Raw genomic sequence first — 142,827 nt, 5'->3', positions numbered from 1 at the left:
ATTTGCCCTTGTCCTTGTAGTTGAGACATGGATTGGAATTTCCTGATATAAGGTCACTTTGCTGCTTCTACTGGTCTTAATATTGATGCATACGCTAGATGACCAAGCCAGATCTAAAGAATTTTTAGTTGTTACGTCTTCAGCGTTTTCGAGCAGAAAAATATTCTCTTGCAATCATTTTATATCTACTGTTTTACATAATATTCATAATTGATGTGTTGATATATATATTTTAAAAGGTGAAATTAAAGAAAATGTCCACATTTAAAACATGAAAGTTGATATGAGAATATCATTGTTCATTATGTTTCTCATTTTAAGGTTGATTTTCTTTTATGTGGTGTTTTTTTCTATTTGTAAGGTGTGACACATTACACAGTTGATAGTACTATTCTAGAAATCCTAGTTTGATAACCATTTTCTCTTGCAACTTCTTTGCAAATATGCAGTTTTTGGCAATGCTTTGGAAATAAACAATAACTAGGATTTAATGGTTTATACTTTTATTAAAAAAAAAAAGGATCTTGAGATCTATATTTTTTAATAAATTCAAATTTAGAATAAATACTCTTTAACTCAAACATGTCTTTTCTCTTTTCTAAGTAAATGCACCAAAATGGACTAAAGTGGACCGAATGGACCAAGATGACTAAAATGCGACTCAATAAGAACATATGAATAATAAATATTACTTTTTAGCTTTTAGACATTATATAAATATTAGTCAATAACCAAAATAGACTAAAGTGGACCGAATGGACCAAGGTGAACTAAAATGCTACGCTAATGTGACTCAATAGGAACATATGAACAATACATATTACTTTTTAGCTTTTAGACATTATATAAATATTAGTCAATAACCCATACAGTCGAAAAAGTTAATAAAATATGATCTTCTCTCTTTCTTTGTTCTTTTTATTTTTAAAATTTTTTTTATTTTGATAAAATTGTAAATATGTAATTTAATGTGCATGTTAGTTTTTACTATTCAGTTATTATTGTTGTGTTTATCTATAAAATTATATATCTATTCTACCATTTAAAGGAAAATGATGGGGCAAGATTTTTAATGAAGAGTAAGAGGTTCTATAGAAATTCTTTTTAGAATTTCAGATTCATTAAAATATATTAGAATAATGACATGAAATACTTTGGGCTTTCAAAAGCTTGTGTGACAATGATAGATCATAGAAGAAGTTGACAAAAAGTCAATTATTTTTATTTTAAATTATTCTAATAAGTGACTTGTACAATATTGCATGAAAAAATTCAACAAAATATGATATATCTTTGGCGTTGTGGAGCTGCGCATAATTTAGCCCATTGAGCTTCTTTTTGTTTTCTATTGATGACCCCAACCCATCAGCTTTATCCCACTCTAGGCTATTGTTAATGTTGATGGGCCTCCCCCAAATCCCCACCCCCTTTGGTAGTCGTCTTTAATAAAATTACTCTTTCTTACCAAAAGGGTTAAAAAAAATATTTGTTTTATGTATTTATATAGAGTGTTTGTATATGTATCTATCTATTCTTTTCTTTAAAGAAATTACAATGTAATAAGCATTCACAAGATAATAAAGAATCATTAATTTTAACTCAATTAAAATAAAAAAGTTTAAACTCAATTAGAAAAATATATGACAAAATAATAACGTAAAAAAATATGGACTTTCAAAAGCTTATATATCAATATTAGTAATACAAATTCTCTATACCACTTTTCATGTTCTACTTTATGCTCTCAAAAAAAAAAAAAAATACAATTTTCCATATGTTTGATATTTTCAATTGTCCACCTCAGCATAATTGGTATTCCAATATCAGAATGACTTTCATTATAAGGTTGTGTTGACTTGCAACTACATTCCTATCAAGTGGTGCTATAATATACATGTAATAAAAATAAAAATTAACGTCATATTAATTTTGGTGCTATATTAAAACAAGAGCTTCAAAATCAACATCTTATTCTATGATAAATAAAATGTAAATCACAAATAAAATAAAATTATATATAATACCTTCTTGAAGTGGTTCTTTTAAGTCAAAACAATCTTTCGAAACAAAGTTTTGAGTCTCACTTGTAAGTACATTTTCATCCATTGGTGCTATAATATATACGTATTAAAAATAAAAATTAACAACATATTTTTTTTAAATAAATATGAATAGAAAAAAATACAATGATGGTTACTTGTTTAATAATTCCTCATTCCTTCCTTGGCATTTGTTCATCTCTTCTTCTCTTTGATATTGGTGAAGTGGAAAAAAGTGAGTTTGATATTGGTAAAGTGAAAGCAAATAGATAATAAAGTATTGATAAAATAAGATCAAAAGTGAAATGGAGAGAAATGTGTTTAGAAGACAATTTTATCCGGAAAGTAACATTTATTCATGCAAGTCGTGTCCCTCTTTCTCATTCATGTATCCCTATCCCTATTTTTTATTAGGTACCCCACTTTAATTCAACCTTATGGGGGTGCTTGTTACATTTTCCTTCATTATATAAATGCTAACAATCCAGTGTTCATTCTTTCTTTTTTTTTGCTAAGCATCCGGTGTTCATTCATAGGTACTCACTTACTGTTTCATGAAGACTCATGAAAAGTCGCATTCTTTTCGTCATCGCTTTTTCAGCAATTGCCTTGTTCTTGGTCTTTATGGGCATTCACATTGTCGGTGTAGAAAACCACTTCCATTGCCAACCATCGTTTGGCTGACCATCCCACCATTACACTGGCCTTCTCATTCACAACCAAGAGCCTGAAATACTTTGTTGCAAGATTGCAATGCCATGAATGGCACTAACCACTCGCAGGCTTATCCATTAATTAGAAGACCATGGTTGACACAACTCTTATTGAAGATACTGTGTCAAAAAGCCTGATACCAATGTTGGTCCAAAGAGAAAATCTGGTGAGGATGGAAGTCACTTGCAAAGAGTTTCTTCCTCTTTCAATGGTCTGCTAATCTTGGTGTTTGCGGATTACTAATTCGGATGGAGGTGGTGTTGGACATGGATAAAGTTAAAATCATAAAAATGTGGATGTTGGTTTTATGAAGCCACACAGGTTTTGGTTGAGATATGTAGGGCCACAAATTAGCAATATGTAGATTAAGAAATTCAACAAAATTGAAAACAGATGTGAGTGGGGTATCTGTACGGGTTATTGGGGGAAGATAATTGGGGGTTGTTGGTGTTTAATCACCTCCATTGTTGCAGCCCTTGTCCTACAGCTGAAGCTTACAGTAAGGGCCAGAAAGCAACCAATGCCATTTGTTTGGTTGGTACAAGCAACCAACCCCATCAAATAAAATACAATTACAAATATCAACAAACAAAATACTATACTCTTTTAACATTTAAAATGACATACATATATATATATACGTCCCCGGTTCATTAAGGTAAAGTTTGAGGCTTTGTCTATCCATTATCTAGGTCAACAAAAAGTCACCAAAACTGTGGACTTTCAACACACTCACAGCACACAATTAGGCCTTCTGAAATTCTCCGGTTTGTTGCTGCTGCTGCTGCTGATGATGAGGTGCAAAACTAGAATTTGTCATGCCAAGGCCCTCATTCTGATGCTTCTCCCATCCACCAGTATCGGCTCTGGCGTGAGACCAGTAGTAAAGAACTGAACCCAGCAGTGACAACAATGTTAGAGCTGCTCCAGCCGCAAACACGCCTTTGCGCAGGGTGGCACATGACAAATGCTCTACATTAAAGATCGCCCTATACTTGGTGTGGTATGCATTCTTCGCTGACCCGGCCAACAAGCACGCCTCCGCTCCCAAAAAGTTAATCCTAATTTAAATGTTCACATTTTTTTTGCATTTAGTAGAACAGAAACAAAATAGCTTGTATGCATTGATTTGTAATCAAACAATGTTAAGAGCCTCTTGAATTTAAACTAGTGAAAATCAGTATCCAAATCCAACTTAAAGTTCTAGAATATTTTCATGATTTGGAAATCTACCTATTCAAACGTCTCTTCGTCTTTTAGTAAGATTTATATACAAAAGTGAAAAGTGAAAGGTAAAGTAAGGCCACTGTTTAGCAACAAAACAAAACAAAAAAGTAAAGGTAAAGCAAGGCCACATGATTACATGAGTATGGATTTCTTAGTGGGATGGAACTAAATACAACATGATTACTGTTTTTGGCACCACCTATGCACAGAATCTGGATTTTGAAGAGAACCCAACTCTTTATAACATCAAATCTTATTTTTCACTCTGAAAATTTAACACACAAGATTATAAAAATTCAATCTTTCTTGGTTATTTGCTTTGTTTGAGATTCAAGTACAAATTGATCAAGACCGTCCGATCAAACGAGAAAAAAAAAAAAAAAAAAAGAACGAATAAATAAAATGAAAATAATTACCAGGAAAGGATGAAGAAGAAGATGGCACAAGTGGTGGAGCGGCCAGTGACAAGGCCTTTACCGAAGCAGAGACACCTTGTGACGCCGTTAAGCACCGTTTGGCTCATCAGTAACAGCCCAAACGCCGACAACCCGTACACCGTCGACGCATCCGAGGCGTACTGGCAGTACGTTTTCTCATCGTACTCATCAGGAACAACCTTAGCCTGTTCACACAGTACAGAGTACAGTACTCAAGTGTGTGTGTGTTAGCTTAGCTAGCTTCAACTACACAGTAAAAGAGAGAGAGAAAGAGAGTTACCGTGCTTCGACGTCGTTCAGCGCCGACGGCAAAGACGAAAGCGATGAGGTGGAGAGAGATGATGATGGCTAAGATCGTCACTGAGACAGCCATTTCTCCGCTAATATGCTTCTTCTCTCTCAACTCACTCACTCACTCACTCACTCAATTTTTTGGTACTGTTTGTGTTTCTCTCTCTTTTCTATTTTACTTGTATTTATCTCTCTCTCTCTCTCTCTCTACTTTTGATTCCTTTTTCTTTTCTTTTTTGGCGACAAATTTTCGGCTTTTGATGATAATAAGCAATTATTGCTTATTTTAGCTTTGGGCTGCTTTTTTGGATACTTGTGAACAAATGGAAAAATGTAAAAGATTTAGGGGACTATAATTTTTGCTATACATATTTTTATTATAATGCTTATTGTGAATGATAAAGTAAACGATGACACCGCTCACAAGTTATAATGTGAACAAGTTGCGTAAAAATTGTAGTTTTAGCATTACTCAAACAAATTTGTGTCACTGTCACCGAATCGAACGGTGGGGATTTGTGGGCTCAAGGATCGGACGGTCCATGGAGATTTGTTGACAACGCTGGGCAGTGATTTTTGGTTACGTGGAGTGTTTTTATTGGTTGTATTATTGAAGTTTGGTGGTCTGTGAAGCACAAAGGGTTTTATTTATAGCGTGAGTGTTGGTGGGACCCTTTTAGTTTGAGTGACCATGAATCTTGACAAAGTTGTAACAAATAGCTGGACAGCGGTTGGCTTGTCGGAAAGCCAGCTCCCGGTTACCTTTACAGGATATTGCAGGTTACCCGGTTGCTGCAAACAAATCACTCGACTTTTCAAAGTTTTATCGTTTTCCAGAGTTGTTGTGTCGGGGATGGTCATTTTTAAATTATAATTATTTAGCGGCTTGGCCTTAATCAAGAAAGATTTAATTATTTATTAGATAGGTGACAAAATTTCTCACCAAACAAACCACTTTGAGGAAATTTCAAATTAGAACAAAAAGGTGCGGTTATAAACAATGCACAAGATCATACATTTATGTTCTCACGTGAAACGTATAAGAGGTTCAATGTACCCAATATTTTTAGAAGACTCCACAATTAAGTATTGACTTTTTGTGTGATAATTTGATAGTTAAGTAATGAAGGATTTGAACCATAAATATTTTTATTAGAAACACTGAGAAATACTAATTGAATTACAAAGCTCTTGATAAAAGTAGGAGTTAATAGCATCTCTATAAAGAGAGTAAATTTGTTTTATTTGACAGCACTATAAATAGTGGAGCAATATGTAATAATAAAAAAATAAAAAATAAAAAGGAGATGTTGAGCCGTCTTATGAGAGGTAGTCTTTTAGAGAACATTGAACATAGTTTTGCGGATTTTTGGGTTTCTAATTAGGGGGAGTAAAGGAATTTAATTTTTAAGCTTCTGTAGCCCCATCCTCATATTAGATGCATTATACTTTATACATAGGGTTTCCTCTACACAAATAGAATCAGCCAACAAGACCTAAGTACACCAAGCCCAAATTGGTTGTAGCTTAAGACTACAACCGTTGCATTGTATGTTCTTTGCACTCTTAATACACATATCAAATTCTGTGTCAATCAAATATTATTTACTATATGATTTATAAGCTTATATTTTACGTATAAATTTACAAAAACTTGCAATTTAAACAATTTATGACTAGCTAATTGATCTTTAATTTTTTAAAAATTTTGCAAGTATGAAGGATATAAGAAGAATATATAATCCAATGGTAAATTTGTCAAAATTCACCTACAATAAAAAGATATTGAGTAAGATTGTAGTTTTAGGTTATAACTAATTTTATAGCTAAACTTTGTCCAAAAAAATATATATCTATATTATTTATAAGAAGATTCTCTTTTTTTAACTGGATTTTTATGTGATTCAAAAATACCCCTAAATTTTACCTTTAATAGGGAAAAAATTTGAGGACAACCCGATAAAAATATCCACTTAAAATGCCTACAAAATAGAACACTCTTCTGCTAATCCATGTCTTTTAAACAAACTTATCCAAAAATTTTATAAAATAAAAATAAAAAATTTGACACTAGACCAAAAAAAGAAAAAAGCTTCATCACAGTGCAAAGCCATGTGTGTGTGTGTGTGTATATATATATATATATAACCAAACCCAAAAAAATTAGCACCCACACCAATATCCTAAACCAAATCCCAAATCAACTCTATAAATCCCTCCCCCGCACCCCAACAAAATTCAAATCCATCAATAAGCTCAGGCTTAAGTTATATCTCTACTTGTGGCCCTTGTGACCGGTCCATTCCATTGCATGGATCACCTTGACATGGCCAGGAATGTCGCATTTCTCTATCTTGTTTTCGGGCCCAAGAGTTGCAAGGAGTGGTTGTAAAGAGAGGATGTCGGGATTTATTCTAAGGATTTTTATTTCTTGTGAGAAAATGAATTTTTTGGATTGAATGATTTGTGTTAGTTTCTTGGGATTTTTTTTTTTTTTTGAAAGTTACAAAAATTGTAAATCTAAACTATGTCATTTTGGCCAATAACCTTTGAGTCAACTAACACTTTCAAGTATTTGGAACAAGTAATTATACAATATTCACGACGAGTACAAAAATATCTATTTCCTATACTTTTATAATAACGAATCTTATTGATTAAACTCATGATAAAACTTATTTTTATATTGAAGGAGGGAGTACGACATTATTGTACTCCCCAAGTATTGCATAATTTTCCATTTGCAACAAAGACATTAAAGGTTTGAATTCCCCTCTCACCTAGAATGTCTTAAACAATATTTTCTCTGTAAAAGTACAATTTGAAATTTGGCTAATTTGTTTTACAATTCAATTAAAATAGTCATTTTTCATCAATTCTTCGACTTTCTGCTAGAATGAGATATCTAGTTGATACAACTTTAAGAATTCAATTCTTAAGCCTTGTCATGAAAGGATAAATCAACAAAAACAAACATGTGTAATATTCTACAAGAAGATGGCCTTTTTTTATTAAAAAAATTATGATCACAACTTCTGTAGGCACAACTCTAATGTAATCGACTGTGAGTTATAGGAAATTACATTCACATATACTCATCACTTTTTTTTATCACTATGGTCGATCACATTAGAGTCGTGACAGGAGTTCAAAAGTTGTCCACATGCTTCCTCTATTTTAAACAATGTTAGGGACAAATTTTTTTCTTAATTTTATATGAACCTACTATTAACACTAGTTTTATTATGTATCTATTACAATAGACCACATTAACAGTTGTAAAAATTTCAACAATTCTTCTATAGGCATAACTTTTGCCACAATTTGTGTCTTTAAACTATCTCAAATTTTTGTACATATAAATTTATTATTTTTTGTTCCTTTAGCTCTTTTAAGACTACATCGTTTATCACAACTCAATGATATGATATGATTGATTATGAATGGTATATTTTTTTTTTTTTTCCAATATTCAAAACAAACAACCTTAGAATTATGACAAAACTCGCGACACAAAAATTGCGTTTCTAAACTTTTGTCTTTCGTATACATGTACAGATTAGCAAACTATAAAGTTTGACTTTCAATTGGCGCAATCCTAAAGATAACACCAACATTGTCTTTTTTAGGGAAGGTGACGCAACGCTAACAAGGCGAGTTAATTAATTTAAGGGAAGAGATACTGTTTCCGAACAAATTGGTGTGAAAAATATTTGCAGCGCCTAGTCTTTTTTTGAACTACTTTGAGACTAGACTGTCTCTTTTTTTATAAGAACAAACTGACAGAAAACCAAAAAAAAAAAAAAAAAAAAAAAAAAAAAAAAAAAAAAAAAAAGAAGAAGAAGAAGAAGAAGAAGAAGTAATAGTTAAAGCTGTGTGGTGTTTTGCTAAATAGACAGTTAACGGACCTTTGTATAATAAAAAATGTAGTAATTAAGGTTGTGTGATGTTTTGCTAAACAGACAGACCTTTGTATCAAAAAAAATGTAGTAGTTAAGGTTGTGTGGTGTTTTGCTAAACAGGCAGTTAATGGACCTTCGTATCAAAAAAAAATGTAGTAGTTAAGGCTGTGTGGTGTTTTGCTAAACAGGCAATTAACAGACCTTTGTATAAAAAATAAAAATAAAAATAAAAAAATAAAAAATGTCACTCCCTATTATCACTAACAAGGAAACAAAATCCATGCCATGAATGTGAGACAAACTAATATATGTAATCCTCATGAATTGCTCTATTTCTATATATGGGGATATTGGCATTACTTATGGATTATCTTTGGAAGATTGTAATCACTCCCATCCTCTTCACCTCTCTTTGGAAGCTTTTCAAAGTTTCAGGCAGCTCTCATTCAACTTTGATAATCTATGGACATATCAATGATTCTACCAAGGGTTCTCATTGTGTCTCGGCGAACTGTTCGCAAGAAAAAGTTTGTTGATTTTGTGGGTTCGTTCTCTCTCACTAAACTCACTATCTGTTTCTTTCTTTCTTGTTGTTTTTGGTCTTAATTAGCTGACAGATCTAAAACCAACATACACATGTTCTCCTAAAGAAAATGTCTTTATCAATGTGCACATTTGGTGTGGTGTTTACTCTACAAATATAAATGTTATGAGATATGAGGAGCAAAGGTCGGGGTTCAAGTCTCCAAAAGAAAGCTTCATACATATATATATACTTAGATTAAACTAAAGTAGAATTTCTACCTTGAATAAAAAATTTAAAAAAAAAATAAAAAACCCTTGAAAAAATTAACCAAGAAGAAAAATGTTTCAAAACTTGATTTTTTTTTGGTCTATGGGTGGATTTCTTTTTTATTTTTATCCTCCATATGTTTGTTACATAGAATGTACCATGTCTTAGGATCATTCAAATACGCTTTTTTTCCTGTTGACATATATATAACTGTTTTGCAATATATGAACAGGCGAATACCATCTAGATCTCATTGTAAGATATGGTGCAGTGCCTGTGATTATCCCAAGAGTCAGTGGAGTCCACATGCTACTTGAAAGCTTTGAACCTATACATGGAGTTCTTCTTTGTGAAGGAGAAGATATTGATCCATCCCTTTATGATGCAGAATTGACTGGTATTTCCCCTGAGGAACTTGAAGAAATTAGGAAACTACACGCAAGTGATACTGCCATTGATAGAGAGAAAGACTCCATTGAACTAAGACTCGCAAAGCTGTGCCTCAAGAGAAATATACCATACTTGGGAATATGTAGGGGGTCACAAGTCCTCAATGTGGCATGTGGGGGTACCCTTTATCAAGATTTAGAGAAAGAGCTATCAAAGATATGTACTGATGGGAGTGAAAGAGTGAGTCATTTGAACTATGAAGATTATGATGGGCATCGCCACGCGGTGAGGGTTGTGGAGGATACCCCTTTGCATCACTGGTTTGAGGATTCTTTAGAAGATGAAAAAATGGAAATCATGGTGAATAGTTATCACCATCAAGGTGTTAAGAGATTAGCTCAGCGATTTGTTCCCATGGCTTTTGCTCCAGACGGCTTGGTTGAAGGATTTTATGACCCCGATGCTTATAATCCCAAAGAGGGCAAGTTCATCATGGGTCTTCAATTTCATCCAGAGCGAATGCGACATCCAAGTTCTGATAATTTTGATTATCCAGGATGCTCATCTGCATATCAGGTATGCAGTCACTCTTATGTTACATTGTATTTTACTACTTGTATGTATTGCAATGGTTTCTATTGCCTTCTATCAAACATCAGAAAGGAATATATAACACTGCTTGTCATGTAGGAATTTGTGAAAGCAGTGATTGCTCATGAGAAGAAGCTTAATTGCTCAGCATATGTGCCAAAGGCTCCAAAGCTCAATCAGGAATTGATAGCTGGATCTGAGTTTCTTGAGGTTAGCCAAAGATGTTTTTGATGCCATATTTGATTTCAAGAGGAACTATATCTAGTAAACTATTCCAGAAAACCGCACTACCATCTGTATAACATTTCACTAACTAGATATGTTGGCTTCAATGCTTGAATTAAGTTGATATATTTGTAATAGTTACGTATGTTGCTTGTGTACAGGCGAACACAGCATTGAGTTTGCAGCAAGAGAATAGGCTAAAGCAGATGGGTGCAACAGTGAGGAATTCATCGATGTACCTTGAGAGACTGATGAAGAATGAGGAAAGGGAAAGAGTTGCAAGGATCATAATGGAGAAGATGTCAATAGAACAGTTATCTGATTTAATGTCATTGTACCAAATGATGGGCCGAAAATGTTCAGAGGAGTTAGAGAAAAAGCTTCAAGACCTAATGAAAGAAGAAAACTGAACTTCAATTTGAATTGGTTTAATGAGGATATGCTTGTAAAAAGATCCATCTGCTAAATAAATTTATTTTAAGGCTTAATTTTATCATAAAAAAATTTGGGGGTGATGTTTCGTTAGCCATTACCACGGTTATTGAAGGTACTCAATTCGGAGGAATATGCTTTACAAATTACAAATTAAGAATGTTCAAGAGTATTAAAGCAAATGTATCATCACCATAGAATTGAAATCTGTTTCACACAAATAGAGGACTAAATTCCACTTAATTCAAACCAATCTAAAAACAGCCTTACTGACTTTATGTGGAGCTGGGCTGCTGAGGAGACAAAGTAAATTCAGAGGATTCAAGCTATATATATATATATATACTCATACAAGGTGCCCATTATGAAATAACTTTATGTCAATAAAGTCAATTTTTTGTTAGAATTTTGATTTAAACTTCAATATCTCCGTTGGAAACACATGTACCAACCAATTGAACTAAGCATTTGCCAAATATTGAAAGGGAATTTTTAATCAATGCCCTTAGGGTAGGCATTGGTTTAAGATCTATTTTTAGAAACATTTTATTGAAAAAATAACAAAACAATTAATGTTATTAACAGTTTTTTATATTTCCCATGAAAATTGTGTCAAAACTTTCCTATTATAATTTATTAATAATTACTCTAAAGGTATTTGTTAACATGACCCATATTAAAAACACAAATTTGGAATCCAAAAGAAAGAGACCATAGAAAGATGTACTTCTACATACCCAAACACTCGCACCCAAAACTATACACTTTATTTGGAACAAACAACGCGACGCCAAAAAATAGAGCTCCTTGCTAGGGAGAAGGGAACAGGTGGAAACTATAGTACTTTGGCAGGGTATAATGGAATAGAAAGAAAATGATTTTTAAAGAAATATTTTTGTTTATTAAGGAAAAAATTAGAACTAATATAAGGCACATTTTTTAATAAGTATAAAATTGAGAAAAATAAAAGGGAATGAAACATATTTTATAGAATTTTTTATATAAAATTACCACAATACTTTTTTTGCCCTTGCAGAGTATCTCCAAAGGTGTAGCTAAACCCAAAATTATTTCTATAATAGAGACTGAAACCTAAAAAAAAGTCTCCAGTGAATTCTTTAAATCCCAATTTTTTTTTGGCTTTTGAATAATAGCCCATCAACTCTAATGGGCTACTGTACATTAGCAATTGGATTTTTTTGATTAAAAAAATCATATAAGCTACTATTATATCAATTCTTTCTATTTCCTCCTCTCTTCTTCGTTTATCTGTCTAACACAATCAAAACACAGACACAATCTAAAATCAGAATAGAAACAACAGATCAAGAACAAGAAAAATACAAATTTAATTAGAACTACAAATCTAAAATCAAAACAAAAACAACAGATCAAGAACATGAAAGCCTATCGAAACTCCATTGTAACAACAAAGTGAATCAGAACAAGAAAAAAAAAAAAAAAAAAAAGATAGACAAAGGCCATGTCGACTGTGTGTGTGTGAAGTGAGCTGAAGAGGAAAGAAAATAGAAGTTGAAATAAAAGTCAAAAGATCATGCTAGAGAGTGTTCTAGAATCAAGTAGAAATAGAAAAAGTTAAAAAAAAAAAAAAAAAAAAAAAAAAAAAAAAAAAAAAAAAAAAAAAAAAAAAGAGCTAGAGAAAGAAAGAGAGTCCAGAATGAACTAGAAAAAGAAAAAGAATAGTAGATATTTGTATGGAGTGGGATATGTGTGCGGTGGAGAAAAAACCGAGAGAAAAAAAAAAAAAAACAAAACACATATGAATGAAATTAAGAAAAGAAAAATAATATAAAAATAAGAAATGACAATTAAAAAATGTTACTACAATATTTTCATAATAAATCTTAAATAATAGATTGTTATTAGCTAATATTAGTGACTAAAATATAGTTTTAGCGATGGGTTCAAATTAGAACTAATAACAACTTTTCACATAAAATTTTGATGTGATTCTTATGAAAGTATTGCGAAAAATGTTGTGAACATAACATTTTCATTGAAAAATATAATTGTTGGGAACGAATATAAGAAGAATAAATGACTATAAAAAAAGAATAAAGAATAAAGAATAAATAAAAAAAATAATATTTAAATGAAATGGAGAAAATGATAGAGAATCTGTTGAAAAGTATATTTGAAAAAATAGGTAAATAAAAACTAAGGGGGTGTTTGATAGAATAGTTTGAGAAATGTTATTTGTAGTTTTTTAAAATACGTGCGAGTAAAAAAAATGTAAAAATGTGTATAATATTATTTAAAATGTAAAAATATAAGTTTAAAATGGTAAAACAAACAGACCCTAAATGTCACTGTTCATTCTCCAAATAATACAAAAATTTAGAGAATCTACCAAAAATAATCTCACATGCCCGAACCTCTACTTTTATATTGGTGTAATAGTGGTGGTATTTTATATATATATATATATATATATATATATATATATATATATATATATATTTACATTCCTCTCTATTATGTTCTTTTCCTTTCAAACATAGATAAAAATATTTTTTACAATTGCATTCCATTCCTTTCTATTATTTTCTATTTTATCCATTTTATTCCTTAACAAACAAAAAGTAGACACTTCGGCAAAAGCAACTCAAGTTTCCCGAATTTAACAATCAGAAACAGCAAATCTGCAAACATAATCAGTTCATTAATATCAAAGCTATAACACAGTTCTTCAGTAGATGCAGTTAAAGTTGATAGTGGTTAGCATTCACATACACTGGTACACATCTGGGGCAGCTTGAGCATGACACTTACACAACCTATCAAAATTCCCTTATAAATAAATCTAAATCCTAGTACTAATCATCAGGACGAAAAAAAAAGCCTGAAATCTCATAATTTACCCTTAGCTGGAATAACATAAAAAAGAACTGAACAAGCAAGATGGGACTTGTTCACACTCATAGCAAACCGATCATCACTTGATTTAAGCTAGCCCTTCTGCAATTTCTCTGACTCCATATTTACTTCATAGCTTCTGGTTGAGCATTATTACAGGTGCTCATCACATTCGGCAGCATCACTGTTTTTATGCTCTCTATAATATTTTTGCCTCTTTTTCTTTTTTAGTAAATGACAGGAAACCAAACCAAAGCATAACTAACTGAACTTGCAATCTAGATTTCCACAAAAAGGGGAGATGGCCCATGCATGTACTGAGAATATATTAGTCTTCTTCTAGAACAGTGGGAGGGTAACAGTTATAGTCATGACTTACTACTACCGCCGGCTAAAAAACAGGAAATCTGGATGATTGACCTGAACCAGTCTTAACCAGTTGTCAGCTTCCTGCAGAAGGGAATTTGCCAATTGGCGCTCAAATCCCCCACTAGGTGTCCACAGGGACCCTTTGAACTTGTATGAGGCCAAACCAAAAACTGGTAACGACATCTTAGGGACACCATCTATCTCGCTGGTACATCTCACCATTGGAGCCTGTGCACCTTTTGAACCTGAAAGAAATCATATCAGGAGTCACATTAATGTGACTAAACTAAACCTTGGCTTGATTTGGAATGCTGTATCAAAATGCTCATGGGCACAATAATTACATAACCAATACACTGTACACATCCCTCAGCCAACCCATATGAACACATTCAGCATCTTGCTTCTATTCAGCCCCATAAAGCATCAGAGAGAGCATTATCAAATGTGTTTGTGGGTGTGTCTGTAATATAAGGTGAGATACACCTGGAATTTGCAAATAATTTCATGTCTTGGCCCTCTAGGTATAGCCGTGTGTGCAGTTGTTTCTGCTTATAAGTAGCATATTTTGTAGGCCAAAAAGAAAAACCCTTCAATTCCAAATTTGATGATTGAAATTGTTTCTTACCTCCCACAGGTGTATAAAGAGAATGATAAGTTAGAAAGCAAGCATCGAGATCCTTTAATGTTGGTCCTGTGGGTATTCTGTAAATTGGATACCTACACAGATACATCATACATCATAAGGACCAATTAGTCATATCTACAATAACTGCATGATATAATTACAGAAGCAAATGCAATGATTAAAGGACAATACCATGCCACAGAAATCCAGCTGAAAGATAGAAGGTCACAACTTCTAAGAGTCTTCAACTCAGGGAAGTGGCAGGCAAGATCTGCTATCTGTTGCAATGGGAAATTATCAAAAGGCTTTAAAAATGGGGAGCACACAGATATGGATGAGTCGATTTCTTACTTCATAATTCATATTTTAGTTTAGAGAAGACAAGGGGGAAGAAAGGGGTGGGCAACTAACCTTGTCAGCCAAGGGTTCACGGCTATGAGGCAAGTCCCGCTCGAGATACTCAAAAAGCAAGTGACCTTGAGAATTCACGGATTCACTCTCATCACTAGAAAAGTCTTCACGAAGTGCAACATGCTGGTCTCTCAAAGATAGTCTATCAATCCTAAGAGGAATCTCACTTGATAGATGATGATGATTCCGTTGCTCCCTAGTGTATTTCAATCCTCTTTCAAGTTCACAATCACTGCTACCATCACTACTTGAATCCCTGTATTCGTTATCACTATCCTCACCTCGTCGCCTACCACATGGCACAATGGATCCATCAATTTTGCACTAAAAAAATAGTAGATATTATTCCATTTATTATTTAAGTGAGACTCAATCACCACTAATGCATTAGAACATCTATCTTTTTTTTTTTTAAGACAAACAATATGAACCAAAAAGAGCTGCATCTTGCAATCAGTGGACAACTTCAACAGAAGCCATTCTCATGTAAAGAAATAGTACTGCCCTCTTAATTAATGTCAGTGAGAAAGCCCAACTGAAACTTTACAAGCACCTAAATATAACTTTTGGCAATATTATGGAATCATTTAGCTATATCACATTATCACCTGATAAAAGACAACACCTAACATGTTCAATAACAACTAACTACTAACCTCCAAGATACGCTAATGTGAGTAGCACCATAAGGACGATCAATCTTTTTAAGACATTGCAAAGCATCAGGAACTGCTAGGTGACAAAATAGATCTAGGGCCACAAATCTCATTGAAAATGGCCCATGAACAGGTGTGTGTGTGTGTGTGTGTGTGTGTGTGTGTGTGTGTGCATATATATATAGAACCAAGGAAACAACCGCTAATCCCCAGTCCCTATGGCCCTAACAATCTGCTCCAAAACTTGCCATGTTGGTACAGAAAAATTCCAGTCCATTAATTTCACTATTGGAGGCAGTGGAAGTTCCTATCCTGTGACTGTATAAATATCAAGAGTGGAGATATGGTCCTCAGTCCGATAATTATCATAGCATAAACCTAGTGAGTAACAGTTAATTCTCTTGATAATTTTAAAAACACTATTTTTCCCTGAAGTTATCATCTAATGTTTCCAAATAACAAATTTTCCTTCAAGAATGGAATTGCTCTCCAATGAACAAAAGATTGCATTGATATCAAAGCATACTTCAACTGAAAAAACCAACATTGCATTGATATCAAAGACTACTTAATGGGGGCCGCCGATAAAAACTAATGATCATACACAAAATGCACCAACAAAGTACATTTAGCACCACATTTGACAATATTAAACAAAATAATTTATAAAAAAAACACAGTAATACCAATACCTCAACTTTGTAGATGATTTCGCGGGCTCCCCATATATCTGTATACCGGACAAATATGGGACATAATATTGAACAACGGAGTCACTATCATTCAATATTAGAGGCACTCCGACACCATATGCACTCCACTCCTTAAATGACTCCCATAAATCACCCAGCTCGAAATACGGCTGAGACTCTTCATCACAAGTCCTAAAGCCTCTCCTCATTGTCGTCTGCCACCAAATCCACATTTCAAAATTCAAACTAACATTAATTCAAAAACCAAAAAACCAAAAAAAAAAAAATTGCATACTTTACACAATTCTTTATTTATTTATTTATTTGCATTTCCCACTAAGCCAAATATAACTAATCACTAATAATTAAGTTAATTACTACGCTTTTCAATATTTATTTTTTCTCAGGAACCAAACAGCAAAATCAGCATTTGAAATTAAAAAGCTGAGTCCAATCAAATTCAACGAACCTTGGAGGGATACTGAGCTGGAACGGAGGGCGTGATCGACTTCAAGAACCGTTCCAGATTGCTCGGCGTCGGCTCGGACGGTTCGTTAGACCCGGTCCGGTTCTCCGGCTCCCGGTTCGCCACCGATTTTTCGCGAACGGGATGAGAATGGCAGGCCGTGACGTCACTCTGGGCTCTACGGAGCTGCTCGCTCTGCCGGTTCAGGTTCTGGTGGGCCCTACGCGCTTTCGCCGGATTGTAAAACCGGTCCTCCCCGCGGGCCCGCCCGAACTGCAACCCGGTACCCAACATGTCCAACAACCAATCAGAAACCGCCACGTCAGAGAGTCAAACCCCCCCCCCCTTCCCTTCCCTTCAAATCTGTCTCCTCCTCCTCCAAATATTGAAATTGAGTCAACGGTACTCAAAATTATGAAAATTGAATTCGATAGTAACTGGGATCGATCGAGTTCGAGGATCTAGGGTTTTGCGAAAATGAGAGGTTGGTGAAAAAAATCCGATCAGAGAGAGAAAAAGAAAGCAATTTTTTTTGGTCAAGAAGAAGTTGGGTAAATATATATATAAATCAAAACCCTAAATTGGTCTCTGATGAATCTGGTGGTGAAGAGGGTAGGTTGTGGAGTAGGGGCAAAATGGTAAAAACACACCAACACAGAGATTTTGAATGGGATTGATGAAAATGAAGGAAGAGCGAAAAATAGAAAGCTTCAGAAAAAAATTGAATGGGCAGTAGAGGAAGATGAAAATTATTGTTTTGCTAATTCAGTCACGTAATAAAATTGTTAGATTGGGCACTTTTGTTTTAAATGACGCTTTTATCCCCGGTTTGGATTTTTTGTGACTGTGGAAATTATCAATTATGGGATATTTTTGGATTTTCTGAGGGGTAGTTTGGGAAATGGGGTGGAGGATGTCGGTTACCTAAGGTTAGGAATTAGGAAGATCTAATTACGAGGCTGTGATTGGTGGGATTTTGGGGGGGTTTGGGGATTAGACATTTTAGGTGAGTCACTGACTTCTGGAATCGTGTGGGTGGGAGGACACGTGTGTGGTTCGATTTGGTGGTGACGCGGAGGGCTGTCTCTGTCTTATCTCCTTTCAATTTTTTTTTTTTTTGTTTTTTTGCTTTTTTAAGGAGTAGTGTAGTGGAACTATTTTACGAGGAAGACACAGAGTCTCAGTAGGTTTTTTTTTTTTTTTTTTTTTTTTTTGAAGGTTTTAGTGAGCGTGAGATTACGCGCCAAGAATTTGCCAAGGGAAATCGTGGAGGAGTCAGCATTTTGATATCCCCACGTTTGGGAAATTTATTATATGATTTTTTTTCTAATGAAGATTCGAGATGTTGCAAGTTGCAACGTGCGTTCATCAAAAAAAAAGAAAAAAGTTGCAACGTGCAATTAACATGTGACATGTGTTAGGTGAGGTAAAGGTTAGGATTGGGTAATAAAAAAAATACAAGGTTAAGATTGTTACGTCTCACAATTCAAATCCATAAATGAAAAATCATTGTTGTCCAAATCAATGTGGACTTTTTTGGATAAGATTTGTATTGTTTTGTTGAAATGCTGGCTTATAAATTATATATTCTGACTTTTCAGGAAATTCAATTATGTTGTTAAGACTTCAATTTAATCATTTAACTCTCATTAAGTTATATATTATGAAATTAACATGTGTCTTGATCGATCAATTAAATTTAACTCATTTTTTTTCTCCAAAAAAAAAAAAAATTTAACTCACCCAAGTAAACAAAACCCCACCCCCTCCTCTCTTTCTCCTTGTCAATTTATCTCCCTCACCCAACCCAGGACCACCATAACCCTGAATTGAACCACAAAAACAAAGAATGTTATGTTTCTCAAAAAAAAAAAAAAAAAAAAGTATGTTCAATTATGGTGTTGATGTGCAATTTATTTATGTTCTAAAATAGTAATTTGGATGATTAAGATTGAAACTTAGGATTGTAAAATAATAATAATACTAAAAGCCAAATTCCTAAGTGGGTCTTGTTTTAATTGTTCAAATCTTTTTTTTTTTTTATACAAGATATGAATTTCTACTCTAACCTAATCTAAGTATATATGTGTGTGAAGCTCCCTTCCAGAGACTTAAACTCCAACCCTTGTCCCCTACACCCCACAAGTATTTATACTTGTTCAAATCTTTGATATTGTGCTAAGTGAATTTTTTTGTTTACTATTGTTATTTTTTAATCTCACTTACTATGTATATGTAATTGACTTTGTGAGGTTTTGATTTAGCCTTTTTGTGTACAATTGATGTTATCACATAAAAAAGGTGGAAACTTGGTATGCTTAAAAGATTTGTGATGTGGGATTTACAAGACTAAAATGGGTTTTGATACCACACAAACACCATTGATGTGGTGGTCTTGGGTTGGGTGAGAGAGAGGAGAGACGGGCAGAGAAAGAGAGGTTGGTCTTTTGTTTACTTAGATTAAGTGTCTAATTGTGGTTAAGTGGTTTAAGTTAATTTGGCTGTTTCAAAACACGTCAACTTTATAATGTGCCATATAAATAGCTTGGTTGAATTCCTCCAAATTGGATTGCAAATAAAATTTGTCTAGATTCTCTCTGACTTACCTATGTTTGATTCTTTTTAGACTAAGCATGCGTTTGGATTACGTTGGAGATGAAATCATTTTGCATTTTGCTGAAAAATGGTGGATCTCACAGTACTATTCATACATTTTTTTGTACAATTCATAGCCCCACTGTACTATTTCAACTAACTTAAACATTTATTTACAATACTTTCAGTAATAAATTTTCAGTTTCAACAAAATAAGTAATATCCAAACACACCCTAATTTGTACTATTATAAGAAGAGGATATTATGACATGGATTCAAACTTTTGGATGTCCTAAAATACCTAAGAAAATCCTACCCACTTAAAAGTTTTTCAAAAAAAAAAAAAAATAGAACCCTAAAATTTTATACATCTGTCCACAATCTAATAATATATGTCTCGCCTCCTTTATCTATTTTCTTAATTCAAATGAAAAAAAAAAAAAAAAAAAAAAACTCATTTAATTTTGGCTCTACATCTTCTTTTCGCTGCTTCTTCTTATGCTTTCTCTTTCGTATTGAATAGAAGATGTCTCCATAACTTTTTTTTTTTTTTTTTTTTGATGGGAATGTCTCCATAACTTAAACAATCGCAAATGCACCACAAACTTTCAGTTCACCGCACGACAATCAATTCTAAATACGTTTGGATTCAGCTTTTTTTAGCTGCGTCCACATTTTTTTTTTTTTTTTTTAACGCGTGTTTGTTACTGTTCATTGGCCATGAACAGTGATTTTAGGCCAATGAACAGTAATTTTTGGAATGAACAATATTTTTTACTCCTTTAAAAATTATTTTGCTATAATGTTTTCAGTTTTCAGTAATAAGTTCTATCCAAACGGACCCTCAAAGGTATGTATTGTTCCTTACAATACAAATTCCTAACACAAAACCTTATTCAATTATGCCAAATATTCAAATGTATGTTTGGTTCAGCTTTTTAAAATTGGACTTTTCAAAAAAGTGGAGTTTTCAAAAAGTGCGGTATGAAACTGGGTTTTTTGTAAAAACTAAGTATTTGATAAAAGCTGTTAAAAAATACTTTTTGAAAAAGCTGAGTGTTTGGTAGCATTTATGAAAGTGATGGTTCGAGTGGTAAATTACCAAAAAGGAAAATGTATATATAAAAGAGTTTATTTCATACTTAAATCAACTACTTCATAATACTTAAATCAATTTTTCTTCATTCATTTCTAAAAACTACATTCATAATATTTTTACAACACTTTCACAAAAAAAATTTTTTTTTTTGAGAAACCACAAAAATCATTTGTGATAAATTGATACTAATTTTAATTTGAACGTACTATTATAATTATTTTTTCTCTTTCTAAATTTTTTTTTCTCACCAATATTAGCTAATAATAACCTACCATTTAAGATTTATTGTGAAAGTATTGTGATAATTAATACTGATTTTAATTTAAATGTACTATTAAAATTATTTTTTTCTCACCAATATTAGCTAATAATAACCTACCACTTAAAATTTATTGTGAAAATATTGTGATAATTGATATTAATTTTAATTTGAATGCACTATTACAATTTTTTTTCTCTTTCTAAAAAAAATTATTTTTTGCTCACCAATATTAGCTAATAATAAGCTATCACTTAAGATTTATTGTGAAAATATTGTGATAGTATTTCTCAATTTTAATTTCTTATTCTTTATTTTATTTTTCCCTTATTTCTTTTTTTATCCATATTTCCTTCTTTTTTTTCCCCTCTTTTTTTTTCCTCCACACACGTACCCTTACTTTTATTTTCTTTTTTCTTTTTTCTTTTTTTCCTTCTTTCCACTTTTTTCCCTACCACTTTCTCCACACTCCAGAACATTCCACACAGAGCTCTCTTTCTTCCTCTTTCTTTTTTTATTTTCTTTCTTCCTTTCTCCCTTTTCTCTTGCCACTTCATTTGCAAGTTTCTTGCCCTCTATCCCATCAAAACACACAACAACATGCAGTAGAAATGGGTCAGATAGATTTTTTTTTGTTTTGTTTTTTGGTTCTGATTTTATTATTGGGTTCTTTTGTAGAATTGTGTTACAAACAAAGAGATAAAATTGGGTTTTTAAGAAAAACTAGTGGGCAATTTGGGGAATTTGTGCAACTTCCAACGCTAATATTAAAACGTGCTTCAGCACTTTTTTGCAACTTCCTTCACAAATGAAAACGCAGCTTTCTAAAAACTTACCAAACACACATTTTATTTTTTTGGCTTGAAAAAGTGCATGTCAGCTTGTAAAAGCTGAAACAAACGGGCACTTAACCATCTTGCTCCTCCTTTTTCTTCATAATGAACAAAAAAAAATCACCACAGGCATATCAAAATTTTCATATACATAGTTGGGAGTATATAGTGTGACAATTGGCTACTTTCAAAGGACTGCACATCACTAAAAGGTATATTCTATCAAATATTTTTTATTATAGGATTGAAAGCCACATTCATCATTCTCTTATTATTTATTGGGAAATAATTATTGATAGAAATGGCCTCACAAAATTAATGCACATTCTTGAAGAAATCAAACTTCAATAGACTTGGGAAAAAAAATCGTTGATGAAATTAGTAATATGTCTATATGAGTATATGACCGTCCATATCTATCGTCCATTTGGTGGATTGACTATCTATTTGCATTAGTTAGTGTGTGTATATATATATATTTTTAGAGTTTCAACTTATGGCATCCGTTCTCGATGATAGCTCTTTTATCATCAAATTAAGATATCAATCAATTTTTTGTGTAAACAGAAATTGAACTCTAGATCTCTTATTCAACCATCAGATATTTTACCAGTTGAGCTAACTAAAACCCACAATAATGAAATTCTTATATTCAAGTTTCAAGGCATTTTAGATTAGTATTTTTCATAAAATTGTTAAATATATAATGAAAGGTTGTTAGGGTACAATTTTTTTTACACCTATTATTACTTAAATACCACCCATTTATTTTCAAACATCACTAACAAATTATTGGACTTCTCCAAATATTTATGCCCTATTATTATGCTAGCCCAAAACTATTCTTCTTGCCACCATAAAATTGGGCTACAAATATAAAACGTTATATGGCCTAATATTTTTGTGAAGCCTATAATTTAGACTCATCCCCAAATTACTTTATTGAACAAGTTCAAATCTCATTCTTTTTAAAGCACTATAATACTTATACTTGGCAATATTTGAAAAGCTCAATTCTCATAAGTAACATTAAAAGAATAGTTCTCACTAGCAATATCAAAAAGCTCAGTTATCACTGACAATATCAAAAAGCTCAATTCTCATTGGTAACATTAAAAACTCCGTTCTCACTGGCAATATCAAAAAACCCAATTCATATTGGTACTATTTAGTGAAAAATCCAATATTGTTAATACTTGGGAAATACCATATGATTAAATTACCTATGCCCATAACCACAATTGTTTTTAAAAATTTTGAGTGCTCATATGTTTCCAAATTCTTGGGAAATTATGATTATTTGATTCTACGATCACTATTCATAATTCTATGATAATTATTCATCCTACTAAGCTCGTCATTTAAATTATGACATGATTATTGTGAACCATAAACATTACTTATGATATGAAATTCATTATTTCAAAATAGTAAATATTATTTACAAAGCATTTTGAAATAATTAAGCTTATGCTATTATATTACATTCATTATACCCAAAGATCCATTACAGATATCTATCAAAACCCAAACTACATTGAATATTCACTAACAATAAGAGTCCATGAGGTATGAAAACCCATGGCAATGTGTGTTATTGATGTCCATTTTGTAGGTCCAAATGTGTGATAAAAGGAGAACAAGCCCAAGTGAAAAAGGGGCATAAGCATAGCCTAGCCAAATGGTCTAGCTCGTGTGAACAAGTCCAATCCAAAGTTCTAGCGCAGAAGACTGAACTAGCTAGCTAGCTTCCTTCTTGTTCATTCTTGACCAAGGTTCAGCTAGAGATTTCCTCAATGGACAACCAAATTTCTAAGAATGAACTAAGGGCTATCCCATCAACTTTTTGCCACTATTTCCCTAACGTGAACAATGCCCAAAAGTTGTACTAGCAGCTAAAGTCTAATGGGTAATGGGATTTCATCGTCCTCCTAAAAGCCTTTTCTCCAGTGGAAGGAAGCCATAACCAAGTTACTCAAATCTGAACAAATCAATTCTATAAATGCCAAAAATGTTCAAGAGTTGGTTTATATGCCAAGCCCATGAATCCTAAAGGGGAAAGTTTGGGAAAATGTAATTTGGAGGGTATAAAGGGATCTCTAGTAGAACCCTCTAAAGTAGGCCCAAAATTTGACACTTAGCTTAAGGTGCTGAATCCTACTCCCTAGGGTCTAAATCTTAGTTGCAGCACCAAGATTCTACCTTAATACCTGCCTTAATCCCATTGGCTGAACACAACCTTAGAAATCTCAGCATTTAATGCATGATTACCCAAATATTCACCCATGTTTGATGCCCAAAGAAGCAAGGCAACCCAAAAGAAAATCTACTATTTATAACCAAATGCTATGGTCAGCAGTCCGCCCCTCTTCTTATGGATCAGCCTCACGTTTTTTTATTCTTGCTAAATACCCCCCCTAAACTATACTATAAAAGGGTAATCCCACCAGCCCACAAAAAACACACCAAAACCCTTTGAAAAATTCTGCCATTCTTGTCATTTTGCCATATTTTAGCTTGCAATTTAGCTCCAACAACCCACAAATGAACCATTTCAGTCCATACAAATCAACGCCCAGCTAGCCTTAAGCATTCCTTTCTTCTTTTTTGCATATCCAAAGTTCATAAATGCTCCCTAATCAGCCATGAACAACCCTTTTCCCCGACTTAGTTTTAGCATTATTTTCACCATCTTATTACAAGCTTACACACCTACTCACTTAATATAGCCGTTACTACCTTACTCATACCCCACATACATATTCCACAAGAGTCTTGGTTTAATATCTCTACACTAAGCTGGAATCTCTCTCTCTCTTCACACCATGCCAAATAACCTATTTCTTCTCACCATGGAGCCATTGGTCTTTACCTTTTGTTTATCCATTGCAGGATATAATGCGTTTGTAATAATGGAATCTTTCCCTTAAATTGATGTAATAGTAGCAGAAAGTACTCTAGACCCTTTTGACCAAGACACACAAGAACTTCCTCAAGTGAACACCTTTTTAAATTTGTTCAATAATTAACTGTTGGACCATCAACTTAATTTTACCCTACTGTTGGAGAATTTTATTTTCTTGCATTGTTGTAACAAGACTTCTAATATATTAATTAACTATTATGAAGTGTTTAATTGCGCCTTAATGTTGTTCTTGCTAAGGTAATTCTTTATTTATTGCTTGGATAGACTTATCACTACACCGAAAAAAGTCTTTGAATATCATCTTAAAGCTCAATGTTGAGTTTTGATTTGGCGCCCCATATTTCATTCGAGGACATTAATTTTCCACTTGAAAAAGGTCATGACTTACGAAAATGGATGACAAGAACATCATATTTGTCCTATTGTCCATTTTTGTCAATAATATAACTTGTTTGTATCTACTTACAACAAATAAATTCTTTATAAAATATACTATTGTTAGTGAGGTTATACATGTATGAATTTTTAAGAAATTAAAATTTAGGATTTGGAATTGAGTAAGGTTTAGTGTATGCTAGTTTTTAGGAAAAAATGCATTAGACGTGCGTGAGATATATTTAAATAGAGAGTGCGATAATTTTTAGGAAAAAAGTTTCTTTAGTAAGTTTTTTTTTTTTTTTGAATTTTGTTGAATTACAATTTTAACCCCATTTTTATTTTTTTTTTAAAGAATAAGGATTATTTAATTAGATTAGGGGTATTTTTGATATTTTTTGAATCCATACCATAACTAGCTTTATGAATCTTCTTAATATATAGAGATTAAGAGCACCTAAGAGCATCTGCATCAGTGGATGTAAAATTTTGCAAAATACAAAAAGCAACAAATTTTACACATTTTGCCTCAAAAATCTTCCACACCAATTCTTCTAAAACTGTGCATATTTACATATTTGCTACAGTAATTGTGAATATATACATAGTTACTGTAGCTATGTATACTATTATTTTATTAATTTCACATTTCGCATATTTTTTTTCTCTCTCTTCTCCATGCAAAACGAACTCGGTCTCAAACTTCTCCTCCCCTCGTCTTCTTTTTCCTCAGATACATACAAACACACCCACATACAGACAAATCAACATAGAAATACACAAACACACCCACACGGACAAATCAACAGAGAGACAAATTGGTGCTAGTGTTGGTTGCTTATGGATCGGTGCTAGTGGCACTAGATTAGAGTTCATGGATCGACGAAAATGGGTCTGGATGCTTGTGGATTGGTGTTGGCAGTAGAGATTGGTGCTTGTGGGTCGACAGGAATGGGTTTTGATACTTGTGGATTGGTGCTGGCGGGTGAGATCGATGCTTGCGGGTCGATGGAGTCTGTGCTTGAGGGTTTTAATTCTTGTGGTTCTTGTGGTGGAGATTGATGCTTATGGTGGATAAGTAAGTTGACCATAAGTGGAAAAAGAAGAAGAAGATGTTTGTGGAGGGAGGTATTTGACCGTGACCTTGAAAGGAAGAAGGAGAAGTTACCATAGAAGGAAGAAGAAGTAGAACAGGGACAAAAGATTGGTATGAGAGAAGAGATAAGGACAAAGAAAAAAAAGATAAGTACAAAAGAAAAGATAAAAAGATAGGGACAAAATAAAAATATCAAATTAAAAAATATTATTTTTTAAATAGAGGGGATTGAAAAATAGACGAATTGATATGAGAATTTTGAAAAAGTGGCAGTGTAAAATAGAAAAAGTAGGTTTTTAGTATAAAATAGACGAAAAAATTTGGCCTAATTGATGCAATTGCTTAGGAAAATTATGAAAACACAAAGTATAAAGGATTAAAATGAAAATTTTATAATATAACTGGCCAAAAGAAGAACAACCAAAATTTAAAGGCTAAAAATGTATTTTAACCCACGTCAGCATTTGACAAATTCCTCGTTAATACCTCTACAATCTTTCAGAAAATTTAAAAAAATTAAAAATCCCGACTGAAAAATCGCCGTGTCTGCTCCAACTCGCCAAGAAGAGAAGCCGCCGGAGTCTGGAAAAGGACGCCGGAGCCGCCGTTTTCCTGTGGTCGCGGCCAAGAGGTTTGATTTTTTTTTTTTTTTTTCCTATTTTGGATTATGAAATATTTTTGATAGTGTTTGAATTACATGGAAAAAAAAAAAACACTATCTGCGCCGAGTTGCCGTTTTAGCTTTGAAACCGGTGAAGAAAGTTGAGAGCTTTAACTGTTCCAGTCAGAGCACCATTGCAAATAATCATTTTTAGCTTATATATATATTTGAGAAAGTGGGGTTTAGATATTTTTTATTTTTATTTTTTCCTGCTTATTCAGGTTATGTACAAGTTTTTAAAGCTTTAATTTTTCTAATGTATTTTTACCCAGTTTAATTTGCTTATCCAAATAAATCACTGAAAATGAGTTAATCCCATATGAACACTTGTGATACAGTGAGAGAATGATTTTGGATAGGATAGAATTGCAAAAATTTTGGTACTAAGGCTTTGTTGTAAGTGTCGTTGGGCTTTGATGATAAAGGATTGGTGGTGTATGTGCATACTCAGAAGGGGGGAGTTGGATGGATTGTTTATTATTACACTGTTATTTGTAGTTTGGAATTGGAATTTTGTGGTTTTGCTTGTTTGAGGACAAGAGCGGGGTGGTTGACTAATTGGTGTGTTGGAAGAGATAATTTGGTAAAAGGAGATGGTATCGAAGTGTGGAAGGTGAGTCCTTTATGTTTAATGTGATATATCTAGAGAGAAAGGAGTGGACTTACTTTTAATGGAAGAGAGTTATTCATAGGAAGATTGAAGCCGTTTGTTCCTGGCCTATTTGTAATATTTTCGAATTTTTTAATTTTTTTTTTCATTTTAGATGTTAATTTTGTGGCAGGTGGGGTTGATTACCCATTGGGTTTACTAGCTAGAGGCGAGTTCATAGGGCTTTTCTTTCGAAAAGTTCCCTTGTCAAAAATAAAAAAAATGTTAGTTTTGTGTGCTCCCGTGTGTTAGGTTGCTCCCATTTTCGCACCTTCTAAATGAAATTTGTTATGAGTTATAATAAATAAAAATATAGGGGTTCCTTATAAAGAGAAAAACATCCAGGGTAGCAAAGGAATTTCTGGCTCTCATTCATTTCAAGTATTAGACTTTCCTCATTTGAATGCTAAATATGCAGTTTCTTTATGTTTTTTCTATGCCGGCTTTGATTTTTGTGCATCTTGTTTGGATTGCAAGAAATTGTAATTGGTTTGTATCTGGACACTTAAACTGTTCATTATATTCTCATTCATTTTTAGTTGGTGTTTGAAACCTTATGGTGTTTATATGCAATGAGTTTACCTCCGTCTCATCTATTAACTTTGTGTTGTCAAATTGGTCTCATTTTGACTGGAAGTTAGATATCAAACTGTTTCTTCCATGCTTTACGTATTTTTGTCAATTTCCATACCATGTCTTCTGTAAATTACCTAAATAACTTTGTTGTCAGTTTCCATACCATGTCTTTTGTACATGACTAGAACTACTTTGGTCGCTCAATTGAGGCACAAGTGGATTTTATTGTATCATTGTGTTCTGAGTGGTTCCTGTGATTTTTTATGTTCTATTTATCATGTTAAAAAAGACCAAAAGAAGAAACTGATTTATTTTATGGTGTTTTGCCCCTCTTCTAACTGATAGTTGTTGACTTGTCGGTGCAGAATTTTGGTGCTGTGGTGTTTTTTACTATGGAGATTAAGACAGATGTAAAAGAAAGCTCTCTCATTCTGCTGAAGCAAGGAGCTGAAGCTGTGAGTGCAGTTACAATTTAAACTTCTCAAGGCCTTTTGGTCGGTTTTACATACTTACAACCAGTACAGAAGAAGACACATGTCTTAATTTTTTTTCCCTATTTTGTGTGGAAAAATATGGGTTCACTCCCCTCCCTCAAAGTTCCTTGCATTTCTGCCATGTTCGATAGAATAAAGCTCACTCACTAGTAATAATTAACTTGCCTGGTTTTTGAGTTTTGCATGAGCCACTAGAAGTGAAACTTTGACCATGTGCAGTTTGTAGTTTTTATGCTGATCTTGACATTCCTTTTCAGAGAGTTTTTGAGTCAAATTTTGTGGGAAGGCGGTCTGTTATTAAGGAACGTTTCTCAAAGAAGTATAGGCATCCTACTTTGGATTCTAAAATAACTCTTAAGCGCTTAAATGCGGTAAGTTTTTTTGGCTTTGAGACTACCTTCCACTCTTTATTCCATAAATCAATGAATCAATGTGTTGCTTATTGTCTATGTCTTCTGTAAATTTATTGTTGAAACAGGAAGCCAGGTGCATGACAAAAGCAAGACGACTTGGAGTTTCTACTCCAGCATTGTATTCTGTGGACCCTGTGCTGCACACTCTAACATTTGAGTATGTGGAGGGTCCTTCTGTCAAAGACATACTCCTTGAATTTGGGTCACATGGTATCATTGAAGAGCGATTGGATGATATTGCTTTACAAATTGGTGATGCAATTGGAAAATTGCATGATGGTGGTCTCATCCATGGTGACTTGACCACATCAAACATGTTACTTAAGAGTGGTACCAACCAGCTGGTGAGTTCCCTTTTCTTCTTTTTTCTTTTGGTGGGTGGTATTGGACATTTTCCGTCGTCTTTATCTTACTTTCTATGATTAAAGTTGCTCTAAACCTGCATTTACAGTCCATTAATATCTCTTTGTAGGTCCTTATTGACTTTGGTTTGAGCTTTACTTCAACTCTTCCGGAAGATAAAGCTGTTGATTTATATGTACTTGAACGAGCTCTGCTCTCCATGCACTCTTCATGTGGGAATGTGGTAAGCGACGTAGTTTTCCTTCTCTTAATTCTAGTTTTTCTTGTGCTTTTAGATTGTAAAGAGAAAATGAGAAAAAGAACTGAAACTCAGAGACTCTTATGAGCGTTTGGCATTGGGAAGCTTGGTGCAAGATTTAATGTTATTTTAAAAGCCAAATTGGACTAGGTGGTTTGACTAGTTTGACTGTGACCCACCCACAAGTTGGTTTTCTAAGGGTAAATAACCAGGACTATCCATAAACTTGGTGATACCATTCTGACCAGTGGGATCATCTGGCCTACAAACATTTTGAGGTTGAGCAGCTCTTTTGGATTGCAGGTTTTATTATTATTATTATTATTTTTTTAGGGGTGGGGGGGGGGGGGTGTTTCAAGGAGGCTCGGTGTGATCAAGTGTGCCTTGATCACGTGCTTGTAGGCCACAGAGAGTAACTTCCACTCCTCCATTGTCATTGCCTCCATGAACTCCACCATCCTTGTGCAGTTTTTCCATGTGCATGTTCTCATTTTTTAGTCGAATTTTTATTTGTGTGTATAATGTTGTGTATCATACAGTATATGAACTGTATAAAATTTATATATATATAAAATTCTTCTTTTTTATTTAAATACCTCACTTTGTCATGTTTTGAGAATTTCTTACAAAATTGCATTTTAAATACATTATGAGCATGATGCTTTTGTAGATGATGAGAATCTGCAATATTTTTGAGAATGAAAACAGCAGAGAACTTCTACAACCATTACATATCAATCTATTTTCTTTCTTGATTTTTGTTTATTTTTACATATTATCATTTCTTAGGGACAAGACTTAAACAGTGGATACTTCATGGTATGCCTTATTACCAGGAAATGGATTTTTATGGGAAAAACAAGTTCAGTTTTTAGAAAGTTACTTTATTCGTGTTTAACATTTTCTTTTTTGAAAAATTACTCCTGACAACAGAACACAGGATCCCACAGTTTTTCTGTAAATGCTTTTGGTTTCTCACTCACCCCCCTTCCGTCTACCCCGGGCTGCCTAATGTTATTATATTCAGGGTTTGGCTTATCTCCAGTACATTTTAAAAACGAATCTCCTTTTGTTTTTATGAGAGACTGCTATATCATCAATTAACTAAATAAAATGTGTGTCCAATTAAAAAAGGACTGGAGGTAAGCCAAACCCTTATATTCATGCTTTCTATATGGACATTGACTTCTTCATTGTTGCACCTTGAATAGATGGATCGGATACTTGCTGCATATCGGAAGTCCTCAAAGCAGTGGTCATCTACACTGAACAAGCTTGCTCAAGGTGTGGCCCTCTCCTCCCATTTGTTTTTTTTTTTTTCTGCCCAATTAGGAATTAATTATTTTTTCTTATTGCATTTGATGGTGGCAAACTTCTTCTGCTATTTATTGTAGTCCGACAAAGAGGACGAAAGCGGACCATGGTTGGATGAGCCTCCTTCAAATTTCTGTCCCCACTAAAGGTAAAAGAGAAGGAAGTTCTGGTGGAGAGGTGTTATTTTTTTTGATAGGTGATGGAAACATTTTTGAAAAAGGCACATTGTGTTCATGATTATGATCACTCCGAACTTGGAATGAGTTTTATGATATAAATTAACCATGTGCTATATTTATCAGCATATTGCACATTGTCACTGTTATTTAAATGAAATGCAAATTGTTTTAATTTCCCACCCACAAAATGTGAAACATTTCCTTTCTGGAATTAAAAGGGCTGCCATGCACTTGCACAAACATTTCCTTTCTTTACTCCGACTATTGGGAGTAAAACTTTGTATAAGTGGACTACTGTTCCATGGTTGATATGAAATTTAGCCACTTGCTCTGAAATTGATCTGGGATGCTAGAAAAAATTGATATATAACTCTGGGGTTTGTTGTTGTTGTTGTTGTTGTTGGTGGTGGTGGGAGGAACCCTGCTGTAGTAATTACAAAATCACATGGAAAAAAGTTATTTCTCTTTTGCTTACATATAATTTTTTGGATTGTGATTCAAACTTGTTAGGATGAGCCCCACATCAATTTCTTACCTAAAATTTCAGTCTAAATTTGTTTCCTTCATTGATGCTACTCTTCTAGTTATCTACCTCAGGCCTTATATTTGCAGGAGTTATTTTATTTGGAACCCATTATCAACAATAAATTACTCAAGACCATCATTTCTATGTAATACTTGAGTATCTCTCAACCATAGTAATTTAATCCTCAAGATCCATGGGTATTGGCCAAATCCTTGTGTTTCATTTGAGCGGTAGGAGATGATTACTCAAAATGAGTGTAGTATGGCATGACATAAAATTCTTATCTAGCTAGGAGGTTAGAGGGAGTGTAGTTAGATGGCATGACTTAAAATTTCCGATCGAGTCAGGAGGTTAAAGGTTCAAGCGGTTTTCTTATGGATGATAATTGTCTGTATGTGATAGTAATTATTTTATGAGAGATGCTATGTCCACAACATTTTATAACATTTTTATAACAAATCACAGGTGGTTTGTTGTTATTGGTTCAAATTTGAATATAATGCTAAGATGACTTTTTTGTCCCAACAATAACAACCAGTAACAACCTGCCACTTAGAATTTGTTGTAAAAATGTTGTGGGCATATCATTTCTCTTATTTTATATCTCACTTTGATATTGGAGAAATTTCTCATAAACAATAGTGTATAAGTATTTTACATATTTATGTAAAACTTTTCCGTGTACTACGCGGATTAAAGCCTAGTTTTAACATTAAGGTGAATCTTACCTATAGACTATAGTATGAATCTTCTAAATGGAAGCCATTCTTATATCGTAAAGAATTGTAATGCAATGAATATCCATAAAGGCACAAACCCTTTCACTCAAGCTAATATGGTAATTTTTTTTTTCCCCTCTCGAAAAAAAAAGAAAGAAAAAAGAGAGAGAAGTTAATATGTTTTGATCACTGAGGGACCTCTCAATTCTCGTACAAGATGAGAAATGCAAGGCAGTCCGGCTGTACAAAGAAACCAAATGGCCTGGCCCGAAAATTATTAACTGTAGGAAAAATCCAAGGAAAAATGCTTCTTTTGCAAGTGAACACGCGCCAAGGAAAAATCCAAGAAGAGGTAAATAAATAAATATCAAACCCAATATTGCACGATGTTTGTAGAGGGCTAAATTGCAGCAACTTGTAATAATTCATATACTCCAATTAATCTAATCGTTATTCATTGCCACGCAACAGCAGGACATAAAAGTTGTTCACATGTCGAATATAAAATAGAACTAACATTTTAAATCAAAATTGAGAGGATAATGTCAAAAGACATTATAATTGCAGGATAATATGTTTTTTAAAAGTTTTTGTCGGATAGGTTTCTTTCAATCTTATTTGGGGATGGATATCCTCTTTATTTAAATTTTAGCAAAGTTAGCTAATGAGCAAATACATAGTATGCTAAAAAGTAACTTCCTCTGTTCTAGTTAGTTTGTTTTCTATTTCATTTTAGGATGTACCAAAATATTGTCATGTTTCCAAAAATAAAAGTTATTGGTTTACTAATACTTTTATTATACTCTTACTTTATTTTCAAAACTATTTGAAAAGAAAACTAACAAATATTTAAAAAATCAATCTAATTAGGGCATTTTTTTAGTTGTCTCATTAAGAATAACTCTTTTTTTTTAAAAAAAAAAAGCTAATAAATTTATGTAAGGGTAGTTTTGTAAATTTATACATTTTTATAAGGTAGACAAAATAATAAATGATGTTCCATTACAAAGTTTGACTTTTCAAATAGGACAAACAAATTGGGACGGATAGAGTATTATAGAAGGTCTACAAATTTGTAAATCAAATTTATTTTAACAATTAATCCTGTTCAAATTTAAATAGAGAGTAAACTGAACGATGAAATTAATTTCATTTTGAAAGTTGAGACTTAAGAGGCTAAATAACCATAATTAATAATTGAGAAACTAAATGAAACTTTACCTAAATTTGAAGGTCCAAATTAGTAATTTAGTCTAAAATTTAATAATTGAGGAATGGAGTTTCCATTCCAGTTGAGATCTTTTATTTTTTAAAATGTTGTTGACACGCTTAAAAGCATGAAATTTTTCGTAATTATTCTTATAATAATATTTTGATGCATATGGAACATCCAAAAGCTTAGATAAAAAATTGTGAACTATCTCAAACAAAAAGGGAAAAAGTTTATATATATATATATAATATGAAAAAAAATGATTTATTTATTGGGATCGTTATGGTAATGGAATGACACCATTAGATATAACACTTCATTTGTTTTGATAGAAAATTTTGTATGAAGATAGCTTTCAGTGTTTTCTAGTTTTTGGTAATATAAAAAAAAATGTTAAAAGGAAAATTATTTTTAGTCAACATAAATAATATCGTTTATTTTTTGAGATTGTTTTTCATTAATTTTTTTTTGAAAAACAACTTTATCTTACAATAATTTAATTAAGTAAAGTTAGGATTAAAAGATTGATTTTTAACTCATTTAAGGTTGTTACCAAATATAGGAAGATGAGATAGTTCAATAGAAATTATTTTTTTTAAAAATGACTTATTTTAAAAATGATATTATTGAGAAAACAAACAAGTGTGTAAGTATGACTGTTCGTGGACAAGGATGTCACGTGGGCCGGTCAAATTAGGTTTGGGTTACGCCTTAATTTGATTAAGGTAGGTCCTTTAGAGCATTAGTGTTGGTGGTGCTAAAAAGCTATATTGCTATTTTTTGCACCACCAAATACAAATTTATGGCTACATTGGTGGAGTCAAAACTAAATAATTTGGCTTAACAACTACCGTGCATAGCCAAAAGTGGCCGTGCACGGTAGCTCAGAGTTAAAAAAAAAGTATTTTTTTTTGAATTAAAAAAAAAGTATTATTAAATTGTGTGTTCACATTGTTTTATATTAAATATATTATTTTATTTATATGTTCATTGCTTTATAGTAAATATATTATTTTATTGTAGTAGATATATTATTTTATTGTGTTGTTTATATTATTTTATTGTCTTGAAAGCTAAAATAAAATGAATGATGTTGGGTGTTTTGTAAAATGAGAAGGTAAAATAGATAAAATAGCTATTTATGGAGCTATATTGATAAATTAATGGCAGTATATGCTCCTAGGCTTTTTTTTTCATGGGCAATTAATAGGCGTAAATGCACTTTTCGTCCCTACATTTTGGAGTCATTTATATTTTGATCCCTACATTTTCATTTTACCACTTTTAGTCCCTAAATCAATTAACGCGTTCCATTTTGGTCCTTACTGTTACTCACTTAACAGAAATTGCTGATGTGGCAAACAGCATCCACTGTTGGCACATTAAATGCTGACGTGGCCAATAAAATAATATTAAAAATGCCATGTCAGCTTAGAAATTAAAAAAATATTTATTTATTTAAACTAAATAAAAAAAATTAAAAACAAATTATTTAAAAAAGAAATTAAATTAAAAAAAATTACATGATGTTTTTCCCAGTCATCCTGAGTTCTTCCTCAAAATCAAGAACATGCCAACATGAAACATCCAAAATCAAAAGGCACAGATCTACAAAATACAAAGACCTTCAAAGATTCAAAACACAAATAACACAAACCCAAACCCAACCCTCAATCTCTAGCAACATCACATGAAAAATCAAAACCTCCATACAAACATCAAACCCAAAAGTGAAAAATGCACGGCCACTCAAATAGAACACAAGAAACTCAAAAAACCCAGAACATCACTCTCTCTCTCAAACTCAAGAAATGCACAGCCACTCAAACCTAGAACATCACACTTTCTCTCACCATTTCTCTTTCTCTCTCAATCCCCAAACCCACTCAAACCTTCGACCCCTCTCCCTAAATGGATTTCTCGGGCCCGCGCCACGCCACCCGACCTAGCCCCGGATCCAGATCCTGATCCTGCGGTGAAGGAGGAGGAGGGGGACGCGAGGAGAGGGTCGATGATGGCGTTAATCTCGGCCTCCAAGGCGCTCTTCGTCCATCAGAGCCATTGTCTCCGATTTCACGTTCGTCACCACCATTGTTATGGGTGTGTGTTTCGGTCACTTCCTCCGTTAGATCCGGTGACATTTCAATCTCCTCTGCTCAAATCTGGCTCCGTGGTGGTGGGTTTGCAATTCGTCTTGGGTTTTTCTTTCCGATTTGGGTTTCTTCTTTTTTAGCTAAAGTTTTGGTTTTGTTGAGTTTTTCGTGTTCTGTTTGTTTGCTGGGGAAATAGAATGATTAGAAAGAAAATTAATTGATGGGGTTTATTTGGTTTTCGAAAGAATGAATTTTTTTTTTGTGCTGATCTAGTTGTGCTTTGTTTGGTTCCAAAGAACAATGAAAAGAAATGGAAAAATGAATTCTTGGGTACTGGAAGTAGATGATGAATGTTGGTTCAGCTGAATAAGAGAGATTTATTCATTTTCTTGATTATCATACAGACTTTTTATTTGATTTGATTTGATGTGTGGTTTTTGATCTGTGTCAGGTGGGCTTGATCTGGCTTTTGATCTGTGGTTTTTGACGATCTTGAATGGTTGTTTGTTATTGTTGTTGTTGTTGTTTTTTTTTTTTTTTTTTTTTAAATTTTAATTTCTGGGTTTGTGTTCTTAGATCTGGGTTTGTCTTCTTAATGTTCTTGTTCAAGGCACTTTTAGATCTCAATTAATGTGATTTTTTATTTTTTATTTTGTTTATTTAATTAAAATTAATAAATTAATTTTTTTAATTTAAATGTTGACGTGGCAATTTTTTAATGCCAAAATAGATTTTTTAATTATTATTTTACTGTGCTGTTAGCCACGTTAGCAATTTCTGTTAAGTAAGTAACGGTAAAGACCAGAATAGAACGCGTCAATTGATTTTGGGACTAAAAGTGGTAAAATAAAAATATAAGGACTAAAATAAAAATGACTCCAAAATATAAGGACTAAAAATGCATTTAATTGTACCATTGCACATGACTCCACAAGTCTTTACGATTTTTACTTAAAAAAAGAATCCGACAACAAAGTTTGCCTTTTGAGTGTTCTGAGGTTTTCCAGAGTCATTCCACCGCGGGTCAATGGAGAAGAAGATGAGTGGCAAATTCACCTCTGTGGGGTCTCTCGCTGTAGAACCAAGGGATTTTCCATTGCACAGACTATGTTTCAATTACAACCTAGTCTTCTTTATTTAATTTCCAAGTCAACTACCCTTAAGTGCTAATCAGAGAAAATAAGTAATTACAAAAACGTTTGTTTTATTTTAGTTTTGACTCTTTTGAGTAATACATTCTTCGTTGTGATATTTGTTTTCGCTAGTGAATCCAATTTTTGGGATGGCCTTTGGCTCTGTTTTTGTTTTCTTTCTTCTCACAAACCTCTTGCTGCTTCACTCAGCTGAAGAAGAAAAGAGCACACACCCAAATTGTCCGTCCTTTCAATGTGCAAAATTCGGTACCATTGGCTTTCCATTCACCAATGGCTCACAGCCATCGTGCGGTTTACTGCCAGTAAATTGTGACGAACCAATTCCGCTGATCCAACTGCCACTGGGGTTGAGTGGAAAACCATACGAAGTTATAAACATCTCGTACACAAACTCCACACAATCCATACGTATCATGGACTTTTCGCTTTTGCAATACTTGCGTACCGAAAAATGCGAATACTTAACCAATTTTACTCTTCCCAATTCTCCATTAATCTCTTTTAAACTCATCACACCCAATCAGACCCTGTTTAAATGCAATCGCATTCTTGATATTACTTCCCCTAGAGATTTTAAATATAAGAGCTGTGGAAACTATAATTTCTACTATAGTTCTCCCCGTTTTGCTTCTCCATGTTCAATCATTCAGCTCCCGGTAATAGCGAACGCAGTTAAAGTTGAAGTTAATTTGACTGCTGTATACAACCTTGAAATACATGTATCCGATGCTTGTAGCAGTTGTTATAGTAGAGGAGGTCTATGTGGACTTGACAACAAGGGAAAATTTCATTGTGCCATTACAGAGAAAGGTATAGACATTGGAATATTGCAAAAAAATTTGGTCCTACACATATATTGAAAATGATTGTTAGAGTTCTTTGCATATAAATTTCTTTACATTCTTATGTTATAGTAAATCCGAATACAAGTGCTATATCATATTAGTTTCAAAATTAGGTTATGATAAATAGAAACAACACCGTTAAGCTTCCCATTCTCAAATACCTCACGCCAGAAAGTAGTCTATGCATTTTGCATAGTTACAGAAAGAGAACTTTCAATATATCTCCAAAGATACAACTAGAGAGGAGAGGAAACTGATACAATTTTGAAATCATCTCTCACTTTGATATCATATCACTATGAAACAATAAACCGGAGAGTTCCATAATGAAATTTGTGTGTTTGATGATGCTTACAATTGTTATAGCAGAGGGATTTTCTTTGTGCCAATTCGGGGAAAGGTTGAAATGGGGAATTTCCTATTACCAAAACTGCTTATAAATTTCGTTGGTTTCTATGTATTAATTATTATTCCTAATACGTGTATATGACTTACTGCTATTCTATTCTATGCCACAATCCACAGGCCTCTTTTCTGCAGCACTAGATTAAGTAGATTCAGATTGGCTCCTTTTAGGAAATTAGAAATAGATTGAACTGTCTTGTTATAAAATCTATATTAGATAAATGTAATCCGATGTTCATCGTTCTTTGTTAAATACTGTTGAGATTTCAAAGAATACCAATTTTACTTTTTCAATATGTTACATTGCTTATTTTTTTATTATCTAATTATCAACTAATAGTATTGTTCTTTGCTGCTTTTGATATAGGTACATGGAATAATACAGGGAGTAATACAGGGAGTAATACAAGGAGTAAAAGATTGAATGTGATGGTGATAGGTAACATATTTATTTAATCAAATTTTTTGTTGATACGAATGATAGGACATGCTATTCTATAGAATTCAAATGATTCCATATGTAAGCGATTTAGTGTGTCTTCAACACAAAAAACTGTGACCTCCCTTTTTTACCCCTTCTCACGGTGTATCTAATTATCCAATCTTTAGAGTATTTTTGATAATGCCTCCATTTGCTCCATTTTTATTATTCAATAAGATGTAATTGTATGTACAGAATCCATCGGTACAATAGCTAAAATTTTTATAATCCATGATTTTCCTCTGAGGTACTGGATGCCAAGTCATTCTTAGCATGTGCTTCTTCATTGTTACTCTTGAGTCACTACAAGAAAATGCAAATTTATTGAGGTTCAAGACATTATCAATATGTAGTTTGAGTTACTGTCGTGTCAGCACATAACTTCATAATCTCATTTCTTTTAATACAGCTAATTCATCTGTTGCAATTGGAGTTCTGATGGTTATCTGCTACTTTTGGAGAAAGTTCAAGTTAATTAAAAGTATAAATTTTTGGAAGAAGTTCAAGTTAATTAAAAGTATTAATTTTTGGAAGAAGGAAACTCTAACTCATCAGAGTGTTGAGGCATTTCTAAATAATCATGGACCTCTTGTTGTTAAAAGATACAGTTTTGCTGATATAAAGAAAATGACCAAGTCCCTTAATGATAAATTAGGTGAAGGGGGCTATGGTGGTGTCTATAAGGGGAAGTTACAAGACAGCTATTTCGTGGCAGTGAAGGTTATGAAAGAATCAAAAGGTAATGGAGAGGAATTCCTTAATGAGGTTGCAAGCATTAGTAGGACCTCCCATGTTAACATTGTCACTCTTAAGGGCTTTTGCTTTGAGGGTTCTAAAAGAGCTCTTATCTATGAGCTTATGCCCAATGGATCCCTTGAGAAGTTCATATATAAAGGAAATCCTTTAAGTTCTAATCATCATTTGGGGTGGGAAACATTATACAAGATTGCAATTGGCATTGCGCGAGGCTTGGAGTACTTGCATAGAGGTTGCAACACACGGATTTTGCATTTTGACATAAAGCCTCACAACATTCTTTTGGATGAGAACTTTTGCCCAAAAATTTCTGATTTTGGCCTTGCAAAAGATATGCCCTAGAGAAAAGAGTACTATATCAATGGTCGGTGCGAGAGGGACTACTGGATATATCGCTCCCGAAGTATTTTGTAGAAGTTTTGGAGGGATCTCTCACAAGTTAGATGTTTATAGCTATGGAATGATGGTTTTAGAAATGGTGGGAGGCCGAAAGAATATTGATATTAATGTTGATTTTACTAGTGAAATATATTTTCCACATTGGATTTACAAGCGTCTTGAACTAAATGAAGAATTAGGATTGTTGGGCCTTTTAAAGGAAGGAGATGAAGAAATTGCAAGGAAGATGATAATAGTGAGTTTATGGTGCATACAAACTGACCCCTCAAACCGACCATTGATGAGTAAAGTGGTGGATATGTTGGATGGGAGTCTCGACTCTTTGCAAATCCCCCTTAAACCTTACTTGTCTTCTCCGCCAAGATCACCGATAGATTCTTCTACTGTAATGATGTCAATGCAATATGACTCTATGCACTAAAATATACCTTCTTTTAAGGGAAACATTGCATATATGAACTTTGTTGACTGTGAGAGGGTTTGGATCCAGCTTATATTTGCTGTGTCCATGTTTTTTTTTTTTTTTTTTTTTTTTTCTGCTGCGGGGAACAAGCGTGCAGTGCGCACACTGTTCACGTACTTTTTTAGCAATTTTTTTTATTAAAAATGGGTCCCGCAGCACTATTCACACATTTAAAATGATTTTGCTACAGTGTTTTCAGTTTTCAGCAATAAGTTCTATCCAAACGGATCTTGTATTTATTTTTAGCTTGTCAAGGAAGTTCTTTTCTTTGTTGCTTAAAATATTTGATGAGACCTAACTTTATGGCCGTTCATAATGAATTAGTAATGTTGAAAGTCAAATAGTAATTGAGAATTGTGGATTAATCTAATCTGGTCGTTAACCCATGTAATACACAAGAACGAAAGAAAAAAGGTTTAACAATAATACTATTATAGTCAACAAATTTCATCCTATGTTGTGGCTTAATCTTACATCTTTTTTTTTTTTGGTTAAGTTGGAGCTCTTGTTAGATCTGGTCAAGACGTCGAGGAATTCAAATATTTAGAAAGAATGTGTCATTAAATTTGGTGTATAATTATATATGCTGAATAATATCCACCCAATCCATATTATGTAATTTTCTCATTGGCATATAGTATGCTCAATTAGATTTATTTTTCGATGTTTTTCAAAAAAAAAAAAGGATATATTTTTCGATAATCTTGGGATCATACAATATGGATTGTGGAATGAGTAATGACATCACAGGCCAATGGCATGTCCGTATACTGTACTCACTAATACACAAGACTCTACCCGCAGGGACGGAGCCAGGATTTTAAGTTAAGGGGGGCGACTTTGACCTCTAGTTTGGCAGCTTCTTAGTCGTGGAGGTTTTTTTTTTATAATTTTTAATGTGTGCATTTGCTAGGTAAAGACAAAATTATTCTATTTAAAACTTTTTAAAGGGCAATTATTTATTTGAGTAAAATTGGTTAATTAGACTTAATTTTTTTTAGCTTTGCTATTGGTGATTTTTGTTGTTGCACAAATGTTTTTGGGCTAGTATATGTTGTTTTAGATTTTAGATCTATAAAATTTTAATGGCCTTTAAAATGAGAAAAATGCTAGAAGTATATTGATGATATAGTGAGTGATTATTGATAAGTAAAAAAGTTATGCAAGTAATAAACTCAGATGCGAACCAATAAGAATTTGTACCTCAACAGTTTATAAAAATATTGTAAATAAGTTTGTATCTTTAACGTTACTCTAAAAAGATTCAATAATATTGTTAATAGGGTAAAATGTAATTTTATAGAACAAAATTGCTAAAATTAATGCATATATATATAATTTTTTTTTTTAAATTAGGGGGGGCCACTGCCCCCCTTGGTCAATGAATGCCTCCGTCCCTGTCTACCCGTCTCCACGATTGAAACAAGCCACAGAGATTTCCATAGCAAACCTTTTGACTGTTCTCAGGTTTTGAAGGGTCCAGTACTGAGTCTTTACACTGCGCGCCAATGGGGTTAGATGAGCCGGAAACTCCCTCAGTGAAGACTCTCTAGCATTAGTATGAAGGGAATTTCCCAATCCACAGACCATGTTTCAGATGATTATCCGAACGTGTTCTCGTTTTCCATTTTATTTCAGCCTGTTTTCACACGTCTTCCATATCCAATTTCCAAGTCAACTACCGTACGTGTTAAGAGAAACTACATACTCTAAATAGTGAAGAAAGAAGAAAAGATGCTGTACAACCCCGTTTGTTTTAGTTCTCTATAAATAGCGAGTAATACATTCTTGGTCTTGTGATTTTCTTTTTTGCTAGTGAACTGGGAATTTTGGGATGGTTTCTGTCTATCTGTTTGTTTTTTTAGTTCTCTTACACATCTCGCTGCTTCACTCTGCTGAAGAAGAAAAGAGAAAACAACTAAATTGTTAGCCCTTTCAATGTAGAAAATTCGGTATCATTGGCTATCCATTCACCAATAGTGCAGAACCAAATTGCAGTTTATTGCCTGTAAATTATGAAAAAACACCTCCGACAATCCAGCAGGGGTGGAGTGGAGGACCATATGAAGTTATAAACATCTCTTACACTAACAGTAACACCACATAGTCCACACGTATCAAGGACCTTTTACTTTCAGATCACTTGACTACCCAAAAATGCGATTTCTTAACCAGTTTTATTTTTCCCAACTCTCTATCAATCTTCTATGAAATTACCTCACCCATGCAGACCCTATTTAAATGCAATCACACTCTTGATATTATTTTTCCCCTAGAAGTCTTAAAAACATGAGCTGCGGAGACTATAACATCTACTATACTCATTCAAAACATCGTACTCCGAGTTCTTTTTCTCAATGTTCGATTATTCACCTCCCAAAAAATGAGCATCCAGATAAATATGAACTGTTTTCACTCTTTAAGTGCTGAGTTCAACCTTGAAGTGCAAGTATCTGATGCTTGTCGCAGTTGTCATGGTACAGGAGGTCAATGTCACCAAGATGAGAAGGAAAAATTTTATTGTGCCAATACAGAGAAAGGTATAGATTCTACAGACAACAGAAGATAAGGTAAGTTTGAGCTGGTTTTGAAAGTTCTTTCAATAAACCTAAAGATCTCAAAGGATGCCAATTTAGCTGTGTGACCAACCACACTCTTCATATGGGTAGCAAAGCCTATGGCATCCATTATACTTATCAATTGGCAATTTTCCAACTCTTCTACCTTAGTGTTCACAAATTCAGCTTTCCCTAACTTCAAAAGGGAGAAAAAATAAACCGCATGTGTTTGCTTGGGCGGTATATCCTATAGAATTCAAATGATTCTATATGGAAGTGGTCGTGTGTCTTCAACATAGACTTGTGAGCCCTTTTTTTCCCCTTCTTATGGTGTGTCTAATTATAAAATCTTTAGAGTATTATTCACGCAATGATATAAGGTTCTGTAGCTTCAGCTATCAGTTTTGGTAACTCCATTTTCTCTCTCTTTTTTTTTTTTTTTTTAATTATCATCCAATACGATGTATGAAATCCATTGATACATGCAGTAACTAAATTCTTCAGATATGGTACGGTTCATAATTTTTCTCCAAGGCTCCCTATCTCTTGTGAATCAAAACCTAACTCCTTTGAACTGCTTTAAGGTACAGGATGCCAAGTCATCCTTAGCATGTTCTTCTTTATTGTTAGTCTCATGTCACCACAAGAAAATGCAATTTTATTGAGGCTCAAGACGTTATCAATAGATCGTTTGAGTTACTCTCATATCATCATATAACTTTGACATTTTTATTCTTTGATTACAACCATTTTGTTTGCTGGAATTGGAGTTCTGTTAGTTATAATCTGTTGCTTCTGAAGAAAGTTCTCATTAATTAAGAGTATTAATTTTTGGAAGAAGGAAACTCTAACTCATCGTAGAGTCAAGGCCTTTCTAAGGAATCAAGGACCTCTTGTAATTAGAAGATACAAGTATTCAGATATAAAGAAAATGACCAAGTCCTTTAAGGATAAATTAGGCCAAGGAGGCTATGGTAGTGTCTATAAAGGGAAGTTACAAGATGGAAGTTTTGTGGCAGTGAAGATTACGAATGAATTAAAAGGTAATGGAGAGGAATTCATCAATGAGGTTGCAAGCATTAGTAGGACCTCTCATGTTAACATTGTCACTCTCATGGGCTTTTGTTTTGAGGGTTCCAAAAGAGCTCTTATCTATGAGCTTATGCCTAATGGATTCCTTGAGAAGTTCATACATAAAGGAAATTCCTCAAATGTAAACCGACAATTGGGCTGGGAAACACTATATAAGATTGCTATTGGCATTGCTCAAGGATTAGAGTACTTGCATAAAGGCTGCAATACAAGAATTTTGCATTTTGACATAAAGCCTCAAAATATTCTTTTGGATAAGAACTTTTGCCCAAATTAAGATTTCTGATTTTGGCCTCTCAAAGATATGCCCTAGAGAAAAGAGTATACCATATCAATGGTGGGTACAAGAGGGGCTACAGTATATGTAGCTCTAGAATTATTTTGTAGAAATTCTGGTGGAATCTCTCACAAGTCAGATGTTTATAGCTATGGAATGATGGTTTTAGAAATGGTGGGAGGTCGAAAGAATATTGATGTTAATGTTGATTTTACTAATGAAATATATTTTCCACAATGGATTTTTAAGCGTCTTGAACTAGATGAAGAATTAGGATTGCAGGGCGTTTCAAATGAAGGAGATCTAGAAAATGCATGGAAGATGATAATAGTGAGTTTATGGTGCATACAAACTGACCCTTTAAACTGACCATCAATGAGTAGAGTGGTGAACATGTTGGAAGGGAGTCTTGACTCTTTGCAAATCCCTCCCAAACCTTTCTCATCTTCCCCTCCAAGATCATCATAGATCTTCAATTGTAATGGTGTCATTACAATATGGCTATGTTGCCTAAAAAAAAAACTATTCTTTCAAGGGAAACCTATAGTTTATGAGGTAATGAACTTTGTGAATTGTATTTATTTTGAGCAAGTATGGAGCCGAGGGGGGGGGGGGGAGTATGAATTTTTTCCCCTTGAAATTTCAAATTAACATCCATTTAGTGTTAACAAACTATTAACAAATGGACAGACACAATTTTTTAATACATTGCAATGCAATCATCTTTCAAAAGTGAACTCAATGTTATTTTTAATTAATGAAATTATTTATGTTTAATTCAATAAATAATTTCCCTTGAAATCTCAAATTAACATCCATTTACTGTTAACAAACTATCAACAAATGAAAAGACACTATATTTTTAATACAATGCAATGCAATCATCTTTCATAAGTGAACTCAATGTTATTTTAAATCTATGAAATTATTTATGTTTGATTCCATATTAAAAATCATAACAATTTTCCTTTTAATGTATTAAAACAGATATTTCTTCAGAAGTTTTTTAACAAAAATTAATTTATTTTCTTATTATATGTCCAGTAATCATTGAACGAAAATGCTAATTATTTTTGATAAAATTAATAATTGTTGTTGAGTAAAAAAGAGTACAAGAAAAAAAAAAAAATTAAAACTCGATCAATTGTTTCTAAGATTAAGATTGTTGCTAAGATTATTTGTGTCTATTAGCACTCTCTCTCTTTGATAGAAACAGTCAGCTACTGGTGATCACTGACCTGCACTACAATCCACACGACTCAAAATCAAATGCTTAATTAACTTTATTAAATATCCAACAACTAATTATCAAAACAAACTCCACTTTACTATATTATCAAAACAATTAAATAAAGACAAATAGACAACTATTATCAACTTTAGTTACCTTACTATTACTCTTTACTATAGTATCATCAACAAGTAGACAACAATTCACACCGATCACTGTAATAGTAATTAAATGAAATTATAGAAATTAGTATTATAAAAAATACAAGAAGTTAGAATTGAATAATTATTACTATTAACTAGTCGCAGCGTGATAATTTTTTTAGAGTTATCTCATAAATATATTATTATTATTATTATTATTGTCTATGTAACTTATGTAAAATTCTTATATGATAAAATTATCCAAATCATATTATGAAATAAAATAATTTAATATTCTTTATAATGCAATAGGATAGCATTTAACAACCAAAGAGAACAAAAAAGAAAAAAACTTAAAACACAAAACTAAATTGCATCAACTCAAAGTAGAGTTCTTAAAAATACAAAAAATTAATAACCTAAAGCAGAGAGCAAGAAAAATAAAAAATCCACCAAAAAATTGAGAGAGAGAGAGAGAGAGAGAGAGAGATAACATTTTTTGGACATGTTCATGACATGTTAGTTAGAGAAATAACGTGTCCTAAAATGATCATGTTAATTAGACTGCTGTATACAACCTTGAAATACATGTATCTGATGCTTGTAGCAGTTGTTATAGTAGAGGAGGTCTATGTGGACTTGACAACAAGGGAAAATTTCATTGTGCCATTACAGAGAAAGGTATAGACATTGGAATATTGCAAAAAATTTTGGTCCTACACATATATTGAAAATGATTGTTAGAGTTCTTTGCATATGAATTTCTTTACATTCTTATGTTATAGTAAATCCAAATACAAGTGCTATATCATATTAGTTTCAAAATTAGGTTATGATAAATAGAAACAACACCGTTAAGCTTCCCATTCTCAAATACCTCACGCCAGAAAGTAGTTTATGCATTTTGCATAGTTACAGAAAGAGAACTTTCAATATATCTCAAAAGATACAACTAGAGAGGAGAGGAAACATATAGAGTGTTGAAATCATCTCTCACTTTGATATCATATCACTATGAAACAATAAACCGGAGAGTTCCATAATGAAATTTGTGTGTTTGATGATGCTTACAATTGTTATAGCAGAGGGATTTTCTTTGTGCCAATTCGGGGAAAGGTATTAAAATGGGGAATTTCCTATTACCAAAACTGCTTATAAATTTCGTTGGTTTCTATGTATTAATTATTATTCCTAATACATGTATGTGACTTACTGCTATTCTATTCTATGCCACAATCCACAGGCCTCTTTTCTGCAGCACTAGATTAAGTAGATTCAGATTGGCTCCTTTTAGGAAATTAGAAATAGATTGAACTGTCTTGTTATAAAATCTATATTAGATAAATGTAATCCGATGTTCATTGTTCTTTGTTAAATACTGTTGAGATTTCAAAGAATACCAATTTTGCTTTTTCAATATGTTACATTGATTATTTTTTTACTATCTAATTATCAACTAATAGTATTGTTCTTTGCTGCTTTTGATATGGATACAGGGAATAATACAGGGAGTGATGCAGGGAATAATACAGGGAATAATACAAGGAGTAATACAAGGAGTAATACAAGGAGTAAGAGATTGAATGTGATGGTGATAGTTAACATATTCATTTAATCAAATTTTTTGTTGATACTAATGATAGGACATGCTATTCAATCGAACTCAAATGATTCCATATGGAAGCGATATAGTGTCTCTTCAACACAAAAAACTGTGACCTTCCTTTTTTACCCCCTTCTCATGGTGTATCTAATTATCCAATCTTTAGAGTATTTTTGTTAATGCTTCCATTTGCTCCATTTTTTATTATTCAATAAGATGTAATTGTATGTACAGAATCAATCGGTACAATAGCTAAAATTTTTATAATCCATGATTTTCCTCTGAGGTACTGGAAGCCAAGTCATTCTTAGCATGTGCTTCTTCATTGTTACTCTTGAGTCACCAAAAGAAAATGCAAATTTATTGAGGTTCAAGACATTATCGTGTCAGCACATAACTTCATAATCTCATTTCTTTTAATACAGCTACTTCATCTGTTGCAATTGGAGTTCTGATGGCTATAATCTGCTGCTTCTGGAGAAAGTTCAAGATAATTAAAAGTATTAATTTTTGGAAGAAGTTCAAGTTAATTGAAAGTATTAATTTTTGGAAGAAGGAAACTCTAACTCATCAGAGTGTTGAGGCATTTCTAAAAGTCAAGGACCTCTTGTCGTTAGAAGATACAGCTATGCTGATATAAAGAAAATGACCAAGTTCTTTCTATAAGGGGAAGTTACAAGACGGCTGTTTTGTGGCAGTGAAGGTTATGAAAGAATCGAGAGGTAATGGAGAAGAATTCCTTAATGAGGTTGCAAGCATTAGTAGGACCTCCCATGTTAACATTGTCACTCTTAAGGGGTTTTGCTTCAAGGGTTCTAAAAGAGCTCTTATCTATGAGCTTATGCCCAATGGATCCCTTGAGAAGTTCATATATAAAGGAAATCCTTCAAGTTCTAATCATCATTTGGGGTGGGAAACATTATACAAGATTGCAATTGGCATTGCACAAGGCTTGGAGTACTTGCATAGAGGTTGCAACACACGGATTTTGCATTTTGACATAAAGCCTCACAACAATCTTTTGGATGAGAACTTTTGCCCAAAAATTTCTGATTTTGGCCTTGGAAAGATATGCCCTAGAGAAAAGAGTACTATATCCATGGTCGGTGCAAGAGGGACTACTGGATATATTGCTCCCAGGGTATTTTGTAGAAGTTTTGGAGGGATCTCTCACAAGTCAGATGTTTATAGCTATGGAATGATGGTATAGAAATGGTGGGAGACCGAAAGAATATTGATGTTAGTGTTGATTTGACTAGTGAAATATATTTTCCACATTGGATTTACAAGCGTCTTGAACTAAATGAAGAATTAGGATTGTTAGGCCTTTTACAGGAAGGAGATGAAGACACTGCAAGGAAGATGATAATAGTGAGTTTATGGTGCATACAAACTGACCCCTCAAACCGATCATCGATGAGCAACATGGTGGATATGTTGGAAGGGAGTCATGACTCTTTGCAAATCCCCCCCCCCCCCAAAAACCTTACTTGTCTTCTCCGCCAAGATCACTGATAGATTCTTCTACTGCATTGATGTCAATGCAATATAACTCTGCATACTAAAATATACCTTCTTTTAAGGGAAACATTGACTCTATAGGAGGTATGAACTTTGTTGACTGTATTTATTTTTTTGCATGTTAAGGAAGATCTATTCTATGTTGCTTAAAATATTTGATGAGACCTGACTTTAAGGCCTTTCTTCTAATCTAGTCTTATCATTAACCCGTGCAATACACAAGAAAGAAAAAAAAGGTTTAACAATAATACTATCATAGTCAAAAAATTTCATACTATGATGTGGTTTAATCTTACATCGAGCTCTTGTTAGATCTGGTCAAGACGGCGAGGAATTCAAATATTTAGAAAGAATGTGTCATTAAATTGGTGTATAATTATATATGCTGAATAATATCCACCCTATCCATATTATGAAATTTTCTCAGTGGCATATATTGTGCTCAATTAGATTTATTTTTCGATGTTTCTGATAAAGAAAAAAGAAGAAGATATATTTTCGATAGTCTTGGGATTATATAGTATGGGCTTTGGAATTAGTAATGACATCACAGACCAAAGGCATGTCCGTGTACTGTTCTCACTACCCAATGCACACGACTCTACCCGTCTCCACGAATGAAACAAGCCACAGAGATTTCCACAACAAACTTTTTTGACTGTTCTCAGGTTTTGAAGAGGCAAGTGAGTCTTTCGTCTGCGTGTCAATGGGGTCAGATGAGCAGGAAACTCCCCTCAGTGGAGACTCTCTGGCATTGGTATGAAGGGATTTCCCAAGTTTCAGATGGGTATCCGAACTTGTTCTCAATTTCATTTTATTTCAGCCTGTTTTCACACGGCTTCCATATCCAATTTCCAATTCAACTACCGTGTTGATCAGTGAAACCACATACTATACATAGTGAAGAAAGAAGAAGCTGTACAACCACGTTGTTATAGTTTAGAGTAAATGCATTCTTGGTTGTGATTTTCGTTTTTGCTACTGAATCGGGAATTTTGGGATGGTTTCTGTCTCTGTTTGTTTTCTTTGTTCTCTCACACCTCTCGCTGCTTCACTCGGTTGAAGAAGAAAAGAGAAAAACAACCAAATTGTTCGCCCTTTCAATGTAGAAATTTCGGTATCATTGGCTTTCCATTCACGAATAGCGCAGACACAAATCACAGTTTACTGGCAGTAAATTGTGAGAAAACACCTCCTACAATCCAACTGGGGTGGACTTGAGGGCCATATGAAGTAACATCTCTTACACTTACAAGGCGTTTGGTATGGGGAATCCACGTCATTTCTGGCATTCAAATTACTGGGAATGCGATGCCTTGCAATCTAAGAATATAATTATTCCTATGTTTGGTTTAATTGAGAATCTAATAAGATTCTTAGGAACGTGAGATTATAATATTTGATTTATTCCTAAGAATTTTAACTGAATTATTTATTTTTTCCATTCTATTCTTAGATTTGTAAATCTAATATAATTCTTAAAAAAAAAAAAAAAAACTTCCTCTAAATAAATAATAAAAAAATACTATAAATTATGACAAATTCATTAAAACTATAGTCTAACAATTCAAAATGACAAGTACAATATAAAAATAACTATTTAAATTATCAAATACTTTATTCTTAATAATAATTTTTAAAAGAGCTTAATTCATAACAAAATAGCCTAACAACATTTAGGTCTATAGACCATAGAAGTAGCAATAATAAAAAAAAAAAGTTCATTAATAATGAAACAAATGCAATCTATTACATATATAATGTATTCACCCCTGCATCTATGAGCACTTGAATAACAGAATCATACCTAAACAAAACAAAACAAAACCAAAATCTAAGATGCGAATAGGTACATTAACAAATTTCCATGAAAATAGATTCATTAATAATTTGTTGAGCAACACACACAACAATAAAAGTGAATACCTAGCAACAATAGAGAGTCCACTTCAAACTTTTTTTTTTTTTTTCACACGTGAAACCTAAATAGAACTTTGTTACTGAATATATCAATAGAGTTGTCTATTATGTTTATGTTATTTTGGCTGGAAGAGATAATGTTGTTTTGGTGAGAAAAGATAAAGATAAAGACAAAGGAAAAGATATTGATGATTTATTTTATATTTTATCTCAATTGCTTAAATGATAAAGAAAAATGGTTAAAATTGTCAATTTATAAAAAATACAATTTCTTTTCAGCTTGGGAATCTGGATACCCACCTGTTTAAAGGAAATCCACATTCCTACTAAAAGAGGGTTAAAGGAGGAATTTAGATTCCCTTGACATCTAATTTTTTAGTGTGATTTGCAACCAAACATGAGAATCTTTAAACATTCTTAGGAATCCTAAAACATTACCCCATACCAAACGCCACATTACAGTTTAACAGTAACACCACGCAGTCCATGCGTATCAAGGATTTTTTTTTTCCTTTCAGATGACTTGACTAGAGAAAAATGCAAATTCTTAACCAGTTTTATTTTTCCCAACTCTCTATTAATCTTCTATGAAATTACCTCACCCTTGCAGAACCTATTTAAATGCAATAGAGTTTAGTGGGGGTTTTTTTAAAAAAAAAAAGAAATATTAATTGAATGGTATCTATTCAACTTTCTATATTAATTTTTTATTTATTTATAAATTGTTCTTCTTACATGCAAATTTGCTAATTAATTTTTTGTATTTAATTTTTATTAATATCTCCCTTACTCAGGTGTTGATGCCCACTTTGGTGAGAAGGCCCAATAGTAGGAAGAAGTCCAACAATATGGGAGGGAAATAAAAAAAAAAGTTAGTAAATCGAGAAGAAAACCATGAAACCCGAATGACAGAAATAATGGACCATAGGCCTAAAGGATAGCAAAAGGGCCTCAAAGAAAGCAAGTGGGCCCAAAGGAGCCCGGAGAAAGAAGTGGTAAACCCATGAGCATTATGTGAAATGGAAAGCAAGCAAGAATGGGCTAGCCCAAAGGAAGGAACTAAGTAACTAAGGGGTTGATGGAAAAACCCATAAACCCCAAAGGTGAAGGATATGGTAATTTGGGCCGGGGATGCCCAAGGAAATGAAATGGGCTGAGGAAGCCCAAAAGAATGAAATGGGCCAAGAAAGCCTAAAAGCGATGAAATGGGCCAAGGAAGCTCAAAACAACATGAGTACAAGCTCAATGATAGTGCTGGGTTACTGGAATTAAGCAAAGGAAAAGCATACAACAAGCCTAAAAGAGGCCCAACAAGCACAAGTCAAATAATAGCATGGCAGGAACATCAGGATGGCATGGCAGAAGTATTAACCGAGCTGCAAAAGAGGGTAAGGAACGAATTGAAGAAGGAAAGGCCCATGATCAAGCAAGACCCAGTCTAGGAAAGAAGTAAGACATAAAGAATGAAAGCTCAAAGACTCATTCACTCCACAAGAGGTCAAGAATGAGTAGCAGAATGTGCAGACGAGTCCTCAGGTCATGACAAACGCATGAACAGTAGACAAGCCATAGACACACATGAAAGTGGAGCACACACAAGGCCCAGACACCACCAACTTGTATCCAGCCAATACAGAAGTGGTGGGCCATAGGTCAAAGGTAAGAGAAGGTATGGTCTGGCGGTGAGGAGAAGGCGAAAGCCTATCCTGGAGTTCTCGTTTAAGCTTTTTTGGGGGAAATGTCCTGCTGGGATGACATACCACTCAAAAGAGGGAAAGATGAGTTGGAATCATTAGGTGCATGTCATGAGAAATAGTGAGAGAGAATACATACCCTTATCCGGATAGGAATGCTATGGTGAGCAAGAAAACAAAATGGGACTCTTTTGTCTGGGAGTAAGATGTGGTATAGGCTAGTATATGTAAGTGGTGATGGCTGGGCAGTTGACAGACTAGTGGGTGGTCTGGGAAGGACACCCATGCCAGGACAAAAGTGGTTAAGGGGTAAAATATTAAAAACCTGTCACAATAGGCAGTATAAAAGGAGCCTCAGTTATGCACAGTGGACAAGAACAACGGAGGGGGGAACAAGAGAGAATAGAGAGAAAAGGAAGCAAGAAAGAGAGTGAAAGATAGAGGAGAAAATTTAGAAAGGAAAAAGGAATGAGAAAGAAAAATAGAGATTAAGCAAGAGCGTGATAGTGGGCATGCACCAATAGGCTATTCCTTTCTCTCCCTTTAAAGGCCTACTCTCTAGTGAGAATTAAGGAATTTGAGGATAAGCCATTTAGGCTCATTCTTTCAAAGTGGGCAGTTTTCGTGGCAGGATTTCCCTGTGAGGTTGCCCACATTGAAGAGTGGTTCCCTTCCTGGACTTAACTCCGTAGAGAAATCAAGTATGACAAACTGATCATTCTTCCTTTATTTTATTGATCAAGCATTAGTGTGATCTCCTTTTCTTTATTGTTATCATCTAATTTATGTTGCATTTATATTGCTGCATTACTTCTTCCTTTATTAAGATCATAATTTAGTATTTACCGTTTTCTGGATGACAGTAAGCATATTCTTTTTATTGTTGTCATATTATACCTGCCTACCATAATTTTTTTGTAATAGCTTCCTCTATCATAGGCACATGACCAAAGTTTTAGTAAAGGGGTTCTAGTTTTAGTAAAGGGGTTCCAGTTTGTGCACAAGCTGGCTTGAGGTGTGTTGCAGTCAAGCCAGTCCTGACTCTCCTACCCAGAACCATTAGGCCATAACGTGGCAGGAGACAGCCTGGCCTGCAGTTGCAAAAAAGGCCCACCACATTAGGAAAATTGATTTTCAATGATTATTTGGCACATTTATAAATTTTTTTGGGTGAAATAATTTAGGTTTTAATTAGGTTTGATTTCCATAGGCTCGATATTTATTGGGCCTTCTTAGAAGTGGGGGAAAGAATGTAAAATCCACCCATTTCTTTATGTAACGAGGGCCTTAGGAACCGTTATAAATTTTGCAGACAAGTAGGGTCTAGGCATAGAGTTGGCCATGGATTGGACAAAATTTAGCTCCAATCTAATTTGTAGATATCTCCTCCAACCCACTAGATGAAGATTTAGAAGACTATCTATGCATATAATTTAAAGAAGTCACACGCCTCATTAAAAAAGTTATGTGACTAAAACTATATATAGATAATTGTGGTGGGCCTTTTGCAACTGCGGGATGGGCCGCCTCCTACCACGCCATGGCCCAATGGTTCTGGGTAGGAGAGGCAGGACCGGCTTGATTGCAATACACCCCAAGCTGGCTTGTGCATAAACTAAAGCCCCTTTGATAAAATTTTAGTCACATGCCAATGACAAAGGAAATTGTTACAAAAGAGTTATACCAGACATGTGTAATATAATGACAACAGCAACAAAAGGAAATATGCCTATTGTCAGCCAGAAGATAGGAAATACTAAATGAAACAAAAGAAGAGGAAGCACATCAATATAAATAAGATGATAACAATAAAGAAAAAGAAAGGGAAATAACACTGATGTGTAATCGATAAAATGAAAGAAAGAGTGATTAGTCTGCCATGCTTGGTTGTCTTGTGGAGCTAAGTCGAGGAAGGGAACCACTTCTTCAATGTGGGTAACCTCTAGGTCTTCACACATTTCTGCCACAAAAACTTCCTTCTCCTTTTCTTTCTTTCGTATTTGCATAACTCTCAAAGAGGGAGTCATTACTTCTGCTGGGCTTATCGCCTTTGTTTCATAGACTAAAGAGAACGGTGAAAACCCTGTGGTTGACTTTGGTGAGTTTCGGTAAGCCCAAAAGGCGTCTAGCAGGTGTGTCACCCATCCCCCAGTATACTCTTGGCTCATTTTGCTGATGATCTTTATAAGTGTCTTGTTTGTCGCTTCCGCCTGCCCATTCGCTTGAGGGTAATAAGGCGACGACCAATGGTGTTTGATGTGATAAACTCTAGCATCTTTCTCACCTCGCTATTGATGAAGGGCGTGCCATTGTCACTGATGATCCTGCGGGGTACTTCAAACCTAACAATTATGTTTTCCTTGATAAAATTTGTCACTGCCCCTCCCATGGCTTTACGGAGTGGTATTGCTTCCGCCCACTTGGTAAAATACTCCATAGCCACTAGAATCCATATGTACCCACGTGATGGTGGATTAACTGGTCTCAACAAATCAAACTCCCAAGTGTGGAAGGGCCATAGGGTGACCATGCTATGCAAGTTTTGTGGGTGAGTGTGAATCAGGTTGGCTTGTATTTGGCAACTGTGGAATTTCTTCTTAAATTCTGCTGTGTCCCTCTTCATGGTGGGCCAATATTAACTCATCTATAGCAAGCATATATACAACTTTTTCTTCCCTTGGTGCTCCCCACATTCTCCTGCATATACCTCCTTTATTATTTCCCTTACTTCTTCAAGACCCAAACATCGTAATGGGTCTCCATCATAAACTTTTTTGAAAAGGACTCCGCCATGCAAAAAGTAATTCGTTGCCAACCTCTTTAGCTTGTATCTTTCACTGTGCTTCTGCGGTAGGATGCCTTCTACCAGGTACTGCACAAACAGGTTCCTCCAATCCTCACCAATGAAGACAACATAGCTTTCCTCTCTTTCTATTGCAAGCTGATAGGCCTCGCATTGGGTCTGGACTTGGTCCGCGTCCTTACCCATGCTTGGCCAATAGAAATCTGCCTTTTGGAGTCTACGGTATAAGCTGACTTCTCCATAGAACCCGCATGTTCTATCGTGTACTTCCCTCAACTTTCTTTGGACTTCCTCTTGCCCCACACATCTCAACAGAATTCCTCCCGACATTCTGCAATACAATTCTCCTTTTACCAATGTGTAATCTTTCAACGCCTTCAATTCTGCCATATCTTTTTTTTTTTATCAAAGCTTCTTTCTTTCAGCATTTCAATAATTGACTTATTCCGTCTGCTGACTTCTATCCTAGTGCTACTTCCTTCAAACGCTATTTGTGATCCTAACGAGGTCAACGTGTCTGCATACTGATTTTCACTTCTCAGAGCATGCTTTATCTCAAATGTTGAGAACTTTTCCTCCATCTTCTGGGTTATTGTCCTGTACAAGGCTAAGCGAGGTTCCTTCAAAGAGAAGCTTCCTTTAGTCTGGCAGACCACTAGGTTCAAATTACCAATTACTTTTAAATGCTTGATTCCCATTTCGAGGGTTGTAGCTAGCCCAGTGAGATAAGCCTTATATTTTGCAGTATTGTTTGAGTAGGAGAATTCAAATTTGAACGAGATCGCCATGACCTCGTCCTCCTTATGATATAGAACTATTCCCACGCCTCCTGAGTGGGGAGTTGAGGATCCATCAAATTTCATTACCCACTGCTCCCTAACTGCATTCGCCATGGCCACCTCCCCTGGAATCTTATTGTCTAGCAGGAATTCCTCTTCTCCTGGGACTTGCGCCAACAAGTCTGCTATGGCCTGGCTTTTTACTGCTTTGGGTGTTCTCGCCTTCAAATCATACTGTGACAACTGTTGTAACCACTGGGATATCCTTATAGAGAGGAAGTAATGGTGTAGCCTATGTGAAGCATATGCTATTGCCAATCATGATTTTTCTGCTCTTGGATAGCGAGTCTTTACGTCTTTAGAGCACGGCGAATGTAGTAGACTAGTTGCTCAACACCGTTTCCATCTTATTGGGCGATCAACGCACCTATGGCATACAAGCTGGTGGCTAAGTAAAGCAGCAACGGCCTTTTGTGGATCGGGGCTTGCACTATAGGAAGGTTCATCATAATCTGCTGTAAATTTTTGAAGGCTGTTTGCTACACCTCTCCCCACTCGAAGCTTTGCCATTTTTTGAGTAACTTGGCGAAGGCCGAAGTGATTGATGCTAAACATAAACCTTCAAATGTATGAGACTTTCCCCAAGAAAATCTTCAATTCTTTCACCATGATAGGTAGCTTCATGGTTGCTATGGCTGTGGCTTTGGCTGGGTCTACATCTATTCCTCTACTATGGACTAGGAAACCTAGAAATTTCCCAGAAGATACTCCAAAGGCATACTTGAGGGGATTTATTCTTAACTTGAAAGCCCGGTATCTTTCAAAAACTTTCCTCAATATTTGGGCACAATCTTCTCGCCTTTTTGACTTCACAACTATGTCATCTACATAGTCTTCCAACTCACGGTGCATCATGTCGTGAAATATGGCCATCTGGTACGTTGGTAAGTCGCACCTGCATTTTTCAACCCAAAAAGCATCACAGTATAGTAGAAATTTCCTATGGGTGTCCTGAAGGCGGTTTTCTTCGCATCTTTTGGCGCAATTCAAATTTGATTGTATCCGCTAAATCTATCCATGAAGGAAAACATAGCGTTTCCTACTGCAGAGTCTATCAACAGGTTTATGTTTGGCAGCAAGAATTTATCTTTTAGGCAAGCTCTGTTGAGATTTTTGAAATCTACACAACAATTTGTCTGCCCATTATTCTTCTTTATTGGCACAATGTTAGATAGCCAGTGTGGATGCAGGATAGGCTTAATGAAACTTGCAACCAGCAATTTCTGCACCTCTTTTACTATTTGCTCCTCTATTTCAGTGTGGAACACTCTGGTAGGCTGAGCCATTGTCTTGGTCTAGAGATCCACATTCAGCGTATGCACCACTAGCCTGGGATCCAACCTGGGCATCTCGCTATAATCTATTGCGAAAACATCCTTGAATTCTTTCAGCAACAATATTAATTCTGACTTTTCTTCCTCTGATAATTTTGCACTAATCGTGATGGGCTTTGGTTCCTATGGATTAAATCCCAGGTCAACTTCTTCTAGTCTTTCTTTTGTTACTACCTGTACATCCTTTTCTGCTGTAATTTCCTCTTCTTTCTCCGGATTACTTTCTTCTTCCGAGCTTTCCTGAGACACGTAGCACACCAAACTTTTATGTTGTAGTTCTTGCTTGGGGCCCCCTTGCGCATCGCAAGTAGGCCCCGCGCACCTTCATAATTTGTAGATGATTCTACCATTAGGGGCCCGAACCCTGATGCATTGCGGTGCATCGTCTGATTCCAAAGTGGGCGCTTCTTTCTTTTTTCTTCTTCTGCATCAATAGTCTCCTTAGATTAGGCTCTGGGTCATCTTGAATGTCTTTCCACCTAGACACAAAGGTGCCCTGTGGTTTTGCTACTGAGCATTCTCCAAATGGTGCCACTTATCGTAGAACATAGTTTTTACTAGATGGGCCTCCACTTGTTCGAAGGGTGATGGATTTGCCACTATTCATATCATTCTGCCGTTCAACCATAATTTTACACACTAATGATAAGTGGATGGGACTAGTCGGTGCTTATGCAACCACGACCTTCCCAATAGCACATGGTATGAGACCTCCATTTTCACCACGTGGACACGGGCCAAAGAGGCTATTGGCCCCACTTTCGACCACAACTGAATGTGGCCTGCAGTGTATTTGCCTCTTCCCCTAAATCCTATCACTTCCAACGGGGATCCCTGAATCTTTCTTTTTGAAATTCTTGTTAATTGTAAGGTACTCAGGGGGATGAGATTTACGGAAGTGCTCGTATCCACTAAGGCTCTCTTAATGGGGATTTGATTTATGGATGCTGCCAAGTAAAGGGGCCTTTTATGATCTGAGTATACTACTTCCATATCTTTGTCACTAAAAGTGATCTCATTTGCCTTCTATAAGAGGGCTTTGTCGTCGGTTACTTTTGCTGTCAAGCATTCTATTCCTGCTCTAAAGGCAATGCTCATCAGGGCCTCTATGGCTATTCTTTGCTCATTTACTATGAGCTCTAATTGATCAAACAAGTTCTTGAACCTGGAACTTTTCTGCAAGGTGGTAATGGTTGTAGTAGGCAGGGCCAGCCTTTGTTCTTCATCTTACCTTGTATCTATGCAAATGACAACTGCTGCTACACCCTTCCCCTTGTGGTTTGGGAGTGGGTTTCTTTGGACATCTAGCTAGGACAACTTTAGAGTCCCTTCTTTAATTCTTCGGTACACCAGTTTGCAGTGCGCCCACCATTCTGTGGTACGATGTTGCACAAAATTGTGCAAGCGGCAGAATGTGGGTCTCTCCGCTCTTCTTTGGTGGGCTCTTTGGAGACTTGCTTAGGCTTAAAGACTTCGTCTGCTATCCATTTATCTAGGAGCACATCTAGCTCCTTTGGGGTACGTGGTAGTGGTGGAAGGGTGTTGTACTCCCTTCCGTCAAACTTCCTCTTTCTTTCGCCTATGGATACTACCATTGCTTATAGAGCATTTCTCTTGTCGGAACTTGGTTTCACTGATTGGGCGGTTTTTCTGGTTTTCTACAACAGCTGTGCGAATTGAGAGATTTCTAGATTCTCCAAGACAGCTCTGTATTCTCTGATCATGTTTCCCATACACATTTTTACTAACATCTTTTCTTCACAATGATCATAGCAATCAAGTGCTATGTCTTTGAACCTTTTGATGTAGTCCATCAAATCTTCACCGCTTCTTTGCTTAGTTGTTTGCAAAGTCGCAAGCACTACTGTTTCTTCTCCGTGAAAGTACTTAGTACAAAATATGTCCACCATGTCATCCCATGTTGGGATTGACCTTGGTTTCAAATCGGAGTACAAAGCGTACGCACGGTCACATAGTGATTTAGAAAATACTCAAAGACACATGTCCTCGTTAGCTGCATAAGGGCCAAGGGTATGAATGAACTTGCTCACATGCTCGACAACCCTTCCCTTTCTACCATCGTATTGTGCAAAAACTCGTGGTTCATACCTCTCGGGGTATGGCTTGCTGAGTATTCTTAGTGGGTAAGGAGGTCTTCGCGCATAAAACCTTTCCTTGGGTGCTTTGGCCTTTTCTTGCTCTAGGAGAGCTGCAACTTCGGCCATAGTGATAAAACACTGTTCTGTGTTTTGCAGAGCACCTCCAACTGCGGTCTCCTCCTTGTCTCTGCATGCTCAGGGTCATGTTGGCTTCCTTTTTCCTTTGTCTTGTCCGCCTATATTTAATGGATCTCCTCCATCATCTGCTGCTGCAATTGTTGCAATGACCGCAACACTTCAATAAAAACATTGGCATTATCAGTGGGGATTCTTTGCTGTTGTTGAGGTTTAGCCCCGACTCTATTGACACCTTCCGCTTGGTTGGGCTGGTGTTGGTGGGGCGTTGTTGGCCTTGACTCTGCCTGTGAGGGCACATGTTTCACGTTGTTTTGGATCTTGGGGGCATAGCTTGTGATGGTTTTTGTCTACTATCCCTATCCTTTTCCCAACTCCCCAGTGAAGTCGCCAATTTAAATGTGGTGGGCCTTTTTGCAACTGCGGGCTGGGCTGCCTCTTGCCACGCCATGGCCCAATGGTTTGGGGTAAGAGAGTGAGGACCGGCTTGATTGTAATACACCCTAAGCCAGCTTGTGCATAAATGAAAACCCCTTTGCTAAAATTTTGGTCACATGCCCATAGCAGAGGAAGTTGTTACAAAAGAGTTATGACAGACATGTGTAATATAACAACAACAACAAAAGGAAATATGCTTACTGTTAGCTAGAAGACAAGAAATACTGAATGAAACAAAAGAAGAGGAAGCACAACAATATAATGCAATATAAAAAAGATGATAACAATAAAGAAAAAGAAAGGGAAATAACACCGATGTGTAATCGATAAAATGAAAGAAAGATTGATCAATCTGCCATGCTTGGTTGTCCTGAATAGCTAAGTCCAGGACGAGAACCACTTCTTCAATGTGAGTAACCTCACGAGGAGATCCTACCATGGAAATTACCCACTTTGAGAGAATGGGCCTAAATGACTTATTCTCAAATTCCTTAATCCTTACTAGAGAGTATGCTTTTAGAGGGAGAGAAGGGATTAGCCTATCGGTGCATGCCTACTACCACACTCTTGCCTACTCTCTATTTTGCTTTCTAACTCTCCTTTCCTTCAAAGTTCACTACTTTGTTTTTTTACTCACCTATCTCGTTGTTTTCTTATGGTGTTGTTATGTTATCCCCTTTCCTCCTTGTTCTGTTTCTTGTGCACGGGAGATGACCCTTTTATACTATTTGCCATGATGGGTTTTTACTATTTTACCCCTTAACTGTTTTTGTCTGGGTGTGGGTGTCCTTCTAGACCACCCACTGGTCTGTCAGCTGCCCAGCCACCACCACTTACCTGTGCTAGCAGTACCACATCCCATTACCAGACAAAGAGTCTTATTTTTTTTACTTGCTCATCATGGCATTCCCATCCAGATAAGGGTAGGCATTCTCTTTCATTATCCCTCATGGCATGCACCTAGTGATTCCAACTCATCTTTCCCTCTATTGGGTGGTATGTCATCCCAGTAAAACATTTCCCCCAAAAGAGTTTGAACGGGAACCCCAGAGTAGGCTCTCCCCTTCTTCTCACCTCCAGATCGTACCCTCTTTTACCTCTGACCTATGGCCCACCATTCCTGTATTGGCTGGGTACAGGTTGGTGGTGCCTGAGCCTTATGCATGCTCCACTTCCATGTGTCCATGGCTTGTTTATTGCTCATGCATTTGCCATGACCTAAAGGCTCGTCTGTACATTTTGCTACACGTTCTTAACCTCTTGTGGCATGAATGGGTGTTTAAGCCTTCGTTCTTTATGTCTCACTTCCTTCTTGGGCTAGGTCTTGCTTGATTGTGGGCTTTTCCTTCCTTAATCCATTCTTTGCCCCTTTTGCGGGTCTGTTAGCGCTTCTGTCACTCCTGCTGTGTTATTGTTTGACCTGTGCTTGCTGGGTTTCTTTTGGGCCTACTATATGCTTTCCGTTTGCTTAACTCTAGTGGCTCAGTATTATCATTAGGCTAGCATTCATGTTGTTTTGGGCTTTCTTGGCCCATTCCATTGCTTTTGGGCTTCCTTGGCCCATTTCATCCTTTTGGGTGTCCTCGACCTATTCCAATTCTTTATTCTCATGGGCCTTTGCTAAGTCTTTTGGGCTTTCCCAGCCCAAACTACCATATCCTTTACTTTTGGGGTTTATGGGCCTTCCCACCAACCCTTTACTCACTTAATTCATTACTTCGGGCCTTTTTAGCCCATCCTTGCTTGCTTTTTATTTCTCATAATGCTAATGGGTTTACTACCTCTTTCTCTGGGCTCCTTTGGGCCCGCATGCTTTCTTTGAGGGCCATTTGCTATTTTCTAGGCCTATGATCTATTCTTCTTGCCATTTGGGCTTAATAGTTTTCTTCTCAATTTACTAACTCTCTTCCTCCCATATTGTTAGACTTCTTCCTGTTATTGAGCCTCCATGCCAAAGTGGGCATCAACAATAATCTCTTCAATGACCATATAATGGGTTGGAGGTAGATAACTCCAAATCAATTTTGAGCTAAACTTTTATGTATCACTAAAGCATTTATTTTTTATTTTTTATTTTTCAAATGGAAATTGAGCATTTGACATTTAGCAATGGTTTGGACTCCGCTTGGACCTTGGATAGTGCAATACTTGCAGGAAAAACTTTACCTCCAAACCGGTTTAAATAAATTTCCTCCAATCCATTACATGGCGGTTAAAAACACTATTCTCATGTACTTTTAGTCATATGACATTTCTAATAAATCGTATGATTTGTTTAAATATTATATGTAGATGGTCTTACAAATCACCACATAGTAGGTTGAAGAAAAACCTTGTTTAGGCAGGCCCTAACCATATTATGTAATTTTCTTAGTGGTATATGGTCCATTAGATATATGATTTATATAATTACCTTTCAAGTTTCAATAATATTGGGATCAAATAATATGGATTATGGAATGGCATGAGCACCACATACTATAGGCGTGTCTGTGGAGTGTGGAGTAAGATGGCAAGTGGGTTGGTCAAGATTAGGTTTGGTTTAACTTCATTATGATTCAAGCCCTTTTTTTGAGTAATGATAGGACTACAATTTTTGCCACAATTTGCTCACGTGATAAGTCTTGAGTGGTGGAGTTGTGGACCCGCCACTTTTACTCCACCACTCAAGACTTACCACGTGAGCAAGTTATGGACTTAGCATTTTCCATTTTTATAGGGCAATTGATTGTTTGTTTTGTACCCAAATCACAAAGACCCCAGTCCACATGTACTCACGATTTAAACCAGTCGCAATGATTTCCACTACAAACTTTTGATTGGTCTGAGGTTTTGAAGAGTCGGGGAATTAAGTGAGTCTTCCACTAAGCTTGAATGGGGAAGATGAGTAGAAACTCCTCAATGCGTAGAGCACGTTTGAGAATTGAGATGGGTACCCCACCTATTTCAGCCTATTTTTTCACAAGTCTTTTATATCCACTTTCCAAGTGGTCAAGTACAATGTTAATTAGAGAAACCACATATTATATAGTGAAGAAAGAAGATAAGAAGTTATACAAATACGTTGTTTTAGTTTAGAGAATTTAGATTCTTGGTTGTGATTTTTGTTTTTTGCTAGTGAATTGGGAATTGTGCGATGGCTTTTATCTCTCTGTTTGTTTTCTTTGTTTTCTCACACCTTTCGCTTTTTTAGCTGAAGGAGAAGTAAAGAGAAAACTCCCAAAAATGCGAATACTTCAGCCAATTTTACTTTTCACAACTCTCCATTTATCTCTTTTAAACTCACCACACCCAATCATATTCTATATAAATGCAATCATGCTCTTAATATTACTTTCTCTAAAAATTTTAAAGAAGATGAACAGCAGAGACTATAATTTCTACTTTACTCATTCCAACGATAGCTCCCCTAGTTTTCCTTCTGAATGTTCAATTATTCAGGTCCTAGCTGTAAAAGAGCATTCAATGTGCCATTATAGAGAAAGGTAAAGATGTTAGAATTACACATGAAAATTTTGAAGTGCATGTATATGATGCTTGTAGCAGTTGTTACGGTGGAGGGGGGTCTATGCGAACATGACGAGGAGGGAAATTTTCAATGTGCCATTATAGAGAAAGGTAAAGATGTTAGAATTACACACACAAATTTTGAGCTACGTACACATGTATTGAAAATGCTTATAGAGTTCTTTGCATTTGCATATGACTTTCTTTACAATTTTATGTAATGATGCACAAAAATCATCAGTGAGCTCATCGGTGGGATGCCAGCCAAAGACCCTATGAAGGTCAAATCAGTGAGTGAGAAATTTCTAGGAACTCTATAGTGAGAGAGTTAGGGATTTTCTGCATACCTGGGAGAAAAAGAGGTTTGATGCTTATATAGTAGTGAACAGTGAATCTAGATCCCTTTGATGTAGAATCTTTCCTTGTTGAGAAAATCTTGAATTAGGGTTTCCAAGATTCTAGGGTGTCTTTCCATATGGGGAAGATATGGACATGTAGTAGGGTCTTTGGACATAATGTGCAAGATATTTCCATTTAGGGACCTATGCGTGGAGACTATGTAAAGAATTGTGGGGCCCATCACCTCTGTGTATTGGCTTGGCCACCTATCTGTCGACATGCCGATGAAGAGACGAGGATTCATCCATTCTTCATCTTTCCACTCGTTGTGCATTCTCTCATTCATTACCATGATGGATCTGAGGGACATTATGTGGTGACAGACGCACGGTTAGGAGGGTGCGTAGCGCATCCGTCGATACAGTGTGGATTGGACCATCGGCCCTTGAGAGTACTTAGCTAGATGGATAGAGAGGGGGTCTTAGGTTTGTCGGGATCGCTTAGGACAGATGAGTAACAAAATTTCCTACTGGAAGAAAATACCTTTATCATTATGTTATAGTAAATCCTAATACAAGTGTTTCTACCATTTCTGTTCATGCCATGATTTACTCCACTACAACAATGGTTTTAGCAAATTCATATTAGATTCAAAATTAGGTTATGAGAAATAGAAATAACTTTGTTACTCATAAGCTTCCCATTCTACAATAGGCAACTAGCTCACAACTAGAAGGTAGCTTATGCACCTTGCATAGTTATAAAAAGAGAACTTTCAACATATCTCCAAAGATCCAACTAGAGAGGAGTGGAAGACTGTACAATTTTCAAATCATTTGTTTGTCTGATCTTATACTTATCCACCTGAAAATCTTACTCTCTTCTGCCTCAATGTTCAATCATTCATCTTCCCTTAAATGCAAATGGGAGAAACAATAGTTTGCAATGTTCCATTGTGAAATTTATGTGTTTGATAATTTATAAATTCTATATAACCAAAACTTTTGACTTTTTTTTGACTTCATAAGAACTTGCCACGTAAACTTTAAAAACATCCCGATTGTTTTTAAGAACACGATAAGCCTCTCCACATTTTCGCCTAGCTCAAATGCATAGCTTCTCTCCTTGATGTGGAACCTTTACCTCTCACCTCTCTCTCCCTGACAATCCCCTCAAACCCTTCTCTCTTCGTTGTTCCCCTACCCCGACCTGTCTCCACGCCAGCCACCAGTCTTCTACAATTTTATTCTCTACCTCTCTTTTTCTCCTTTCCCATTGAGTTGTGATTGACTTTTTCAAGTCGTAATAAAAAAATACCATTAAGTTTCTCTCACCATCTATTGAATTTCAAAATCAACCAAAGCCTTAATGTTGGTACCGTCTAACCCAACCCATCGCTATTCCAATCACGCTAACCCTAAATTATAAATATGACCATGTATTGTTATAGGGCAAGACTTAGGTATAGTACTTTGGTGTTGTTCCTTAAGTTTCCCTCTTAAAATTCTGCTATGTGGATTTTTTTCATGGGATGGAAGTATATTTTTTAATTAAGTAGCCACATGGCTGAATTTTAAGAGGGGAATCTAAGGAACAACACCTAAGGTACTGTACCTAAGTTTTGTCCATTGTTATAACTCATGGAGGTACTATTTTCTATTCAATATCCTTGGATAATTGTTGCTATGTTTTTTTTGTTGATTTGTTAGGAATTTAAAAAGTGCCCCATGCATCATCTTTAATGCTTATTTACCTTGCAGGTTAGAGTAGAGGTTTTCTTCAATTCTTCTCTTGCTTTAAATATAACAGTCTACTATGTTTTCATATTTTTAATTTAACTTGAATAACATTGTTTTCTTGGGTGTATTGATGTGCTTGAATTGCTAGAAAGAGTGGATAACAATGTTGTACATGGGTAGGTCAATTGACAATAGAGAAATATCTTTCTCAAATTAAATAATATTCTTCCTAGACTTAAAAGTCTTATAATTCATTGAAAAACCTTTTGTACTTGGTCAGGTTATCAAATTTCTTAATTCAAAGAGATACGGACATGCTAGAATGCTCAAGGTTTTTAATGTCAGAGCTCAAACTCTAGGTATATAGTTTTATGATGTTTTCATCGCCACAGAGTAGCCAAGGTGTGCCGTTATGTGTTATGTGGAACATGTGATATGAAAGAATACACTTAATGGTTTTTGTATGATTGGATGTGCGTGTTAGGTGGCGTCATGGTTGTCAAAATCCCGATCTGGATCCTACGATCCTACGATTTTACGATCTCACCTGCTCAAAACGATTCAGATCTTTCAAGGATCTTTGCGATCGTTTAGGATCGATAGGATCACACGATTTTGACGATCCCAAACGACCTTTATTTCTTGTAATGTTTTTAAACTTAATAGATTGCTCAGTTGGACTTAAATGAAAAATAAAATCCCAATAGACCAAATTTTTCAACTCTAATGTAGAGAGTGTGCCAGTTGGATCCGAATAAAAAATATTCCAATAGAGTGTCATGTTTTGAGATTTTTGACCTCTTTAAATGATGCTTATAAATGAATATAGTGATGTATGGTAATTATATTAATGAATGTATAATTTATGTGATTATTTAACATACAAATGTTTATTTTTTTTGTTTTTTTCTCAAATAATATAGGATCTTACGATTTACGATCCGATCCTACGATCCACGATCTCACCTACCTCCTACGATCCTACGTAAGATCCCGATTTTGACAACCTTGGGTGGCGTCCCCTTGATGTCTTTTATTGAGTTTTCCAACTCTCTTTCCCTTCAATTTGTATTCTTTGAAAAGGGAGTGTGTACATCTTTTAATGTTGCCTCTCTTTTCCTTTTCTAATAAAATTATTTATTTAAAAAAAAACACTAACCTATATAAATTCTACTAAGATGTAGAAGAATGGTAATAATTTGAAATACTTTAGGGGAAGTCTCAGACTTGACCATGGGGTAGGGTGTTTCTAAATATTGTCAATGGAAGAACCAATGTGAATTCTCTTTAGAAAAAAAAAAAAAAAAATACATCTGGTTTGTAATTGTGTGGAACTTGCTATTAGGTGAGTCTCTATTGATGACTTCTCCAAAATCCTACTTTTTTGGTCCACAGGGGCCTTGAATGCCAATATTTTCTAGATTGTTTTATGGGAGCACAAATGCTACCTAAAAACTCATGGAAAGTTATTGGAGGGATCTATTGAGGAAGGTTCTAGTATGGGAAAACAGAGGTTTTTGGGTGATCCACAATATATTACCTAGAAGCTCTTTGCTTAAAAGGTGATCCACAAATGCTACCTAGAAGCTCTTTGCGTAAAAGGTGATCCACAAATGCTACCTAGAAAATAAGTTGTTTTAGCACTGATGTTTTCTAGTAAATAAGTTATTTTCCAAAAAACATTTTCTATTTAAAAAAAAATCATTTTCTTAATATTTAGTAGCAACCTTAAATAAGTTGAAAAATAATCTTTTAACTTCTTTTATTTAACTTGCTGTGAGATACAGTTGTTTTCCAATATATATATATAGTGAAAAACAATCTTTAAAAATAAACCATACTTTTTATGTTGCCTCTCTTTTCCTTTTCTAATAAAATTATTTATTTTTAAAAAAATACACTAACCTATATAAATTCTACTATGATGCAGAAGAATGGTAATAATTTGAAATACTTTAGGGGAAGTCTCAAACTTGACCATGGGGTAGGGTGTTTCTAAATAATGTCAATGGAAGAGCCAATGTGAATTCTCTTTAAAAAAAAAAAAAAAATCACCTGGTTTGTAATTGTATGGAACTTGCTACTTAGGTAAGTGTCTATTGACTTCTCCAAAATCCTACTTTTTTGGTCCACAGGACCTTGAATGCCAGTGTTTTTTAGATTGTTTGATGGGAGCACAAATGCTACCTAAAAACTCATGGAAAGTTATTGGAGGGACTTGTTAGGGAAGGTTCTAGTATGAGAAAACAGAGGTTTTTGGGTGGTCCACAATATATTACCTAGAAACTCTTTTCTTGAATGGTGATCCACAAATGCTACCTAGAAACACTTTGTTTGTTTCTACTTTGAAACTCTTTGTTTATTTCAGCGATGATGCTTTTTAGAAAACTAGTCGTTTTTCAAAAAACATTTTTTATTTTTTTTTAAATCTCATTTTCTTATGTTTGGTAGCAACCTTAAATGATTTGAAAAATAATCTCCTGATTTCCTTTAATTAATTTGCTGTGAGATAGAGTTATTTCCACACAAAAAAAAATTAGTGGAAAACGATCTCTATAAATAAGCCATACTTTTTATATTGACTAAATATAATTTTCTTTTGACTCATTTTTTCTAATACTACCAAATACTAGAAAATACGAAAGACTATCTTTACAAAATGTTTTCCATCAAAAAAAATAGAGTGCTATTATTACAATTATGATAGTTCATGTAAAATTAGAATGTCTTTATGTATAAACTAGACTTTCATAAGAATTAGCGACTAGTTGTTACAATTGTCATGATAGTCCATAGAGGAATTTTCATTGTGCCAAATATGTCATAATCTACGTACTATTCATCTGCAGCACTAGCTTTAGTTGTTTCATAAGTTTTAAAAATATTAGTACATTCTACGTATTTTTTAAATTATTTAACAAAAAATTAAGTTCTAAAATACTTTAAAAAATGTTAATTGTAATCAATATGATTTAAAAGATAGTTTTCAGCTTACAAAACTGACCGGATGAAAAAATATATTTTGAGTTATATAAATAGTAATTATGAATTAAATTGATGTAAATTTGACCCCATAATTTTTATTTTTTACTCCCCCACTTATTATATATGACCTAATTTGACATCAACTCTCTTATCATATCATCATGCATATCATAAAATTACATTCCGATGTATCATGCTTTGAAAAATAAACAATAAAAATGGAGATTGCAGGGAAAGTCACATTCATAAATATTCATATTTATTTGCCTTGAAAAATAAACCAATATTTTTAAAATAAGATTTCACTTGATTAAAAGAAATATAAACCAATTCCTTAAATTAAAAAAAGAAAAAAAAAAATACACAGCTCAAGTATAACCTTTCAAAGAAATGGCACTTACCCCCACAAGAGATGGATGAAAACTCTTTGTGAGAGTGTGTTTGATATGAACTTCAGTTTTGAGTTTTTATCTTTAATGTATAGTTTTTTAATACATTACTTTTTAAATTTTTTTTTTTAAGGTATAAGTATATTTTAACATACTTTCACCAAAAACTAAATAAGAAACAGCAAGGCTGCTCTCCAGAACTAGCTGTTATGAGTGAATTTATATGGATTTTGAGGTTCAGGCACTAAATTAAAATTGGGAGTTTAATGTTCGAACAGAAGAGGAATAAGTTAATAACAATAGAACTGGGGATGTGAATATGGGATTCCCTATATCCCATATGATATGAACTGCCATTGTTAAAGGACGTTGCAGGGTTGGGGGTCCCTAGGCGGAGGAGAATATATAGCATGTGAGCCGGTCATATCTAAGTTCGGGTTAGCTCCATTTGGGTTCAGACAAGCAGGCCCCCGTTTTTCATGGGCAAGTAAATCCACACGACTCTCTCCACACGTCTTCACGATTCAAACAATGCCGCACTGCTTTCCACACCAAAATTTTGACTGCTCTGAGCTTTTGAAAAAAAGAAAAGAAAAAAAAAGAGAGTACCGTGAGTCTTACTCTAATAATTTCAACCTGGTTTCACAAGTCTTCCTTTTTTCAATTTCCAAGTCAAGTACAAACAGACCTGTTAGAGAAACAAAATATTATATAGTGAAGGAAGAAGAAAAGAAGTTTAACAAATACTTTGTTTAAGTTTAGATTAATAGATTCTAGTTTGTGAATAGTGATTTTTGTTTTTGCTAGTGAATCAGGAATTTTGGGATGGCTTCTGTCTTCCTGTTTGTTTTCTTTCTTCTCTCACACTTCGTTCTGCTTCACTCAGCTGAAGAAGTACAGAGAAAACTCCAAAATTGTTCGCCATTTCAATGTGGGAAATTCGGTAACATCGGATTTCCAGTCACCAACATCCCACCCCCCTTTTGCGGTTTACTGCCAGTAATTTGTGACCAAACAGCTCCAACCATCCAACTGCCACAGGGACCGTGGAGTGGAAGACCATATGAAGTTATAAACATCTCTTACACTAATTACACCACACAAACCATACGTATCAGGGACCTTTCGCTTTGGGAGTACTTGAATACCAGTAAATGCGAATACTTAATCAATTTTACTCTTCCAAATTCTCCATTAATCTCTTTTAAACTCACCACACCCAATCAGACCCTAATTAAATGCAGTCGCACTCTTAATATTACTTCACCTACAAATTTAGAATATATGAGCTGCAGAGACTATAATATCTACTATACTCATTCAAACGAGGCTTCTCAGAGTTTTCCTTCTGGATGTTCAACTATTCAGCTCCCAGTACAAGAGCATTATTCACATAAAGCTGAACTGAATATAACTGCTGAGTTTGACCTTGAAGTCCATGTATCTGATGCTTGTAGCAGATGTTATAGTAGAGGAGGTCTATGCGAGCTTGACAAGAAAGGAGAATTTAATTGTACCGTTACAGAGAAAGCCTTTCAGAAAGGTATAGACATCGGAATAGCACAAAATTTTCTTGTCCTACACACACACATATTGAAAATGCTTAAAGATTTCATTGCATACAAGATTCTTTACATTCTTATGTTATAGTAAATACTAATACAAGTGCCGATACTTTTCTGTTCCATGCCATGATCCCCTCCTCCACAGCAATGGTTTTAGCTAGTTCGTATCTATGATGCACGGACGTGGCAAAATGGGCGCTGCACCCGCGTCCGACGCTGCTTGCGCATCGGTGCCGCGTCTGAGTTTTTTTTTTTGGGATTGGCGTCGACTCAGCTCCGATTCGCACCAACTTGGCTTTGACTCGCGCCGAACAGGGCCGATTCGGCTAGAATCGGGTCGTATCGGCCAAATCGGAGTGTATCGGCCGGCGACCGAAACTGACCGAAACGGCTGAAATTGGCCTTGAGTCATGCATTGCACTAGTAAAAACCTGAAACCTAAGCATTAGCTGTCCAAAAACTGAAACCTAAGTCTTACCGTTGAGTTGAAACCCACAACTAAATTGAGAGAGAGAGCCATATTCCACAACAACACAACTGCTACTCTATTAGGCCTGGGACAAAGTGAGTTTTAATATAAAAAGACTGATTACCCCAAAATGCCCTTTGCTTTGTATTCTATTGGACCCTTTAGTTGCACTCAAAGTCATATGGCTGTTTTGGTCATTTTATCTGATATTTGTTGATACGTGGCATGATTAGGTGAGACGTGAGAGTGTAGGACATTTCTTTTTTGTTTTGCCTTCTTCTTTCTTTGTTTTGTGTTTCTTGCCTTCTTCTTTCCTTGTTTTGTGAATCTAATGTGTTTTTTAAGAATATTTTAATGGTAAAAATATATTAAAAATATTTTTAATAATTTTTTAATCGCCGCACCCGCACCCGAATCAAAAAACACACCCGTGCTTCATAGGTTCGTATTAGTTTCAAAATTAGATTATGAGAAATAGAAATAACTTTGTTACTGGTAGGCTTTCCATTCTCAAATAGCTCTAAAAAAGAGAGAAGTTTTTGCATCTTCATAGATATATATATATATAGAGAGAGAGAGAGAGAGAGAGAGAGAGAGAGAGAGAGAGAGAGAACTTTCACCCTGATATCATGTTACTATGAAACAACAAAGTTTTATAGTGAAGTTTGTGTTTGATGAATGTTCCAACTGTTATAGTAGAAGAATTTTCATTGTGCCAATTTGGAGGAAGGTATTGACACGGGAATTTTCAAATTAGCAAAAATTCTTATAAATTTCGTTGGTTTCTATGTATTAATTATTCTTAATATATTTATATGACTTGCTGCTATTCTGTTCTATGCTACAATTCACATATCGCTCTTCTGCGGCACTAGATTTAGTAGATTCAGATTGGCTCATTCTTTTAGGAAAATAGAATAGATTGAACTCTTGTTATAAAATCTATCAGATAAATCTAGACCGAAGTTCATTGCTCTTTCTTAAATATTGTTGAGATTTCAAAGAATACCAATTTTGCTCTGTCAATATGTTGCACTAATTTTTATTTTATTTTTTATTATTCAACTAATAGTAATGTTCTTTGCTGCTTTTGATACAGGGATTAAGAGTTTGAAAGTGATTGCTATAGGTAACATACTTCTTTAATCAAATCTTTTTGTTGATACTAATATTTACATGTTTGCTTGGGCAGCCTATCCTATAGAACTGAAATGATTCCCTATGGAAGTGATCTAGTGTGTCTTTAAAACTTAAACTGTGACCTCTTTTTAATCCCTTCTCACAATGTGTCTAATTATCAAATCTTCAGAGTATTATTCATGCAATAATATAAGGTTTCGTTATTAGTTTTGGTAAAGGCTCCATTTGCTCCGTTTTTTTATAATTCAATATCATGTACTTGTATGTATGGAATCCATCGGTACATTAGCTAATTTTTCATAGATCATGATTTTCCTCCAAGGCTCCCTATATCCTTTATTCTGCTTATAATACTGGATGCCAAGTCATCCTTGGCATGTCCTTCTTCATTGTTACTATTGTGTCACCACAAGAAAATGCAATTGAGGTTCAAGACATTATAAATATGTAGTTTGAGTTATTGTCGTGTCACCATTTATTACTTCATAACCTCTATTCTTTTATTATAGCCACTTCGTTTGCTGGAATTGGAGTTTTGATGTTTATAATCTACTTCTGGAGAAAGCTCTCATCAATTAAAGATATTTGGAAGAAGGAAAATCTAGCTCATCAGAATGTCGAGGCCTTTCTAAGGAATCGTGGACCTCTTGTTATTAGAAGATACAGTTATTCAGATGTCAAGACAATGACCAAGTCCTTTAATGATAAATTAGGCCAAGGGGGCTATGGTAGTGTTTATAAGGGGAAGTTACAAGATGGTTGTTTTGTGGCAGTGAAGGTTTTGAATAATTCAAAAGGTAATGGAGAGGAATTCATTAACGAAGTTGCAAGCATTAGTAGGACCTCCCATGTTAACATTGTCACTCTTAAGGGCTTTTGCTTTGAGGGATCTAAAAGAGCTCTTATCTATGAGCTTATGCCTAATGGATCTCTTGAGAAGTTCATATATAAAGGAAATCCTTCAAGTTCTAATCATCAATTGGGGTGGGAAACATTATACAAGATTGTTATTGGCATTGCACGAGGCTTAGAGTACTTGCATAGAGGGTGCAACACACAAATTTTGCATTTTGACATAAAGCCTCACAACATTCTTTTAGACAAGAACTTTTGCCCAAAAATTTCTGATTTTGGCCTTGCAAAGATATGCCCTAGAGAAAAGAGTATTATATCAATGGTCGGTGCAAGAGGGACTATTGGGTATATAGCTCCCGAGGTATTTTGTAGAAATTTTGGAGGGATTTCTCACAAGTCAGATGTCTATAGTTATGGAATGATGGTTTTAGAAATGGTAGGAAGCCGAAAGAATATTGATGTTAGTGTTGATTTAACTAGTGGGATATATTTTCCACATTGGATTTACAAGCATCTTGAACTAAATGAAGAACTAGGACTGCTAGGCCTTTTAAATGAAGGAGATGAAGACAATGCAAGGAAGATGATAATAGTGAGTTTGTGGTGCATACAAACTGATCCATCAAACAGACCATCAATGAGTAGAGTGGTGGAAATGTTGGAAGGGAGTCTCGAATCTTTGCAAATCCCCCCCAAACCTTACTTGTCTTCTCCCTCAAGATCATCGATAGGTTCTTCCACTGTAATGGTGTCAATGCAATATGATTCTATGTACTAAAATACACCCCTTCTTTCAAGGGAAAGTTTGAGTCTAGGAGGCAATGAACTTTGTGAAATGTATTTATTTCTAGCTTGTCAATGAACATCTTTTCTTTGTTGATTAAAATATTTGATGAAACTTGACTTTATGGCCTTCATAGTGAATTAGTAATGCCAAAAGTCTAGAAGTATTTGAGAACTATGGTTTTTGTATATTTGGGAGCAACTTATTTATTTTTTTACTGAAATTTTTTGTTGAAAGTGTGCTAAAATATAATTAAACTTTAAACAAGTGAGAAAAAAAAAAAAAAAGAGCTTTTAAAAAGCATATAAAAGTCAAAAAGCAAAATGTTAGCTAATAAATTAGTCCCAAACATACAAAATTACCCATACTAAGGCTTGGGTATAAATATAATTCAAAACTAAAAGGAAAGTTCTATGTTTTTAAAAAAAAAAAAAAAACCACTCGAAAAACTTTTTTCCTAAAAATTAGCACACATCACGTTTGATACATTTTTTTTTTCCAAAAATTAGGACAACAACTTACTACTTTTCAAAATCCAAAATCTTAACTTCTTAAAAATATTTTCTCGTGTAATCTCATTAACAACAGTCAAATTTAGATTTAAAAATTATATTAAACCTTGTTGATGCCCACTTTTGACAAAAGGCCCAATGGCAAAAGAAGCCCATCAATATGAAGAAAATGGGAAGATAAAATAGTAAAGCAAAGACCAGCAAGCTGGAATGGCAGGAACAATGGTCAGCAGACCCACGAAAATGATAAGTGGCAAAGAAGAAGCAAATGAGCCGAGAAAGCCCAAGGAATAAAGTAGTAAACCAATGGGAATAATAAGAGGTAAAGAAGAAGTAAATGGGCTAGGGAAGCCCAAAAAATGAGTTAGTAAATTCATAGGGTTGGCATAAATGCCAATAAGCCTGAAAGGTAATAAGAGGTAAGGATATGACAATTGGGCCGAGGAAGCCTAAATGATTTAGCAAAAGCCCATAGGAATAAAAGAGGTAAAGAAGAAGTAAATGGGCTGAGGAAGCCCAAGGAATAAAATGGGTCGAGGAAGCTCCAGAAATGAAATGGGTTGGCACAGCAGGAATGTGGTCCAATAAAGCCCAAAAGAGGTAAGGATGTGGAAAATGGGCTGGCACAGCAAGAATGTTGGCTAGTGAAGCCCAAAAGAGGAAAGGATGTAGAAAATGGACTGGTAGGAGCCTCAGCCCATAAGCCCTTGGGCAACAAAGAAATAAAAGAGAAGTGATGATATAGCACGAGCAGTGTAATGGCATGACATGATCACCAGCCAAGAAACCCATGGACACAGGAAATAAGAGGACATGGGCTAGGCAGAAAGGAGAGGGCCTACACCCAAGCAATGACTAGTCCAAAGAAGAGATGGAAAGTAGAGAACATAAACCCAAAAGCCCATGTATCTTTCATGCCCCAAGAGTTAAACAGTTACCAGAACGTGTAGCAGAATCAGACAAACGTGGAGGCAAAGGCAAATGCGTGAAGGCTAGAAAAGTAATGGATTTAGATGGAAGTAGAGCATACACACAGGACCTAGGCACCACTTACTTGTACCCAGCCAATACAGGGGAGGTGGGCCACGAGTTAAGGGTATGAGAGGGTGTGGTTTGACGGTGGAAAGAAGGCGTAGCCTATTTTGGGGTTCCTGCTCAAACTTCTTTAGGGAGAAATGTCCTGCTAAGATGACATCTCATCCAAAATAAGTAAATATGAGCTAGAACCACTAGATGCATGTCATAGAGGTAGGTGAGGGAGATGTTTAACCCTTATCCAGATGAGAGTAGTGAAAACAAAGAGAGATAAGAGACAAGACAAATCACTTTTGTCTGGGAATGAGGCATGGTGCAGCCAACACAATATAATGGTAGTAGTTGGGCAGTTGGCAGGCCAGTGGGCAGTCTTGGAAGGACGCCCACAACTAGTCAAAAGCGGTTGAGGGGTAAAAATGGTAAATCTTGTAACAGCAGGCAGTATAAAAGGCCATAGTTGTGAATAGTTAAAGAAGGAGGAACCACGACAAGAAATAGTAGTAGAACAGGGAAGAAAAAGAGTGAAAAGAAAAAAAGAAAAAAAGAAAGACACAGAAATCCAAGAAAAAACAGGAGTGATAAGAATAGAGGCATCCATCAAATGGCTACCCATTCTCTGATAAGCTAAGAATTCAAGTTTAAGTCATCTATGTCCTTTTTCTAAAGTGTATAATCTTTATGGTAGAAGCCTTCTTTGAGGTTACCCATATTGGAGATTAGCTCCCTTTTTGGACTTGTGTTTGCTGAAAGGTTAAGCCCTTTTCTTTGGCAAACGAATCTTGCTTTTGGTTGATGAATGACTAAATTGTTACCTTATTACTGAAATGTTTGCTACAGTTTTGTTACTCGTGATTGTAATATTCTACTACGACCTCTTTATTCTCTTTTGTTGTGTTATTTACGCGTTATTATTATTTGTAAAGATGTTTCAGTTATCTCGTCGAATTGTGTTTCCTATTGTAATATTTGTAACAGTTGTTCCTGTTGTGAGCACATATACATTTAAGGCTCCTACCAAGGCGCTTCTACATGAGGATGACCCAACTTGTGCACAAGCTGGCCTAAGGTGTGTTTCACTTAGGCTAATTCCAACTCTTCTACCTTAGAATCACGGGCCATGGTACAACTAGAGAAATCAAGCCCAAAAACACAAAAGGCCCACCATAAACCCAAAATAAAGAAAGAGCCTCATCACATATGCAGAGCGCGTGTAATGAGGCTAGCATCTACAATAATGAAATTCTTATATTCAAGGTATTTTAGAGTTAGTATTTTTCATGAAATAGTTAAATATACAATTAAATGTCATATGAGTAACGAACATGGATGACAAGGACATCGTTATTTGTCCTATTGTCCATTTTTGTCGATAATATAACTTGTCTATATCTACCTACAACAAATAAATTCTTTATAAAATACTTAAACATTAAAAATATCTAACACTACTTGCATACCCTTGGTGGGATGATCACTTCACAAGTATAAGTGCTTGTGAGGTGTAGGAGAAAAGGACCGGAATTCAAGTTTTCAGAATGAAGCTTTATACACATATACACTTAAATTAGTTTAGAGTAAAATTTTTATCTTTGTAGAAAAAAAAAAAAAAAAAAAACCACAAAGTATAAAGGATTAAAATGAAAATTTTAGAACGGCAAAAATAAAAACAACCAAAATTTAAGGGCAAACAAAGTATTTTAATCCACGTCAGCATTTGACAAATTCCTCGTTAATATATCTGCAATCTTTCAGAAAAAAAAAAAAAAAAAAAAACTTAAAATTAAAAACCGCCGTGTCTGCTCCAATTGGCCAAGCAGAGAAGCCGCCGGAGTTTGGAAAAGGACGCCGGAGCCACCGTTTTCCTGTGGTCGTGGACAAGAGGTTTGATTTTTTTTTTTTTTTCGTGATTTTTTCATTTTCCCATTTTGGATTATGAAATATATTTGATAGTGTTTGTATTACATGAAGAAAAAAAAACACTATCTGCGCCGAGTTGCCGTTTTAGCTTTGAAACCGGCGAAGAAAGTTGAGAGCTTTAACTGTTCCAGTCCGAGCACCATTGCAAATAATCGTTTTTAGCATATACGTATATTTGAGAAAGTGGGGTTCAGATATTTTTAATTTTTTTTCCTGCTTTTTCAGCTTATGTACAAGTTTTTAAAGCTTTACTTTTTCTAATGTATTTTTACCCAGTTTAATTTTTTTTTTATCCAAATAAATCACTGAAAATGAGTTAATCCCATATGAGCACTTGTGATACAGTGAGAGAATGATTTTGGATAGGATAGAATTGCGAAAATTTTGGTACTAAGGCTTTGTTGTAATTGTTGTTGGGGTTTGATGATAAAGGATTTGTGGTGTATGTGCATACTCAGAGGGGGGGAGTTGGATGGATTGTTTATTATTACACTGTTATTTGTAGTTTGGAATTGGAATTGTGTGGTTTTGCTTGTTTGAGGACAAGAGCGGGCTGGTTGACTAATCGGTGTGTTGGAAGAGATAATTTGGTAAAAGGAGATGGTATTGAAGTGTGTAAGGTGAATCCTTTATGTTTAATGTGATATATCTAGAGAGAAAGGAGTGGACTTACTTTTAATGGAAGAGAGTTATTCATAGGAAGATTGAAGCCGTTTGTTCCTGGCCTATTTGTAATATTTTGGTATTTTTAGATTCTTTTCATTTTAAATGTTAATTTTCATTTTAAATGTTAATTTTGTGGTGGGTAGGGATGGTTATCCGTTGGGTTTACTAGCTAGAGGCGAGTTCATAGGGCTTTTCTTTAGAAAGGTTCCCTATCTTATCATAAATAAATAAAAATTTAATTTTGTGCGCTCTACTTTTAGTATACATTCTGCGTGTTAGGTTGCTCCCATTTTGGCACCTTCTAAATGAAATTTGTTATGAGTTACAAAAAATAAAATATAGGGGTTCCTTATAAAGAGAAAAAATATCGGGGTAGCAAAGGAAGTTCTGGCTCTCATTCATTCCAAGTCTTTGACTTTCCTCATTTGAATGTTAAATATTCAGTTTCTTTATGTGTTTTCTATGTTGGCTTTGACTTTTGTGCATCTTGTTTGGAATGCAAAAAATTTTAATTGGTTTGTATCTGGACACTTAAACTGTTCATTATATTCTCATTCATTTTTAGTTGGTGTTTGAAACTTTATGGTGTTTATTTGCAATGAGTTTACCTCGGTCTCATCTATTAACTTTGTGTTGTCAAATTGGTCTCATTTTGACTGGGAGTCAGATATCAAACTTTTTCTTCCATGCTTTAAGTATTTTTGTCAATTTCCATACCATGTCTTCTGTAAATTACTTAAATAACTTTGTTGTCAGTTTCCATACTGTGTCTTTTGTACATGACTAGAACTACTTTGGTCTCTCAATTGAGGCACAAGTGGATTTTATTGTTTCATTGTGTTTTGTGTGCATCCTGTGATTTGTTATGTTCTATTTATCATGTTAAAAAAGACCAAAAGAAGAAACTGATTTTATTTTATGGTTTTTTGCCCCTCTTCTAACTGATAGTTGTCGGTGCAGAATTTTGGTGCTGTGGTGTTTTTTATTATGGAGATTAAGACAGATGTGAAAGAAAGCTCTCTCATTCTGCTGAAGCAAGGAGCTGAAGCTGTGAGTGCAGTTACAATTTAAACTTCTCAAGGCCTTTTGGTCGGTTTTACATACTTACAATTACAACCAGTACAGAAGAAGACATACATCTTAATTTTTTTCCCTATTTTGTGTTTAAAAATATGGGTTCACCCCCCTCCCTCAAAGTTCCTTGCATTTCTGCCATGTTCGATAGAATAAAGCTCACTCACTAGTAATAATTAAGTTGCCTGGTTTTTCAGTTTTGCACGAGCCACTAGAACTGAAACTTTGACCACGTGCAGTTTGTAATTTTTATGCTGATCTTGACATTCCTTTTCAGAGAGTTTTTGATTCAAACTTTGTGGGAAGGCGGTCTGTTATTAAGGAACGTTTCTCAAAGAAGTATAGGCATCCTACTTTGGATTCTAAAATAACTCTTAAGCGCTTAAATGCGGTAAGTTTTTTTTGCTTTGGGACTACCTTCCACTCTTTATTCCATAAATCAATGAATCAATGTGTTGCTTATTGTCTATGTCTTCTGTAAATGTATTGTTGAAACAGGAAGCCAGGTGCATGACAAAAGCAAGACGACTTGGAGTTTCTACTCCAGTGTTGTATTCTGTGGACCCTGTGCTGCACACTCTAACATTTGAGTATGTGGAGGGTCTTTCTGTCAAAGACATACTGCTTGAATTCGGGTCACATGGTATTATTGAAGAGCGATTGGATGATATTGCTTTACAAATTGGTGATGCAATTGGAAAATTGCATGATGGTGGTCTCATCCATGGTGACTTGACCACATCAAACATGTTACTTAAGAGTGGTACCAACCAGCTGGTGAGTTCCCTTTTCTTCTTTTTTCTTTTGGTGGGTGATATTGGACATTTCCCGTCATCTTTATCTTACTTTCTATGATTAAAGTTGCTCTAAACCTGCATTTACAGTCCATTAATATCTCTTTGTAGGTCCTTATTGACTTTGGTTTGAGCTTTACTTCAACCCTTCCAGAAGATAAAGCTGTTGATTTATATGTACTTGAACGAGCTCTGCTCTCCATGCACTCTTCATGTGGGAATGTGGTAAGCGACGTAGTTTTCCTTCTCTTAATTCTAGATTTTCTTGTGCTTTTAGATTGTAAAGAGAAAATGAGAAAAAGAATTGAAACTCAGAGACTCTTATGAGTGTTTGGCATTGGGAAGCTTGGTGCTAGATTTAATGTTATTTTAAAAGCCAAATTGGACTAGGTGGTTTGACTAGTTTGACTGTGACCCACTTACAAGTTGGTTTTCTAAGGGTAAATAACCAGGACTATCCATAAACTTGGTGATACCATTCTGACCAGTGGGATCATCCGACCTACAAATATTTTTGAGGTTGAGCAGTTCTTTTGGATTGCAGGTTTATTTATTTATTTATTATTATTATTATTATTATTTGGGGGAGGGGGGGGGGTGTTTAAAGGAGGCTCGGCGTGATCAAGTGTGCCTTGATCATGTGCTTGTAGGCCACAGAGAGTAACTTCCACTCCTCCATTGTCATTGGCTCCATGAACTCCATCCTTGTACAGCATGTGCACGTTCTCATTGTGAGTTGAAGTTGTATCATCAGCATTGTTGATTCAACAAAGATAGAGATAGAGAGAGAATCAGCAATTAGATACCTACATCTGGAATGGGATTTTTTTTTGGGGTGTGGGGGAGGGCTTTATTTCATGACCGAACAAGTAAGGTCATATTTGTCAAAAAGCAAATTATATTTTGAGTCGATTTTTTTTATTTGTGTGTATAATGTTGTGTATCGTACAGTATATGAACTCTCTATAATATATATATATATATATATATATATATATATATATATACACTTTTTCTTTTTTATTTAAATACTTCACTTTGTCATGTTTAGAGCATTTCTTACAAAATTGCATTTTAAATATATTATGAGCATGATGCTTTTGAAGATGATGAGAATCTGCCATATTCTTGAGAATGAAAACAGCAGAGAACTTCTACGACCATTACATATCAATCTATTTTCTTTCTTGATTTTTGTTTATTTTTACATATTATCATTTCTTAGGGACAAGATTTAAACAGTGGATACTTCATGATATGCCTTATTACCAGGAAATGGATTTTTATGGGAGAAACAAGTTCAGTTTTTAGAAAGTTACTTTATTTGTGTTTAATGCATAATATTATTTTTTGAAAAATTACTCATAACCACAGAACACAGACTCCCGCAGTTTTTCTGTAAATGCTTTTGGTTTCTTCCCCTTTCCTTCTACCCTGGGCCGCCTAATGTTATTATATACATGCTTTCTGACTGGACGTTGACTTCTTCATTGTTGCACCTTGAGTAGATGGATCAGATACTTCTTGCATATCGGAAGTCCTCAAAACAGTGGTCATCTACACTGAACAAGCTTGCTCAGGGTGTGGCCCTCTCCTCCCATTTTTTTTTGTTGTTGTTGTTGTTAACTTTTTTTTTTTTGGCCCAATTAGGAATTAATAATTTTTTCTTATTGCATTTGATGGTGCAAACTTCTTCTGCTATTTATTGTAGTGCGACAAAGAGGACGAAAGCGGACCATGGTTGGATGAGGCTCCTTCAAATTTCTGTCCCCACTAAGGTAAAAGAGAAGGAAGTTCTGGTGGAGAGGTGAGTTTGTAATTTTTTTTTTTTTTGATGGGTGATGGAAACTTTATTGAGAAAGGTACATCGTGTTCACGATTATGAACACTTTGAATATGATATGAGTTAACCATGTGCTATATTTATCAGCATATTGCCCATTGTCACTGTTAATTAAATGAAATGCAAATTGTTTTAGTTTCCCACCCACAAAATGTGAAACATTTCCTTTCTGGAATTAAAAGGGTTGCCATGCACTTGCACAAACATTTACTTTCTTTACTCTACTATCTGGAGTAAAACTTTGTATAAGTGGACTACTGTTCCATGGTTGATATGAAATTTAGCCACTTGCTCTGAAATTGATCTGGGATGCTAGAAAGAATTGATATATAACTCTAGGGTTTGTTGTTGTTGTTGGTGGTGGTGGGAGGAACCCTGCTGCAGTAATTACAAAACCACACGGAAAAAAGTTATTTCTCTTTGCTTATATATGATATTTTGGATTGTGATTCAAACATGTTAGGATGAGTCCCACATCATTTTCTTACCTAAAATTTCAGTCTAAATTTGTTTCCTTCATTGATGCTACTCTTCTAGTTATCTACCTCAGGCCTTATATTTACGAGTGTTATTTTTATTTGGAACCCATTATCAACAGTAAATTACTCAAGATCATCATTCCTATGTAATACTTGAGTATCTCTCCACCACGGTAATTTAATCCTCAAGATCCATGGATATTGGCAAAATTCTTGTGTTTCATTTGCGTGGTAGGAGATAATTACTCAAAATGAGAGTGTAGTTAGATGGCATGGCTTAAAATTCCTATCTAGCCAAGAGGTTAAAGGGAGTGTAGTTAGATGGTATGACTTAAAATTTTCTATCAACTCGGGAGGTTAAAGGTTCAGGTGATTTTCTTATGGATGATCATTGTCTGTATGTGATAGTAATTGTTTAATTTCTCACTTTGATATTGGAGAAATTTCTCATAAACAATAGTGTATATGTATTTTACATATTTATGTAAAGCTTTTCCGTGCATTGCGCGAATTAAAGCCTAGTTTTAACATGAAGGTGAATTTTACCTATAGACTATAGTATGGATCCTCTAAATGGAAGTCATTCTTATATCATAAAGAATTGTAATGCAATGAATATCCATAAAGGCATAAACCCTTTCACCCAAGCTAATATGTTTTCTCTCTCTCTCTCTCTCTCTCTCTCAAAAAAAAGAAAAAAAGAAAAAAGAAGAGAGAAGTTAATATGTTTTGATCACTGAGGGACCTCTCAATTCTCGTGCAAGATGAGAAATGCAAGGCAATCTGGCTGTGCAAAGAAACCAAATGGCCTGGCCAGAAAAGTATTAACTATTGTAAGGAAAGAAATTGAATGATTGACAAATGCTTCTTTTGCAAGTGAACATGCACCAAGTGAACATGCCCTCTTTTTAAGTTGCTTATCTGTGATTTGAATTTTGGCTCTATATCCGCTTGAGGTTAGCTTAGTTAGAATTCTGTAACCTACATTCGTTAAAAAGAGGGCTAAACATGTAATTTTGCTATACTTTTATGTGTATCTTTTTTTTGTTTGATAAGTAATAAAGATATATATTCAAAAAACTACCTCATGCATAACGGCATAAGGCATATCAAAGATTACAAAAAGAGAAGAAAAAACAAAGAGAAAACTAATTACAAAATAGAGAACTTAGAAACATGGGGAGAGAATCACTAGAAGTGAGTCGCCCTAGACTAGTCGAAAAAGAAGCCACTGAAAGAGGTGAGCAGCTGGTCATCAGTGCTTTTCATGTCCTTAAACGTCCGCCAATTTCACTCTCTCTAAATACACTACATTAAGCACAACGGAGCTAAATTTCAAATGCTAGATGAATGCTTTCCTAACCAATTTCACCAACCAAAAAGAGTATCTGCAATCGATCTTGTCAAAACCCATGAAATCCCAAAAGATCTAAAAATTAAGCTCCACAACCGATAAACCTTTCCACAATGAAGTAATAAATGATCTACCGTCTCCCCATTACAACAACACATAATGCACTAGTCAACAAAATCAAACCTTCTACCACATAGATTGTCACTTGTAAGAATCTTGTCCCATACGGCGGTCTAAACAAAGAAAGACCAAAAACACAAAAAAAGAAGAAAATATAAGAGAAAATAAGATCAAAAGTTGGTTGGTTAAAATTTTTATTTGATGTCTTAACATTTCAAACTTGCTTTTACATTCATTGCTTCAAATGCGCAGATTCAAATAAATATCATAAAAGAAACAAATTCCTTCACTAATTTCAAAGCAAGCATCTAATCCACAAAAATCCTTAAAATTACAAGATGAGGTCAGGCTAAAGAAAAACAAAATGCCAGACCTCAGTACAAGAGGAATATACATTATTCAAAAGACAATAGTGTACAGTTACATGGGTTATAGGGTGTCAACCATGGCTGTTGACATCCAGCCTAACGAGGCTCCCTCTTTTGTAGCAAATTTGCATCTGATGAGCTTCCTTCAAATTTAAGGTCATGAAAGAAAGTCAAAAGCAGAACTTGCTTTCTGGTGTTCTTCTTTGACCATCTCGAATGAAACAACTTTCAAGTCGTTAAGGAAGAGGCTCAACCTTAGACCCAAGCGCACCATCAACACACAACTTACAACCCAGATTTGCAAAAACCCAGCAACTTGTTGTTCATAAGAAAGCCAAACCCATCATTCTCATCTTAATAAGGATTTCTTACCCATAGATAGCTTTTGATACATATATCATCACGATTCAATAGCTTTTGATTTGCTTGTAGGAAGTTTGTTTGTGGACTGAATTGAAGAATGCGAATCCATAATCAATTGAGTTGGATGATGACTTTAGTTTAGGCAAAGGAAGCTTCGTCTTTTATCTTTACCAACATCTTTTTGATCCTATTTTCTTTTGTATTTTTATGTTTTTTGTGTTTTTGAGCGTTGTTTTTAATGGAAATGGGTTACGGAACTTTAACTGAGCTAATCTCATATGGATAAAGTGTCAAATTTTAAACCACAAGTAAGTAACTTAAATTTCAATCAAACTACATGTAGATAAGTTGTAATTTGCTAATAAATAAATATCAAACCCACCATTGCACAATGTTTGTCGAGGACTAAATTGCAGCAAATTGTAATAATTCATATATCACAATTAATCAAATCGTTATTCATTGCCACGCAACAGCAGGACATAAAAGTTCTTCACATGTCGAATATAAAATAGAACTAACATTTTAAATCAAAATTGAGAGGAAAATGTCAAAAGAAATTTTGACTTTTAAGGACACAATATAATTGTAGGATAATATGTTTTCTAAAGTTTTTGTCAAATAGGTTTCTTTCAAACTCATTTGGGGATAGATATCCTCTATATTTGAACTTTAACAAAGTTAGTTAATGAGCAAATACATAGTATCCTCTAACATTTGACTTGATATCTTCTTTTCCACACGTTTAAATATTTAATTAAGAAATGAGATGTGAATGATGTTTCGTCATATTATCTTCACTCTCGCTGAACAGAGGCAGCCCATGAACTAGAAATATAACAATACGCCAAAAGAAAGATAAATCCATTTCTCTGTTTTGTTTAAAATTTCCACAGAGAAGAGTCTGCAGAAAATTAGAAACAATTCTGAAATAGAAGTATTCACCTATTTCACCATAAATTGGGTTCCATTGTCAAAACGTTCCGTTTACCCCGTCTCCTACTTCACAAGTGACCATGGCCCGGAAGTCATGTCTATGTCCCAGTGGTGCCTGCCACGTTATAATTTTTTCGAAGATGCCAAAATTTTTTTGACCTCTTTAAACAGGTTTCCTCCTATTTTTCTACTTTACAAAAAATTGTAGTCGACCATAAAGCAAACATTTATTTTTAATTATGAGACAGGCGCGTATCGCTAGTGTATATATTTTTTATCCTTTGAAATTTATTGTACACGAGAATTAGAGAGCCAACACTGCAACACGTACTTCATGGAGTAGTTGACGGTTCAAACCAGCCGCAAAGATTTCCTTCCCCAATTTTTTGAGCGTTTATTAGAGGTTTTGAAGAGTCAAATCTCTTTATGCGGTGGGTCAATGGGGGAAGATGAGTAGGAAACTCCCCAGTAGGCACAGACCATTCTTCACATGGCTACCCCACCTTGCTCTAAATTCAGTCTGGTTTTTCAAGTCTTCCGTATCCAACTTCCAAGTCAACTGGCGTGTTAATCAGAGAAACTACATGTTATATAGTGAAGAAACGAGGAAATAAGTCATACAAATACGATGTTTTAGTTTAGAATAATAGATTCTTGTTTCTTTCCCTGTGAATCGAGAATTTTGGAATGGCTTCTGTCTCTCTGTTTTTTTTTTTGTTCTCTCGCACCTCGTGCTGCTTCACTCAGCTGAAGAAGGAAAGCGAGCAAAGGATTATTGTCGGCACTTTCAATGTGGAAATTTAGGTAACATTAGCTTCCCATTCACCGAAATCCCACCCCCATACCCATTTTGCGGTTTAATGCACGTAAAGTGTGACGAACCACATCCGATGATCCAGTTGACACCGGGCGACAGGTGGAGTGAAAGACGATATGAAGTTATAAACATCTCTTATACTAACACCACACCACACATCCGTGTCAAGGACCATTGGCTTTGGAAATGTTTGAATACCAATAAATGCAATTGCTTAGACAATTTTGCTTTACCCAACTCTTCATTGATCTCTTTTAAACGCACCACACCCAATCGGACCCTATTCAAATGCAATCGCACCCTTCATATTACTTCCCCTAGAAATTTTAAAAAAATTATCTGCGGAGACTATAATATCTACTATAGTCCTTCAAACGAGGCTTCTTGGAGCTTTCTTCCTGAATGTACAACTATTCAGCTGCCAGTAAACGAGACTTCACATGAAGATGAACTGAATTTAATTGCTGAGTTCGACCTTGAATTGCATGTATCTGAAGATTGTAGCAGTTGTTATGGTAAAGAAGGAAAAGGTATAGACATTGGAATAACACAAAAATGTTTTGATGCACACACACATGTACATTCATGAATATGGATATAAACTCCTGTATATTTTTTTTTATGCTGAAGTTATTCCTAATACATGTGCTGCTACTATACGCTCTTGTTTGTGAATTGTGATATTTGTTTTTTGCTAGTGAATCGGGAATTTTTGGAATGGCTTGTGTCTCTCTGTTTGTTTTCTTTCTTCTCTCACACCTCTTGCCACTTCACTCATCTAGGTTTACTGCCAGTAAATTGTGACAGAACATCTCCGTAGATCCTACTGCCACTGGGTCAGGGGAGTGAACTACCATATGAAGTAATAAACATCTATTATGATTACACCACAACAAACACACGTATCAGGGACCCTTCGCTTTGGGATTACTTGAATACCGGTAATTGAAAATACTTTCTCAATTCTGCTCTTCCCAATTCACCATTAATATCTTTTAACCTCATCATACCCAATCTGACCCTATTTCAAAGTAAACACACTCTTGATAGTGGCGCTCCAATTTTTAGGAAAAAAATGCGGAGACTATAATATCTACTAGAGTCATATAAACAAGGCTTATGAGAGTATTCTTTCTGAGTGTTCAATTTGGAATTTACAAACAAGAATGTATTAGTATAGTAATATATATATATATATATATATATATATATATATATATTTATATATACACACACACGGGGAATTCAATTTGGCAAACCTTGAAGTCCATGTGTGCTTGACAAGAAGGGAAACTTTCATTGTACCACTACAGAGAGTAATAGATATTGGAATAACACAATTTTTTGGTCCTACACACATATATATTGAAAATGCTTATAGATTTCTTTGCATATAAGTTTCTTTACATTCTTATGTTATAGTAAATCCTATTACAAGTGCAGCGATTTCTATTCCATGCCATGATCCACTCCTCTACAGCAATAGTTTTATCCTATTAATATTTGTTTCAGAATTAGTTTATGAGAATACAAATAACTTTGTTACTGGTAGGCTTCCTATTCTGAAATGGCTCACACCCAGAAAGTATTTTGTGCAACTTGCTTAGTTATAAAAAGAGAACTTTTAAAATACCTCCAAAGATCCAACTACAGAGCAGTGGAAGACAGTACACTTTTGAAATCATCTCTCAATCTGCTCATGTTACTATGAAACGATTAACCACAGAGTTTTATAGTGAAGTTTATGTGATTGATGAATGTTCCAATTGTTATAGTAGGGAATTTTTTATTGTGCCAATTTGGAAAGAGGTATTGACATGGGAATTTTCAAATTAGCAAAAATTCTTATAAATTTCGTTTGTTTTTATGTATTAGTTATTCTTAATATATGTATATGACTTGCTGCTACTCTATTCTATGCCACAAGCGATCCACATACCACTCTTCTGCAGCACTAGATTTAGTAAATTCAGAGTGGCTCCTTCTTTTAGGAAAATAGAAATAGATTGAACTTTCTTGCTATAAAATCTATATCAGATAAAGGTACACCGAAGTTCATTGCTCTTTGTTAAATACTGTTGAGATTTCAAAGAATTCCAATTTTTTCTGTGTCAATATGCTGCATTAATTACTCTTTTTTTTAATTATTCAATTAATGGTAATGTTCTTTGCAGATTCTTATACAAGGAGTAGGAGGTTGAACGTGACGGTGATAGGTAACATACTTCTTTAATCAAATCTTTTTGTCGATACTAATATTTACATGTTTGCTTGGACATTCTATCCTATAGAACAAAAAATGATACCATATGGAAGTGATCTAGTGTGTATTAAACACTTAAGCTGTGACCCTTTTTAACCCCTTCTCACGGTGTGTTTAATTATTAAATCTTTTAGAGTATTATTCATGCAATGATATAAGGTTTTATTATCAGTTTTGGTAATGGCTCCATTTGCTCCATTTTTTATAATTCAATACCATGCACTTGTTTGTATGAAATCCATCGGTACAAATTGCTAATTTTTCATAGTTCATGATTTTCCTCCAAGGCTCCCGATCTCCAGTCCATCAAAACATATATCCTTTAATCTGCTTATAGTATTGGATGCCAAGTCATCCTTAGCATGTCCTTCAGTGTTACTCTTGTGTCACCACGAGAAAATGCAATTGAGCTTCAAGACATTATCAACATGTAGTTTGAGTTATTGTCGTGTCACCATATTACTTCATAACCTCTATTCTTATATATATTACAGCCACTTTTTTTGCTGGAACTGGAATTTTGATGGTTATAATCTACTGCTCCTGGAGAAAGCTCTCGTCAATTAAAGGTATTAATTTTTGGAAGAAGAAAAATGTAACTCATCAGAGAGTCAAGGCGTTTCTAAGGAATCATGGACCTCTTGCTATTAGAAGATACAATTATTCAGATATAAAGACAATGACCAAGTCCTTTAATGATAAATTAGGCCAAGGGGGCTATGGTAGTGTTTATAAGGGGAAGTTACAAGACGGCAGTTTTGTGGCTGTGAAGGTTTTGAATAATTCAAAAGGTAATGGAGAAGAATTCCTTAATGAGGTTGCAAGCATTAGTAGGACCTCCCATGTTAACATTGTCACTCTTAAGGGGTTTTGCTTTGAGGGTTCTAAAAGAGCTCTTATCTATGAGCTTATGCCTAATGGATCCCTTGAGAAGTTCATATATAAAGGAAATCCTTCAAGTTCTAATCATCATTTGGGGTGGGAAACATTATACAAGATTGCAATTGGCATTGCACGAGGCTTGGAGTACTTGCATAGAGGTTGCAACACACGAATTTTGCATTTTGACATAAAGCCTTGGATGAGAACTTTTGCCCAAAAATTTCTGATTTTGGCCTTGCAAAGATATGCCCTAGAGAAAAGAGTACTATATCAATGGTCGGTGCAAGAGGGACTACTGGATATATTGCTCCTGAAGTATTTTGTAGAAGTTTTGGAGGGATCTCTCATAAGTCAGATGTCTATAGCTATGGAATGATGGTTTTAGAAATGGTGGGAGGCTGAAAGAATATTGATGTTAGTGTTGATTTTACTAGTGAAATATATTTTCCACATTGGATTTACAAGCATCTTGAACTAAATGAAGAATTAGGATTGTTAGGCCTTTCAAAGGAAGGAGATGAAGACACTGCAAGGAAGATGATAATAGTGAGTTTATGGTGCATACAAACTAACCCCTCAAACCGACCATCGATGAGTAAAGTGGTGGATATGTTGGAAGGGAGTCTTGAATCTTTGCAAATCCCGCCAAACCTTACTTGTCTTCTCCACCAAGATCACCGATAGATTCTTCTACTGTAATGATGTCAATCCAATATGACTGTACGCACTAAAATATACTTTCTTTTAAGGGAAACATTGACTCTATAGGAGGTATGGACTTTGTTGACTATATTTATTTTTTTGCTTGTTAAGGAAGATCTTTTCTATATTGCTTAAAATATTTGATGAGACCTGACTTTATGGCGTTTCTTCTAATATAGTCTTGTCGTTAACCCGTGCAATATACAAGAAAAAAAAAAGGTTTAACAATAATACTATTATAGTCAAAAAATTTCATACTATGATGTAGTTTAATCTTACATTGAGCTCTTGTTAGATCTGGTCAAGACGGCGAGGAATTCAAATATTTAGAAAGAATGTGTCATTAAATTTGGTGTATAATTATATATGCTGAATAATATCCACCCTATCCATATTATGTAATTTTCTCAGTAGCATATATTGTGCTCTATTAGATTTATTTTTCGATGTTTCTGAAAGAAAAAAAAAAAAAAGATATATTTTCGATAGTCTGGGGATTATACAGTATGGACTTTGGAATAAGTAATGACATCACAGACCAATGGCATGTCCGTGTACTGTACTCACTACCCAATGCACACGACTCTACCCGTCTCCACCACGATTGAAACAAGCCACAGGGATTTCCACAACAAACTTTTTTGACTGTTCTCAGGTTTTGAAGAGGCAAGTGAGTCTTTCCTCTGCGTGTCAATGGGGTCAGATGAGCAGGAAACTCAGTGGAGACTCTCTGGCATTGACATGAAGGGATTTCCCAATGCACAGACCATGTGTTTCAGATGGGTATCCGAACTTGTTCTGATTTTCATTTTATTTCAGCCTGTTTTCAGTTTTCACACGGCTTCCATATCCAATTTCCAATTCAACTACCGTGTTAATCAGTGAAACCACATACTATATATAGTGAAGAAAGAAGATGCTGTACAACCACGTTGTTATAGTTTAGAGTAAATACATTCTTGGTTGTCATTTTCGTTTTTGCTACTGAATCGGGAATTTTGGGATGGTTTCTGTCTATCTGTTTGTTTTCTTTGTTATCTCACACATCTCGCTGCTTCACTCAGTTGAAGAAGAAAAGAGAAAACAACCAAATTGTTCGCCCTTTCAATGTAGAAAATTCGGTATCTTTGGCTTTCCATTCCCCAATAGCGCAGACCCAAATTGCAGTTTATTGCCAGTAAATTGTGACAAAACACCTCCTACAATCCAACTGGGGTTGACTTGGAGGGCCTTAAAGAAATTATAAACACACCAACAGTAAAACCACAGAGTCCATGCGTATCAAGGACTTTTTACTTTCAGATTACTTGACTGGCCAAAAATGCGAATTCTTAACCAGTTTTATTTTTCCCAACTCTCTATTAATCTTCTATGAAATTACCTCACCCATGCAGACCCTATTTAAATGCGATAGAGTTTAGTGGCTTTTTTTTATTTAATAATAAATGTAATCTATTCAACTTTCTATATTAATTTTTTTTTATTTTAAAATTGCTCTTCTTACATGCAAATTTGCTAATTAATTTTTTATATATAAGCTTTATTAACATCTCCCTTACTTAGGAAAATTAATTTTCAATGATTATTCAGCACATTTATTACATTTTTTTTGGGTGAAATAATATAGGTTTTAATTGGGTTGGATTTCTATAGGCTCCATATTTGTTTGGGCCTTCTTTGAAGTGGGGGAAAGAATGTGAAATCCACCCATTTCTTTATGTAATGGGAGCCTTTGGACCCGTTATAAATTTTTGGGACAAGTAGGGTCTAGGCATCGAGTTGGCCATGGATTGGACAAAATTTAACTCCAATCCAAGTTGCAGCTATCTCCTCCAACTCACTAAATGACGATTTATAAGACTATCTATGCATATTATTTAAAGAAGTCACACGATTCATTAAAAAAGTCATGTGACTAAAATTACATATGGCTAATCTCTTCAATGGCCATATAATGAGTTAGAGGTAGATAGTTCCAAATTAATTTCCAGCTAAACTTTAATGTAACACTAAAGCTCTTATTTTTTATTTTTCAAATGGAAATTGAGCATTTGACATTCGACAATGGTTTGGACTCTAGCTGGACCTTGGACAGTGCAATACTTGCAGGAAAAACTTTACCTCCAAACCAGTTTTAAAAAAATTTCCTCCATTCCATCACATGGAGGTTAAAAACACTATTCTCATGTACTTTTAGTCATATATGACATTTCTTATAAATCATATGACTTGTTTAAATATTATACGTAGACAGTCTTATAAATCGCCACGTAGTAAGTTGAAGAAAAACCTTATCTAAGCAAGCCCCTAACCATTTTATGTAATTTTCTCAGTGGATATGGCCCATTAGATATATCATTTATCTAATTATCTTTCAAGTTTCAATAATATTGGGATCAAATAATATGGATTATGGAATGGCACGGGCACCACATACCATAGGTGTGTCCGAGGAGTAAGATGGCAAGGGGGTTGGTCAAGATTATGTACGGTTTAGCTCCATTATGATTCAAGCCCCATTTTTTAGAGTAATGATAGGATCACAACTTTTGCCATAACTTATTTACGTGGTAAGTCATGAGTGGTGGAGTTGTGGATCCACCACTTTTACTCCATCACTCAAGACTTGCCACGTGAGCAAGTTGTAGTCTTAGCATTTTCCATTTTTAGGGGGCAATTGATTATCTGTTTTGTACTCAATTCACAAAGACTCCAGTCCACACGTATTCACGATTCAAACCAGTCGAATGATTTCCACTACAAACTTTTGACTGGTCTGAGGTTTTGAAGAGTCGGGGAGTTAAGTGAGTCTTCCACTGAGCTTGAATGGGGAAGATGAGTAGAAAGTAGAAACTCCTCAATGCATAGAGCATGTTTGAGAATTAACATGGGTACCCCACCTATTTCAGCCTATTTTTTCACAAGTCATTTATATCCACTTTCCAAGTAGTCAAGTACAATGTTAATTAGAGAAACCACATATTATATAGTGAAGAAAGAAGACAAGAAGTTATACAAACACGTTGCTTTAGTTTAGAGTATTTAGATTCTCGGTTGTGATTTTTGTTTTTTGCTAGTGAATTGGGAATTGTGGGATGGCTTCTGTCTCTCTGTTTGTTTTCTTTGTTTTCTCACACCTTTCGCTTCTTCACTCAGCTGAAGAAGTAAAGAGAAAACTCCCAAAAATGCGGATACTTAACCAATTTTACTTTTCACAACTCTTCCATTTATCTCTTTTAAACTCACCACACCTAATCATACTCTATTTAAATGCAATCATGCTCTTGGTTACTTTCTCTAAAAATTTTAAGAAAATGAACAGCAGAGACAATAATTTCTACTTTCCAACGACAGTTCTCCCAGTTTTCCTTCTGAATGTTCAATTATTCAGGTCCCAGTAAAAGAGCATTCAGATGACTTAAATTTAACTGCTGAGTTCCCCCTTGAAGTGCATGTATCTAATGCTTGTAGCAGTTGTTACGGTGGAGGGGGTCTATGCGAACATGACGAGGAGGGAAATTTTCAATGTGCCATTACAGAGAAAGGTAAAGACGTCAGAATAACACACACAAATTTTGAGCTACGTACACACACATGTATTGAAAATGCTTATAGAGTTCTTTGCATTTGCATATGACTTTCTTTACAATCTAATGTTATATATAGTAAATCCTAATACAAGTGCTGCTACTATTTCTGTTCCATGCCTTGATCTACTCCACTACAGCAATGGTTTTAGCAAATTCATATTAAGAGTATAGAATTGGGTTACATGTTATTGGTCATGTTTCATCTCTCTAATAAATAAATAAATAAAGAACGAGCAAGAATATGGATATGTACATATCTAGATGTTTGATTTGTCTATTGAGCACACAAGTTTTTGAAGGACACTGGTTATTTAGAGGCATGATCTTGAGTCAGATTTTAATAGTGACAATGAGAATGATCTTGAACCAGTAAAGCGACTCTAGATTCCGGAAGTAACTGTACAAAAGCCATAACTTGTGATGGGAATTGAATGCTTCTTACAGAAAACAAGGTTCATGCATTTTGGAGCAATATTGTTACTGCAAGATCTCAACTGAAAACAAAATTTGTATTTCTTTTATATATTCAGTTATGTTGTATATACGTTGACAATGCATCCACTACCCTTGTTCTAAATATGAAATTGGGATATCTATTGAAAAACAAAATAATGCACTTGTCACTGAAATATTCTTTTTCAAAATATGGAAACTACTTATTTTATAGATTTTTTTTTTTTTTAAGTGATCCAACCAATATACTCTACTTAAGGATTCAACAAATTCTGATCATGTCCAAACTTGACAGGATTTATAAATGACAGGATTTTAAATAATGAGGATGTAAATGCCATCATTTGTGTATTTAACAAAATTTTCATCCAAACACAAGGTTAATGGTATTTCCAATGGAATAGGTATTTCCAATTAATTCAATGGAAGAATTTAAACTATAAGCAATATTGATTAAATATTTTATGATAAGATCCAGAATTATGGTTACTAAAATATTTTTTCCCAATATGTAGCACTTTCATTTTAGTTTTGAATTACAATATACTTAAGTTTTAGTATGGCTAATTTTGTGTGCTGGGTCTAGCTTATAAGCTAACATTTTGCCTTCTAGCTTTTATACGTTTTTTAAAACCTCACTTTTTTTTACCTTTTCAAAATATAAGTATACTTTAACACATTTTAAACCAAAAAAAAAAAAAAATTCAACAAAAAGCTAAATAAATTATTCCCAAACAGACACAAATCGTAGTACTCAAATACTACTGGACTTTTGGCATTACTAATTCATTGTGAGGCCATAAAGTTAGGTTTCATCATATATTTTAATAAACAAAGAAAAGATGTTCATTGTCAAGCTATAAATAAATACAGTTCACAAAGTTCATTGCCTACTATACTCCCTTAAAAGAAGGGGTGTATTTTAGTACATAGGGTCCTACTGCGGTGACACCATTACAGTGGAAGAACCTAACAGTGATCTTGGGGGAGAAGAAAAGTAAGGTTTGGGGGGGGGGGGGGGGATTTGCAATGAGTCGGAACTCCCTTCCAACATTTCGACCACCCTACTCATTGATGGTCGGTTTGATGGGTCAGTTTGTATGCACCATAAACTCACAATTATCATCTTCCTCGCAATGTCTTCATCTCCTTCATTTAAAAGGCCTAGCAGAACCTGATTCTTCATTTAGTTCAAGACGCTTATAAATCCAATGTGGAAAATATATCTCACTAGTAAAATCAACACTAGCATCAATATTCTTTCGGCCTCCTACCATTTCTAAAACCATCATTCCATAGCTATAAACATATGACTTGTGAGAAATCCCCCCAAAATTTCTACAAAACACTTCGGGAGCAATATATCCTGTAGTCCCTCTTGCACCCACCATTGATATAATACTCTTTTCTCTTGGGCATATCTTTGCAAGGCCAAAATCAGAAATTTTTGGGCAAAAGTTCTCGTCCAAAAGAATGTTGTGAGGCTTTATGTCAAAATGCAAAATTTGTGTGTTGCAACCTCTATGCAAGTACTCTAAGCCTCGTGCAATGCCAATTGCAATGTTGTATAATGTTTCCCACCCCAATCGTTGATTAGAATCTGAAGGATTTCTTTTATATATGAACTGGTCAAGAGATCAATTAGGCATAAGCTCATAGATAAGAGCTCTTTTAGAACCCTCAAAGCAAAAGTCCTTAAGAGTGACAATGTTGATATGGGAGGTCCTACTAATGCTTGCACCCTCGTTAATGAATTCCTCTCCATTACCTTTCGAATTATTCAAAACCTTCACTGCCACAAAACATCCGTCTTTTAACTTCCCCTTATAAACACTACCATAGCCCCCTTGTCCTAATTTATCATTGAAGGACTTGGTCATTGTCTTAATATCTGAATAACTGTATCTTCTAATAACAAGAGGTTCATCATTCCTTAGAAAGGCCTTGACACTCTGTTGAGTTAGAGTTTCCTTCTTCCAAAAATATATACTTTTAATGGATGAGAACTTTCTTAAGAAGCAGCAGATAATCATAACCATCATAACTCCAATTCCGATAGATAAGGTGGCTGTAACTGTAATCAAAGAATAAAGATTATGAAGTTATGTGATGTCACGATACTAGCAATGAAGAAGCACATGCTAAGGATGTCTAGGCATCTACCTTAGGTAGAATAAAGGGATTAGGTTTTGATTGACAAGTAACAAGGAGCTTCCCTTGGAGTAAAATCATTGAACTGTGAAAAATTTAGCCTTTGTATCGATGAATTTCCATACATACTAGTACATAATATGGAATGATAAAAAATGGAGCAAATGGAGGAATTACCAAAAACTAACAGCGGAACCTTATATCATTGCATGAATAATACTCTAAAGATTGGATAATTAGATACACCGTGAGGAAGGGTAAAAAAGAGGGGGTCGCAGTTTTTGTGTTGAAGACACACTACATCGCTTCCTTATCGAATTATTTGAGTTCTATAGAATGGCATGTCCTATCATTAGTATTAACAAAAAAAAATTGATTAAATAAATATGTTACCTATCACCATCACATTCATTCTCTTACTCCCTGTATCAAAAGCAGAAAAGAACATTACTATTAAATTGGTGTTCTTTGAAGATTCTACTTAATCTAGTGCTGCAGACGAGAGGTACGTGGATTGTGGCATGGAACAGCGTTATTTCTATTTCTCATAAACTAATATGATATAGCACTTGTATTAGGGTTTACTATAACATAAGAACGTAAAGAAATTTATATGCAAAGAACTCTATAAGCATATTCAATATATGTGTGTGTAACTGTAGGACCGAAAAATTTTGAGTTATTCTGATGTCTATACCTTTCTCTGTAATGTGCGTAATGGAACAACTAAAATTTCGCTCCTTGCCAAGTTTTCATAGGCCTCCTCTACTATAACAACTGCTACAAGCATCAGATACATGTATTTCAAGGTCGTGCTCAGCAACCAATTCATATTGATTTTTAACTGCGTCCCCTTCTACCGGGAGCTGAAGGATTGAACATTGAGAAGCAAAACCAAGTTTCGATATATTGAAGTAGAGATCATATTCTCCGCAGCTCACACCTTCAAAATTCATACTGGAAGTAATATTAGGAGAATGACTGCATTTAAATAGGGTCAGATTGGGTGTGGTGAGTTTAAAAGAGATAAATGGAGAATTGGGAAGAGTAAAATTGATTTAAGTATTGGCATTCACTGGTATTCAAGAATTCCAAATGCGAAAAGTCCTTGATACGTATGGATTGTTTGGAGTTTGTGTGCGAGATGTTTATGACTTCATATGGTTTTCCACTCAAGCCCAGTGGCAGTTGGATCATCGGAGGTGTTTCGTCACAATTTACTGGCAGTAAACCGCACGATGGCTGTGAGCCATTGGTGAATGGAAAGCCAAAGGTGCCGACTTTTCCACATTGAAAGGACGGACAATTTGGGTGCGTGCTCTTTTCTTCTTCAGCTGAGTGAAGCAGTAAGAGGTTTGTGAGAAGAAAGAAAACAAAAAGAGAGCCAGAGGCCATCACAAAAATCCGATTCACTAGCGAAAACAAATATCACAACGAATAATGTATTACTCTAAACTAAAATAAAACAAACGTTTTTGTATTAACTTATTTTCTTCTTCCTTCATCATTAACTTATTTTTCCTGATTAGCACTACATGGTACTTGACTTGGAAATTGAATAAGGAAGACTTGCTAAAACAGGCTGTAATTGAAACATATAGTCGGTGCATTGGAAAATCCCTCGGTGCCACAGCCAGAGACCCCACAGAGGTAAATTTGCCACTTATCTTCTCCATTGACGCGCGGTGGAAAGACTTGCTAAAACAGGCTGTAATTTAAACATATATAGTCTGTGCATTGAAAAATCCCTTGGTTCCGCAGCTAGGGACCCCACAGAGGTGAATTTGCCATGACTCTGCACGTGGCTAGAGTTTATGATTGGTAAAGGTATGTCCCTACATAATTCATCGTCACACTTTAACTAATCACATCTTGCCACATGGTAAGTTGTGACACAAAGTTGTGCAAAATTATGTGTCCCTAGCCTTACTCCTTTTTAAATAAGAATCGTGAAGACGTGTGGAGTCATGTGCAATGGGTACAACATTAATGGCCCATGAGAAAAAGGCCGAAAGGTCCTGCCTAAATCAAATTGAGGCGTAACCCAAACCTAATTTGACCAGCCCACACGTGACACGACATCCTCGTCCACGGACAATTATACTTACACTCTTGTTTGTTTCGTCAATAATTTATTTTTTTAAATGAGTCATTTAAAAAAAATATTTTCTATTAAATTATCTCATCTTCCTATGTTTAGTAACAATCTTAAATGAGTTAAAAATCAATCTCTTAACCCTAACTTTACTTAATTAGCTTGTTGTAAGATAAAATTGTTTTTCAAAAAAATTTAATGGAAAACAATCTAAAAAATAAACTATATTATTTATGTTGACCAAAAATAATTTTTCTTTTAACTCTTTTTTTTATATTTCCAAATACTAGAAAATACGGAAAACTATCTTTGTACAAAGCTTTCCATCAAAACAAACGAAATGTTATATCTAATGGCGTCATTCCATTACCATAACGATCTCAATAAATAAATAATTTTTTTCAATATATATATATATATATATATATATATATATATATATATATATATATATATATAAACTTTCTCTCTTTTTGTTTGAGGTATCTAAACTTTTGGATGACCCATATGCATCAAAACATTATTACAAGAATAATTACGGAAAATTTCATGCTTTTAAGCGTGTCAACAACATTTAAAAAAAAAAAATATATATATATATATATATATATATCAACTGGAATAGAAACAACTTTCTCAAGTATTAAATTTTAGACTAAATTACTAATTTGGACCTTCAAATTATAAGGTAAGGTTTCATTTGGTTTCTCAATTATTAATTATGTTTATTTAGCCTCTCAAGTCTCAACTTTCAAAATCAATCAAAATCAAATTAATTTCATCGTTGAGTTTACTCTTAATTTAAATTTTAACAGGATTAATAGTTAAAATTAATTTGATTTTCAAATTTGTAGACCTTCTATAATAACATTTTAGCATACTATGTATTTGCTCATTAACTAACTTTGCTAAAATTTGAATAAAGAGGATATCTATCCCCAAATAAGTTTGAAAGAAACCTATTTGATAAAAACTTTTAAAAAACATATTATCCTAAAATTATAGTGTCCTTAAAAGTTCAATTTTTTTTTGACATTTTCCTCTCAATTTTGATTTAAAATGTTAGCTCTATTTCATATTCGACATGTGAACAACTTTTATGTCGTGTTGTTGCATGGCAATGAATAATGATTTGATTAATTGTAATGTATGAATTATTACACCTACTAAGTTCCCCGTGCGTTGCACGGATAATTTTGTAATATTTTATATATGATTGATTAGGTGAATGTTGTACATGTATTATAAAAAAAATTAAAGTAAATTAAAGTAAAGAAACATATACATTTTGAAATATTAATACATAGGCATGTTTCTTATGGACGATTTAAAATTATTATAGAATATAGCTTTACATCGTGCAGTGCACCAATTATTCTCTCTACCTATATACCTAAAATAAAAATTATCCAACCAATGTTTAAGCCCCTAATTTAAAAAGAAAAAATTAAAATAAAAATTACTTGTAAGGGTTTCGGTTGCTTGATGGTGGTGGGAGGTCAGTATGAAGGAGGTGGTGACCCCTTAGATTTACAAATGTTTTGTCAATCTCAAGTCTTTTATTTTGATAATAATGAAACAATGTGTTTCATTTTCAATCCACAACATTTTTGTGTTTCTCTATTTCTCTCATAGGTCTTATCTGATTAGTTATTACTATTAGTTCTTAATATATATATTGCTTTTGTTTTTAATACTAAAATAGTGGATATGTTAAAAGACATGAAGAAGAGAGAAATGTATGGTGTAAGTTTAGGTAATTAATGATAGATTAATGAGATAACAGCAAAAATAAGTTAACGTACACTTTTAAGTAACAGTAAAAAAAACTTAATGAAAAAAGGTGAAAAAAAAAGGCTAAATGCAAAATTAAAGCGCCACATGACAGGATCTCATGTACTTTTGCATAAGTTCTCTGCTTTTATATATATATTGATGATTGATTGATTGATTTGCTACAATTTAGTTCTCAACAAAAATCATACAATGGTGGGTTTGATATTTATTTATTTACCTCTTCTTGGATTTTTCCTTGGTGCATGTTCACTTGCAAAAGAAGCATTTGTCAATCATTCAATTTCTTTCCTTCCTATAGTTAATAATTTTCTGGCCAGGCCATTTGGTTTCTTTGTACAGCTGGATTGCCTTGCATTTCTCATCTTGTACAAGAATTGAGAGGTCCCTCAGTGATCAAAACATATTAACTTGGGTTAAAGGGTTTATGGATATTCATTGCATTACAATTCTTTATGATATAAGAGTGACTTCCATTTAGAGGATCCATACTATAGTCTATAGGTAAGATTCACCTTCATGTTAAAACTAGGCTTTAATTTGTGCAATGCACAAAAAAGTTTTACATAAATATGTAAAATACATATACACTATTGTTTATGAGAAATTTCTCCAATATCAAAGTGAGAAATAAAATAATTACTATCACATACAGACAATGATCATCCATAAGAAAATCACCTGAACCTTTAACCTCCTGACTCGATAGGAAATTTTAAGTCATGCCATCTAACTACACTCCCTTTAACCACCTAGCTAGATAGGAATTTTAAGCCATGCCATCTAACTACACTCTCATTTTGAGTAATCCTCTCCTACCACCCAAATGAAACACAAGAATTTTGCCAATACCCATGGGATCTTGAGGATTAAATTACCGTGGTTGAGAGATACTCAAGTATTACATAGGAATGATGATCTTGGGTAATTTACTGTTGATAGTGGGTTCCAAATAAAATTACTCCTGCAAATAAAAGGCCCGAGGTAGATAACTAGAAGAGTAGCATCAATGAAGGAAACAAATTTAGACTGAAATTTTAGGTAAGAAATTGATATGGGGCTCATCCTAACAAAGTTTGAATCACAATCCAAAAAATATATGTAAGCAAAAGAGAAATGACTTTTTTCCATGTGGTATTGTAATTACTGCAGCAGGGTTCCTCCCACCACCAACAACAACAACAACAGCAGACCCCAGAGTTACATATCAATTCTTTCTAGCATCCCAGATCAATTTCAAAGCAAGTGGCTAAATTTCATATCAACCATGGAACAGTAGTCCAGTTATAAAAAATTTTACTCCAGATAGTAGGAGTAAAGAAAGGAAATGTTTGTGCAAGTGCATGGTAACCCTTTTAATTCCAGAAAGGAAATGTTTCACATTTTGTGGGTGGGAAATTAAAACAATTTGCATTTCATTTAAATAACAGTGACAATGTGCAATATGCTGATAAATATAGTACATGGTTAATATATATCATAAAACTCATTCCAAAGTTTAGCGCGTTCATAATCATGAACATGATGTACCTTTTTCAATAAAGCTCCCATCACCTATCAAAAAATAAATCATAAAACTCACCCCACCAGAACTTCCTTCTCTTTTACCTTAGTGGGGACAGAAATTTGAAGAAGGCTCATCCAACCATGGTCCGCTTTCGTCCTCTTTGTCGCACTACAATAAATAGCAGAAGAAGTTTGCAACCATCAAATGCAATAAGAAAAAATTATTAATTCCAAATTGGGCAGAAAAGAAAAACAAATGGGAGGAGAGGGCCACACCTTGAGCAAGCTTGTTCAGTGTGACCACTGCTTTGAGGACTTCCGATATGCAGCAAGTATCCGATCCATCTATTCAAGGTGCAACAATGAAGAAGTCAATGTCCAGTCAGATAGCATGAATATAATAACATTAGGCGGCCTGGGGTAGGAGGAAGGGGGGTGGGGGAGAAACCAAAAGCACCAACAGAAAAACTGCGGGATTCTGTGTTCTATGGTCAGGAGTAATTTTTCAAAGGGCAAAACTTAGGTACAGTTCCTTAAGTACAGTACCTTAGGTTCCTTAAAATTTTGACATCTGTCCCATTTAACCACCTAAACAAACGACGTTAAAACTAAATTTATTTTCTCCTTCTTCCTTTTTTTTTTTTTTTTTTTTTTCCTGTACTGCAGATGGTTTATCTTCCAAACACAAAACCCAAAAAAAGAAAAGAAAGAATATCTCAGATCTCTCTCTCTTGGTGTGTGTGTACGTATGTTTATCTCTTTCCTTTCTTATTTTCTGATCTGCGACTCTTTTCTCTTTTCTGATCTATGACTCTCTCTCTCTCTCTCGGTGTGTGTAGGTATGTGTATCTGTTTCCTTTTCTTCTTTTCTGATCTATGATTCTCTCTCTCTCTCTCTCTCTCTCTCTCGGTGTGCGTATGTATGTGTATCTGCTTCCTTTCTTCTTTTCTGATCTATGATTCTTTCTTTCTATCTTTTACTTTTTGATCTTTCCTATTTGGTTACTGAGAAAATGAGGGAGTATGGTTCGTTTTTTAGATTGAAACCCAGTAGATTTGGCTTTTATTTTTTGATATTTTCTGTTTGATTATTGAGAAAATGAGGGAGAAAGGGTCCGTTTTTTTGGTTTGAAACCCAGCAGATCTGGCTTTTATTTTTTGATATTTCTTGTTTGGTTACTGAGAAAATGAGGGAGAAGGATTCATTTTTTGGATTGAAAGTTGAAACTCAGTAGATTTGGCTTTTATTTTTTGATATTTTCTGTTTGGTTACTGAGAAAATGAGGGAGAAATGGTCCGTTTTTTTGGTTTGAAACTTGGTAGATCTGGCTTTTATTTTTTTTATTTTTTGGTCTTTCCTGTTTGGTTCAGCATTTTTTGGTATGATTTTTTCTTGCTGTTACAGTACAATAAAAAAAAAAAAAGGAAGAAGGAGAAAAAAAATTTGTTTTAACGCCATTTGTTTAGGGTGTTAAATGGGACAGATGTCAAAATTTTAAGTAAAGAACCTAAGGTACTGTACCTAAGGAACTATACCTAAAGTTTGCCATTTTTCAAAAAAGAAATGATGCATTAAACACAAATAAAGTAACTTTCTAGAAACTGAACTTGTTTCTCCCATAATAATCTATTTCCTGGTAATAAGGCATACCATGAAGTATCCACTGTTTAAATCTTGTCCATAAGAAATGATAATATGTAAAAATAAACAAAAATCAAGAAAGAAAATAGATTGATATGTAATGGTCATAGAAGTTCTCTGCTGTTTTCATTCTTAAAAATATTGCAGATTCTCATCATCTTCAAAAGCATCACGCTCATAATGTATTTAAAATCAAATTTTGTAACAAATGCTCTAAACATGACAAAGTGAGGTATTTAAATAAAAAGGAAAAAATATGTGTGTATATATATATATATATATATATTTTTTTTTTTTATAGAGTTCATATACTGTATGATACATAACATTATACACACAAATAAAAAATTCGACTCAAAATATAATTTGCATTTTGACAAATATGAGCTTACTTGTTCAGTCATGAAATAAAGACCCCCCCCCCCCCCCCCCCCCAAAAAAAAAAAAAAATTCCATTCCAGATGTAGACATCGAATTGCTGATTCTCTCAATATCTCTATCCTTGTTGAACCAACAACGCTGATGATACACCTTCAACTCACAATGAGAACATGCACATCGAAAAGCTGTACAAGGATGGAGGAGTTCATGGAGTCAATGACAAAGGAGGAGTGGAAGTTACTCTCTATGGCCTACAAGCACATGATCAAGGCACACTTGATCACGCCGAGCCTCCTTCAAACACGCCCCCAACCCCCCCTCCCCCCCCAAAATAATAATAATAATAATAATAATAATAATAATAATAATAATAATAATAATAATAATAAATAAATAAATAAATAAACGTGCAATACAAAAGAGCTGCACAACCTCAAAATGTTTGTAGGTCAGATGATCCCACTGGTCGGAATGGTATTACCAAGTTTATGGATAGTCCTGGTTATTTACCCTTAGGAAACCAACTTGCGGGTGGGTCACAGTCATACAAGTCAAACCACCTAGTCCAAATTGGCTTTTAAAATAACATTAAATTTGCACCAAGCTTCCCAATGCCAAACACTCATAAGAGTCTCTGGGTTTCAATTCTTTTTCTCATTTTCTCTTACAATCTAAAAGCACAAGAAAAACTGGAATTAAGAGAAGGAAAACTACGTCGCTTACCACATTCCCACATGAAGAGTGCATGGAGAGCAGAGCTCGATCAAGTACATATAAATCAACAGCTTTATCTTCTGGAAGGGTTGAAGTAAAGCTCAAACCAAAGTCAATAAGGACCTACAAAGAGATATTAATGGACTGTAAATGCAGGTTTAGAGCAACTTTAATCATAGAAAGTAAGATAAAGACGATGGGAAATGTCCAATACCACCCACCAAAAGAAAAAAAGAAGAAAAGAGAACTCACCAGCTGGTTGGTACCACTCTTAAGTAACATGTTTGATGTGGTCAAGTCACCATGGATGAGACCACCATCATGCAATTTTCCAACTGCATCACCAAATTGTAAAGCAATATCATCCAATCGCTCTTCAATAATACCATGTGACCCGAATTCAAGGAGTATGTCTTTGACAGAAGGACCTTCCACATACTCAAATGTTAGGGTGTGCAGCACAGGGTCCACAGAATACAACACTGGAGTAGAAACTCCAAGTCGTCTTGCTTTCGTTAGCACCTGGCTTCCTGTTTCATCAATAAATTTACAGAAGACATAAACAATAAGCAACACATTGATTCATTGATTTATGGAATAAAGAGTCGAAGGTAGTCTCTAAAAAAAAAAAAAAAAAAAAAAAAAAAAACTTACCGCATTTAAGCGCTTAAGAGTTATTTTAGAATCCAAAGTAGGATGCCTATACTTCTTTGAGAAACGTTCCTTAATAACAGACCGCCTTCCCACAAAATTTTACTCAAAAACTCTCTGAAAAGGAATGTCAAGATCAGCATAAAAACTACAAACTGCACATGGTCAAAGTTTCACTTCTAGTGGCTCATGCAAAACTCAAAAACCAGGCAAGTTAATTATTACTAGTGAGTGAGCTTTATTCTATCGAACATGGCAGAAATGCAAGGAACTTTGAGGGAGGGGAGTGAACCCATATTTTTCCACACAAAATAGGGAAAAAAATTAAGACATGTGTCTTCTTCTGTACTGGTTGTAAGTATGTAAAACCAACCAAAAGGCCTTGAGAAGTTTAAATTGTAACTGCACTCACACCTTCAGCTCCTTGCTTCAGCAGAATGAGAGAGCTTTCTTTTACATCTGTCTTAATCTCCATAGTAAAAAACACCACAGCACCAAAATTCTGCACCGACAAGTCAACAACTATCAGTTAGAAGAGGGGCAAAAAACCATAAAATAAAATCAGTTTCTTCTTTTAGTCTTTTTTAACACGATAAATAGAACATAACAAATCACAGGAAGCACTCAAAACACAATGAAACAATAAAATGCACCTGTGCCTCAATTGAGCGACCAAAGTAGTTCTAGTCATGTACAAAAGACATGGTATGGAAACTGACAACAAAGTTATTTAAGTAATTTACAGAAGACATGGTATGGAAATTGACAAAAATACATAAAGCATGGAAGAAAAAGTTTGATATCTAACTTCCAGTCAAAATGAGACCAATATGACAACACAAAGTTAATAGATGAGACTGAGGTAAACTCATTGCATATAAACACCATAAGCTTTCAAACACCAACTGAAAATGAATGAGAATATAATGAACAGTTTAAGTGTCCAGATACAAACCAATTAAAATTTCTTGCATTCCAGACAAGATGCACAAAAGTCAAAGCCAACATAGAAAACACATAAAAAAACTGAATATCTAACATTCAAATGAGGAAAGTCAAAGACTTGAAATGAATGAGAGCCAGAACTTCCTTTGCTACCCTGATGTTTTTTCTCTTCATAAGGAACCCCTATATTTTTAATTTTTTATAACTCATAACAAATTTCATTTAGCAAAAATGGGAGCAACCTAACACACAGGATGTATGCTAAAAGTAAAGCGCACAAAATTAACACCTTTTTTTATTCACGATAACATAGGGAACCTTTCTAAAGAAAAGCCCTATGAAGTCGCCTCTAGCTAGTAAACCCAACGGGCAACCGACCCCACCCACCACAAAATTAACATCTAAAATGCAAAGAATCTAAAAATTTCAAAAAATTACAAATAGGCCAGGAACAAAAGGCTTCAAGCTTTCTATGAATAACTCTCTTCCATTAAAAGTACGTCCACTCCTTTCTCTCTAGATATATCACATTAAACATAAAGGATTCACCTTCCACACTTCAATACCATCTCGTTTTACCAAATTATCTCTTCCAACACACCAACGGGTCAACCACCCCTCTCTTGTCATCAAACAAGCAAAACCACACAATTCCAATTCCAACCTACAAATAACACAGTGTAATAATAAACAATCCATCCAACTCCCCCTCCCCCCTCTGAGTATGCACATACATCACAAATCCTTTATCATCAAACCCCAACAACAATTAAAACAAAGCCTTAGTACCAAATTTTTTGCAATTCTATCCTATCCAAAAATCATTCTCTCACTGTATCACAAGTGCTTATATGGGATTAACTCATTCTCGGTGATTTATTTGGATAAAAAAATTAAACTGGGTAAAAATACATTAGAATAAGTAAAGCTTTAAAAACATGTACATAAGCTGAATAAGCAGGAAAAAAAATATTGAAATATCTAAACTCCACTTTCTCAAATATATATATATGCTAAAAGTTAAAGCTTTCAACTTTCTTCACCGGTTTCAAAGCTAAAACGGTAACTCGGTGCAGATAGTGTTTTTTTTTTTTTTTTCATGTAAGACAAAGTACAAACACTATCAGATATATGTCATAATCCAAAATGAGAAAATGAACAAATCACGAAAAAGAAATTCAAACCCCTTGGCCACGACCACAGTCAAACGGCGGCGCCGGCGTCCTTTTCCAAACTCCGGCGGCTTCTCTTCTTGGCGAGTTGGAGCAGACACGGTGGTTTTTCAGTCGGGTTTTTAATTTTAAGGTTTTTTCGTTTATTTTCTGAAAGATTATAGAGGTATTGACGAGGAATTGTCAAATGCTGACGTGGATTAAAATACATTTTTTGCCCTTAAAATTTGGTTGTTTTTATTTTTGGCTAGTTATGTTTTAAAATTTTCATTTTAATCCTTTATACTTTGTGTTTTCATAATTGTCCTAACCGTTTTACGTTTAGGTGCTCTTAATGTTTAAGTATTTTTATAAATAATTAATTTGTTGTAGGTAGATACGGACAAGTTATATTATTGACAAAAATGGAGAATAGGACAAATATGACCTTTAATTGTATATTTAATAATTTCATGACATAAACTAACTCTAAAATACCTTGAATATAATAATTTCATTATTGCAGATACTAGCCTCGTCATGTGATGAGGTTCTTTTTTATTTTGGATTTAATGTAATTTTTAAATTTGAATTTGTCTATTGTTAATGAGGTTACAAAAGAAGAGATTTTTGAGAAGTTAAAATTTAAGATTTTGAAAAGCAGTAAATTGTTGTACTAGTTTTTTTTTAAAATGTATCAAACATGATGTGTGCTAATTTTTAAGAAAAAAGTTTTTTTGATAGTTGTTTTTTTTTTTTTTTTAAGAAACATAGAACTTTCCTTTTATTTTTGAATTATAGTATACTCAAGTCTTAGTATAGGTAATTTTGTGTGTTTGGGACTAATTTATAAGCTAACATTTTGCTTTTTGACAATTATGTGCTTTTTAAAAGGTCTTTTTCTCACTTGTTCAAAGTATAATTATATTTTAGCACGCTATCAACAAAAATTTTCAGCAAAAAATAAAATAAGTTGCTCCCAAATATAAAAAAACCATAGTTCTCAAATACTGCTAGACTTTTGGCATTATTAATTCACTACGAAGGCCATAAAATCAGGATTCATCAAATATTTTAATCAACAAAGAAAAGATGTTCATTGACAAGCTAGAAGTAAATACATTTCACAAAGTCCATTACCTCCTAGACTCAAAGTTTCCCTTGAAAGAAGGGGTGTATTTTAGTACATAGAATCATATTGCATTGACACCATTACAATGGAAGAACCTATCGGTGATCTTGAGGGAGAAGACAAGTAAGGTTTGGGGGGAATGTGCAAAGATTCGAGACTCCCTTCCAACATTTCCACTACTCTACTCATTGATGGTCTGTTTGATGGATCAGTTTGTATGCACCACAAACTCACTATTATCATCTTCCTTGCATTGTCTTCATCTCCTTCATTTAAAAGGCCTAGTAGTCCTAATTCTTCATTTAGTTCAAGATGCTTGTAAACCCAATGTGGAAAATATATCTCACTAGTTAAATCAACACTAACATTAATATTCTTTTGGCTTCCTGCCATTTCTAAAATCATCATTCCATAACTATAGACATCTGACTTATGAGAAATCCCTCCAAAATTTCTACAAAATACCCCGAGAGCTATATACCCAATAGTCCCTCTTGTACCAATCATTAATATAATACTCTTTTCTCTAGGGCATATCTTTGCAAGGCCAAAATCAGAAATTTTGGGGCAAAAGTTCTTGTCCAAAAGAATGTTGTGAGGCTTTATGTCAAAATTCAAAATTCGTGTGTTGCAACCTTTATGTAAGTACTCTAAGCCTCGAGCAATGCCAATAGCAATCTTGTATAATGTTTCCCACCCCAATTGATGATTAGAACTTGAAGGATTTCCTTTACATATGAACTTCTCAAGAGATCCATTAGGCATAAGCTCATAGATAAGAGCTCTTTTAAATCCCTCAAAGCAAAAGCCCTTAAGAGTAACAATGTTAACATGGGAGGTCCTACTGATGCTTGCAACTTCGTTAATGAATTCCTCTCCATTACTTTTCGAATTATTCAAAACCTTCACTGCCACAAAATAACCATCTTGTAACTTCCCCTTATAAACACTACCATAGCCTCCTTGGCCTAATTTATCATTAAAGGACTTGGTCATTGTCTTTACATCTGAATAACTATATCTTCTAACAACAGGACGTCCACGATTCCTTAGAAAGGCCTCGACATTCTGATGAGCTAGATTTTCCTTCTTCCAAATATCTTTAATTAATTGATGAGAGCTTTCTCAAGAAGTAGTAGATTATAAACATCAAAACTCCAATTCCAGAAATTGAAGTGGCTATAATAAAAGAATAGAGGTTACGAAGTAATAAGTGGTGACACGACAATAACTCAAACTACATATTTATAATGTCTTGAACCTCAATTGCATTTTCTTGTGGTGACACAATAGTAACAATGAAGAAGGACATGCCAAGGATGACTTGGCATCCAGTATTATAAGCAGAATAAAGGATATAGGTTTTGATGGACAGGAGAAAGGGAGCCTTGGAGGAAAATCATGATCTATGAAATTTAGCTAATGTACCGATAGATTCCATAAATACAAGTACATGGTATTGAATTATAAAAAATGGAGCAAATGGAACCATTACCAAAACTGATAGAGAAACCTTATATCATTGCATGAATAATACTCTGAAGATTTGATAATTAGACACATTGTGAGAAGGGGTTAAAAAGGGGTCACAATTAAAGTGTTGAAGACACATTAGATCACTTCCATATGGAATCATTTCAGTTCTTTAGGATAGGCTGCCCAAGCAAACATGTAAATATTAGTATCAACAAAAAGATTTGATTAAAGAAGTATGTTACCTGCAATAATATTATAGTAAAATATAATAGGGTGTTTCCTCTTTTTTGTAAGAGAGAACCAATGGTGTATTTGTGGTTTAGATTTTGTGATATGCTATTAATATAATTTGCATATTTTTATAATGGAACTTTTTCTGTCATCATTTGTGGACAAGCAAATAGTCAAACAATGTAAATTTTGTGTCTACTTTTTCTTTTGTCTTCTTTAATTTTGTGTAAATGGATTAATTTTCACAACAAAGGAAAATTATTTGGTAGGTGCTCCCCTTCTTTTACATTTTTTTTAATTATAAGTCTTACTATAAATTTAATTAATGAGATCCATCATAAATATGAGAGGAAGAAATACTACTCCACCGTACTCTGGAAGCATATAATAGTTACTTTTTAAGAATTAGGAAGACATGTAGAGTGAGTCATGTGGATTATGTACAATTAAGGGCCCTTGCAAAAGGGCCCTAAATTATAATGAAAGGGCCCTAAATTATAATGGAGTTGATCCAAATCTAAATTTGATCAGCCCAATGCCATCCTCCTCCATTGACAAGTTATTGTTTGCAGTGTCATTCCTCCATAATCCATGTTGTATGATCCCAATATTATTGAAAGATAAATCTAAATAGACCATATATCACTGAGAAAACTACATAGTATGGTTACAAACTTTGCAGTGTCCTTTAACAATGGGGATTAATATGGGACAATGGGAAGCCCATACTTACATTGATCTCCATTCTGGTTCGTACATTAAGGCTTTGTCTGGTTAGGGAATGACAAAGTAGAAGGACTGAAAATATTTTAGTTTTCTTTTATGGTATTTGGTTGAGACGAAAAATGAAAGGATATAAAATATAAATTTACTCTCAAAAACAAATGAAAAAAAAAATTAGATATTTGAAAAAAGGGGTGAAACAAAAACAAAAAACAAACTGGAACGAGAAGTACTAGAAAAAAGACAAAAACCAAAGGAGAAAAAACAAAACTAAAAACACATGGTAACAGAAAAAGAAAAATCTAAAGTAAAAGAAAAGACAAAAAAAAAAAAAAAAAAAGCCAAAGAAAAAAAAGAAAAAAAAATCACGTGAAAGTTGCAACAGGGTTATTATGGTCGACAAGTGAGAATTTTTTGTTCCCCATTTTCTTCTCTTTTGTTTTTTCCCTAATTTGGGTAGAAAACATTTTGATGGATCCAGAGAAAAAACATTCAAACTTCGCCAATTTTCTCTCATAAAATCACTCCAACCAAACACCCACAAAACTATTTTCTCTTTACTTTTCTCTTCCTCCTAAAATCATCCCACCCAAATGGACCTTAAGTCCCTATTTGGTTGAGGGATGAAAAATGGTGAGAGTATGGAAAAAAAAAAAAAAAATTCCCTCATGTATGTTTGGTTGGGTGAATAAAAAAGTGGGGTGATTTTTTTTTGGTTGAGGAGAAAAGTGAAAGAATGAAAAAAGTAGTTTATATAAATTTACTCATAAGCTCTTATTAAAAATAAATCATATAAAGAAAAGAAAACAACCAACCAACTAAAAAAAAATAAAAAATCAATCACCATTCATGCCAAGTTATTAAAAAAGATAAAGAAGCAAACAGCCAAAAAAAAAAAAAAAAGGCAAACAATCAACAAAAACAAGTCATCATGCCCAATTCAGATTATGACCAATACCATCCAGACGAAGTTTAAGGTTTCTTCAACCCAACTTCTATATCAATCCTGCCCATATCAAGCAGACACCTTGTTGATCTCTGGCCCATTTTTGGATGGGCTTTTGATTGATCAAAATGTATTTGCTTTCAAATATACAAGTCAAGTACTAGCGCATATCATCCTATCCTGCTTGATATCTGTCTTTGTAAATTTTAGCACATTTCTTGTGATTGGAAAGACATCCCCATCCCCAGTCACCTATCAGGTGCTTGGACATCTGAAGACTTGCTTGGTATTGGCATTTGGTTATGTCTTACTTCATGACCCATTTAACTGGAGGAATATTTTAGGGATTTTGATTGCACTAATTGGGATGGTTCTATATTCTTACTTTTGCACTCGTGAGAGTCAGCAAAAGGCTAATAAAACAGCAGCACAACCATTTCAGGTAGTGGAAGGTGAATCTGATCCTTTGCTGAATGCGGAAAATGGGAAAGGAGGATTAACTGATGTTGTTGTCCCAAAAGCCCTTGTGTGGAATTCAAACAAAGATTTGCATGCATGAAGGATTGTTCATACACCGAAGAGAAGCAGATCTAAAAGTCATGATCAAAGTAAAGGAGAAAGTCACTTAAATGAAAATAGGGGGAAAAAATAGTGCTACTGTGAGAGCAATGGTGATATCTGTGGCATAAACAGATTTTCTATAATCTGCCCAGGTGTGAACCTTCCTTTTCCTTATTAGTGTTGATTTAGCATTATATTAAGTTGATATCCTACCAGTTAGCTCAAATGATGACTGCATATAATGGGTATTGTTGCTTTCCTGGCCAAACAAATATGGTTCAGCCTTGTAATAATTTTTTAATGAATAAATAAATAAATAAATAAAAAACAACCAACCCAAAGAAAAAAGAGGCAAACAATCAAGGATAGTTAAATCATTTGACTGCAATTACCCTTCTTATACTCATTTCTCCTCAAATTGCAGGATTTATTTTTGCTGAGTTAAGAGAGAAAATACTTAAACCCCACCAAAATCTCTCACCTTCCCCTCTCAACCAGCTAAAAACCAATTTTCTTCCTCATTTTTCTATGCTTCTTTTCCAACCTCCCCCAAATTCACCCCCAATCAAATGGCCACTAAGCTCCTAAAACCTCAAGGTCCATATAAATTTCTCACAACCGCTTGTTCTCTAGCGAGTTGGCTTAGTGATCTCAACATATCTTTTACGTTTATGATTCAAAGGGTTTAATAATTTAATCTAGTTCATTTTTTTGTGGGGGTAAGAAAGTGTGCCGTTTTCTTTCTATGAACATGAATAGTTTATGAGGATTTGTTTTTGCAAAATAATTAGTTTTTATTTCATTAAAAAAAAAAAAAACCCAAAATGACCAGGCCCATATCTCTATGCTAAGTCCAAAATCGAGAAGGGGAAAGAAGAGAGGGTAGCTAGCCCATCAGTAAATAGGACATAGCCCAAAAAGCTACACTATGCGCCAAAATATTAACATCTCTTCCAACATGGACAAAGTCCCAAGCAACAAAATTAGGGTGGAGTTTTGATATCATCTACAATACTAGAGAGAGACCATGGTACACCTTTAGGTCTTTCACATACACCTTCAATAATGCCAAATCTAGAAACATGGAGCAACTTCAATTGCTAGAAGAGTTGCCCTTGCTACTAACGAATAGTCTATTGAGCTTTGGAAAACATATATCTTAAATACATATTGTAAGGCAAAATTTTGGTTTTTCCTAAATCAATGGTAGAGCTAAGGTTGGAACAACAAGGGAGTTTGTAACAAAATTCTCTCAGGTTTTAACCATTTCGGTCGACCAAGTGTTCCGCAAGATTACTACCTCAACTTATTTTAAAATTCTCTCACATGCCTTTTTTGTTGAACAGCAAATTATATTTGCTTGATCGAAATTCCATTTTGTCAACTTCAATTTCAACTCTTGAAATCCCAACCCAATTACAAATTGATCCACAAAATACAAAATAATAAAATGTTTAATTACAAGAAAACTTTGGCATAGAACATGCCAACACAAAAGAAACCAAACACCAATTATGATCCTGAGAAAAATTTCATGAAGCAAGTCTAGATTTGGAAGTAACCGTATAAGTGCTATAACTTTTGATAATCCAATAGAGAAAATACATGGTTCTTATAGGGAATCAACTATCAAGGTACAAGCATTATGGAGCAATATTGTTACTACAAGATCTCAACTGAAAACGAAATTTGCCATTTCTTTTTTATATTTTCAACTAAGCTTTATATATGTTGACATGGCATCCACTACCAATGCTATGTTCTGAATAATAAAGTTGGATATTTGTAAAAAATTTTAGTTATAATGATCGATATTACCGATCCATTCCATTAAGGAATTTAAACTAAGTGCATTCTTGATTAAATATTTTATGATAAGGTCCACAACTTTCCACATTTTATGCAGTTCGAGGAATAAAAATTTGAAGTAGCTAATGCTCAAGAGAAATAAGGTCCACAACTTTCCACAATGAAAAGGAAAAAAAAAAAAAAAAAAGATACAAAAAGTATCCTCCAATCTAAAACTTCATATTTAGCCTATAATACGTACTATCTGTGTTCATTGTATTGTCAAGTATATTGTAGTTCTCAATTACTATCGAACTGTCAGCATTACTAATTTCATTGCGAATGCCATAAAGGTTTCATCAAATATTTTAAGCAATAATGAAAAGATGTTCATTGACAAGCTAAAACAAAATACAGTTCAATGTTTCCCTTAAAGAAGAGATGTATTTTATCTAGGACAAAGAGTCCTATTGTATTGACACCATTACAGTTGAAGACTCCATTGGTGATCTTCTTGGTGGAGAAAACAAGAAAGGTTTAGGGGGGATTTGCAAGGAGTTGAGACTCCCTTCCAACATTTCCACCACTCTACTCATTGATGGTCGGTTTGAGGGGTTAGTTTGTATGCACCACAAACTCACTATTATCATCTTTCTTGCACTTTCTTCATCTCTTTCCTTTAAAAATCCTGGCAGTCCTAACTCTTCATTTAGTTCAAGATGCTTGTAAATCCAATGTGGAAAATATATTTCACTTGTAAAATCAACACTAACATCAACATTTTTTCGGCCTCCCACCATTTCTAAAACCATCATTCCATAGCTATAGACATCTGACTTGTGAGAAATCCCTCCAAAATTCCTACAAAATACTTCAGGAGCTATATATCCTGTAGTCCCTCTTGCACCCACTATTGATATAATACTCTTTTCTCTAGGACATATTTTTGCAAGGCCAAAATCAGAAATTTTTGGAAAAAAGTTCTCATCCAATAGAATGTTGTGAGGCTTTATATCAAAATGCAAAATTTGTGTGTTGCAACCTCTATGCAAGTACTCTAAGCCTCGTGCAATGCCGATTGAAATCTTGTATAATGTTTCCCATCCCAATTGATGATTAGAATTTGAAGGATTTCCTTTATATATGAACTTCTCAAGAGATCCATTAGGCATAAGCTCATAGATAAGAGCTCTTTTAGATCCCTCAGAGCAAAAGCCCTTAAGAGTGACAATGTTAACATGGGAAGTCCTACTAATACTTGCAACCTCGTTAATGAATTCCTCTCCATTACCCTTCGATTCTTTAAGAACCTTCACTGCCACAAAACAACCATCTTGTAATTGCCCTTTATAGACACAACCATAGCCCCCTTGGCCTAATTTATTTTTAAAGGACTTGGTCATTGACTTTATTTCTGAATATTTGTATCTTCTAATAACATGAGGTTCATGATTCCTTAGAAAGGCCTCGACACTCTTATGAGTTAGAGTTTTCTTCTTCCAAAAATTAATAATTTTAATTGATGAGAACTTTCTCCAAAAGCAGCAGACTATCAATACTCCAATTCCAGTAGATAATGTGATTGTAACTGGAATAAAAAAAAAAAATAGAGATTATGAAGTTAAGTGGCGACATGATAGTAACTCAAAACTACTTATTGATAATGCCTCGAGCCTCAATAAAATTGCATTTTACAATGTCTTGAGCCCCTCAATAAAAATGCATTTTCTTTGTGGTGACAAATGATTAAGAACATTCCCATTAAGAATGTTAAATGCTATAAATACCAAATTTTAGCATCAATTTTATAAAAAGTATACTCCATCAATACTCTTAAATCCTATTAATTTTTCAATAGACTGTTATCTCTAGCAACCTCCCGTGGCAAGATTAAAAAAACAAAAAAGATTTGTTTAATAAAATATGTTTCACTTGCCGTCTCACACGCTTCCTTTTCGCGCCTATATCACTCTTTTTTTTTTTTTTTTTTTCCTTCTTCTGGTTCTCCCTTTCTCACACGCCTACGCCTCTGCCTCTGCCTTCGCCTCCTGTCTCTCTCTCTCTTCTTCTTCTTCTTATTTTTTTTTTAATTTCTTCGTTCTCCCTCAACCAAGCCGCTCTTTATCATCAATTTTATTTTACTTTCTCTCAAATCACACTTTCCTCTCTCTCTCTCACAGCTAGGGTTTGGATCTTACACAACGATTACAATGGTAAACAGATCCAAAAGTTTCAAATTAAAGCTAAATTTTCAATCTTTTTGTTGGGTTTTGATTGATTTTGTATGTGGATAAATTTATTTTTTAGGAAGGAGGAGGGAATCTAGAGTCATCGATAGAGCAATTGCTGAATGTGGAGAAGCAGATGAGGCTTTCCGGAGAGGTTGCCGGAACAAAGAAGGCTGTCACTGACATTCTTCAGCTCTGCTTCGAAGCTCGAGCATGGAACACTCTCAACGATCAGATTGTTCTCTTATCTAAGCGTCGTGGCCAGCTTAAGCAGGTAAAAATAACTCTGTTTTGGGTTTCCGATTGTGTAATTTTGATGGTTGGTTGAGTTTAAATTTGTGTTCTTTTCGCTTTTTGGTTTAATGGGTATTTGTTGATTTGGTCGTAGAAGCGGTGGGTTGGTTTAATTTTGTGTGTAGTGTTTGAATTAGGGTTTTGGGTGTTTGATAGCCTTTTAGTTAAGGCAGCTTAAGGAGGTAACCATTACCAAAAGAAAAGGAACTCTGTTTTGGGGTTCTGATTATGTGAATTTTTAATTGTTTTTTTGTTGATGGTTGGGGTTAAATTTGTGTTCTTTTGGGTTGGTGGTGTAGTGGGTATCCATCGATTTGGTTGTAGAAGCAGTAGTTTGGTTCAATTGTGTGTGTGTGTGTGTGTTTTTTTTTTGAATTAGGTATGTGGGTGTTTTGATAGTGTTTTAGCTAGGCAGGTAACCCCCAACTTCTACTTAAACTAGTTATCTAAACTGTTTGAATTATGTTTTATGGTACCAGTAATATTCTATTGTCAATTGGTATCAGAATAGAAAGCTATGTGATTTCTATTCAGAGAAAAATGTAATGGGAAGATCTTGTGTATGTGATCCATGTAGTAATGCAGACTTGCCAAATGAAAAATTTTGAGTGACATGCATATGTAGAGGCTTTATTTTGAGGGTTGTTGCTGGGTACAGAAAACATGGTAGTTAATGGTAGTTATTTGAAAACATAAAGAAAGAGTAAAGAAAACATAAAGAAAGAAAAAAAAAAAAATTTAAATGAAGTGGTAAAATAATAGAATCTTTGATGTTGGGTGTATTGTAAAGTGAGATGTTAAAATAAATAAAGTAACTTTTTGAGATGCTAAATGCTAAATTTTTTACAATCTTTGAGAGAATGTTCTAACAATGAAGAAGCAAATGCTAAGGATGATTTGGCATCTAGTACCTTAAGCAGAATAAAGGAGTTAGGTTTTGATTGACAGGAGATAGGGAGCCTTGGTGGAAAATCATGAACTCTGAAAATTTTAGCTATTGTACTAATGGATTCCATCCATATAACTGACACAAGTATATCATATTGAACCATAAAATATTGATAGTGGAACCTTATATCATTGCGTGAATATACAATAATTACTATTAGACACTATGTAAAGGGGTAAAAAAGGGGTCACATTTTACGTGTTGAAGATAGATTAGATCACTTCCATACAGAATCATTTGAGTTATATATAGGATAGGCTATCCAAGCATACGTGTATATTAGTATCAACAAAATAATTTGATTAAAGAAGTATGTTACCTATCACCATCGCTTTCAATTTCTGACGCCTTGTATCTAAAGCACCAAAGAACATCACTATTAGTTGAATAATAATAATAATAATAAAATTTAATGTAACAATTTTTTTTTGATAAGTAAGAATGTTATATATACGAATGGCTACTCTGCATGAAAAACATAGAGCAGATCCAAAAAATACAAGAAGAAAAAAATAGAAAGAAAACATAAAAGAAAATCAGTCAACATTAATTACAAAAGAGAAAGAGAACTAAGAAAAAAAGGAAGAGAATCACTAGTCGTAAGTCCCCATGCTCGAGACCAATCAAAAAGATTCCCACTAAAAGAAGCAAGCATTTGATCACTGGAACTATCCAAATCCTCAAAAGTCCGCCGATTCTATTCCTTCCAAATGCACCATAGGATGCACAACGGAACTAAGTTCCAAATCTGAGATGAATGCTTCCCTAACCAATTCCACTAGGCAAAAGGCAAATCTGGGATTGATCTAGGTATAACCTAAAACAAACCAAAAGTTATTAATGCAAAGCTCCATAACCGATGAGCCATCACACAATGAAGAAGTAAGTGGTCTACCGTCTCTCTACAATGTCGACATATAATGCACCAATCTACAAAATCCAATCTTCTCAATCTTAAGTTATCACCTGCTAGGATCTTGTTCCAAGCAACACGCCAAATAAAAAAAGAAACCTGTCTAGGTGCCTTTACTCTCCATATACCTTTCCAAGGAAAGACAATTGAGGGAGAATCCCGCAATTTGTTAAAATACGACCGGATGTCAAACTCCCTATTAGGTTTTAACTTCCATCTCATCCGGTCTTCAACATTCAGTGGAGGAGTATTAGCTCCTAATATACAAAGAAAATGTAGCCCTTCATCCATCTTCCAATCACTAAGTTCTTGACTAAAACGAACATCCTAAATTCTTCTATTTTCTGCCCCCTTCCTTGACAAAGAAGCTTTTACAGGTGTTTCCTTATCAATGGCAATACCATACAACCTTGGGAAAGCCAATTGGAAAGGTTGATTCCCATACCACCCATCCTGCCAAAATCTCACTCTATTCCCCAACCCAACAACAAACTGACAATTTTTGCTAAAATCCTCCCATCTCATACAAATACCTCTCCACAAACCACACCCATGAACTCTCCTACCTAGCTTTGAGGTCCACCCCCCCCCCCCCCCCATTCTTCCCCATATTTTGAAACTACCACCCTCCTCCATAACTGATCCTCTTCCTTCCCAAACTGCCACAACCATTTTTCCAATAAGGCCTTATTGAAAGTAGTAAGTTTTCTTATCCCCAAGCCACCGTTAGCTATAGGCGCACAAACTTGATCCCATCTTATCAGATGAGTCTTGCTATCACCCCATAGAAAATCCCTGCAACTTTTCAATTTCATTAGCCACATAAGTAGGAACGGTGAATAGAGATAGAAAATAGGTAGGAAGACTAGATAACGTACTCTTGAGTAACATCAATCGACCCCCTTTAGACATAGACAAAGTTCCAACTCTACAGCTCAAAATTTCAGCCAGGGCATGCACATGATCAACCTCTCCTGTTGGAACCATTTAACTCTTGTGCACATTGACCTTCAAACCTATTACCGCCTGAAAACTGAGTAACAACAACTGAATATGGAGAATTTGCTCCACATCTGCATCACAAAATAGGATAGTAACGTCTGCAAACAATAGATGTGAAACACTTTCCCCAAGATGCTCCACTTAGGACCTTAAATCTGCCCTATGACATTTCTCTCCATCGGTGAGACCTAAATCCCTGTCCTTTGCGTCTAATTTTTTCAACTCCTCTAGCAATTGTTTCTTTTGACCCTCTACATTACCAAACTCTCGGTGATTCCATTGTACAATGTCCTCTTTCAAAGCCTTTAAATTTTTTGCAAGCACGAAACTAGGTGTACCTATAAAAGAATGATGATTCCACCAGGATTGAACTTTATCCACAAACCCCTCCGTCTTCAACCACATATTTTCAAATTTCAACGGACTTTTCCCCCTTGCCATTCTTCCTGCCTCCAAAAGAATTGGACTGTGATTAGAGATAGGACGGGGTGAAATCCTTTGAATAACATCTGGGAAATGATCCTCCCAATCTGGAGTGACCAAAGCTTTATCAATCCTAGACATCACTTGTTGATCAGTACCACTTGACCATGTATAGCTACCTCCTTCTAAAGGCAAATCAATCAAGTTAAGATCCTCAATAAATTCAGAGAATTTTTCCATAGCTAGGGTCAAACAAGTCTCGCCCCTACGCTCACTAGGAAAGCGAACAATATTAAGATCCCCAAAGCAGCACCACATTATCCTCTAATACTGCTGAATACCCACCAACTCATCCCACATGTGACCCCTCTCGTTATTCTCATTTGGGCCATAAACCCCTGAACATGCTCATATAAAAATGTCCTCCACCCCTTGCCACTTTACCTAAACTGAGAATGTACCAACTATAACCTCCACCTTATCCAAAACCCTTTTATCCCACATAATCAAAATACCACCAGCAGTTCGATCAGTCTCCAAAACAGCCCAATCCACATATGGATAGCTCCACAAACTATAAATCAGCTGTCTATTCATGCTAGCAATTTTCATCTCTTGTAAACAAACAACATCACACTTCCACTCCCGCAACAAATTCTTCACCACAAGTCATTTTTGAGGATCATTTAAAACTCTAACATTCTACAAAATCATTTTTATCTTTATTACCACAAAAATATCCTCACCTACTGACGCCAGCACAAAACCAATCCTCTATCTCCCATCATAATTCACCGAAGAGATCAAGTTTTGCAGCTCTCTACATCCCTTGTTTTTGGACTTAGCCACTTTTTGGCTACCTGTTACTTTCCGGTGTAGCATATTGGCTGCCTCCATCTCAGTTTCTAGCCTTTGTAAGAGAGCAATGCACAACTTCTCATGCCGAGTCATTGATAACCCAACCAATTTACTGAAACCAAGAATTCTGTGTTTCACCCACCTAGAAATATCCAACTTAGCCTTAATACTCAATACCTCAGTGACCTCCTCCAACTTTGACGAAGTTGTCGATGTGCTTGGAGCAATAATTCTTAGAGGTAAACAATCTGTCAGTTTTGTTTCACCAAAACCCACAGAAAAATCAGCTACATCCTCCACAAGCATGACCTCCCCAGAAAGGCTCAGGAGTTCCTTACTAGAAAAGGAATTTACCTCTTGACCTGATGCTCAAAAACCCACTGACTCAACATGCAGAAACTCAAAAAGATGCTTGGGAAAAGATGGTCCAATCAATCTCGGTACAAATTCGAGAGTGACCGACCTCATATCTTTAAAAACCAACCCACCTGACACCATATTTAAGCCCAAAATTCTTTTTCGGTCAGAACTAAACTTGAAAACCATTTTCTGAAGATACTCGGTGCAACCCGACACTCCTACAGGTGAAGCACTCCATGGATAAGTAACCAAACCTCCATCTGCATCGGTTTGGAGATCCCCTATCTACCAAGCCACTTGCGACTGAGAGACTGAGAAGCTCCTTTCAAAATCACTCCTCGACATCTCTACCGGCATCACTAAAAAATTTGGAAATACCGTGGGCTTCTCTCTAGACCCATCAGGAGTAGATGTAGAAGAGAATGGGCTTGAATAAGTGTTGGAGCATTCCCCAGCCTCTGAGTTACCTGGGCTTGTGGTCATCGGGCTTAAGTTATAAACGCAGTGGGCTTCTGACTGTTTCGGGCCCAAACCGATACCCACCTTTTCCATCGATGACTCCATAAGGCAACCCACTGTCTCGAATTAAGGAGTGGACTTCTCATAATCGCTATCAGGGTTCATCATTGTCCTCATGGAGTGGGTTAAATCTGCATCGGGTTTGTCCAATATCGTCGATGACTCCTTGATACTAAATCCATTGGAAACAGTACACTTAGATACCACCGAGGGCTTCACGAGTCTACCCATCGTCTCGATTTGACCAACCACGATCTCACAGTCATCAACACCCGTCGCTGTCACCGATGATTGATTTCGCACCTAAATCACTGGCGCCGGTGACTTCTTGGCGTGAAATTTACCATCTGCTGTGGCGTCAACCACCCTTGGAAACTCACCAAGTTGACCCAACTCCTCATTCGGACTCAACAAAGCTTCGTGAAGGGCAATGGACATCACCGCCATCGTTGACATGTGGGCTTCTGGTTTGGGGGGCTCGGGTCAGCTAACGAGGAGCTCTCACCCACTTCTATCCTAAATGGGCTTGTGAGCTCTAACCTCTAAGTTAGGGAAGCCTACCTATTGGTCACAGTTGGTGTCTAGGCCCACCACATCCTTCATTTGAGCCTGTGTTACCCATTTAAAATTTTTTACTCCCCCTTTATTGCTATCCTAAGAAACCCGTCTTCTTCCTTTCACATCAACTTCCACAATTAAACCACTCCCTATCCAGCACGATCTCCTTATATCACTCCTCTTCCCATTTTCATCTGATTTTGAATTCAAACTGAATCTTACTGTGATACGTGTCCTATCTTCATCTAGAATTTGCTCACCTATTTTTGTATTCACATTAATGCATTGCTCCCTCCTATCCCTTCCTCCCACCACCATTGTATCAGGCTTGCCTATCGGAATATCCTCCACCGTAGCACCTGTAAGTTTCGGAATATCCCCCACCCGATAGTATTTAAAAAAGAACAAGGAAGACCCGTCTACAATTATTTGATATAGATTTTATAACAAGAAATTTCATTCTTTTTTACTTTTTGTATTATTCTAAAAGGAGTTAATTTGAATATATTGGGGGATCCAATGTTGAATGTTATAAAAAATTCGAGTTTGTTTTCCTTATTACCAATTGGTTTTCAAATAAAGTGACATAACTCATGGTCTAGCAAGTGATATCAAGGCCAATGACATGAGCTCGAGTTGTGGAACCATAATTATGAGACGGGATTGTTGGGCAGGCCACAATTTGGCTCACTACAACCACTTTAAAAACAGGCCCACATGACGTGATGTTAAATGTTATAAAATATTTGAGTATGTCTTCATCATCATTAATCACTGTTCAGCACATGCCAAACCCAATCCAAACCAGCCCGTATGGGCGTGCAGTGCTTGTGTGTGTGGTGCCCCTTAGGATGCATCATGTATGGTGCGGGTAGATAGGAACGGAACTAGGATTTCTAGTTCTGAGGGCCCAGGTATAAGCAAAAAAAAAAAAACAATCATAAAGCTCCAAATAAGCATCCATTTATTATTAACAAATTATAAACAAAAATACAAAAAAAAAAAAAAAATTTCTTAATACATTATAATGCAATCATTTACCAACAAATACAATGACACAAATCAAATAAGAATTACGTTTATTATTTCGCAAAAGGACTAATTGCTGTCACTATGTAAAGACAAATACAATAATGTAGCTGATATGCATGATGCGTTAATTATAAATTTCATACTTCCCAATATATAGATTTTTTAGTTTTCAATTAATTAGTTATAGCATTATGAGTTAGCAATGTTAGCAAGTGTGACAATTTTATTTTGTTATATTTGTGTTACATTTTTATTTTATTGGTTTTTTGTCTCTATTTCAAAAATAGTTAGAATAGTGTATTAATTAAAAATAGTTAGAATACACCATATAAATTATTCAAGCACATGGTCTACACTCACACTATCACTCACCTGTTGCCCCCACACACTGTTTCCCACTACCAACACTGAATTGGTGAGTCTCCAAAACACAGTCATAGAAATAGTCTGTCACACTTTACCTTACTGCTAACTACTGCCACATCTTGCTTCTCACATCTCAGCTCAGCAAAACACACATATACGTTAGTCACTGGCAACAATACAGAGACTCACCAATTCACACACAGAAAATTAGAAATAGGCTTTGAAGTGAGAGAAATACTTAATGTGAGATGGGAGTTGAGAATCACAGATCTGGTGAGGCGAGGACTGAGGAGTAGCTGGTGGTGGCGCGATCTTGGTTTGTAGTTCGTCGGCGTTGCAGCTACCCGCCTCTCTCTCTCTCTCCAATTTCTCGTTCGACTCTTGGACCCCATTTTTCTAGTCTATACAACTATATTAGTGGTCTCTTTTCTCTTTTCTTTAGTGTTTTTTTTTTTTGGTCAATATCTCATGATAAAATGGGCTGATCTGTGGACTGCGGGTATCAATTTCTTTTTATCAAATTTTGTGGGCTGATGATTTGTGATTGTTTGGGCTTATACATGGTTTTTTAGTTTGATTTGTGATGCTATAGTGCGTGGTGCCCCTTAGGATGCATCATCGCATGAAACAGAAATACTTGCAGCACTTGTATTAGGATTTACCATAACATAAGAATGTAAATAAATTTATATGTAAAGAATTCTACATGCATTTTCAATATATGTGGGTGTAGGCCCAAAATTTTTGGAGTTACTCGATGACTATACCTTTCTCTGCAATGGCACACTGGAATTTTCCATTCTTGTCAAGTACACATTGACCTGCTCCACCATAACATCTGCTACAAGCATCAGATACATGCACTTCAAGGTTGAACTCAGCACTTAAGAGTGAAAACAGTGTATCATTATCTGAACGCTCTTTTTTTGGGAGCTGAATAATTGAACATTTGGAAGAAAAACTCGGAGGGTTATCGTTTAAATGGCTATAGTAGAGATTATAGTCTCCGCAGCTTGCATATTTAAAATTTCTGGGGGAAGTAATACCAAGAGTGCGGCTGCATTTAAACAGGGTCAGACTGGGTGTGGTGAGTTTGAAAGAGATAATTGGAGAGTTGGGAATAGTAAAATTGGTCAAGGATTCGCATTTTTGGCTTCTCAAATCATCAGAAAGTAAAAGGTCCTTGATACGTGTAGATTGTTTGGTGCTAGTGTAACTGTAAGAGATATTTATAACTTCATATAGTCCTCTACTCAACCCCAGATGGATCGTTGGAGGTATTCTGTCACATTTTATTGGCAATAAAAAGGAAAATGGTTGAGAGATGTTGGTGAATGGAAAGCCAATGGTACCGAATTTTCCACATTGAAAGGGTGAACAATTTTGGAGTGTTTTGTTTACTTCTTCAGCTGAGTGAAGCAGAAAGAGGTGTGAGAGAAGAAAGAAAGCAAACAGAGAGACACAAGCCATCCCAAAAAAAAACTAAAACAAAGTGTTTGTATAATAATTTCTTGTGTTCTTGCTTCACTACTCTGTATTTTTTTTTTTAATATATAATATGTGGGTTCTCTCATCTCTGCTTAACACGGTAGTGGGCGTGAAAATTGGATAAAGAAGACTTGTAAAAAACGTGGATATTCATCGGAAACATGGTCCAAAGCCACTGAAACAGTCAGACTCCTTTTTATTTATTTATTTTTCAGTTTATCAATTGTCGGGTTGTTGAAACATGGTCTACGTATTGCATGGAACAAATGTTCCTCACATAATATGTGGTGGAAACTTCACTGTATTTACTCTTTTTTTTTTTTTTTTTTCAGTTTTATTAATTGTCAATGTCTGTCGATTTGCTGAAACATGGCTAGATGACTCTAAAAGAAAGAAAAGTATGGTATTATTTTAGTCGTATTGAAATTCAATGATTGAAAGTTGTGAGTGCAAAATAACGTAATCAACATTTCACAACTACTTTCAAAGGTGCTAATTGGTAATTATATTTTGTGCACTTCTCTTTCATTATTTATTGAATTTTTTATTACTAACACAGTACCATTTAATACCAAATGACTTCCCAATTCTGAGAGAAGTTTCCTACTCATTAGTCATCATCCCCATGCAGTGGGAACCAAAATTCACTTAATTAGTTTACTTTTTCTTTTTCCTTTTTGGTGCTCTTCAAAATCTCAAAGCAGTCAAATAGAGAATGTTGTGGAAATCTGTGTGGCTTGTTTGACCCGGGAAGAAGAATGGAGTCGTGTCGTGTGGATTTGATATAAATGAATTAATTTCCCATGAAAAAGGTAGCCTGAACCAAATCGATCTAACAACCAGAAACTAAATTTGACCAGCCTCCTCCATGGATACGCATATGCCTACAGTTGTGTGATCCCAATTTAATTATTGACAGATAAATCTAATCTAAAGGACCATATACCACTGAGAAAATTACATAATATGGTTATTTAGCGAAAATTAAATTACATAAAATGGTTAGCTTAGGGACCCTGCAAAAGGCTGCAAATGCAATGTCCTTAAAATGGTTAGCTTAGTGTGTGTGTGTGTGTGGGATAATGGGAAGCCCATTAATTCTCACATCCCAAATTTTTTTTTTGGAGAACCTACCAATTTCTATGTTCGTACATTATGCTCATAATTATTATTTTTTTGGAATTTTTTTGTACTGTTTTTAATCAAGTGAAATCTTGTTTGTGTTGGCGTATGAGTGTATTTCCTTATTTCATCCATCTTCCCCTATATATATGTGTGTGTATGTGTGTTTATCAAATAAAAAAAGATACTCAGTGTTATTGAGTCATCCCACATCGGTAATGTGTGATATTGAGAAAGAATTTATCACTTGTTCCGCGACATTAACTACCGTATGTAATTTTGGCGTTGGCGTGTGAGTGTATTTTTTTATCTCATTCCTCTTCTTTTATATATGTGTGTGTGTGTGTGTGTTTTTATCAAATAAAAAAAATAAAAAAATAAAAAGCAAAATTTCTTTTGCTAACTTTTCAAGGTAAATAAATATGAAGGTGACATTTCCTACAATCTCCATTTTAATTGTTTATTTGTCAGAGCATGATAAATTGGAATGTAATTTTATGAAATGCTTGATGACTATACGTGTACAAAGATACATGCACATACTATACATAAAGTTTGTCGATAACATAATTTAACATTTGTTATCTTATTATATATAATAAAAATATTAATATCAAATTAATTAAGTTTTTTATAATTCAAAATGTTTTTTTTTCTCATCTAGTCAATTTTGTAAGCTGTGAATTATCTATTAAATCGTATTGATCACAATTAACATTTTTTAACGTTTAAACATTTTAGAACAACATTTTTTGTTAAATGATTTAGATATTATATGGTTAAAGTATACTAATAGTTTTAAAAGTTATGAAACATATACAAAAATTAATTTGTTTTAAATAATTTCAATAATAAATCTCACTTTATATATCTCTAAACTTATTCAAGTTAATATAAGAAAGAAAGAAATATATATATATATATATATATATATATATATATATATTTGTTGTTTTTTTTTGGTAGATGACAAATAGAATGAAGATATCTAATTCTTATCCATAAAATTCACAATTGTTTAATCTCTTTTTTTGGTTTATATCTGTAATTCTCCTAATGCAAAAAAAAAAAAAAAAAAAAAAAAAAAAAAAAAAAAAAAAAATTGTTCATAAAAAATAAAGCTTTAAAAAAAAATATTTAATAATCTATTTATAGGAACATAAGAATAATCAAAGAAAAAAAATGTTGCATAATGTGCCTATCCACTTATCATTTACGTCAACTTGTCTAATTTTGGGAAAATATACCTTAAGCAATTTGATTAATGGCTATTTATGGTATACAAGAAATGAGAAGAAAAAGATTTAATGCATTTGTCAGATCCTGGCCAGAGCACTTTTGTCTTGTGTGGACTAAATTGAATGTGAATCAATGTTAAGTGTGGCTGCACTTTCTGGACATTTATAGATTCTTTTCCCATGTTATTTTGTAGTGCCTAGGTATTATTAAGTCCACTGTTGCGGCTCGTTAGTCTTAACTAAAGTTCTTCTTGGCTGCCGTGGTCTTTTCCTCCTTGTGTGTGGCTCACATCGTCAAAAGACATGTGAATAGTCAAATCTCACTGTTAATATTCACGAGGTCATGAGGTACTGATTTTGTCTGGCAAAATAGTTGGCACAATTTATTTATTATTTTTTTTACATTATTAAAATTTTATTTTATTTTAATTTAAGTGTATATAAGTCTTTTTTTTTTTTTTTTAATTTAAACTCTAATCCTTATTCTACATCTTTCATAATCACTTATACTTATAAAATGACTATCACACCAATGATGTGCGGTGATGTGAGCACGATTAACAAAAATAAAGGCCCTTTTGAATATAAACTATTGTTAGTTTCTTTAAAACTTTCTCCTATCTCCCTTGTGTGTGTGTAAAAATATTTAAGGTCTGTTTGAGATCTGCTTATTTTGCTGAAACTGAAAACTTTTTGCTGAAAGTACCGTAGATGTAAAAGTTAGCTGAAAAAGTAAAATGGGTTCATAAATAGTACCAAAAAATGCAATAGGGCCATAAATAGTAGCAAAAATAAGTTGAATAGTAAAATAAGCTGGTAAAAAATAAGTTATCCAAACGGACACTTAGTATCCTCAAAAGAAAAAAAAATAACAAAAAAAAGATGTGGTAACAGATATTTTTAGAGCAGTTGTTAATAAACCATAATAGGAAATTTTGACACCACTTTAATAAAAAATATAAAAAAGTTGTCAACAACATTTAGGTTATGCTTGGTAACTGTTTTTGCTTTCTATTTTTAAAAACTTATTTTTGGGAATATAAGGAAAAAACAAATTTCTTATATTTTTTAAATCAAAAGCATGTTTGGTTAGTTGAAATTAGAAAAATAATATTTTTAAAAAAATAAAGAAATACTAAAATATGTTGTTATTAGGATTTGAACTCTAATGCTAACTCATTAAGTAAGATAGATTCATTAAAACAACTGCGTGTGTTTCTGGACTTTTGAAAACTAGAAACTGAAAATAGCATTTTGCTTGTTTTCAATTTTCTTCATAAATTGAGTTTTGAGAACAGTTTTTGTTTTCTGTCCATTTTGAGTTGCCAAACAAATTTTTTAGTTTCAAAAATATAAATTTTTTTTTGAAAACAGAAAACAAAGAGAAAAAACAGTTAATAAATATACTCTTATTGTTTTATCATTCTCCAAATAAAATGTTTTTAAAAATAGCTCCTAAACCTATGCCCTAAAAGTATTGGTTAACATTTTCCAAACAAAAATATAGCTATACAAGTTATTAGTGTACTACTCAAGAATGCTATACAAGTTATGAGGAGATGAGTTTCTAGCTGCTGCCTTCTAGGCGAAATGTTGCCAAGAAGGAGAAGAAGAAAATTGGAGGTGGGATGATAGCAAAAATATACTACTGGAAAAGTAACAGTGATGTGGGTAACTTGGCTCTATGTTTTCTTTTCCTCTCTTGCAAATTTTTTATTTTATTTTTTATATTTGAATTCTTTATTGGCTGAGATATGTTTTTTGGCCAAAATATGGTAAAAAAAAAATGGAACTGTGTGAACCGTTAAAACTAGTCATATTTCTTCTCGAACTGTATGGTTTGACAGCGGTCAAGCAATTCCACAATTTTTTCATATAAAGAGGTTCTTAGGATTAAAAAAACTAGAATGATAAGGAGTTCATAGTTAACTGGATCAGATTGTACGATCCGATCCGAGTTTGAGAACCATAATTTTAATAGTATAACTTTCTTTCTCTCACTTATTTTCATAACAAAGAAAAAATATATTAATAGGTAGTTGACTTGGATATTGAACAAGGAAGACCTGTGAAAACAAGTTAAAATTGTTATGAAACATAGTATATTAGTATGTGCATTGGAAAATCCCTTCGTTCCACAGCCAGAGCCCAAGAAGGGGAATTTGCCACTTATCTTCTCCATTAACGCGCAGTGGAAAGGCTCACTTGACTCCTTGACTCTTGAGTCAAAACCTCAGAACACTCAAAACTTTGTTATGGAAATCTTTGCCTCTGCTTTAAATCTTGACCAAATCGTTTTCATCTGACACAATTAATTGCCCCTGCCGCCCCTGAAGCAAAATGGAGCTAACTAACCTGAACCCAATTTTTTCCAGCACAAATACCATATTTCCATATCTTCCTTGTCCACGGACACGCCTATCCTCATACCATACTACAGACAAAATTATCAAATTTTACTTAAAAATGTTTACTTATTAATAATTTTGTAGGAAGACTTCTAATTTTCAAACTCAAATGAGTACAAAAAGTTGTATTTTACAATAATGTTAGATATATACAAAAAATATATATCATTAAAAAATATAAAAGCAAAAAAAAAAAAATTTAGGATTTCATCAATATATGCTCAATGGTTAATCTTTCATAATATGAAATTAATATTTGAGTCATTAAAAAAATTCATATTTTACCATCTCCATAATGAAATCTTGAAATTTTCACTTTAAATATAAATTACTGAAGTTTTTTCCAAAGTGAATTAAAAAAAAATTCAAAAAATGAAATCTTTAAAGACATGAATGACAAAACAAACTTTAGTAGATACAAGAGCAAAACTTTACAATAAAAATTGCAATTGAGACAAAAAAATATCTTGTCTATATAACTACTAGACCAATTAGCAAATATTTTTTTGTGGTAAATTTCATTTTAAGCATGTAACAAATTAAACTCTCATATTAAACTTCAAATACAAGCATGTCTACCAGATGTTGATTTCGGCAAGTTTTGGAAAGGTTTTAAAAATTTCTTTTTGTTGGATTGTTTGGCTTCAGCGAAAATACAAGACTCATGTCCCATTACAATACTCTCCCATGTTAGAATTATGTGGTTAAATAATTAAATTTATGATATCTCAATAGCTTAAATTTTTAGAAGAATTGATACGTAATTTAATAAGCTTTTAAGAAAATTAATAATTTAATATGGTATTAGAGCAAGAAGTTTTGAATTCAATTCTTATTTTCTCCACTTTATCTCCCATTTTTAAAATCTCATTTGTTGCGCTCTCATATTAAAAGGTAGTTTGAGACCACATGTAAGGGGGAATGTTGAAATTACGTGGTTAAAGGATTAAATTTACCATATTCTAATAGTTTAGATTTTTTAGAAAATTGATAATTTATTACCCCATCCTCAAAAAAAAAAAAAAAACAAAAAACTTATACTTATAGCTCTAAGATATGACAATATAACTTTGGGATTCTTAAATATCATTTAGAAAATACAACAATGTTTTTCTTTATCTTTTTCAACATTATCTGTTTTACCAGTACTTCGTAATTGAAAGTTTGCAAAATCAATCATGCAAAAAGATGTTGCATGAAAATTTATTACATACTATTATCAAATACAAATGTTCATGAAGATAAGCATATGATAACTTTTGATGGATATAATTAAGTAAACTGTTCCTCCATTTATTTTGACAGAAAACGTTTTTAGAAAGCGATCCATTTTTAATAAAACTCTTTTTTTTTTTTTAATTACTCATTTTGTTATATTTAAATGATTTTTTTATGCATATTTATGTTGAGGAAGAAGCTTTTATAAAAAATTTAAAATAAAAAATTAATCAAAGATAGACAGGAGAATTAGTATTTTAATTACAGTGTCCAACAAAAAGAAAAGGACTTGACTAAAGTAATATGGAATTTATCAATTATAATAGTATTATTTTTAAACATTCTTTCCTTTTATTATTGATGATTGGTTTAAGGAGTTAGTTTGTAGATATTATTAAGATTTTCATACGTACTTGGATCGTTCAATAAATGTAAAAGAGAAATATTTAAGGTTTTTGAGATTGGACCGAGATTAAATTTAGGGTTGAATTGTGTTGATATTATAATTAATTTAATAATTATTTAAAATATAAATAAATATATTAAATTAGAAAAAATTTAAAAATTTCATAAAAAATCCAAACAAATATAGAGATCTTATAGACATTTCACTTTTAATTAATTTATGAAACCCAAAAAAAAAAAGTTAATAGACATTTTCTCATGAAATTAATTATTAAAAAAAAAAGCAGCAACTTTTTTTCGAGGATAAACGACAAAAAAAAAAAAAAAAAGCAGCAACTTGACCAATGGGGGACATTAACATGAATTTATTAAATTAATATACAAATTGGTGGGTTTGTAGGATTAAAATTTAGAATGATCACTAAATAAATTAACCAAGAAACAAAGTTGCGAGGTCCAAAACTTCCTTTCCAATCTTGTGTGGCTTGTAAGTTGTAAGTAAATTAAAAAAAAAACAAAAACAAAATCCCAGTTGTTCACAATTACAAATCCATTGGTACCCACGTGAATGAGCTTTCAAATCTCACTCTTAAGATCCGTTTGGATAGAGCTTATTGCTGAAAACTGAAAACTGAAAACATTGTAGCAAAATAATTTTTAAATGTGTGAATAGTATTGTGGGACCCATTTGTAATATTTTTTTCTAAATAAAGTGTTTGTGGGTCCCATAAACAGTGCGTGAATAGTGCAACTACAGTGCGTGAACAGTGCATCTGGTCTCCCGCACAGTGAAATAACGTGCATGAACAGTACCGGTTACTGTTCATGCGCGTTGAAAAAAAAAAAAAAAAGCTACAAAACGCAAAACTCAAAACGTGGCCAGACGCAGCCACCCTATCCAAACTCAGCCTTAGGCTGAGTTTGGATTGGGCGTTTTGTGGCCACGTCCAGCGTTTTGCGTTTTGGTTTTTTTTTTCTTCTTCTTCTGCTGTACGGGTCAGGGGACAAAGGCTACTGTTTATGCACTGTGCATGAACAATAGCCCGCTTTTGCTGACTTTTCAGCACATTTGTGGGTCCCGTGTACTGTTCACGGGACCCACAAACTTCACTTTACAGAATTTTTTTATTAAAAATGGGTCCTACGACACTATTCACACATTTAAAAATTATTTTGGTACAATGTTTTCAGTTTTCAATTTTCAGCAATAAGCTCTATCCAAACGGACCCTTAATCTCCTCTCTCATCTGACATCATTTTCTCAAATCCTACTTCTCTCTCTTGAAAGTTGAAACACCCAAAGTTAGGCTAGTTCAAAATTTCAAATCTCACATTTTCAGTTTTTTCCAATCGCACGGTTGCCATCAACAGCCAGCAAGGGATCTTCTCCGTTCTTGTTCTTGTTCTTTATGTTTTTCTTTTTACAGAGCTTAGGCATGAACCCTGAGTCGACCCAGGACACTATACACTACTGTATCACAAACTCACTACTATTTTCCTTGCACTTTTTTGATCTTCTTCCTTTAAAAGTCCTAGGACATGCCTATGCCCATGCCTCTATAATCCCAAGATTATTAAAAGATAAATGTAATGTAATGGACAATGTATATACTTATGGTTTTCAAAATTGAATCGAACCGGCCAGTTTAACCGGGAACTAAACATTAATTTTGTCTAATTGCTTCAAAAAAAAAAATTAAAGAAAATGAAATAAAAATCAAAAACCTCCGGTTCAATTATTAAAATCGAAAATTGGAGCAGCTAAACTAGTTCATGTAATTGAAGAAGAAGAAACAGAACTGGAAGCTAATGAGATAAAAATCTTATATTTGTAGTGAAATGAAATGAGATTTGAGGAAAATTTCATATATTTGGGTGAAATGAGACTGGAAAAATCTTAGATTTGGGGGTGAGAAAAGGAAAATGAATGAGAACTACTTTGTTGGTCCATAAGCTTCGAGCTTGACTGCCATTTAAATTCTGCTGAAGAACTCTGGTTCACAGAGAGAGAGAGAGAGAGAGAGAGAGAGAGAGAGAGAGAGAGAGAGAGAGAGAGAGAGAGAGAGAGAGAGAGGGCCAAACTAATAATATAACTAGTCTCATCACACACGTTTTGTCCGTGCGATGAGGCCTTATTTTATTTTAGTTGTCCTATTTTGTAGCAAAAAAAAAGAAGTTATGTTTTTATTTTATATATTTGATTATTATTTTGAGATTCTAATTTATAAGTGAACAAAGCAATTTGAAAATCAATAAGAGAGTGAGCCTATTTTTTAGGCAATGTTTTAGGCTCCATTTGGGAGTTCATAAGGGAAGGAAATGGAATGGAATGGAATGATCATAAGGGAATGGAAATGAATAGAATAGAATGGAATGTATTTAAGTAAGGGAAAGGAATTGAAAAGAATGGAATGGAATGAAATTAAGTAACCTTGATTGGATGTTTTAAAATAAAGGAATGGAAATGAATGAAAATAAATGGAATGTAAGTAATCATGTTTGGGAGTAATATGGAGGGAATGGAATGGAATCATTTTATGACAATATTACTATTAGACCCCTATTTTAAAATAAAGGGTTGAATATATAGGGGTATTTTTGGAGTTTTGTAAAAAATTCATTAAATCTTATTCCATTCCTTTCAATTTCTCCCAATTTCGAGAGAATGAAAATTTGAGGTTTTAAGATAATAGAGAGGAATGAGTGTTCCCTCCTACTTATTCCATTCCCTCTCACTTAAACTCTCAAATAAGGGAATAGACTTTCCATTCCCTCCATTAAAACTCCCAAACAAGGGATGGGAAGAATATTCTAAAATTATTCTTTTCATTCATTTCCATTCCATTCCATTTCCTCCTCCCAAACGAGGCCTTAGTGGGAGTTAGTGTTGTTTTTTTACCGGATTGTCTTTGAGTTTTGTCTTTACTTAAACATAGGGGTGTAGGGGTATTTTTGAACCAAAAAAATAAAAAATCCAAACAGGGAAAGTCCCTTAAATATTAGTAATAATAATAATAAGAGGGCTACACTAAATATTTTAAAATAATTTAAATTCATATATAAACACACACAAACAGATTATACATAAAGTATTTTGGTTACAAAATTTAACATATATTATTTTATCATATATAATAAAATATTTACATCAAGTTAATTGGATTTTATATAACATTAAGTCAGTGTTGTAAGCTATGAACTATATTTTAAATCATATTGATCACAGTTAACATTCTTTAAAGTTTAAACATTTTAGAACAAGAGTTTTTGTCAAATAATTTAAACATTATACAGTTATGAGTATACTAATAGTTTTAAATGTTATGAAACTCATAAAAAATTAATTAAATTTAAATACTAATTGTAAGGTCTTGATTTGGTTCCTAAGCCTAAAGGGAAAAGGATTTAGGCTCAAAGAGCCCAATACAATAAATTCGTAGGGAGTGGGTTGGGAAACTAAGCTCTAATAAATCAGAAAACAATGGTAGTTAGCCCAGATGAAAAGAAAACAAGAATAAAATGGTTATGTTCAAGGTAAATCGTCATTGGCGCAATCCGAGGAGACTGAATCTTCTATATTTTTCCTTATTGAAGTTGATTACAAGTCTAGCTCTTGTTTTTACGGTGTTTTCTTCTCCCTTTTTTCCTCCTCTCTCCTCCAGAGGATCCCTTACATTATATATCTCCCCTTAAATGATCTCCGCTCTCCATGTGTTGATTATCCAGACCATTACTTGAGGGTCTGTCCCATCATATGCCTTCTCAACCCCTTGTGAGTTGCGGCAGCTAAGACAACACTGTTCAGGGGTCTTCTCCACATAAATGCAGCTAGGAGGTTTGGTGGGATGCATTAAATATGGTGGCAGCCACCAAGCCTTCAGTCATGTTAGTGCTAGCCCCTTCCCTGAAGCACTTTCTCTACAGTACGACCTCCTCTGATAACATGCTATTGATGTGACTTTACAGTCTAAGGGCGTGGCCTCCTCTGCAGGATAATAGTCCTTCTTGGCCATGGGTATGACATATGGTGCAATTACCTTACTGGAATTCCTGTACCCCACAATAGCTCCTCAAAACTCCAATTTGTTTCCTCCCATCCGAGAAGAGAAATAGGGTTTTGACTTCAGGTAATTAATTTAACACGTTTCTCTGACTCCCATACGTGAGAATGTTGCTTCACGTGTCCTGTAATTGAACCTGACGCTTCGGAGTCTACAACGTCTCATTAAATGCTCCATGTGGCACTCTGTTCCCACATCCTGCAGTGAGATGGAGATCCTACGACTAGCATTTCCCCTTGAATTTTGGTCGGGATAACTCCTACCCATATCCGCCTCCTATATAACTCGCTTAAAGAGCTCATTTTTCCTACTTTACAAATATTCGAACTCCCCAGACTTCCTATACTCCTAAGCTTCCAAGATTTTCCAAATCTTCTAGTTCTCGAGAAGCTCCTAAGGCGTCCATTGTCCTTATTTTCGTAAGTTTTTCGTTTAAGGCTATTTTCTCCTCGGCTAGTTTCTTCGGCCTTTTACTTTTTGCTTCTTCTTCACAATATCTCCTTCGCCTCTCTTTATTTTGCCTTTATGGGTAGATTTGCCCACTTACTAGATTCTCTCACAGGCATGGAGGGATTTAGGGCTAAATACCACATTCCCCCAGGAGTTTCCCTACGGTACTATGCTCCGGGGCAATGGCTTACCCATAGGAATAAGGGGGAGGTTGTCATTCTTATGATCGCCTTTATAGAAGGAGGAATGACACTCCCCATGGGTAGCGTAACTAGGGACTATTTACTCACTAGTAGGCTATGCCCCCACCAATGTGTGCCTAACCTATTTAAGGTCTTGGGTAGTGTTGACGCTCTCAATGAGCATATGGGTTTGAACCTTACTTGGCACGACGTCGTTTGGATGTACGAGTGCCATTCGCTCGCTGACTTGGGGTATTACCTCAAGTCCAAGTCCTCAGTTGTTAGGCTTGTCTCGTGTCTTCCTAAGTCCAACAAGGGCATGAAGGACGATTAACTAATTGCCTCTGGGGAATGGCATGATGGTCTTCACTGCCCAACCTGGGAGGGGGAGCCAGGTGGGGTGCCCTAGGTTTAAGTCCTTTGAAACGAGACTTAGTTTTTTGGCACCTTTTTTTGCTCTCTTATTTTTTACTTTCCTTTCTGACTAAGTGTTCATCCTTCTAATCGTGATTTTGCTTCTCGGCTGTTTTTGTAGATAAGAGGTATGTAGCTCATAACATCAACTTTGTCAACGTTGAGGACCTTAACAAGGTGCTAAGAGCCGAGGTGTTCGTGAGTGAAGATAGGCAACTGAAGGCTATCCACCTCATCCTCGATTTTGAGCCCTTATTTGACAATTTTCAGGAGGTAGGCAACGCGATCAGAGCAAGTGATCCTCGGCTAGCCTGTATAGATGTCTTGGTGCCCAGTTTTCTACCCCGAGAAGACATCGAGCAAGTTGACCGGCCTTCACAACGTGCTCCTCCTGAAATAGGGACTCCGAGGGAAGAAACTGCTTCCTCGCGCTTGCCACTCGAGGAAGAAATTGACCAATTCCAACTCAAGGAAAGGAGGGAGGAGTAGGGAGATGCTGTTTTCACATCTCGGATGCGGAGGATGAGTTTGACAGAACTTCAGGTGTTCGTACCCTCGGCCTCGTAGTTGCCTATATAGACAGCAGCTCAGAGGAAGAAGAAGAAGAGATGGCTCTAAACAAGAAGAGGGGCTTGAGAGATCTCCTTGCGGACATGGCCAAGGGATCCACGTCCAAGGACGCTTCAGTGTCCTAGCCCCTTCCTACTCTCCCCCTTCCTTTTCCTTCCATAGGTAGCCTGCTCCCCATACCCATCTTGAAGAAGAAAAGGAAACAGAAGGATGGAGCCGAAGAGGGGGAGATGGTCTACCAAAAGGAGCCAAAACAGCAAAAATGGCCAAGGGCTAGGTGCGGGCCTCCTTAGTTGAGAGTAGGGAGGACCAAGATGTAGCCGAGGTGTGCCACCAAAACCCTGCTTTGAACCTTCGGCTGGAGTTGGACGGGGCAGCCCTACCTCGAAACTCTACCATCAGGGAGTTCCAAAAAGGGCACACCCATTATCTAGCCGACACCCTAGAGCAGCCCATCCTTTTGCCTAAGGATATGGCTACGTTAAAGAAAATGAGGCAGCCAGATCTCTTTCTATTCTTGAAGAGGGATCTAACCTTGGTAAGTTCCTCAGCATGTCTAATTGACATCTTTTTAGGTTATCTCTTCCCTTTTTAAATTTTTTTTTTTAAATTTAAAAAAACGTGCTTGTTCGTCGCTTTTGTGCAGGCCATCTAGGAGGTGTTTACTGCTGAGGAATAGGTGAAGGATGCCCAAAATAAGGCTAAAGTCGAGGCCAACCTTTGGGTCGAGGCTGACAAGGCCTTGGGCACAGCTGAGCAGAAAAACAAGGAGCTTGTTGCGAAGCTGACTATGGAGGAAAGGGAGAGAAGGAGTGCTGAGGTCGGGCTCAAGAACGCCGAAGACCAAGCTGAGGAGGAACGCAAGAAGCTCTATTATGCTGAAATAGAGCTAGCCACAGCCAAACAACGGGTCTTGGAGCTGAAGGTGGAGCTGGGCAAAGCCAAGGAAGCCGCTCGAACGATCAAGGAAGCCGCGGAGGCCTCGGCGCAGGCATCCTATAACCTTGGGGTGAAAGAGACTAAGGTACGCCTGGCTAATGAGCTAGTTGAGGTCTGCATGGACTACTGCCAGATGGTGTGGATAGAAGCCCTTAATATGGTAGGAGTCCCTGCTAGCTCGAAGTGGAGGAAGGCTAAGAATGTCTACTACCTTCCAGATATTTGTGAAGTTCTAGCTGTACTCCCACCTTTCGCTGTCCCTGCACATATCTCCTCTAAACAACCCCCTGTCACCTAGGCCTCTCTTTCTCCTCCTGAGGTCTCCAAAAGGGCTTGGACAAGCTAGTGACCAAGGCTAGGGGGCTGAGGTGGCCAAGAGTAAGGGGGCTGGTTAGGGTGGTCCTTGGCCAGAGGAGAAGGGCAAGGGCAAGGAGGTCAAGCCCCTGTCAGAGGCCAAGGGTCCAAAAGCTGCCCTTAGTTCAAGGATGTCACTCCTAAGGTCAAAGATGTTGCTCCTAAGGTAAAGGAGTTGAGACCAAATCAATGGGGGCTGATCTCAAGGCTGTTGACCCACATGTCTCCCAGCCGGGTAACAAGGAAGACCTTCCTCCCAAGGCCAAGGCGTAGCTTATGATCTCTTTCTTTTCTTCTCTTATTATTGTAATAGCTTTATCTTATCTTATCTTATTTTATTTTATTTTATTTTTTTTTGTAATTTTCCTTTGTCATGGCAGTTTGCCATGTTTAAGATGTATCTTTTTTCTCAATTAATGAAAGGACATAGATTTTGGCCTATGTGGGATTTTACTTTTCTTGCGATATATATCTCTGGTTGGCTATAGCTATTGTTTTGCCCCTTGATGAGACCTTAAATTGATGATGCTTCTAAGGGTGTACACCCCTACTTTAACAAAAGTTAATGGTGATGTTTTGTTGTTAACTTAGATAAAGCAAAACCATGTAAACAATGAGAAAGAACGGTTATGTGTTAGTACTGAAAATTGTGTAATTAACAGGGAGGCCTAAGTCCTCAGAAGTAAACAAGGAACTTAGAAGGAAAAAAGTACCTTATTTTAGGAGTACCTTAATGTACCTTCAAAATCCATTAGCCCAGGCCTAGGATGAGTCCTTGTTTTCACATGGTGATGCATATGTTGGCCCCATCCTTGGTGGGTTCACCAAATGTCAATTTCCTCAAGGCATGTGATTTGAGGGGCCACATAAGCAGGGGAGAGTGTTAATTTACCCAAGGTATATGGTTTGAGGGACCATAAATAACCTAGGTTTGGTTTAACATTTAAATAAATAATGATAAGTATTAATTTACCCAAGGTTTGTGGTCCGAGGAGCCAAACATGATCAATATTCTATTTAATACTTAGAGAAATAATGGGAAGTATTAATTTACCCAAGGTATGTGGTCCGAGGAGCAAGGCATGACCAATGTTCTGTTTAATACTTAGAAAAATAATAAAAGGTATTAATTTACCCAAGGTATGTGGTCCAAGGAGCCAGACATGACCAAGATTCTATTTAATACTTAGAAAAATAATGAATACAACAAATAGGGTCATAAGCAAAACATGGCAAAAATGCCTTCATTAATAATAATAACTTTGCAGGTTATTTACATTCTAGGGGTGTGGTACAATTTTTTCATCTAAATCTTTCGGGAAATATGCTCCTATACCCGCTACCGAGGTGATACGGTATGACCCATCCCAATTGAGCCCTAACTTTCCCTATGCTGGGTATTTTGCAGTACCAAAAACTTTTCGCAATACCAAGTCTCTAGGAGCTAGTGGTCTTAACTTCACATTTGAGTCGTACCTTTGCTTGAGCCTTTGCTGATAATATGCCAACTAAAACATGACATTTTCTCTTCGCTCTTTAATCAAATCCAAGCCCTTCTCTAATAACCCTTCATTGCTGTCCGAATTAAACAAGCTGGTTCTTAGCATTGGGAATCCAGTTTTCAGAGGAATTACAACCTCAACCCCATAAGCCAAAGAGAAGGGAGTCTCTCCCATGGACCTAAGACGGGTAGTTCTATATGTCCAAAAGACATGAGGTAGCTCTTCCACCCATTTGCCTTTGGCATCATCTAACCTTTTCTTGAGTCCATTAACAATGACTTTGTTCACCGCCTCGGCCTACCCATTTCCTTAGGGATAAGCCGGGGTTGAATATCTATTCTTAATGCCCATCTCACAACAATACCTCTTGAAAGCTTTGCGATCAAACTGAAGTCTATTGTCCAAGATGAGGCTATGAGGAATCTCAAACCAAGTGACAATGTTTTTCCACACAAATCTCTTGGCATCTACATCTCTGATGTTCGCTAGTGGCTCAACTTCAACCTACTTGGTAAAGTAGTTAGTGCCGACCAAAAGCCATATTCTGTTTCCTGTTACTTTAGGTAAAGGTCTCACAATGTCCAAGCCCCATTAAGCAAAATGCTAAAGACTAGAGAGAGGATTAAGAACACCTCTAGGTTGATGGATGTTTGGGGCATATCTTTGGCATTGGTCACACTTTTTCGCATACTCATGTGCTTCTCTTTGCATACTTGGCCACTAGTACCTTTGGTGAAGTAGTTAGTGTCGACCAAAAGCCATCTTTTGTTTCCTGTTGCTTTAGGGAAAGGTCCCACAATGTCCAAGCCCTATTGAGCAAAAGGCTAAGGACTAGAGAAAGGATTAAGAACACCCCTAGGTTGATGGATGTTTGGGGCAAATCTCTGGCATTGGTCACACTTTTTTCGCATACTCTTGTGCTTCTCTTCGCATACTTGGCCACCAGTACCCTTGGGTGAAAACCCTATGAGATAGAGATCTGCCACTTGTATGACTCCCATAAATCCCTTCATGTAACTCTTCTAGAAGGGGTTCTACTGCCTCAGGATGTATACAAAGTAAGTACGGTCCAAAGAAAGAGCGCTTGTATAGTTTTTAATCCTTGAACAACCAAAAATGAGAAGGTCTTCTTCACACCTTATCAGCCTCTCCTTTTTCGTCGGGGCAAGATGTTATCCTTAAGGAACATAACAATAGGATCCATCCAACTAGGTCCCACTCTAATCTGATGAACCTATACAACTTCTTTCTTCACCTCGGCAGGCTTACACAAATCTTCAACCAGGATAACTCGAGGTAAACCTTGGGTTAATGAGGTTGCCAGCGTGGCTAGAGAATCAGCATGCATATTCTTCTTTCTAGGGATCTGCTGTAAAGTGAAAGACACAAAACCTGATTGTAAATATCTAACCTAGCTCAAGTACTCTTGCATCCTCAGATCCCTGGCTTCCAATTCACCTTTTACTTGTCCAACAACCAACCTGGAATTGAAAACACCTCCAACGCCTTTCCTTCCATCTTCTGAACTATAGCCATCCCAACCAACAAAGCCTTGTACTCAGCCTCATTATTTGTGACTGAGAAACCTAACCTCAAGGATTTCTCAATAACGATCCCTTCGGGAGATACCATAATCAGCCCTACTCCGGAATTTCTTTGATTAGCAGCGCCATCAACATATACCTTCCAGGATAGAGGTTTTTGTAAAAAGACCACTTCAACTGGCTTTCCCTTCATGTTTTACTCTTCTTCTTCCTTTTCTATAAAAGGTTCGGCAAATTCAACCACCAAGTCCGCAAGAACTTGGCCCTTGACAGAGGTGCGAGGCATATACTTGATGTAGAAGGCTCCCATAATCATACCCCACTTCGCGATCCTCCCCATGTAATTAGCTTTCCGAAGTAGGGATTGAAGAGGAAGTTGAGTTAACACCACCATTGTGTGAGCTTGGAAGTAATGGGGAAGTTTATGTGTTGCATGCACTACTGTTAATATGACTTTCTCTAATGGTAGGTACTAAACCTTTGCTTCATGTAAGGATTTGCTTACATAGTAGACTGGCCTCTGCACCCCATTATCAAGCCGTATCAAAACCAAGCTAACCACATGGGGAGCCACAACAATGTAGGCAAACAAGACTTCATCCTCCTCGGGCCTGGACATGATGAGTGGCCGAGAAAGGTACTCTTCAACTGCTGGAAGGCTAGGGCACACTCCTCGGTCCATTCAAACCTTTTCCACTTATTCAACAACCAAAAGAAATGTCTGCACTTCTCTGCTGACCAAGAGATAAATTGGTTCAAGGCAGCAGTCATCCCTATTAATCTCTGGACCTCCTTAGGGTTTCGAGGAGGCTGCAAATTATTAATTTCCCTAATCTGATCAGGATTGACTTCAATTCCACGATAAGTGACCATGTAACCCAAAATATTTCTTGAACCAACACCAAAGGAGCATTTAGAAGCATTAAGGCGTAGTTGGTGCTTCCTTAATATTCCAAAGATGTTTCAGAGGTCACTAACGTGCTCGGATTCTAATTTTCTCTTCACCACCATGTCGTCTATATAGATCTCGATATTTTTTCCTAGTTTTGGCTTAAACATCCTAGTAATCATCCTTTGATAGGTAGATCCTATGTTCTTTAAACCAAAGGACATCACAAGTGGTAATTTCCAGTAGGAGTAACAAAAGTCTTCTTCTTTTGATCATTGACAGCTAAAGGTATTTGATGGTACATTTAGAAGGCATCTAAAAAGCTCATCCGAGGATGACTCACGGTGGCATCAACCACTTGGTCTATATGAGGCATGGGAAACGGGTCCTTGGGGCAAGCCTTGTTCAAATCTGTGAAATCTACACATACTTGCCATTTTCCGTTCTTCTTCTTCACCACCACGGTGTTGACCAACCAATCAAGGTAAAAAACCTCTTTAATGGCCCCAAGTTGCTTAAGCTTGATCACATCGTCCTTGATAGCATCAGAATGCTCTTTAGACGAGCACTGAGGTGGTTGCTTTCTGGGGATGACTATTGGGTTGACATTTAAATGTTGGCAAATGAAGTTCGGTCCACCCTAGGAGCCTCGTAAGCACTCCATGCAAACACATCAATATTCTCTCTAAGAAATACTATTAGCTTTTCCTTCTTTTGAGGAGGAAGTTGAGCTCCGACTTGGAAGAATTTCTCCCAATCATC

The 142,827-nt window shown here is 34.9% G+C and overlaps 12 protein-coding genes, 1 long non-coding RNA gene and 5 pseudogenes across 13 annotated transcripts; 10 read left to right on the top strand and 8 right to left on the bottom strand.

Annotated features, from left to right (window-relative positions):
- Positions 1–3,332: 3,332 nt before the first annotated feature.
- Positions 3,333–5,108, bottom strand: LOC142607628 (uncharacterized). Its single transcript, XM_075779186.1, has 3 exons — positions 4,698–5,108; positions 4,397–4,602; positions 3,333–3,814 (listed from the first exon to the last, which is right to left on the bottom strand). Exons 1-3 carry the CDS (start codon positions 4,788–4,790, stop codon positions 3,499–3,501), a joined length of 615 nt encoding a protein of 204 aa, XP_075635301.1. The 5' UTR covers positions 4,791–5,108; the 3' UTR covers positions 3,333–3,498.
- Positions 5,109–9,066: 3,958 nt separating this feature from the next.
- On the top strand, positions 9,067–11,019 carry LOC142607676 (putative glutamine amidotransferase GAT1_2.1). Its single transcript, XM_075779259.1, has 4 exons — positions 9,067–9,154; positions 9,636–10,369; positions 10,484–10,594; positions 10,771–11,019. The coding sequence occupies exons 1-4, from the start codon at positions 9,073–9,075 to the stop codon at positions 11,017–11,019; spliced, it is 1,176 nt and encodes a 391-aa protein (XP_075635374.1). The 5' UTR covers positions 9,067–9,072.
- A 2,684-nt stretch (positions 11,020–13,703) lies between these two features.
- Positions 13,704–17,884, bottom strand: LOC142607675 (uncharacterized). The gene is made up of 6 exons (XM_075779256.1): positions 17,144–17,884; positions 16,675–16,889; positions 15,327–15,615; positions 15,108–15,193; positions 14,916–15,007; positions 13,704–14,532 (listed from the first exon to the last, which is right to left on the bottom strand). Exons 1-6 carry the CDS (start codon positions 17,432–17,434, stop codon positions 14,300–14,302), a joined length of 1,206 nt encoding a protein of 401 aa, XP_075635371.1. The 5' UTR covers positions 17,435–17,884; the 3' UTR covers positions 13,704–14,299.
- An 8,911-nt stretch (positions 17,885–26,795) lies between these two features.
- Positions 26,796–31,399, top strand: LOC142607908 (uncharacterized). Its single transcript, XM_075779575.1, has 7 exons — positions 26,796–26,955; positions 28,576–28,665; positions 28,962–29,075; positions 29,183–29,461; positions 29,590–29,703; positions 30,930–31,002; positions 31,113–31,399. Exons 2-7 carry the CDS (start codon positions 28,603–28,605, stop codon positions 31,148–31,150), a joined length of 681 nt encoding a protein of 226 aa, XP_075635690.1. The 5' UTR covers positions 26,796–26,955; positions 28,576–28,602; the 3' UTR covers positions 31,151–31,399.
- A 5,645-nt stretch (positions 31,400–37,044) lies between these two features.
- Positions 37,045–40,223, top strand: LOC142606441 (LEAF RUST 10 DISEASE-RESISTANCE LOCUS RECEPTOR-LIKE PROTEIN KINASE-like 2.1; annotated as a pseudogene).
- Positions 40,224–41,646: 1,423 nt separating this feature from the next.
- LOC142606440 (rust resistance kinase Lr10-like) lies at positions 41,647–44,660 on the top strand (annotated as a pseudogene).
- Positions 44,661–46,126: 1,466 nt separating this feature from the next.
- Positions 46,127–48,734, top strand: LOC142606796 (PR5-like receptor kinase; annotated as a pseudogene).
- Positions 48,735–54,486: 5,752 nt separating this feature from the next.
- Positions 54,487–54,927, bottom strand: LOC142606439 (uncharacterized). The gene has a single exon (XM_075777791.1). The coding sequence runs from the start codon at positions 54,925–54,927 to the stop codon at positions 54,487–54,489; it is 441 nt and encodes a 146-aa protein (XP_075633906.1).
- Positions 54,928–54,948: 21 nt separating this feature from the next.
- Positions 54,949–56,456, bottom strand: LOC142606438 (uncharacterized). Its single transcript, XM_075777790.1, has 3 exons — positions 56,314–56,456; positions 55,633–56,178; positions 54,949–55,438 (listed from the first exon to the last, which is right to left on the bottom strand). Exons 1-3 carry the CDS (start codon positions 56,454–56,456, stop codon positions 54,949–54,951), a joined length of 1,179 nt encoding a protein of 392 aa, XP_075633905.1.
- Positions 56,457–69,698: 13,242 nt separating this feature from the next.
- LOC142608442 (LEAF RUST 10 DISEASE-RESISTANCE LOCUS RECEPTOR-LIKE PROTEIN KINASE-like 2.4) lies at positions 69,699–73,811 on the top strand. The gene is made up of 3 exons (XM_075780222.1): positions 69,699–70,454; positions 72,045–72,074; positions 72,595–73,811. Exons 1-3 carry the CDS (start codon positions 69,737–69,739, stop codon positions 73,716–73,718), a joined length of 1,872 nt encoding a protein of 623 aa, XP_075636337.1. The 5' UTR covers positions 69,699–69,736; the 3' UTR covers positions 73,719–73,811.
- A 3,228-nt stretch (positions 73,812–77,039) lies between these two features.
- Positions 77,040–81,864, top strand: LOC142607909 (uncharacterized). Its single transcript, XM_075779576.1, has 7 exons — positions 77,040–77,152; positions 78,815–78,904; positions 79,206–79,319; positions 79,427–79,705; positions 79,834–79,947; positions 81,231–81,303; positions 81,434–81,864. The coding sequence occupies exons 2-7, from the start codon at positions 78,842–78,844 to the stop codon at positions 81,469–81,471; spliced, it is 681 nt and encodes a 226-aa protein (XP_075635691.1). The 5' UTR covers positions 77,040–77,152; positions 78,815–78,841; the 3' UTR covers positions 81,472–81,864.
- Positions 81,865–85,141: 3,277 nt separating this feature from the next.
- Positions 85,142–90,003, top strand: LOC142607208 (LEAF RUST 10 DISEASE-RESISTANCE LOCUS RECEPTOR-LIKE PROTEIN KINASE-like 2.4). Its single transcript, XM_075778635.1, has 3 exons — positions 85,142–86,532; positions 88,177–88,218; positions 88,760–90,003. The coding sequence occupies exons 1-3, from the start codon at positions 86,046–86,048 to the stop codon at positions 89,521–89,523; spliced, it is 1,293 nt and encodes a 430-aa protein (XP_075634750.1). The 5' UTR covers positions 85,142–86,045; the 3' UTR covers positions 89,524–90,003.
- A 4,811-nt stretch (positions 90,004–94,814) lies between these two features.
- LOC142606604 (LEAF RUST 10 DISEASE-RESISTANCE LOCUS RECEPTOR-LIKE PROTEIN KINASE-like 2.4) lies at positions 94,815–97,438 on the bottom strand (annotated as a pseudogene).
- Positions 97,439–101,325: 3,887 nt separating this feature from the next.
- On the bottom strand, positions 101,326–107,061 carry LOC142606874 (uncharacterized; annotated as a pseudogene).
- A 1,041-nt stretch (positions 107,062–108,102) lies between these two features.
- Positions 108,103–109,509, bottom strand: LOC142606437 (rust resistance kinase Lr10-like). Its single transcript, XM_075777789.1, has 3 exons — positions 109,483–109,509; positions 109,316–109,377; positions 108,103–109,174 (listed from the first exon to the last, which is right to left on the bottom strand). Exons 1-3 carry the CDS (start codon positions 109,507–109,509, stop codon positions 108,103–108,105), a joined length of 1,161 nt encoding a protein of 386 aa, XP_075633904.1.
- A 171-nt stretch (positions 109,510–109,680) lies between these two features.
- Positions 109,681–112,009, top strand: LOC142606436 (UDP-xylose transporter 3-like). The gene is made up of 3 exons (XM_075777788.1): positions 109,681–109,725; positions 110,484–110,510; positions 111,411–112,009. Exons 1-3 carry the CDS (start codon positions 109,681–109,683, stop codon positions 111,987–111,989), a joined length of 651 nt encoding a protein of 216 aa, XP_075633903.1. The 3' UTR covers positions 111,990–112,009.
- A 2,185-nt stretch (positions 112,010–114,194) lies between these two features.
- LOC142607653 (LEAF RUST 10 DISEASE-RESISTANCE LOCUS RECEPTOR-LIKE PROTEIN KINASE-like 2.4) lies at positions 114,195–125,140 on the bottom strand. Its single transcript, XM_075779220.1, has 3 exons — positions 124,049–125,140; positions 123,382–123,399; positions 114,195–115,367 (listed from the first exon to the last, which is right to left on the bottom strand). Exons 1-3 carry the CDS (start codon positions 124,749–124,751, stop codon positions 114,247–114,249), a joined length of 1,842 nt encoding a protein of 613 aa, XP_075635335.1. The 5' UTR covers positions 124,752–125,140; the 3' UTR covers positions 114,195–114,246.
- LOC142607654 (uncharacterized) lies at positions 115,775–124,845 on the top strand. The gene is made up of 3 exons (XR_012839364.1): positions 115,775–115,992; positions 116,087–116,281; positions 124,015–124,845. It is a non-coding gene; the product is annotated as an uncharacterized LOC142607654 (long non-coding RNA).
- Positions 125,141–142,827: the final 17,687 nt, after the last annotated feature.

This window comes from Castanea sativa, chromosome 8 (genome assembly GCF_040712315.1).
Source record: "Castanea sativa cultivar Marrone di Chiusa Pesio chromosome 8, ASM4071231v1".
Lineage (NCBI taxonomy): Eukaryota > Viridiplantae > Streptophyta > Magnoliopsida > Fagales > Fagaceae > Castanea > Castanea sativa.
The sequence above is the reverse complement of the archived record's forward strand: the minus strand, read 5'-3'. Positions and strand labels throughout refer to the sequence as shown.

Bases quoted from the DNA above. Each gene is read 5' to 3' on its own strand.
- LOC142607208 (XM_075778635.1), top strand. From the start codon at position 86,046: ATGCACGTAAAGTGTGACGAACCACATCCGATGATCCAGTTGACACCG. The intron at 86,533-88,176 runs GTATAGACATTG...TGTTCTTTGCAG, and splicing joins TTATGGTAAAGAAGGAAAAG to ATTCTTATACAAGGAGTAGG. The intron at 88,219-88,759 runs GTAACATACTTC...TATATATTACAG, and splicing joins GTTGAACGTGACGGTGATAG to CCACTTTTTTTGCTGGAACT.
- LOC142607653 (XM_075779220.1), bottom strand. From the start codon at position 124,751: ATGGCTTGTGTCTCTCTGTTTGCTTTCTTTCTTCTCTCACACCTCTTT.
- LOC142607909 (XM_075779576.1), top strand. From the start codon at position 78,842: ATGGAGATTAAGACAGATGTGAAAGAAAGCTCTCTCATTCTGCTGAAG. The intron at 79,320-79,426 runs GTAAGTTTTTTT...TTGTTGAAACAG, and splicing joins CTCTTAAGCGCTTAAATGCG to GAAGCCAGGTGCATGACAAA. The intron at 81,304-81,433 runs GTGTGGCCCTCT...TATTTATTGTAG, and splicing joins ACTGAACAAGCTTGCTCAGG to TGCGACAAAGAGGACGAAAG.
- LOC142608442 (XM_075780222.1), top strand. From the start codon at position 69,737: ATGGCTTCTGTCTTCCTGTTTGTTTTCTTTCTTCTCTCACACTTCGTT. The intron at 70,455-72,044 runs GTATAGACATCG...CTTTTGATACAG, and splicing joins AGAGAAAGCCTTTCAGAAAG to GGATTAAGAGTTTGAAAGTG. The intron at 72,075-72,594 runs GTAACATACTTC...CTTTTATTATAG, and splicing joins TTTGAAAGTGATTGCTATAG to CCACTTCGTTTGCTGGAATT.
- LOC142607676 (XM_075779259.1), top strand. From the start codon at position 9,073: ATGGACATATCAATGATTCTACCAAGGGTTCTCATTGTGTCTCGGCGA. The intron at 10,370-10,483 runs GTATGCAGTCAC...CTTGTCATGTAG, and splicing joins GATGCTCATCTGCATATCAG to GAATTTGTGAAAGCAGTGAT. The intron at 10,595-10,770 runs GTTAGCCAAAGA...GCTTGTGTACAG, and splicing joins CTGGATCTGAGTTTCTTGAG to GCGAACACAGCATTGAGTTT.
- LOC142606438 (XM_075777790.1), bottom strand. From the start codon at position 56,456: ATGGCAAAGCTTCGAGTGGGGAGAGGTGTAGCAAACAGCCTTCAAAAA. The intron at 56,179-56,313 runs GTGCGTTGATCG...TGCTTCACATAG, and splicing joins CACCAGCTTGTATGCCATAG to GCTACACCATTACTTCCTCT. The intron at 55,439-55,632 runs GTATGCAGACAC...ATTGTATTGCAG, and splicing joins GCTCTGAGAAGTGAAAATCA to AATGTCGGGAGGAATTCTGT.
- LOC142607908 (XM_075779575.1), top strand. From the start codon at position 28,603: ATGGAGATTAAGACAGATGTAAAAGAAAGCTCTCTCATTCTGCTGAAG. The intron at 29,462-29,589 runs GTGAGTTCCCTT...ATCTCTTTGTAG, and splicing joins AGAGTGGTACCAACCAGCTG to GTCCTTATTGACTTTGGTTT. The intron at 31,003-31,112 runs GTGTGGCCCTCT...TATTTATTGTAG, and splicing joins ACTGAACAAGCTTGCTCAAG to TCCGACAAAGAGGACGAAAG.
- LOC142607675 (XM_075779256.1), bottom strand. From the start codon at position 17,434: ATGTTGGGTACCGGGTTGCAGTTCGGGCGGGCCCGCGGGGAGGACCGG. The intron at 16,890-17,143 runs GTTCGTTGAATT...ATTTGGTGGCAG, and splicing joins CAGCTCAGTATCCCTCCAAG to ACGACAATGAGGAGAGGCTT. The intron at 14,533-14,915 runs GTAAGAAACAAT...GATTTCTTTCAG, and splicing joins TCTTTATACACCTGTGGGAG to GTTCAAAAGGTGCACAGGCT.
- LOC142606439 (XM_075777791.1), bottom strand. From the start codon at position 54,927: ATGAAGAGGGACACAGCAGAATTTAAGAAGAAATTCCACAGTTGCCAA.
- LOC142607628 (XM_075779186.1), bottom strand. From the start codon at position 4,790: ATGGCTGTCTCAGTGACGATCTTAGCCATCATCATCTCTCTCCACCTC. The intron at 4,603-4,697 runs GTAACTCTCTTT...CTGTGTGAACAG, and splicing joins CTGAACGACGTCGAAGCACG to GCTAAGGTTGTTCCTGATGA. The intron at 3,815-4,396 runs GTAATTATTTTC...CATTTAAATTAG, and splicing joins TTCTTCTTCATCCTTTCCTG to GATTAACTTTTTGGGAGCGG.
- LOC142606437 (XM_075777789.1), bottom strand. From the start codon at position 109,509: ATGTACTTGTATTTATGGAATCTATCG. The intron at 109,378-109,482 runs GTACATTAGCTA...CTGGATGCCAAG, and splicing joins TGTATTTATGGAATCTATCG to TCATCCTTGGCATGTCCTTC. The intron at 109,175-109,315 runs GTTCAAGACATT...TTCTTGAGAAAG, and splicing joins CACAAGAAAATGCAATTGAG to CTCTCATCAATTAATTAAAG.
- LOC142606436 (XM_075777788.1), top strand. From the start codon at position 109,681: ATGGAATCATTTCAGTTCTTTAGGATAGGCTGCCCAAGCAAACAT. The intron at 109,726-110,483 runs GTAAATATTAGT...GACAATGGGAAG, and splicing joins TAGGCTGCCCAAGCAAACAT to CCCATACTTACATTGATCTC. The intron at 110,511-111,410 runs GTTCGTACATTA...AACAAAAACAAG, and splicing joins TTACATTGATCTCCATTCTG to TCATCATGCCCAATTCAGAT.